This window comes from Saccostrea echinata, unplaced genomic scaffold (assembly GCF_033153115.1).
Source record: "Saccostrea echinata isolate AGI-Se365-2 ecotype Australia unplaced genomic scaffold, CSIRO_AGI_Sech_v1 ptg000043l, whole genome shotgun sequence".
Lineage (NCBI taxonomy): Eukaryota > Metazoa > Mollusca > Bivalvia > Ostreida > Ostreidae > Saccostrea > Saccostrea echinata.
Window position 1 is genome coordinate 2515475 of NW_026889792.1, and position 144179 is coordinate 2659653.

Here is a 144179-nt window from a genome sequence, read left to right on the forward strand (position 1 = left end):
GAAGAAACAAATTTCTACCCCCCTTTTTTGTAATAGTCCAATTTTCGCTTGCTTTCCGTTTGCGAGCATTTTTAGAACGCAAAATTTTAAAATTTGCATAAAACCGACACCAATTTTGTATCCTTTTTAAAATTATATAGAAAATTCTATTGAACCACTTGGATGGGACTGTACGCAAATTTAACTCCATTTACAATGTTTTCGGCATATTGTCGAACCTGTTAAACGGCATATTCAACACTCGTATCAACAGAGAAGAGAATACACGCCTTTCTCAAAGTTTGTGAATGACACTTTTTATATAGTCGTTATTGTTGTTTGTTTGATTTTAATGACGCGTGAAAAATTAATCTTTTTTAAAATGATAGAATCAAACAGTGCATGCCTTGTGATTTCGATGCATTGGGTTGAGTGAAATAATAGCTGCAGAACTGTAGCTCTCCGCGAAAAAAAAAATATTGACAGACCGGAGACGAGGCTGGTCATTCATGTACCAATTTTTTCAAACCAGCGAGCTACAGATCTGCAGCTAGTGAGAAAAATGACAACTAGAGAGCATCTTACACCAAATACGAGTCTCTGTTTTCTTGAAAATATGATTTCTTCGTCAATTTCATTTAATTGTCATTCTGCTCAATCGGTTTGTACTTTCATTAAGCTTAAACAATTGCCCATAATGCGTACGGTATAATAAATATTTTATTACATCGTATATGGCCAATTTATAACCTTTATAAAAGTACAAACCGATTGCACAGAATGAGATATACATGTAGATGGAATTGACAGAGAAATAATATTTTCGAGAAAATAGACTCGTATTTAATTTGGAAGTTACGAGTTGAAGGGGAAGGAAAGGGGGTGTAATTGCTGTATTTTATCCACGCTTCAGGTGCCTGTGGTTACAGGTACAAGACATGATTGAAAGTCTACCATCATGTACGTACATAGTTATTTATTGTTTTTATTTATTTATGAGAGACATATAATAACACATCTGTCCTAATCAAACAGCTTCTATGAACAGGTGCGCGTTGTAGAAGACTTTAAAGGGTCAATCTTCTATTTTCTATCTATATATCGTTCAACATATTTATTGGAAAACCTTACAGTTTACTGCTTTTTGATAATAGAAAGATATTGCTACAGATTATAGCTGCTTTAGTACGCCTCTTCATTCATGGTTCAACAACAAAATGCAAAGATCTATAAGTACCGCCTTTTATAATTATTTAACGACCCTTACCGAAACCTTTCCAGTTTATAACCCTACAGTGACATTTTTTTTTTATGAAAAAAAAAATCGACAGGTGACACAATTTTGGCATATTTCAAGCAAAAAAGAAAAGTGTCAGTTCACAAGTAAACTCTATACCCCTACTTGTTGATGCTGCCATTAAGTAAGTAGAGCCTTAAATTTCCTGCATTCTTTTTACCACACATATATTTCCCTTTGAACTGGATGAAGTACACCTAATGCATATACACCAGTGTAAAAGCGAGACGGCTCGCCGGGTGTAGAATGTCAACGGTTGTAATACTAATCCCATCAAGTCAGAGAGACCCTCCAGGTCCATAATCTTACTAATAACAAACACAAGGTTTACTGATGTCCACGGCTGAGGACCATGGTACACAGTTGTGCTTTATTCAAAATCACATTGTATAAAACACAACAGTTCTACACGGCTGTAGCCCGGTATATAAAAATACACTAAAAAGACGCTGTGAAAATTCTTCCCCTCAATCATTCAATGTAATAATTACGCTCTTTCATTCTGAGTACAAACACAAGAAAATGGAATTCATTTTACAAATAATTAAATGAGCAAAAATAGAGGATCATTACGATCCTTTAAAGCACAGTCTATACACATGATCCATTCATCCATGGCACCATTAGGCTTTCTTCTCCTGTTCAATAGCTGAAAAGAAAGGGAAAAGATTTCATTAACTTTCCATAAACAAAAATTGCAGTATTTCCCAAGAAATTACACGAGACCAATGCTTTGTCGATCCCTTTGCTGCAATAGATGCGCCCGAAATATTGACTTATTGTTCGATCTTGGTGCGAGTGTATTTTTTTCCGAGTTCCATCTTCCCTATTACGTAATGTCTGACACCATCTCCATATTACGCCTGGATTTCATGTTATAAACCTCGTTCAAATGTGGACCCTAATTAAACGCCTAAGAATCGAACAAAGCTTTCACTGTATTGTAACAAAATCTGCGGATATTGATGAAAATAAGAAATGAGAACACTGCTATAAACCGTCGCCGCATTGTATGCTTATATAAACATAAATATCATTATTTCAGATAATAATCTTGTTTTTTTTTTTCCTTTCTTTCTTTCTTTTTTTTTTTTCCTTTTTTTTTTGGTTGATGAGTCGGTTATTATTTACAGAACTCATATATGAAATATTTGGACGACCATTACTCAGTCGTGGCCTGAAAAAGTTCAAGTAGCCTTATCGCTGGAGAAATTATTGATCGAGGTCACGCCCAGCAGCAATGTTTTTATAATTCCATAAATCTTGATTACACGGCTCAAATATCAGCCCCCCCCCCCCCCTCTGTCGGTCCTCGCGTAATATGCATAGTAAGTAAAAATGGTACATGTGACATATTTTGTTGAGTGGAAATAATTCAACGTCTGCGTGCCTCTAAAATATGAATTCTTTGTCTAAACTATGCCTGCATCTGTTAGAGTGTGTGATGACTCAATGAGCATTAAGCACCCCGTAAGACAGATGTGCAGACGAGTTGAACTTTTATATCGTCTGCGCTGCGGTTTTCAAGACCAGTTAAAATTGCTCTGTATCCCCACGAAGACGGAAAAAAATTTGAAAAACACGAAAAACCGATAAGTTCCGATAAGTTGATGATACCGCAACAGTCACTACAGTGTCCATTTCCTAAATAAATTCGGCTAGACAGCGGTGACTCATTATCGTAAATTTAAGCAGAGAGAGAGAGAGAGAGAAAGAGAGATGGAGGGGCTATACATACTTTCTTTTGTTGGTAGGGGGTTCTTCTCTTGTGTTTCTACTTTTTTAAGCTTGCTTTTGTCGAAGGTTTCAACCTCTTTAACGTCTGGTTTATCACTCATGTTGGTTAAAAAACTGCAAAGAGAAAATAATTATGTATGCACGCTTGTCTAGAGACAAAGCAATATATCACCAATTGACCAGGAAATACGATGGTTTGGTGGGTTTGCATGAGAACAGCGTGGAGAATCGTACATAGGTGCCACTTTCTCACTATGAGCCTACACAGATCAATAACCGCACCCATGTCGGCAAGTAGGGATTATTTTTTATTCTCTGGTTCACCGATTGCTATTAATTCAGCAGTAGAAAAGGGTGAATTTATTTAAAAAAAAAAAGACATCGCAGTTTTTTAAACACCACGGGCGTTTTTCTCGTTTATCAGTGTATTCCTTTCACGAAAAAATGTTTAACATCTGTTTAAAATAATACGTTAAAAATATCCAATAAATAAATTATTCATATTAGACTTACACAAAATACTTTTTTTTTTTTTGTAATCATAGCAAAATGTATAGGTACTTACATGCAACAAGTCCTAGCAGACGACAAAACTACACGCCTTACAATCACCTAAGTGAGTACAAGACTGAACTAGTGAGGAAGCAAATCCCGGCTATAGTCTCTCGATATGCGCGCGCCGCAGTATTGCTCCATCATTAAAGGGGCGGTGAATCATATTTTTAATGACACATAGCTGGACAGCTCATGCCGTATACTTTGTCCACGAGTAATAAGGAGGAAAACGCTTCGGCCATTATGATACATAAAATAACATGCTTGTTTTACATAGTATATTACACAGTTAATAATCAATGAATAAAAAATTAAACACATATACTTGATTTTAAATAACGCTGCATCTTATAATAAAAGATTAAAAAGCAATCGATAAAAGTTCGTTTAAACAGATTTATTTTCTCTTAAGCTCTTCTATTTACGAAATCTGACACTATTAAACTGTCATCTGACATTCAGGATGTTGGGACTACACTGATCTAGACTTAAGGAAGTATATTTTGTAAGAAACTGAAAAGTTTAATCATTCATAGGGAAGTGACTTTATTAAACGGAAAAACTTTCTTTGATTAACAGACAATCTTTTGAATAATGAAGTGACGATTGATATATAAATTAAATCCATATATTCATCTTATCTTATCTGGAAAACGCTACATGAAACTTTCGTTATCAAATTCCTAGCTCCTTGCCCTTTCACTCCGTCTTGGACAAGAAAGAGATAGCATCGCCTTTATATAAGGACCCCTGGCGATAAACATCGAACACTCTCATACGACGTAAACAAGAAAACACATATGTCAAGATTATAATTCTGATAACTTGAAAACCTATATTTACAAAACTAAAATAAAAAAGCTGTAAGCAAAATCTAGAACCCAGTCCGCCCCTGTAAGTGAAATGTATGTGTGTACTTAAAAAATGTAAAGTATTTCCCCTCACTTAAAAAGTAGCCGAATCTAGACGTAACCGCGCTACTCAGTGCACCAAAGAGTGGTATTGACCCTGTACTACCAACCTAATAGTTAAAGTTTACTTCCGTCTTAGAAGCGATATTCTATCCCAAAAGCGTGGCAATATATTTATGGTGCAATTACATATGTCAGGATACATTCTAATATCACAAAAACGTTAGAAACACAACTGAAAGAAGTCCCGATTACAACTATGATCATCAAAGCTTCGTAGCTATGTCAGTTTTTCTACATAATTTAAAGTTGTAATTTTTAATGCAATATTGATAAAAGACACAAAACACTATGATATAGCTTAACGTGACTGTAGGATCCAGGGGTGGGTGGGAGGGATATATAGTGTACTATAGAAAACCTAACTACTTTATGCTTGCCCCCGCCCCCCCCCCCCCCCTCAATAATAACGTCTGATGATCTTTTTTTTGTTGCTTGTCAAGGATTTTTTAGTTGGTAGTGCCCCTAAACTGAAAATGTTTGGTTGTAACCCCCCAACACCCCCCCCCCCCCCCTGAAATTAGTACTACTTCCTACGGGCCTGGCACACGCAGTCAGATATTCATGTGCATTGTGAGTTTTGCATACAATGTGGTGAACAGGAAAAAGGAACCCTGATATGAAGTGGCCAAGGAAACAAGTTATATACTTTCCATAACAATTTTTTTTGTTATACATTTGTGTGAAATACCCCTTTCGAACTGGATTTAGACTGAAAAGTTGTGAAGTTATAACATTTGCATTTCCCAGCAATCGCCAGGTTCATTAGCATATCCCGTTATAGTTCAAATCGCTAGATTTGTATTTATGGTATTATAGAGGGAATTGCAATATTGATACCTCTTACAAATCCTTTTCTTGGAATTTTTATTTTCCTGTGAAGGTTCTTTATCTATTTAAGTATGTCATGTTACGTAATTTTTGAATAACTGCATCACGAGCGTACTGGCAATTGTATTTTGTGTTGACTAGATATATATGTAGCTGGAAAAAGAACACACTATATATGTGCTTATGTCAGCTGAAAGTGTTAGTGTAATACTTTCCTGCTCAATAGATTTAACAAAATGACAATGTCTAACCAGGAAATTAGTCCGCCACATGCTAAGTGGAAAATCCTTAGGACCCTGTTCACTCTCCATTTCCCCTTGTGTGCAGATCTAGCTAAATAATTATATTCATCTCTCAATATTAAACAATCTCTCGCCATCCAGGATATGAACATATTTATACCAACTTTCATGAGCCCCTATCTCTTGCCATCCAGGACACGTACATGTATATACCAACTTCCATGTACTTTTATCTATCGCAATCGAGTACATACATGTATATATATCAAGCTCAAAGTGTGCAAGATGGTGGCAACCGTTTTGCATACATGATATTCCACCATTGTTAAATAAAATTATTATACAGCTGACCCAATTTCACAAAAGTGGTTGTGTAGGATTAGTTAATTAAAGCTCATTATGAATGGGTTTAAAATTTGACAAATGGCAGCCCTCTTCTCAATTGTTTAAAGTACAAGTTTTCGAGAAATTCATTCACAAACATGTTATGCATATTAACAAAACCTAAGATTATCAGACCCTTCTTTTACAAAGATGATACTGTCTGAATTCTATATACCAGTAATTCAGTGGTAAATATCATCATGAAATTGTATTCTCATGAATTAAGATATCTACAAAAATTTCCTCGCTGTTAAAGATGGGATGAGCAAGGAAACAAAACAACAAAGATATAAATATAAAGAAAAGGACATCTTAAAATGCGAAATTGTGACCCTCAAGAGATCATACCCAGTCTAGACAAACACTGTACACAGCCTGTGACAGAGAAAGGTAATCTGTGGGGAAGCACCTACCTAAGTGATATTATAGGCATAGTACATGTACATGTATGTAAAACTGAAAATATAGATACAAGCTACAAAATAAAAACCAAGTTTGAAACTTCTCCCAAGAAATAATTTATTTAGAGCACAAGAATTCATAAATAAGCACAATTTCACTTGTAATTCACAAGATTATGGAGCAGGACATCCGATACTTAGAAACCCACACAAGGTTCTCCATAGCCATAGCAACCAATCAAATCACTTCCTCCTCAACTCGCTAAGCTGTGTCACATTTTCTACTGAAGTCCTCTACATTGCATATACTCCACTGATGTTATGTGTTAACGATATAAACCAGACTCTGTCCTATATTCAGTTTCTTTCCATTGCTTTGCAAAGTCACTTGTTCTTCTGTGACATTAATGTGAAACACAGAATTGTCAGGGACAATGACTTTGCCCTTTTCAATATTATTCATGTCTGGAATCGTTCTTGGTCCTCGGACTGGGTCCTCATACATCAGAAGTTTGATGTGACCAATATCTGCAAAAGAGTATATCACAATTTTTAAAGCCACAATAATCTTTCAAAAGGGCAAGAAAGCTGATCTTACTAAAAGTTTTCAACTGCTCAGGTGTCTATAAATTTTACAGAGCAATTTTTTTTTTCTCAACAGTAAAAAATAAAGGTATTTTACATAACTTAGAGAAAGAGAGAGATAAAAAAATACTTTTGGTATAAAATATACATAGATCTATACTTCATTCAATTTTTTACACAAGAAAAATATCTCTATGGAATCTGTTTTTACCTTTCATTTTAGAGCGGTCTGTCTTCATTACTCTGGTTAGGATGGTGGTCTTCGTATCCCCCTCATACACTGGTAACTTTATCCCAAACAGCCCACTCATTGCCTGGGGATTTATAACCTGGACAGTTACCGACGGCTGAAATCAAGATATATGTTTGTACATAACATGTATATACAGAAAATTTAATGTTCAATTAAAAATATCTCCTCAACACAAAAAAAGGAATTGATAAGCAGAAATGGTTTTAATTGTCCAATATAAAGCTTATTATTGATCAAAAGCTAGTGTTTATTCCAGGGAGGCTTTCTTCATTTTTGATTTTCAAATGTGGGTTTTCATGTCTAAACATGCCTACATATATCACAAGTTGCTATGCCTATAACGTACCTCTTCTCTGAATGTGGTGAATGGTTTTCCTGGGCAGCAGTCCTCTTTTACTTTATCATCAGCCTCGTCAGAATATTTAATGTCCAGACCCTCTAACTGCAGATAGAGAACATATTTTGTCATCAGAAGACTTAATGTCCAGACCCTCTGACTGCAGATAGAGAACATATTTTGTCATCAGAAGACTTAATGTCCAGACCCTCCAATGACAGTCATTAAATATAAATTACTTTAGTTCAATATAATTGAGGAAATGAAAAAATTAAAGACATCATTCACCTTCCAAACAAAATTCAAATATTCTTCACACCCCTGTATACTTCAGTAAAGAGTGTTATTCCATATGAACACTAGTAAAGCAAATTATCTACTTTAATATATTCTCACGGTAAAATCTTACATCTAGTGTGTTGATCATGTACTTCTTAAACTTGTTCATGACCTCCATTTCATCAAAGTCTGACGTTAAATTCAAAGCCTTGATACCATTCTTTTCCACATTTTCCTAAAAAAAGAGATTAAAGAACTGTCATTCTTCAACTAAGCCATATTCTTATGTCTAGAATACAAGTTTTAATACAGGAATTTGTCCTTTTTATTGAATTGCTTAAAACTCATACTTGGAAATTTATTCATTTTTACCTTTGCTAACTGTACAAATGGCATCAGTTTCTTCATGTATTTCTTTAACTCTGGCTTGTCTTTGAAAGAATTTGCTATAACTTTCATGTCTGGAAAGCCTTTGTTTTGCTATAAACAAAACAAATAGTATTCTGTGAATATAGGGCTCATGTAGGACAAAGAAAAATTAATCTTTATATTCTCAAACCAAAAATTTCTAAATTCAATGCGGCAGGCATTAACTGGTTTTTTCTTCTTTTTTTTTTTATTTAAAGCAGTTGCTCTTTTTTCCATGTCAGTCAAAATGTTGATACCAACTGATTTTACTGTTTTTAATACTCTTATATTAATTTAATATATACTGAACTTTACATAGTGTTATTCCAAACATCTTTATATAAAGTCAATTCCTAAAATACTGTGTTAACAAAAATATATTTTGTATCTAATAAAGATGTCTCTGTTAGCATGTATGAAAAGGGGCAAAACTGAGTTTTCTTTTTTCAACATGAAAAAATAGTACATCAAGTTATTTCCCTTCTCAATGTTTCGATAAAATTGATCAATGTGGCAGTGTTTGATCAGACTCAGTGATGCCTGAGAAACTATAGATTAAATTTTTTTTGGCCTTAGGTCAAATCATTTTTCAAAAAGAAAGAGAGAAGGGAAAAACAGCAAATACTGGCAAAGAGAGTTTGGAAGTAAGGACAATGACCACCATTCTGAGACTTTACAATGGTAGTCAAGTTTTCATAACTTGCCTCATACAGAGTTTTTAATGTAGACAGTACAGTGTTCTGCCATGGGGGATAAGTTTTAGCAATCCATATCGTCCCATGAGAAGCTCTGTCAAGCTTCATTTTCTTCCCTTTAGCTGGTGTCAGCAGCTGTTTCAGACGAATTCTGAAGTCGTGGGCAGCCTCCAGGACATACTGTGAGATCTGCAGCAGTATCTCATCCACTGGTCCTGCTACAGGCCATTTCTCATGCATGATACTGCAGGGCTTTTCCAGGAGTTCCCAGATGTACTCACATATATGTGGACAGATTGGACTTAACATTAGAGTCTGCACATCTATAAACCTCATCACCAGGTCTCGGTGCATTCCCTCTAACTCGTACTCCCTGTACTTGTCGCGGCAGGCCTGTAAAAAAAAAAAAAAACAACAATGAATCAACTATCTATTCATAACAGTTTTGAAGCAAGTTTTGACAGGGGGAACTCTTTGAAAAAAGAATTGATTTTGTTCTCATTTTTTCTTTGATAATTTAAAAGTTCAAGTTTACAAAGACAGCTTACCTGGAATTCATAGAATCCTGTGCGCATTGCCTCTTTAAATAACATTTTCTCATAGTAGTTCTGTGTTTCTGTTATGGCCTTGTTTATTTCACTACAATTTAAAGTTCAACACATTTTTTTTTACAAATATATTTTCTCCTTTCCATGAAAATACACTCTAATACACTCTTTTATCATGTTCTAATTATAAAGTTCTAAATGTAAACCTCTCTATGTATATAATGCAAGAAATTTTTCATTGAAAACCGGTTAAAGATGACTAAAGGACAGGGAACACATGTAGAATAAGAATTGTTACCTCATAAATATCTGATCATTGGTTGTATCTGTGGAACCTGTCCTCAGCGTGTCCTTGGTCGCGAGTATTTCCTTCACCCACTCCAGGTAAGTGTACAGCCTTAGGAGACCAGCGTCAGCCATCTTAGTCACAAAGTTAGCATCCTCTACAGTGTCTCCAGCATCAGATAAGGCCAGTCTCATACCTACAATAGGTATCAGATATCAGAAGAGAACACTATTCTTCTAAGGGAGATAACCCTAATGTTAGTAAATAAATTATTTACTAAACTATCCTTTAAATTAAAATACCCCCCCCCCCCCCCTTTAAAAAAACAAAAAAAAGACACCTCCACTGATTGGAGAGGAGAGCTAATGAAGTCACTTGGATTCTGATTACAACTTAAATATAACTACATGTGTGATTAAAGAAAGATTGGATTACAGTTTGCAGCTTAATACTGCACCATGTATCCAAAATCTTATCAGGATATGGTGAATTTCCTAACAAAGCTTTAAAATTGCTCACTTTTTGTTAATTTATCATCTTTACAATTTCAAGTGTGTTGCAAGATATTTTAAAATTCATAAATACCATCTGCAGAAAATTTCTCTATTGCATCTGTGAGGGTGAGGAAATTTCCAGTTGATTTGGACATCTGTAAGGACATCAGAACTAATATACTTTGTATTTACACAATTAACATGTATTTTATCTACCAACAAGATGTGTATGTGAAACACTGATGCTCCTGTATGGCAGCTTATGGCCAAGGTTAAAGTTTCTCAAATGCAAGTAAAAATCCAGGCCATAAGATAAAAAATGTTGGTACCCAAAGAAAGGTCTTGTCTCGAGGAATATACCTGTGAAATTTGAAAGCCCTAGCTGCAACTGTTCAAAAGTTATGGCGAAGGTTAAAGCTTTTTAAAAGTAAGGAAAACGTCAAGGTCAAGGTCAAAGTTGTTTGGTATCCAAAGGAAGGTCGTGTCACAAGGATTACATATGTGAAGTATGAAAGCCCTAGAACCAACCATTCAAAAGTTATGGCCAAGGTTAAAGTTTTTCAAAAGTAGGTCAAACTCCTATGTCAAGGTCAAAGGGTCAAAGTGGTTGGTATCCAAAGAAAGGTCTTGTCACAAGCATTACATATGTGAAGTATGAAAGCCCTAGCACCAACCATTCAAAAGTTATGGCCAAGGTTAAAGTTTTTCAAAAGTAGGTCAAACTCCTATGTCAAGGTCAAAGGGTCAAAGTTGTTGGTATCCAAAGAAAGGTGATGTCACAAGGATTACATATGTGAAGAATGAAAGCCCTAGCACCAACTATTCAAAAGTTATGGCCAAGGTTAAAGTTTTTAAAAAGTAGGTCAAACTCCTAGGTCAAGGTCAAAGTGGTTGGTATCCAAAGGAAGGTCTTGTCACAAGGAATACATATGTGAAGCATGAAAAAAGAAAGGTCTTGTCTCGAGGAATATACCTGTGAAATTTGAAAGCTCTAGCTGCAACTGTTCAAAAGTTATGGCGAAGGTTAAAGTTTTTTAAAATTAAGTAAAATGTCAAGGTCAAGGTCAAAGTTGTTGCTATCCAAAGGAAGGTCGTGTCACAAGGATTACATATGTGAAGTATGAAAGCCCTAGCACCAACCATTCAAAAGTTATGGCCAAGGTTAAAGTTTTTCAAAAGTAGGTCAAACTCCTATGTCAAGGTCAAAGGGTCAAAGTGGTTGGTATCCAAAGGAAGGTCTTGTCACAAGCATTACATATGTGAAGTATGAAAGCCCTAGCACCAACCATTCAAAAGTTATGGCCAAGGTTAAAGTTTTTCAAAAGTAAGTCAAACTCCTAGGTCAAGGTCAATATGGTTGGTATCCAAAGGAAGGTCTTGTCACAAGGATTACATATGTGAAGTATGAAAGCCCTAGCTCCAACAGTTCAAAAGTTATGGCCAAGGTTAAAGTTTTTCAAAAGTAGGCCAAACTCCAAGGTCAAGGTCAAAGTTGTTGGTATCCAAAGGAAGACCTTGTCACAAAGAATACACATGTGATGTTTGAAACCCCAAGCACCAACTGTTCAGAAGTTATTGCCAAGTTTAAAGTCTCATAAAATTTTGCAAAAGTGGGTCAAACTCCAAGGTCAAGGTCAAAAGGTCAAATATGATGGTACCCAAAGAAAGGTCTTGTCACAAGGAATACACATGTGAAATATGAAAGTCATAGCGCCAACCAATCAAAAGTTATGGGCAAGGTTAAAGTTGACAACAGACAGACAGACAAAAAGACAAACAAACAGAAAGACAGGACAAAAACAATATACCCCGGGGATCTTTCGATCCGGGGGCATAAAAACAATATACCCCCGGGATCTTTCGATCCGGGGGCATAAAAACAAATATTTCAAGGCAAAATCTACATACCTTCTCAGAATTCACAAATATTTCAAGGCAAAATCTACATACCTTTTCAGAATTCAGCAGTAAATGACCATTTGCTCTTATACTTCTAGGCCACTTTGAACTAAAAATAATACAATAGAGTAGTTTCTTGCAAAACTTAATCAAAACTTGATCGTTGCAATCTTGTTCGGCTGAAACATTGCAACATCTTTCCAAAAACATACTTCCTTTTTATCAGAAAATTTTACTATTATAAGAATATCTACTTAAAAAGAGCATTTCATCTTAATTCTTCATTAGTAAAATCCTTCATAATCATCCACGAGACTTTTTTCAGATTTTTTTTTCAGTTGCTTTTACCTGTCATTAGACCACATAGCCACATGGTTTAGATACCCCGTTGTTTTTACCTGTCGTTAGACCACATAGCCACATGGTTCAGATATGCCATGTTTTTACCTGTCATTAGACCACATAGCCACATGGTTCAGATACCCTGTAGTTTTTACCTGTCGTTAGACCACATAGCCACATGGTTCAGATATGCTGTGTTTTTACTTTCATTAGACCACATAGCCACATGGTTCAGATACCCCGTGTTTTTACCTGTCATTAGACCACATAGCCACATGGTTCAGATACCCCGTGTTTTTTACCTGTCGTTAGACCACATAGCCACATGGTTCAGATACCCCATGTTTTTACCTGTCGTTAGGCCACATAGCCACATGGCTCAGATACCCCAAGATTTTACCTGTCGTTAGGCCACATAGCCACATGGTTCAGATACCCATGTTTTTACCTGTCGTTAGGCCACAAAGCCACAGGGTTAAGATACCCCGTGTTTTTACCTGTCCTTAGACCACATTGCCACATGGTTCAGATACCCCATGTTTTTACCGGTCATTAGACCACAAAGCCACATGGTTCAGATATGCCATGTTTTTACCTGTCGTGAGGCCACATAGCCACATGGTTCAGATACCCCATGTTTTTACCTGTCGTTAGACCACATAGCCACTTGGTTCAGATATGCCATGTTTTTACCTGTCATGAGGCCACATAGCCACATGGTTCAGATACCCCATGTTTTTACCTGTCGTTAGACCACATAGCCACTTGGTTCAGATATGCCATGTTTTTACCTGTCATGAGGCCACATAGCCACATGATTCGTATACCCCGTGTTTTTACCTGTCATGAGGCCACATAGCCACATGGTTCAGATACGCCATGTTTTTACCTGTCATTAGGCCACATAGCCACATGGTTGTAGATGTAGTAGGTTAGATGATTAGGTACCAGATCTTTACCGGACACTCTCAGGTCTACAGGGTACCAGTACTCAAACTCCGCCCTCAGTTTGTCCAGGGTAGTCATGGGGATTGACCCTGTCTTGTAGGGGGTGTTCTTGTAAAAGATATAGTCCCAGACCTCTGGAGTCAGTTCCTCTGGCCTACAATGTATGTACTTGTTACCATCTAAACATGTCCCCTAAATTTCACTAAATGAATCATTATCATAAAAATTTTTCCATAAAATGCTAAATTTCAAATACATCTCCTAAACACATTGTAATGTAAAGTACAAGTAAATTACACTGTACATCCCAAAAAGCCATTCATATTATTTTTACAGATCTAATTATCATCATTATTTGACTTCTCACCACTTCCCCTCTCCAATGATGCTGATTATCATGAAAATCTACTTGATTGGCTCCATCCAATAAGGCCAATTATCTTTATATCTCAGAATTGCCCCCTTCCAACGAAGTCTTTTACAGAAACATACTTTTTCCCTGACTGGACCATGTCTCACTTTCTCTCCTTCAAACCGTCCCCTTACCTGATATTAGCAGGACTCTTCCCACTGCCATCAAACACGCCGCCCTGTAACAGGTGGGCCACAGTGTAGTAACCCATGTAGATCGTGGAGTCTGACAAGGATTCCACAAGGTATTGTGGGTCCCACGGAATGTGGCTCCCTAAAAAAAAAGCAAGCATGTAGGGTTCTAAAAATTATGTGTTAATGAAAGTAATCTGAGGTTGAAAATTTTAAAAAATGATCACACTGTGCCACAATAATAAACCAGTGACAACCATCTTAAAATTTATTTCTAACACATTGAAACTGTATTAGACCTGTTGGCATCAAAGATTACCACTGCATTTATACACAAAAGCTGTGGTAAGAGTTTTGAGTCAATATTTACTTTGGCATCACTTTAATTTGATGACTGATAATATAACCAGCACCACAGTACGAGTGATGCCATCAATAGATACACTATGTTTTACATTATTTTTAGGGGTGTCAACGAATATTCGAACATTCAAATATTCATTCGATGGGTTGATATTCGAATATAAATTTAAGATTCGAACATACGGTGTTTTACAGATTTCATAAAAAGAAGTACTGTGATTAATAAATTTTTGATTAAATGAAAACCTTCATGTTTAAAAGGCGTGAAGAGTATACTTATCAAAATAGATTTAATTGATCATTGAATGAGTGTCTGATAGAATTAGTCTGTAATTAATATTGTAAAGGGCTCAATTTCAGAAAAAATGTGGGTTTTTTTATATTTTATATTAATTATCGGTAAATTAACTAATTACCTAGGAAAATTGTCTATGGAAATATTTGTTTTTATTTTAAAAATATTTTATCAAAGATTATTATCATATCTCTTATTAGGCTGATAATTGTAATTTATTACACGTTTTGAAATCTAACAGTATACAACTATCCTGCCTTTGGTAAGATGACTGGTTCCTCAGTTGGAGCTACTGTAAATTTATTAAATTATTAAATTTGTTAAAATCATAATTTTCTACATTTAAATCAATTACTTATTTCAATCAAAGGAATTCCTTATTGTACACCTACAAAAGCCTTCACACAATTTTACTTCTGATATAAGAATACCTATGCTAAACCTTTCATGAGAGTAGGATGATGCATATTTAAAATAAACCCAATTTTATTTATTTCATCGAATATTCGAATATATTCGAATACTTTCAATGAATATTTGAATATGAATTATTGACAAAATTGACATCCCTAATTATTTTAATTTCAATTCATTACTACATAACATGCAATCAAGTTTTGCTGTATGCACAGCATAATTAGATAATTTGTTAAATTTAAAGCTCCCTTGTATCAATTTACCTAATCCGTAGGATCGAGAGCAGGCATGCTCGTGCAACCAGTCCAGAGTGGCGTGGAAATTTTCCCTTACATGGTCTGAGTAAGTGTCTATAGAGTTCAAACACTGGGCTGTTAACTGCTTCCATTTTTCTTCACCATATTCCAAGTACCTTTGATTAAGAACACACAAATAAATTTACCTGCAATTTTAAAATATATTTTCAGGACAGCATTGTCTGCTAGACTCAAAAGACTAAGAGCTTTTAAAATTTTGCATAATTGTGCATCTAAAGCATGTCAAAACATGAACATTGCATAAATCATTAAATTTGTCACACAGTGGTCTTTTCTTTCATTCTTCCATTTAATTTCTAAGAACCACATTCTGTATTTGTAAATATTTCACACAAATCACACCTTGTGTAAATTTTGTTGTACATGTACTTCAATTTGTCCATATACATGTGTATTTCAAATCTATAAACTCGAATAATGATTAAAATGTTATGTTACATGTAACAAATTTAAACAATTTTAATATAAATGAACATGTAATTTACCATACTATAATGGTATACAACAGACAGACAGTGAGAGGTCGTTTACTATGGATAGTAAATTACCATATTACAATGTAATACAACGGACTGACAGTGAGAGATCATTTATTTTGGATGGTCAATTACCATATTACAATGTAATACAACGGACTGACAGTGAGAGATCGTTTACTATGGATGGTCAATTACCATATTATAATGTAATACAACGGACTGACAGTGAGAGATTGTTTACTATGGATGGTCAATTACCATATTATAATGTAATACAATGGACTGACAGTGAGAGATCATTTACTATGGATGGTCAATTACCATATTAGAATGTAATACAACGGACTGACAGTGAGAGATCATTTACTATGGATGGTCAATTACCATATTATAATGTAATACAACGGACTGACAGTGAGAGATCGTTTACTATGGATGGTCAATTACCATATTATAATGGTATACAATGGACTGACAGTGAGAGATCATTTACTATGGATAGTCAATTACCATATTATAACGTAATACAACGGACTGACAGTGAGAGATCATTTACTATGGATGGTCAATTACCATATTATAATGTAATACAACGGACTGACAGTGAGAGATCATTTACTATGGATAGTCAATTACCATATTATAATGGTATACAACGGACTGACAGTGAGAGATCGTTTACTATGATGGTCAATTCTCTGGTTTTGATCTCAGACTTACCACTGGTCACACAGCGCTACTACACACTCATCATTGGACCGAGATATCACTGTTTTCTCTGGTTCCATATATTTTACAGCTTCTCCCTGTAAAAAAAAAAAAGAATATTTATTTGAAGCCGAGTTGGCTTTTTTTTGCAAGCATTTCCAAAATAAGGCTGATTTACTGCCAACACGAATATGACGCTATAAACAATGATTAATAAATCTGTTTACTTCAAATTCATGAATGCCTAAAATATTTTTTTTTGTAATTTACACAACCAGCATTTACTGCTTTTGTATATAAATATTCTGGATTGTACATATAGAATTGAATGACAATCATCTTAACTTAAAATAAAATTTATTGTAATTTTTTAACTTACGGCATCAATCATTTTCTGTTGAATTGGTTTCTTCACATCCTGTACTTTCTGGCCTTCATATCCTTTCACAATCATCACCTGGTGAAGTAAAAAGAGGTTTTACATAAGAAATGTTTAGTAGAGCTCAGTGTATATCTCTTCTTTCAAAAAATGGTTTCCAACTCCAACTGATTAGAAAGTGTGTACCAGAACATAAGTTTCTGAAGCCATGCTGAAGCAGATTATACTTGTATATGTCTTTAATATTCCAATAACACTCGTTACCTTAAAAGTGACTGCAGAACAATTGAATATACGAGGGTTGTCCCCAAAATTCCATAGACTAAGCTCATATATTTTTTAGAAAATAAATGTATCTTTATAAAATTTTCTGGGTGGATAAAGTGTGTTGTTTACAAATAAATTATGAAGATTTTAACATGATTACGTGAAAACTATTTGAGTATTAAGATTTGAAGTGTCATCGTTCTCCAACACACTGAGCAATCTCTGATGTCAAAACAGATAAATTTCAATGGTTCATATTCTTTGGGAAATACACTATTTACCAGAATCATATTCTTTAATCAATCCTAGAGTTTATAGATATAAATTTGAAATATCTGAATCATTAAGATATGAGGAAACATTAAAATATATGAACAAAGTATATGCATGTACACATATAAATAATAATATTCTGAAAACTCTGTGCTAAGTTTGGTTAAATTGGTCAAGAGGTTCTGCAGAAGAAGATGAAATTGTGAAAAGTTTACAATGACGGCAACAACAGATAACAGTAGCATGAATTAATACATGTAGAAAAGCCTTATATTATGTACTTCTAGTATAACAATTTGTTTGTCTCCATCTTGTTCCTGGTGTACAACACAAGGATTAGATCACAGAGACAGATTCTGTTGCACAGGGTTCCAAGCTCTCAGATATATGACAAAATCTAGGCTTAAACAACTGTGCCCAACCATGCCTTTCCCACAGGTAGATATTTACTTACTAATATACTCCACCCCCCCCCCCCCTTTTTTTAACAAATGTACGTACCCCGTCATAGAAGCCTTTAAGGTAGACCTCCTCCTTAGCCTCCTGTAGTTTATCTCTATCATTCTGACTCTGAATCTTAAGCTTCTCACAGACAGTGACCGCTGACAGATTACCATAGCCTGGGACATCTATGATGGGAATCTGTACATCAAGGAAGTCTTTATTTAACATCAATTCATGCATCATCATCATTTTTTTTTTTGGAATAGGACCTCATTTTTAATGGAATTTGTCAAAAGGGAGTTGTTTTCATTATTTAAATGACCACTTACCGGTTCAAATGGTAATACCATTTCTGACTTTATTCCATACTTTTCTCTGAATGGCTGTGATAAAATGGAAATGAAATACCATATTGAAATAAAACAGAAAGAGGGGTTTGTAACTAATATACATGTAGTTTTTACTGTATCTAAAGTGGTTTAAACTTGAGTTCTGTAAAAAAGACTACAAGTTTTCTCAAAAGATATTTACTCTAGCACACGCTACCAAGCTATCTCGCCATGAAGACAAGTGCCTGAATTTACGTGCATCAACCATCAGTAACAGCAATTCAATGTTACGAGAATAGTTCTTACAAGATCCTTAAGCTTTTAAGGCATGTAAAAAAAATATGAATCTCTCAAGGTTTTTGGTGGTTAAGATTAATCATACATGTATATCTGACAGCAAAAATGAGCCACTATTTTAAGTTTTGTTTCACACACTTAACTGAACAACCTGACGAGTACTGTTGAAACGTGAATCACCTGTTTGTTTTACAGTTAGAATGTGAATCACCTGTTTGTTTTTCAGTTAGAATGTGAACCACCTGTTTGTTTTTCAGTTAGAAGGTGAATCACCTGTTTGTTTTTCAGTTAGAATGTGAATCACCTATTTGTTTTTCAGTTAGAATGTGAATCACCTGTTTGTTTTTCAGTTAGAATGTGAATCACCTATTTGTTTTTCAGTTAGAACGTGAATCACCTGTTTGTTTTTCAGTTAGAACCGTGAATCACCTGTTTGTTTTTCAGTTAGAATGTGAATCACCTGTTTGTTTTTCAGATCTCTCAGAGCTGCGAAGTCGTCCGGGGCATCAGAGGGAACACTAGTAACAACTCCAGTCCCTAAAAGTCAACAGAACATTAACATGTATAATGGCTTGATTAGAAAATAGAGGACATCTACTGTAACAATTCTGAAACAAAAATTTATGATTTTTTTTTTATTTTGCTTCATCCTTGACACTACTTAAATTCACCTTGAATGCCTGTTAATAACTTCTACTACTGTACTTATTCAAAGTGACACTAAAATTTTGTATGGTATACCACCAACTTTAATTCCTTGCTCTTATAGGAATTTTACCTTTATCTGCTTTTATAGTCAGCATTGGGAGGGTGTAGATTGTTTTGTAGGCTGTTAGTGGTCCAGACAATCCAATTCCCATTATATCCTGTCAAAAAAAAATTCCCCAAGTTTAAGTCTCTTGTTTGGTACAGTATTTGAGTATTTTGTCCATACTGTGATAGCAAATTATGCTGCGACTACTACCGGTATTTATTGCTATTTTAGTCAATGTTTCTAAAGGCTTTTTCATTGGACAAACAAAATAAAAATCTTTTTCTTTACAAGGTGCTTCCATTATTCAATTTTTCTTACCTGACCAACTAAATTGGCTACAAGATCTACTTTCCCCTCTTCTTTTGTGAAGCCCTGGTAGCACATATTACGAGCGGCCCGTGGAGTACACACGAAGATCTCTCCATTAGCCAGCCTGTGTGCGATGTATTCCATATCTGGTCGGATCCATACATTGGTTTGTCCAAACATGGTCTCTGGTCTCAGAGTTGCGGCCACCAGGTAAATTTTACTGCCCTTTAGTTTGCTACAAAATTTCAGATGTACAAAGGTGACATTTATTATTTACATCAATGTCAACATTCAAAAGTATGGTAGAAATCTAACTTATACAGAGTAGAGCTGTTTTCCCTCCCATTCCCTGTTCTGATTTCAGTGTCAGAGTTGAGTAATTGTCAGTAAGACTAATCAATGATTGAATCATTGTATCTCATCCATAGGGCAATTGTCATCATACAATTACATACAACTCTGAAGAATTACCACATAGTTATATCAATACTCTTAGATGCACCACATGTAATTAAAGGAATTCCTTTAGAAATATATTCTTGCTAAATGTTCTGTACATTCACAGATGTTTTCCTGCAATTCTTTCCAAACATGCACAAATTAAAGTAAATGAGAAGCTCGATGAATTGTTTGGTAGCCCAACCTCAATTTTCAGTTGTCCTGGGCTAGCGGGCTACAGCGAGTGTCGGACCCTGAATGGTAAATGATTTTGTCTGTATCACACTCTAATCAGGCCTCTATGTGACCTCTAAAATTTTGGGCGCCAACTGGCTCCTAATAAAAATAAATTTAGTCACCAATGAAAATTTTTAGTCGGCAGGTAAAGTTTTCTTAGGCACACAATTTAAAAACTGATATTAGTCAATATATAGAGACATGTCCGTTGCTAACTTTCAAACTTCTTTTCTGCTCTTTATAAAAAAAATTCGAAAATGTTTATAGTTCTGTAATTTGACGATCACCAAGCCAATTTAAAATGGTCGCCAATTTGGCGACTTATAGAAAATTTTTAGGCGCCATGGCGACTAAATTTGTCACCAATTAGAGCCCTGCTAATACTTTAAAATCCTTTTGTACTCTTTACTGAACTGATTTACTACACTAATAAAGCTTTATATGTAGAGATGTGATCTCAGTGGACTCACAATGTTCTAATCATAGAAGATTCATTGGCCTGAACACTGTTAGGTACATCATCACTGATCACACGTCTATATTTATTCTAGCATTGTATGATAGATTTTACAGGGTTATACAATTCCTCAGAATACTGTAAACCAACTTTAATTTGTATGCGAGAAATATCTGCGAGTTTCACGACCTACTATTAATCACTGCAAACCAATTATTTTGCTTTGCATTTGTAGAGAATGTTCCTCAGGCGTGAAAATTAATTGTCACCGAGTGATTTCAAACTGACGATTTGCAAATAAAAGATGACGCAAATGATAGTTGGTTTACAGTATACATGCAGTAGTACTAGAAATATTTGTATCTAACTCATCCAAATGAAGGATCAATGGAAAATAAAGCAAATATAACTTACTTCTCTTCAGAGACAGATAAACAAATGCTATGTTTACAGGTTTTAATTAACATAATTGTATACACAAATGAAATTCCAAAGTGTGACTTCAGAAATACTCAACAAGTTCTAATCACGGTATAATCAGTGACCCGAACACTACCTCTTCATCATAAATCACACTCCCGCCCCCCAACTCCATCAAAGAGCTATATATTGATATCAATGATTAAACAGAAAACTTTTCAATACTACAATAAATCCTTATTCAAAAGGACCTCATTATAATTGTTATTTGTTACAAGAAAAACTCCCCTTACCCTGCTTTATTGCAGTCAGTTCAGATGACTTTTAATTAAAAATGTATGCTTAATGCTTTTAGTTTACATTCTATTACTTCTTTGAAAGTAATTTCTTTAATCTCATTTATCAAATAAATTATCATTGTGATGTCATGTTTGCATTCCAAAGACACAGTCTACATGAGTATACAGCTGTTAATGGAAAAGAGTTAATGAGAAAACAGCTGTGAAATGTAAATATCAACACAAATATGTACACGTATGTGGAAATCTACAACACAATACCATTTATGATTTATAATGATTATATCAACTTCTTTATCAGAGACAAAGAGACTGCTTAAAATCAATCCAGAATTGAATAGATTTTTTTTATTGCACTTTCAATTGGATTTTGTTCTCACACAACAACTACTGACATTTGTTTTATACTGTAGCGTTTAATCCATACTGAAATGTAGGGAAGTGTGATCTCAGTGGACTCACAATGTTCTAATCATAGAAGATTCATTGGCCTGAACACTGTTAGGTACATCATCACTGATCACACACCTACATTTCAGTAAGAACCTGGATAGGATGGATCTTACAATGACTAAAAAATTTCTATTTCTCTCGCCTTCTGGAAATATTTCTGTGACTATGACTAGAAACATCAAACCAAACCAATGATCCAAATAGAACTATCTTTAATGCATTTAACCACTCAAAATGATTGTTTTATGCTTTTATCAAATGGTTGTGATTACATGCAAAAAAGTGCTTATGCACTTAGAAGTCTAAAGAATTTTTCAATAAATTGCATTACGTTGTAACCATAGTATTTAACTATCAGCATAGATCATACTCCTATCCAAACATTAAAATGTCAGCTGAGATTATATTCCTGCCCAAACATTAAAATGTCAGCTGAGATTATATTCCTCTCCAAACATTAAAATGTCAGCTGAGATCATACTCCTGCCCAAACATTAAAATGTCAGCTGAGATTATATTCCTCCCCAAACATTGAAATGTCAGCTGAGATTATATTCCTCTCCAAACATTGAAATGTCAGCTGAGATTATATTCCTCTCCAAACATTGAAATGTCAGCTGAGATTATATTCCTCCCCAAACATTAAAATGTCAGCTGAGATTATAATCTTCCCCAAACATTAAAATGTCAGCTGAGATTATTTTCCTCCCTAAACATTAAAATGTCAGCTGAGATTATATTCTTCCCCAAACATTAAAATGTCAGCTGAGATTATATTCTTCCCCAAACATTAAAATGTCAGTAGAGATCATATTCCTCCCAAAACATTGAAATGTCAGCTGAGATCAAATTCCTCTCCAAAAATTAAAATGTCAGCTGAGATTATATTCCTCTCTAAACACTAAATTGTCAGCAAAGTTTTACATACCTGAACTTAAGGTAGATATGGTTAGTTTTTCATAACAAAGTTTTGGTGGTTTGTATACCTTAGTTTGGGTAGATATGAATAGTTTTACATACAATAAAGGTAGATAGGGTTTGTTAGTTTTACATACTTGAGTTTGGGTAGGTATGAATAGTTTTACATACAGTGTGGGTAGACATGGTTTGTTAGTTTTACATACCTGAGTTTGGGTAAATATGGTTTGTTAGTTTTACATACCTGAGTTTGGGTATACATGGTTTGTTATTTTTACATAACTTAGTTTGGGTAGGTATAACTATTCATATCTAAGTCTTGCACATTTTTGAATTTCAAGTATTGAAAAATGTGCAAAATGTTAATTTGTCCAGGTAAGATAATTACTTATTTGCTATATTCCATATCATAGCTGTGAATTTGGAGAAAGAGAATTTATTAAAAGAATAGGAATAAAAAATGATTAATTTGGCATTTGATATTTTAATTGATTTATTTCTGTGATTTCATAAGAAAAACATATTAAAAAAACATAAAAATATCATAAATAATCAAAACTATAATTATTTTCATATGATTATCTGTCTCTCACTCTTTCTTTTTATTTCATTTACTCATTCATTTTTATCTTGAAGTAAAAAAAAAGGGGGGGGGGGACTGCAATGAGGATATTGGTCTAAATTACTTAATCTTCAGTTGTGTTGGACAAATTAAATTTTCAAAATTTATTCTTTTAAATTTATATTGCATTGGTAAAATACAGGTAATTCCAGGTAAATCCCAGAAGGAGATCAGACTATAATTGCTATCAAAACATATTTTACACCTATTATTCTATACCTAATTATCAAATGAGTGCAAAATGGGAACACACCGAATAGTTTTACAAACAACGTACAGTTTGGGTAGACATGGTTTGTTAGTTTTACATACCTGAGTTTGGGTAGACATGGTTTGTTAGTTTTACCTAACTTAGTTTGGGTAGGTATGAATAGTTTTACATACAGTGTGGGTAGATATTGTTTGTTAGTTTTACATACCTGAGTTTGGGTAGATATGGTTTGTTAGTTTTACATACCTGAGTTTGGGTAGACATGATTTGTTAGTTTTACCTAACTTAGTTTGGTTAGATATGAATAGTTTTACATACAGTGTGGGTAGATAGGGTTTGTTTTACATACCTTAGTTTTGGTGGATATGGCTCATTCACTTTCAATTTAATCAAAGTGTACTCTTGTGGACCAACTCCCTAGAAAATAAAACATGGAAATACAAACTTTACTTTTTTTCTCTTGCACAGAAAAACTAATAGAATCAGCATCATAAATTTGTCAACTGAAAAGATGAAGAACTCAGTATATATATACTGTTGAAAGATATTTCTTCAATAATTATATATATGTTTTCCTCAAATTTATGTACAATGTACATGCATGAATATAACTTACATGTATATATAAACTCTTTGTAATTAGCAATGTAATGTGCCAATTCCTCAATCAGCGATTTTTTTTTTCTACCCATTGGGAATGGGTCCGGTACCGATTCAATTGGGAAAGATAGTGTTGAAATAGAACGAGGGGAATTTTTTGTCATGTCAACAAATAAAATTTATTTTGCATTTTTTCTAACCTCGTTACCTATTAATCAATGCTTAAAGAATAATCAAGGAATATTCGTTGTTTTACATATATGTCCCTTATTTTCACGCTTTCAAGTTGTCAAAAATTTAAGAAAACAGCATGACTATGCTGTTTACACATGCATCCCGCCATATTACAACATATTACGACTGATCTCTACTTTCAATTTAAGAGGAAGTGACAATTTACATGTATATAACTCATACAATGTTTTCTATGAAAAGAATTACAATGTCATCGTATTCTGTTCCTTGGCAATTGAATTTGGGAATTTTTAAGTCTCAAAATTGGGAAAAATTAAAGTTTTTTGACTTTGGGAATGGTCCCGTTTATCAGTATCAGTTATATAGGGGGAAAAAAAACTGTCAATATCTCTAAAATGAATATTTAACCACAGAACACTGGTTGTATTGTTGTGTAATCCTCAGTAAGACTAATCAAGTATGAATCAATGAACTTCATACCAAAGGCAGAGTTTTCATCATTAAATTACAGCTGAATACAACCAGCTTTCTGTGGGATACTCTATGACTGGTCTTCTTTGTAAAGGTCTGTACAAGTAACAGATTAAATACTGTATACAAACATGCAGCAGACTGCATTAAAACATCTTGATTAATATCAACTACTGATGGACAGAATTGGGAAGAATATTTCCAAAGACAAAGATTTCAGTAGTAGGTATAATGAAGCTCTTTCCATACATTCATAAAATCCTCCTACTAAATTGCTATTGAAGCTGTTAATTTTTAAAAAAGGGACAAAAAACCTGTTTCTTTTGATGTAACAATCCTCTGATATACAAAATGTCTGTGCCCTCTTCGTTTTAATAATCCTGGATGATGCTGGGCATTTCATGACTTGCGAACAGACCCTAATGCATTACATTGAGATCTGTTTTAATAAGAGAACAACAGATGCATCTGCATCTTAGTCCTTACATTTTTATTTCAAACTCAAATATGGTTGTAGACTGCTCACCTTGTCAGCAATCGTCATTTGGACTAGGTCATGCGTTAACCAATGTGTTCGAGGCATGTATGTATTGATATTTTCCAGCAGACTTACAAATTTGATAGAGAAAAGGTAGGTGAAAGAAAAAAAATGTCAACATTCATTGTAAAATCCCTCCCATGTTGAGTGGTTGAAATCTAACATCTTGTATACAGAGTAGAGCTGTTTTCCCTCCCATTCCCTGTTCTGATTTCAGTGTCAGAGTTATGTAATTGTCAGTAAGACTAATCAATGATTGAATCATTGTATCTCATCCATAGGGCAATTGTCATCATACAATTACACAGAACTCTACAGAATACCACAATTCTCAATCAAAGATCTGGCCACCTAAAAATGTGTATTAAAATAGTATATCACTTACCTCCCCACTATGCCTGTCATGGTCCATGCAGGGCTGTCCATCCTTAGGGGAAAATATTGTGTGTCTGAAAAAAGGCTTTTAACGTTAATTCAGGACTTTATGCCCAAATGAATTCAATAAAGCACTGAATTGAAACAATTTAGATATGTTCATTGATTATAACATGGACTGTGCTTACAAAGTGAATAATGCATGTTTTGAATATTAACCTGCATAGTCATAAATGTTATGACATGATGAACGTCCAATATTTATAATTCAATACTTATATTTACATTTATTGATTACATGGTATAACCATAAAGTATCACTTCTTTAATACATTATGCCTGTTTAAATGATAATGCCGCACTTGTATATAGCTAAATTGAGGGAGCAGTCATTACCGAGGCCATTCAAAATGTGCCATTACTGGGTACTTTTACTTGGCTGAAATCATGACTGTACTGGCCAAAATATTTGTGTAGAAAAATAGTCGCTGGAGGAAAATTTGATAACATATTTCATTAAAGTCCCTACCACAAGGTACCACCTTTTCTTGTAAAAGTACCACCTGTTTCTGATCTTTTTGAAAGCCCTGCTACTGTTTAATGTGAGCATGGATTCTGATTTTTGTTTAAGATGTTGCACTTCTACAACATTTGTTTGTGATATCAAAATAAAAAACATTATAAACCTTTTTGACTCAATTTATGTTATGGTGTTTTGAATGCCAGAGCTTTCAAGATACTATAAGAAAAATACAAATGGAATATAAATATGTTTCTGTGGAAGATTTCAAAATTTTCTAAAATGTAACTTTCTTTTTTACATTACATTGTTGGACCATGACAGAGTTCAGAGATCTCTTTGAACTTCCACACACAGACAAACAGACAAGTTGGAGGACATATCAACTACCGTACCTTTTACCAAATTTGATTTTGTCTCTTTCTTTCAGTCGGAGAAACTGCCACCTCACAAAGGAATCATAATAAGGGTTAGCATCTGTTGTAATGAAGGTCCTTCTCCAATCCACCTATAATACAGAGAGAACAGTTACAACAATTACTCTACAAAGAATTAGGGGGTTTTTTAGTGCAAAGAAGGGATATGTGTGTGTGTGTGGGATGGAGGGGGGGGGGGGGGGGGTTACAAAATTGCTCTTAATGAACTGAAAATAGCTCTTTCACTGCAAGTTGATGTCATCTTTTTTTTCAATGAAATTTAAAAATTCAAAATTCTTACTTCTGCTAAGCATAACTTATTTTTCATGGAACAACATCTCATTAAATGTTCAAGAAATATAACTTTTGCTCATCCTCTATATGATCAGTAATGAGTTATTTTCTATAGTCACAAGATCTTTATTTCTTCCTTGAAAAAAATCTCAAGAAATTACTAGTACACAGAAATAAAGTTCTCAAGAATAAAGTTTTATTTACAGCAGTCTTTCAGAGAAGCAACACATTAATACGGTGATTGATTATCAAACAAGAAGTCTGTGAGCCAATGCTCACTAATAATACCCCCACTCTGATGTGAATACACAAGTTTGGTTATAGACAAACACAGTGATAATCAGGAAATTGACATCGGGTTTGTAAAAAAATGAATCCCAACATATGGCATGCCTAAACAAAGATTGTGCTAAAAATTCAAGCATCTGTGCTGAGAAACTACAACCAAAATTTGTTATGTATGGTACGGACAGATGCACGGATAAACAGGAAGTTGACATTGAATTTGTACAAAAATGAATCCTACCATATGGCATGCCTAAACAAAGATTGTGCTAAAATTTCAAGCATCTGCAATGAGTAGTTGCTGAGAAAACTGCGACCAAAATTTATTACGGACAGACAGACAGACGGACAGACAGACTCACAAAGGTAAAACAGTATACCCCCCTCTCCTTCAGAGCAGGGGTATAAATAGGAGTATATGTCCCTGTTTCTGACCTTGAGTCCCATACTCTTCAGATCTTCCTTACAATGAGGGGGGAAGTACTTCAACCAGTGAGCTGGGTCAGCAAAGTCCTTGATTTCCTCATCCTTTAGACCCAGAGACTTCATGATCTGCCACTGGTACTTCAAGCCTCCTGTCTTAGCCTTCAGCTTACTCTAAAGCATTTCAAAAACAGTTTGAAAACAACAACTGACCATGTGCTATACCACATGCACAAACATGAAAAAATTGGACAACTTTTTAACTCAGAAATGTTTTTTTCTGAAAATACTGCAATAGATCTGTGAATTATTCCCTGACGGACACAAACTCTGACCTTTTTGCCCTTGGATTTATCTTTAATCGTGATTTCCTTTTCCTCTTCTTGTTCTTCTTCTTCCTCTGGAGGGAATTCTGGGGGATATCCAAAATCCTTCATCTCCCTCTTTAGTTTGTCTGCACTGGCCTAGAATAAAAATGAGATGAAATTATATAAATTATTATTATTTAAAGACCATATCAGCAGAATTGACTAGCTTAAGTAAATATTAAAGTAACCTAAATGTTACACTGTGCAATGCAATCAAACTGTAGAATTTGTTTGTTTGTTTAATTGTTTTTTTTTAACACATAATAAATTCATAAAATCGATCATGATAAAACAGGAATATTTGTTATTACATTGTATCAATGTGCATATTTGAATTATTGCAATTTTCAAATTGAAGTTCTATGTACAGTGGAACTTAAGTATTTCGATTATTGATATTTCAAATACTAGGCCCAAGTATCGCAAGCTACCTAACGATACGATAAATATCACGATGCGGTGGTCATGTGATACAACATGTATCATGATACAGCTGTCATCAATTGAATTAACCGTTATCTTAACATATTATTCATTGCTAACCTCCACAGTTACAGAAAATATAAAAAGAATATCTTGACCAAAGTTAATAAAAGGTGGATTTTATAGTCTTGACATTATATTTTTTTCTTTGCTGCCTTTTTTCAGCCATTTTAGAACATCAAATTTTGTTAGGTTGTATGTATAAGTTTCAAACAAAACAATGAAAACTATCTTGTACTGTATCATGATACATACATGGCGATAGGATACACGTATTGTGAGCCCTTGTGATCAATTCGATCGATGTACTGATGTATTGTTACACCTCTATCAAATACCATGGATATGATGAAGTGATCTGGAAGTCCCAAACACTTATTCTTTAAGTATTTTACCCTTGATATCTCAAATTTTCAGATGTTTGGAAGTTTTCTTTCTGTCTTCTTGAGTTCGAGATAACAAGATTTGACACTTTAATTACCTTTATTGGCATTCCAGAGCAATGAAGACCAAATGGAAACAGACATTTCTTGCCTTGAAGTCTCTGATATCCAACTGCAAACTACATAAAAATATTGCATATCTGATAAAATATTCTTTTTGACACAAACTTTGCAAGATGTTTTATAGTTTCAGATCCAAACACAAAAGTAGTGATAAATTATTTACTTACCTCAGCTTTTGATATCGTAAATGTGTGCCCTAGGTGAAGTCTGCCATTCATGTATGGATACGGAAATGTGGCCATATACTTTGGCTGTCTGCATAAAATCATAAAAATTAAAATTTAACACACTTCCCATGCCACCCCACCCCCTAAATACCAGACTACTTTCTTCTATCGGGTAGACTTTACTTTACCGGTCCCCAGATCCGCAAGATCCGCGCGCTCATTGCACTATGACGTAAGATTTACATCACTCAACTGATTAGGGTTAGTTTTGCACATTTTTCGACTGGTTAGGGTTAGTCTTGCACCCACCTGAAAGATTAGGGTTAGTCCTTGCATAAGTTTTTGACTGATTAGGGTTAGTCTCGCATCCACCCGAGAGATTAGGGTTAGTCTTTCCACATGGGTTAGTCTAGCATGGTCTAGCATCTGCCTGGGAGATTTGGGTTAGTCCTCACATACCATCCGAGAGATTAGGGTTAGTGTCTTGTTCTTTTAGATTAATTAAGAAATTCAGTTGCGTTTGTATTTTTTGCAAGATCTTAATCCAGCTTCAACGACATCTCGTTGGTTTTTTTACATGAAAAAAATGGCTAAGTACAAAAGAAACGGCACTAAGCATGCGCCACACACGCTTCGTTCACAATTATGTTTGTCTCCTAATTCACTGAATAAACAATATTTATTACTTTTTTTCAGAGAACGAGGTTAAAAACTTCGTTTAAAAACGAAGTGTTAAACTAAACTTTTAACTGTAGAATTCGAATTTGGGGTCCAAAAGGCTTAAAACCTCATATTTTTCATTTTTTTCGATCGCTCACGCGATCTCATATATATTGAAGTCGCCTACGGTGACACTATATTTTAGCGTGTTTTTCTGGGGACCGGTAAAGTAAAGTCGTTCCCTTCTATCTTGAAGACCCATTTAATATTAAAGACATAAATTATTTCAAGGATTATGTTGTTCAAAGACTGATTACTTCCAGAACACAAAGCTCTTATGGCAGTTGCCAACACAATAGCTAGGCATGGTAAGTATACTATTACATGATAAAAATTATCCAATTGATAAATATTTTTCCATATTCTATAATATATTTTTCAAAACATATTGAATTTATCAGACTACTGAAGTAAATTTCATACGAAGCTTCTTTCGTCCCTGGAAGTGGGGCATCCTCTTCAAATACTTTCTCATCTTCCCATTTTTTCTGAATTCTCTTCTCAATCTGTAACAGTTCCGTCAGTTTAGCAGTACTTTTTCTTTCAAGAACATCCATTCTTCAGGCTGTAACGTGTGTGAAGGTGGTGGCCAGATGGACTGCAAAAATTTATTAATTTTTAGCTTGAACAGTAGCTATCATTGCTCTTTGTACTTCTGCACTTTTTACAATTCATAAATAGTATTTAACTCAAATGTTTCACAAGTTAACGTCACTCATGTAGTGATGATGACATCTTCTTGCAACTAGAACTTATTTGTACGACCACATGGCGGACTCTGCCGTAAACACGATTACTTTAATTCCGGTTGTCGTTAAATCACGTGCAAGGTATATTGAAAGCGTTGTCACATCTAAGTAACATTAGATTAATGTTATCTAAATAAATATAAGAACAAATTATTAATAAAAATTGAATGGAATATTCATTTTCAGTGCGAAATTTTGCCTTGTACCTAATGTCGTAAAATTATAGCATGGCCCACTTTGACGAGAGAAGTGGTTACATCCCTTGTAAAACAGACTGGGGACAGTGGTGGCAGACCAATGAGGAAGTATACATAGAAGTAAATGTGCCTGAGGGGACCCCAGCCAAAGACATCAAGTGTACAATCTCTCCCAAACACATTAGAATAACGGTGAAGGGACACACAGTAATTGAGGTATATAGTATAAAAGCAGATGTAACAAACAAATACAGGTCTAGGAAAAAAATATAGCTTAAAGAAACTATAAATAGAATAGTTAAGTTTATTTCATGAAGTTCACAACAGTTTTTAATGACTTCATATGAAGAGTCTTATATATGTAGTCTAGCTATCATTTACATAACATCGAGTATGTAAACATCTGCTGGCAAGGTTCCTTTTAAAGAAGTGTAACATTCAGATGTCAATCTTGTGGCCTACATAATGGTACAGAATAAACAGTATGGTCAAATACCTAATAAACGAATAAATTAAAGAAGGAGAAAGACTCACTCGAAACACCAATGAACGAATAAACTTTACACTGAAGAAAAAGGGGGCACCTCTGTTTCGGAAGCAAATGAAGATCTTGCACACATAAAGAAAATGCAAGTTTATTCATCATGTAACTTTATAATATGTGAACTCAAAAGGTAAATTTTCATCTGAATTAATTTCCATTAAAAGTAAGACAAGATGTCTGATCTGTAATACTGAAATATCCATGCATGCATGTACCAAAGTGCATCCCAAAAGCTGCTCATCCATGTTTTTGTTAGTTATGAAAACTGACATCACATGACTATTGTAGTGAATGCAGATAATAGTTTCAGAACCTCAACAAAGTCAAGATGAGCTTGTGCTATACCCCTGGCACTGGCATCCTGGTTAAAGTTTTAAGAGCAAGTCTGTCCAGAGTAATTATAAGTGTATCTGGACTAAACTTGCACAAATGATACATCATCAGACTTGCTGCGAATGCTGGCATTGACCTACATTTTCTGGATGAGTTTCAGTGACCAGGTTGAAACTTTTTGAGGAGGTCCATTAACAAGTTACTATAAGCCATGTGGTGACCAAACTTGCATTGATGATGATAAATTGATTCTAGGGATGGGCACTACCAGACCTGCTTCAAATGCTGGATCTGACCTACATTTTCTGGATGAGTGACCAGGTTAAAATTTTGGAGCAGGCCCTGGACCAAATTTGCATGGATGATGCATCTAGGGATGCACATTACCAGAACAATCATTTAGTGTCAGAATGTGCCTTCACTTAATGGTATCATTCGTCAAGGTGTCTGAGCTTTGTTATGTTTCTAAATAAAGAAAGTTTTTCGGGAATCTTCATGACAATGTTTGATTCTGTGTAAGTGTTCAGCGTGAAATATTTTTAAAAAATAAAATCTATATCTATTTCAGGGAGACTTACTAAATACAATACATGCTGATGAGTCTGTGTGGACACTAGGTAAGCAAATGTGAAGGAAAATTCTGTAGGAGTGACACATAATTACATTCATGCCTTTATATAATATTTTTTTTGGAAAACGACAATACTACATTACATTACAATACTGTATTGGACAAGGAACAATACTACATGACAATAGTGATATGATTTTTTTTCAATTTATCAAGAAGACAAGAAATTCCTGAGAGTGTGTTTACCTAAGAGTCATGCTGTGGCAGAGAATTGTTGGGACTCACTGCTAGTGGGACAGTATAGGACTGACCCCTGGACGTTTGACCAGATGGAGAAAAAAGCCACTTTACAAAAGTTTCAACAAGAGGTAATATACAATTAGATTGAGGTTTATAGCACTTTTCTTTTCCATGAATATTTCTGTAAAGATTGAAACTTTTAGTTTTATTCTTTCTATGCCTCCCTAATAGGAGATTTGGGGTGAAGGCTCCATAATCAGCGATTCTGGGGCATATAGTTTTGGTCTGTCCCACTGTCAGCTTGTTTGCAAAAAATTTAACCTTGGCCATAGCTTTTGAATAGTTGGTGCCAGGGCTTCCATATTACATGTGTATTCCTTGTGATAAGGCCTTTTTTTGGGGTTTCAACATTTTGACTCATGACCTTAACCTTAAAGTTTGACCTACTTTTGAAAAATTTAACCTTTGCCATAACTTCTGAATGGTTATTACCAGGGTTGTCGTATTTCAAAAGTTTATTCCTTGTGACAAGACCATTCTTTGGATACCAAGATTTTTGACCTCATGACTTTGACCTTTGAGTTTCACATACTTTTGCAGAGCCTTAACCTTAGCCATGACTTCTGAGTGATTGGTGCTAGGGCCTTTATAATTCATGTGTGTTCCTTGTGACAAGACCTTTCTTTAATACATACCAACTTTTTTTACCTCAAGAATTTGTTTTGTTTTGAACATATTGAATTATCCAAAAGGATAAGAAAGTTTTTTACAACTTACCAATTCCCCTCCTTAAATATAGCAATATGATATGCAGAATAATTCTTAGAAATGTAAAATGTTTCAAGCTGTACAGTAAAACTTGTTTAGTACGATTATGGATATAGCAAATTTAAGGATACAGCGAATTTTTTTTGTGATCCCTGGCGGAATTCTTAGCAATTCCTTGTAAAGTTTTATGGATATAATGAACTCAGAATTATTGCAAATTTACAGTTATAGCGATATGATTTTGAGTCCCCTAGAAGTTAAAAAAGTTAATAGCAAATTTTCAAAGGTCTTAATTTTTATGATACTGAACTGACATCAATTTTGTAAGTACATGTATTTATATTTGAACCTCAATTCATTCAAAAACTTTTTAACTCCAAGGTAAATTTTGTATTGTATACCTCCTTAAATACATTTGGTAGTCATACTTGAATAAAGAAATCTATATTGCAAATTCGCTATGTATACTTTAAGGAATTCGTTATACGGATACAACGAATTACGGATATGGGGAGGTAAATTCCCAGGTCTCCAGAACTTCGTTATAACCAAGTTTTATGTATAAGGGAAAAAATCTGTGAAATAACACAGCAATTTAAAATCGTTAGATTTCGTTGATAAATTTATGGACAGCAGCAAAAGATATTGGTATTCATTTGTAAAGGCAAATTTATATAACCCCAGAACAACATGATAACCTCATGACTTTGACCTTGGATTTGACCTACTTTTGAAAAACTTTAACATTGGCCATAACTTTTGAACAAGTGGTGCTAGGGCTTTCATATTTCACATATGTATTCCTTGTGACAAGACCTTTCTTTGGGTACCAACATTTATGACCTCAAACTTTGACCTTTGACCTTGGAGTTTGACCTACTTTTAAAATACTCTCACTCTGCCATGAGCTGCCACATGGGGCATCAGTGTTTTACGAACATATCTTGTTATTTTTTATACATTGAATCAGCAATTTAATGCTTTCATTTGTTTTTTTCCCCTCATTTCTTTATAATTTTTTCAGAATCCAGGCTTTGATTTCTCTGGTGCAGAAGTTTCTGGAAATTATCACAAAGGTGGACCTAAATTACCAGATAATTAAGAGATTAAAATATTGAATGCTTTTGCTTTAATTACTGATTACTGATTAGTGATTACTGGATAAAAGCAGAATTACAAACTTGTGAGATTTAAGTATGGATGAGGAGGAGGATATATCTTGTCCTAAGTGCTCGTTGACTTTAAACACTCCATACATCCTGTGTAAACAATGCTCTGGAGCAGTGAAAATTTGTCTTCAATGTTTCTCTAAAGGGGCAGAGTTTGGAGACCATGAGAATGACCATTCCTACACCATTGTCAGGGATGACTTCCCTTTGTTTGAAAACTCTTGGTCTGCAGCAGAAGAGCTATCTCTTCTGAAAGTAATGGCTGATTGTGGCTATGGCAACTGGCAGGATGTGGCCCAACGAATGAGAGTGAGGGGAAAGACTGAAGTGGAGAAACATTATAACAAGTGGTTCATAAACCAGGCTAACCCCGAGCTGCCACAATTTCCCGAAGCTGACCTCGAGAGATTTCCATGTCCAGTTGTGTACAAGCTGTGTGATGATCCTCCCCGATATCCTGACTCATCACAGATCTTCCAGTTGATGGGAGGTTACATGGCGGGGAGGGGTGATTTTAATGTGGAGCATGACAATTTCATGGAACTGGAGCTACGAGCTATTGATTTCAATGAAGCACCAATCCAGGAAAGAGATGACTTGGAAGAAAAGTTGAAATTTGAGGTCATAGATGTTTATCAGAACTGTTTAAGAGATCGATGGTGGAGAAGGAAGATTATTCGTAAATACGGATTAATCAACATCAGGAAACACCGGCTTGATAATGGGATGTATCCTACTAGATTAAAGGACCTTTTGGATCAGCTCAGGCCTTTTATGAGACTGTGTAGCCCTGAAGGTTTTGATAAATTTTCACAAGCTCTTAATTTGCAATTTGAATTAAGGAAAAACATTCAGAAGCTAATAGAATGTAGGGAAAATGGCATAACCAAACAGAGGAGCATTAAAATATTCAGAGTTCTGAAAAGTCGTAGAAATGAGATGAAATCGAGAAGGCATTTGTTAGATGATATCCTTGTTCATATGAAGGATGAAGCTGCATGTCAGTCATGGCTTCACAAACAAGCAGTTCTGGATACAATGTCAAAAGGGACAGCAAATCTACCCCTACCTTCAGCCCCTAGAAGGTCAGCCCCACCCATGGATATTGTGGGGCTGCCCGGCTATGAAAGGCTTTCAAAGAAGGAGCGAGAATTATGTGCTAGCGTGAGACTTGTACCGGAAGCTTACCTGGAATTTAGAGAAATCCTTGTGGGAGAATGTAAACGAAATAACTTCCTTCGATTACAGCAAGCCAGAACATTGATTAAAATAGATGTAAACAAAACCAGGAAATTGTATGATTTTCTAGTATCTGAGGGCCTTATTACTAAAGAACCAAGCTAATGCTTACTGGCATTATGGTTTAAATTTGTACAGAATTTACTGCTTGAATAACAAAAAATTGAATCATAAATTAGAAATTCTGAATGTTGTGCTTGTTGAACCTAGTAATAAAAATATTGGTAGTACAAAATGATTTCAGCATTCTTGAATAATTTCAAATTTGCATTCTTTTCACCATTGTGAAGTATTTTTGCATGTTAAAGGTTACATACACACAGATAGACACACACACGTATATAAATGCATATACATGATATAATATATACAAGTAACTGTAGGTGGAGCAGTTGGGGTTGTCAAATTGACATATGATCATAAACCTGTATTATCAATATATACCAGTATACAAATATGTATCCAGAACATTTCATGTTAACTGTACATGCAACTAAGTAAAATGAATACCATACAGTCTGTATGTAAAGTATTCAAAATTATTCATTTGTGTAAACTTATGGCACTATGCCTTTTTTTGAAAGCTTTGATAAGATATTCACTTAACTTTATAATAATTAGTCTTATTAGACATTAACCATATAAATTTTTTTTGTTTTGTTGTTGTTGTTGTTTTTTTTTTTTTTTTTTGGTTAATAATCTTAAATTTTTGTTAAGCGATGAGATATTGTGAAAAAATATATTCTCTCCTCATTATATAATGGACATTTATCTTCTGTACATTTTTTGTTACATACCAAACATGTTCTGTTGTTTCTCTCTAAAGGAATTCTTTGACCAATATTATTTTTCACAGATTCATATCTACCTTTTTCAGTTCTTAAGACATGAGCACTTATTCTAAATCTACGTTAAGATTTTCTTATTTCATAAGATTTGATATATATATATAGTTTTCCATTGTAAAATTTTCTTTATAAAACATAAAATAAGTAGTAAGTTTTCCCGAGTGAAGTCCTTCTTCACATTTCATAATGATAATAAAATAAATTTATAAAGCGCTAAATATTAATAAAATTACTCTAAAGCGCTGTGCAATAAAACGCAATAAACATAATTTAAGAACTAAGAATAGATTTATTACATGTAATTTAACATATGTGTATTAGAAAATATAACATTAAAATTATAAAGTTACATGCATACAATTACGTCATTAAAAAACTGAATATTAGAAAATCTTTTGAGATTTGTTGCTAAAATGTGTGCTCCAAGTATTTGAAAAGCTACTCTATAAAAATGTGTCTTTAAATATCTTTTAAAAATGTCCAGGGACTGGGCCTGTTTTATGTCATTTGGAAGGTCGTTCCACAAAAACGCTGCTGCCCAACTGAGCCGACGTTTGCAATATGTCTTTGTCTTGATTTTTGGAACAACTAACCGCGATGTTGACTCAGATCGCAGTGATCTGGCGGGCTTGTATTCAATTATAAGATCCTCAATATAAGATGGAGCTAACCCGTGTTTTTATTGGTAGACATATGTCAAGATTTTATATTGTGGCCAAAAATAAAGGGGTAGCCAATGAAGATCTGCTAAAATAGGAGTAATGTGCTCCCTTTTCGGCGATCTTGTTACCAAACGAGCTGCAGTGTTTTGGACTCTTTGCATCCGTTCTAGTGTGTTCTTTGAAACTCCATATAGCAGGCAGTTCCCATAGTCCAATCTGGCAGTGATTACGGCGTTCACCAGGGTCTTACCAAGCTTACAGGCTTCTTTTGTAAGAAAGCGCCGTATACGTCCAATATTGCCTATATGGAAATAGCATGACTTGACGACCGATGATACCTGTTTTTCCAAATTAAGGTGATGATCTTGCTAAGGTACATAATTCTGTTCATTTTTTTTTTTATTTAGATGAGCGGTGTTGCCTTGGTTACTAAGAATAGAAACTTCTGTCAAATACTTGCAAAACATTACTCCTTCTACAGTTTTAGTCTGATTGCAATAAATCTTGCCACAAAAAGAAACTAAATTAATTCTATTTATTGCTGTTGCATAGTTTCAAGTCCAAGTACTTCTTTTCTCTTTCTTTGCTGTAGAGCTATTGTTTCATCAGAGACCTCTGGTTAAACTACAGATAGATCTTCATCTGTTCATATGGTATGCTGTGTATTCCTTTTCCACTTTATGGGGAGACCTGGGCAAACGAACTCCTCATGAGTCTTTGTGTACAAAGATAGTAATATTGTATCCTCAGCCTCTCATTCCCCCACCATCAGGACGACAATTATACGACAGTATGATACCTTTAGGATTGTCCGTCCTTCTATTGCTTTTCAAATACGGGTTAGCATTGCTTCTGCTTGAACGTTTTCTGGAGACTGTGGTACATTCATCATCGATAACCCATGAGTGTGTCATATCAGTCCTCTCTCGTTGGTTTGTGACGTTGTGGTACATTGTAAGCATGAATATGGTCACTCTACACTTACTCAGTATCTGTATGTTTTCAAACGGCCATCCTCCTGGCCACAACGATATGTTTGCTCGAGATCACAAAACCATTCTGTGGTATAGGAAAGAACGCAAAAAATTCATTATTCAGTATAAACACATTAAAATTTGGAATGCTCCAAAATGCCAATTTTGCTTGAGTAAAACATTGGAGGCATATGCATTGTTCATAAATGACTCGTGTAAATATGTGCATACTCATGTGTACTATGCTTAACATTATTTATATATGTACATTAAGTAAATGCAAAGTGAACCATTATGCCTGTGGCTTCAGTCATGTTTTTCATAGATCGCTTTTAAATTTTGTGTGAGAATTCAAAAAATGGTTGAACGTTCACATCTTAAAGATTTGAAAATGAAAAGTCGCTTTGACAGATTCATATACGAAATTTCAAAACTGCAATTGCTATCAGAATTTCACAATGAGGAAAAATAAAATACTAGTACTGAATATTGATTACAGAAAACGTTATCAATAGAACGTAGCAATATACATGTAACTGTCTAACCATAAATTACTTAAATTTCTACAATTTGGATATTTAATCGGACCCTTCAGTTTTTGGCCGCAAATCGAATAAAGACTATTCTCTAACATGTAGAACTGATAGTGATTCCATGTTTGGTACCGAAAAATCCGGACCTATTTGGACCTGATTATTAACTCCCTCAGAAGGATTCAGTGTTTTGAATTTAAAATTACAAATTGCTGAAGTATGTAGATACCTGTATACATCTTGGTGGTATATGATGCGTCATGGTCCAATCATCAGGTGGATCCTCCTTCAATGGTTGTTTCGGCGTTGTCCACTACAACCTCCAGAGGTACGCCGACTGGGATGATCAAGTCCCAATCCGGAACCACTCAGCTCTCCGCCTTCACTGCAACACACTGAATGTTCATTCACACATAGAGTCTTAGTGTTGCACTTTCCACTGTCCTCTTGCTTCTTCCATATCCACATGGATGCCATATCTGCCTCTCTGCCCAGGTGTCAAATGAGTTGCCGCCTCTCAGTGCCTGTTACACCGACAATCCGCAAGGCCCTCCTCATAGATTGCCCTACAAATCCACGGCTTCAAACTTCCACTTGGAGACACCATACTCTTCAGCCCCGTTGTTGACAGTCTGCAACTAGATCCTGGTACTTATTCATTTTCCGCTCATGGGCTTCTTCAATTCTGTCCTCCCACGGCACTGTAAGTTCCAACAATATAACAAGCCGGGCTCTAGGAGACCAAATAACAATATCTGGACTCTGGTTGGTAGATGCTATTTCCTGTGGAAACTACATACGGCCCTTGCGGTCTGCTTGCATTTCCCAGTCACTGGCGGTCCCCAACAGTCCACCTCCTTCCATTACCCCAGCACGACTCTGTTCACCAGCCTCTACAAAGTTTACAAACTTCAAGCCTTCCTTGGTCTTCCATGGATTCTTCCTTGCTTTTTCCAGCACATGTGCAATAACAGATAGAACTTTGCCCTGTCTCCACGTATAACATGTATAACTTCCATATGTTAAGGCTACTGAACATGAATACAGAATATATTCCAGGTTGGCTGGTCTACCACAAAGATTGCATTTTGGGTCGTCCCTCATGCCTCATGTTGTTAGATTGGTTTGGGTTGGCAAATGTCGTAAACCGACTTAAGCTGAAACTGCAGTCTCTGGGGCTCTGTTATCCAGATCTCATTCCAAGATAACTTCTTCTGCCGGGCTCCTTCCCAGTTTAGCCAGCTTCCCTGCTTCTTCATACCAACTGCTTCACCATTCTTATGTGCTCTTCCATTTTAGGCACTTTTTTCTGCACAAGTTGCCTCTTCTCCACTTCTGACGATGTACCTCATCTTGTCGATGGTATTATTCCTATTCCCTGCCTGCCTACTGCTACACTTCCCACAATGTCGGCTTGCTCAGGCGTGACTCTGCCTCTTGTACTGTCTTCTTTGCTGACAACTTTCTGCCCGTCTTGATGTTCACTTTTGCCTCCCGTACCTTGGAATCATTACTGTCACGGAACATCAGAAACTGTCTGACCTTGGTGACCTTGAATTCCTCGACGATTGACGTCAATTGTGCCATAAAAACCAATGCTGCTAAAGCTTCTGGGAACCGCCAGCCATCTTCTAAGGTACCCACTGATCCGTCGCTCCATCGATTCAACTGATGTCAGTGACACATCATACACAAGTAGAGACCAAAGAATTCTTGGAAGTACGTCGTGCTGGTATATCCATGCCTTGTATTTTCCTGGTAAGCACTTTTGTCTATGGTGTTCATCCAGTTATCAAGTTGATTACTGGTGTCACTAACATTCTGTTTATCTCCCAGTGAATCATCAAAGAACTTTCCCAGGCACTTGACCTGTCAAGTGCCCGGTTTTTCTGAGACTGATGGGATAATCTCTTCTCCCAGCCTGAAATTCTCTCCTGTGACTTTCCCCTTTTTCAATACGAGGCTCCTAGACTTTGTTGGCTTGATCTTCATACGGGCCTAACTGATGATATCTTCTATCTCCTTCAAGGTCCATTTTGCCTCTGTGATGGTCTTTGTGCTTATTGTCATATCGTCCATGAACGCTCTGCATGACAGGGGGCTGTCTCACGCCTGCCTTCATCCACGGTCCTCTGCTCATCTTCTCCACCGAATTCACCATCAAATTCATGGCTGCCGAGAATAGAATTACTGATACTGTACAGCCTGTGACAATCCCAACTTCTGCCACGATGTTGTGAAGTCCTGAGTGGTGAACCGTAATTGAACCCTGTCAAAGTAACTCTTGAGCAGCGTCCGTATCCTGTCTGGTATATGGCCGCGCTGTAGTGTAAGTTGGACTAACTTACGAGGCATAGAAACATAAGCATTGGCTAGATCCAACCATATTACTGCCAGTTCTCCTTTCATCTCTTTAGCTTCCCGTATAATCTTTTTTAGAACACTTGTATGGTCTACACACCCCGAGACCCCTGGCACTCCTCTTTTCTGCACAGCTATGTCTATGTACTTGTTAGACAGCATAGGTTGTCATCCTCTTGGCCAAAATAGCCAGGAAAATTTTCCCTTTGATGTTCAACAGGGAAATGTACGTAACTGCTTAAATGACTTTGAGTTTTCCTCCTTTGCAATGAAGCATCCCTCAGCTTGGTGCCAACTGTCAGCTAACTTCCCCCTCCTCCACACAACTCTCAGTTGTTTTCATACACGTTGGGTTAATCTTGGACAGTTCTTGTAAACTTTGTATGGTATTCCGTTTGGTCCTGGTGATGAAGCTGCTCTAGCCTTCCTGATGATATCTTTGACTTCTCTCAGCTTTGGTTCCGTTTCGTCGAACAAATGGTCTGGAATGTCAGGCTGCATTAGCTTCTCGAACTCTCTTAAATCTTCATCTCTCCTTGTGTCATGTTGTAAATTTTGAATTTACCGGGTGGCAGTAAATACAAAAGGTGTAAATTTTGTATTTACTGCCACCCAGTAAATTCAAAATTTACAACATGACACTTGGATCACTGTGCATATCCTTCAAATATTTTTCGACTTCCTTTCTTCCCGCTGTTAGCTTTCCTGGTCCTGTGCTGCCTAAAAGTCTTGATGTAAATTGGAATGGGATGGCTGTAAATCGTGCTCTTGCTCTCGCTCGCTCCTTCCTTCTCCTCCTGCTTCTTTCTGTCCTTCTCATGCTCTTTAGCTTCTCTCTTATGTTTGTACTTAATTCAGCAAAAGCAGGTCGTTCCCCCTCCTCTGATGTTCTAAACCGTCTTGTCAGCTGTCGCAGTTCTCGCCTCAGATTGGTCATCTCTCTTTGTCTTCTGTTCTTATTCGCTACTCCTCTTGCATTGGTTGCTGCTTTTCCTCCTTTCCAAATCTGTCCTGTCCTACGTTATACATTATCGTTACTATGCCTTTGATCTTTTGCTATTCCTCCTGCCAGTGATGCGTTTAAAATTGTGTCTACATCATTATCAAACCTCTCCCATTCTTCCTTATTACTGCTAGCTGGCCACTTGATCTTCGCTTTCCTCTCTGATTCAACCGGCTGCCTCCTGGGCTCTCGTGTTTGCTCTTCTGGTGTTACCACTTCTCCTTGGCTGCCCCCCCCCCTCTCATTGACTGGCGCTTGGACGCTGTGGCTAGATTCCTGGACCACCTCCTCCGTCTCACTAGGTTGCCCTGTGCGTTGCGTCAGTCACTGAATCGGAGCCTTCCCATGTGTATTTTCAGCCCCAGCTCATCCTTTAAGGTCTTTCCACCACTACATATATGCTCAAATTCAAACTCTCAGTCCTTGATCGGTCCGGTGTTGTTTCCGTTACATCCTCTGAAACAGGTCGCTCATCCCCCCCCCCCGCTCTCGCGCAACCCCGGGGGTATCTTTCTATGTTGTTGCCTATAGCGAATTCTAAAAGGTTCCTCCTCACGGAAGATGTGCTTTGGCCTACTAAACCTCCACATCCTTGGTTGCCTGTCTTGTAATTCATAACTAGTCTTAATTACAAATAAGCAATTTTGTAATAACAGAATTATTTTGTTTTTACAAATTAGTAATTATGAAAATCTAATCATGATTTATTTATACAGCAAAATTACACACCGTAAAGTAATTTTATGTTTACATTTACTTACATGCTGGAGTGATTTTACAGCTATTTTACAACGCAAAATGTAATATTTTGCGTTATTACATTTTGCGTCGAGTAAAAGATTTAATAATACATTTTTGGATTATAACATTTTGCGTCTAGAATAATATAGAATGTAATAACGCAAAATGCAATGACAAACTTTTTGGATTGTTACATTATGCGTCGAAATCAACGTAGAATGTAATATCTATATAAAAGGTTATACTGGCTTTTTTCCACAAATAATGCACTTTGTATAGAAATTGGGAATGCATTTGCTAACAACAACGTGTTCTTTATGCAAATTTAACTTTCCTATCCAAAATATTCATTCCGGTCGATATATGTTTTGCTTTGACCCGCAGGCAAAATATATTAAAACAAAATGTAACCTTTGTTAGTTGCCATAACATAAAGATAGCCATATCTCGGTCTTGGAAGTTTTTCTTGTTTTGAATCATTGTTATTATACTTCAAAATATTTTAAGATAAAGCAAATGGGATTTAATTTTATTTATACAGCTGATAGTTTTATGTTTAAGTATTAAGTTTCTGTAATGTTGTAACATGTTTAACTTGTTGCGCCTCGGGAATTGGTTTTTCCCTGACTTTGGAGAGATATGTTTTGACCTCTAGTGACACAAGAAGCTATTTCAATTGGCGTCAATACAGTTTGTGTAAATTTCGACACAGAATGTCAGGAATGCAAAATGTGAATATATTCATAGTTTTGAAAGACCATACAATATTGAAAAAAAAATTTGAAACCACCAAATATGATTAAATCGGTCAAAAATGGTTTTTAATTTTTAAAATAAAAACCATAGAGTGTGTTATTGCATTCTGCCTAAACCTCAACACAAAATGTAATGACGCAAAATATAATTATTCAAAAAGTGTAATTACATTTTGCATTTTTACATTCTGCGTTGATCTGTTTCTTTTAAATTCCTCCTGTAACGAAAAATAAATATAGTTACTTTTATGAAGATAAATTAATAAGTAATCACTGTCAATCCGTCTATTATCTTTTTTTCGCTTTTTTCTAATATTTCGCTTTTTTCTTTAAAATTCTTCTTTTAAATTCATTTCTTTTCTTTTGGTGTACGACGTACCCTTGACTATAGTAGAAGGGATGGAAACAACAGCAAGCAGATATCTGAGGAGATGGCTGGGGGTACCAAGAAGTTTCAGCAGCGTTGGTTTATATAGCTCTGGGACAAAGCTACAGTTACCTCTTAAGTCTATTACTGAGGAATTCAAGGTGACAAAAGTGCGTCAACATTTAATGTTACAGAATAGCAAGGATGAGAAGGTACGGGCAGCGAAGGTAGAAATTAGGACAGGGAGAAAGTGGTCAGTAAAGGAAACTAAAGAGGAAGCAGAATCCCGCTTGAGAATCAATGATATAATTGGAGGACAGGCAATAGGAAGACAAGGGCTTGATGTCACACCAACAGCAAGATGGGGGACAGCTTCAGTAAAGTACAATGGAGGAAGATTCAAGAATGGTGAAAGCAGTTGGAATGAAGAAACAAGGTAGCTGGTTGAACTGGGAGAATACACGCCAGGTGAAGATGGGATGGAAAGATATTTGGAAGATGACTCATTCAGACTTCAATTTAAGCTGAAATCAGTTTACGATGTTTTTCCCAGCCCAACTAATCTTGTAACATGGGGAGTGACAGATGATCCAAAGTGTGCCCTCTGTAGTAAACCAGCAAACTTGGAGCATATATTATCAGCATGCTCACAGGCTTTGAAAGATGGGAGATACACTTGGAGACATGATAAAGTTCTAGCCAGTATAGCTGACACCTTGGAGAAAAGTATTTAAAAAAAAAACAAGGAAAAACAGAGAGGGCCTGAGATTTGTCAGCTTTGTGAAAGAAGGTGAAAAAGGGCATAAAGTTAGTGTGGAAGGAAGTGGTCTGCTGGGGACAGCAACAGATTGGCAGATGCGGGCAGACCTCAAGAAAAGATTGGAATTTCCATCTGAGATAACAGCTACAAACAAGAGGCCTGACATAGTTATCTGGTCAGTGTGAACAAAACAGACAATTCTTATGGAATTAACAGTACCATGGGAAGGCAGAATGGAGAATGCACATGAGAGGAAAAACCTGAAGTACCAGGAACTAGTGACGGATTGTCAACAAAATGGATGGAAGGTCTGGTTTTTCGCAGTTGAAGTGGGATGTAGAGGTTGTGGGACAGTCTATGTGGAGGGCACTGAGAGTCATTGGCATTACTGGAGCAGAGAGAAGGAGATTGATAGGGAGTCTGTGTAGGGAGGCAGAGTCAGCATCTATGTGGTTGTGGAGAAGAAGGGCAGATAAGTGGAAAGACAGTTAAAATACAGCAGTTATATAGACAGTAAAATAGAACAGCAGTGATGTAAAGCCAAGTGGTTCCGGGCTGGGACCTGATCACCCCATTCGGCGCACCTCTGGAGGCTGTAGTGGACAGCGCCGAAACAGCTGATGAAGGAGGATCCACCTGAAGACGGAACCACGCATCTTTTCACCAGGATGTATACAAGTAAAAGTAAAATGTGAGTACATGTATAGGGTAAAATGACAGCTCAACACAATTATGAAATTCTGCAGTCATACAAATGATAACAATAAATAATTGTCTGAATTGATGATTACTGCAAGACACCAAGAAAATACACTCTCAATGAAAATGGTGAGGATAACGAACAAATGATGAAAGTGGTGAAGATAACGAAAAATTCAAACAATACAAATCTGTGAACACAGTTTCTACATCAAATGGCCAAGCTCTACCAAATGAATAGATTTTACATTCCTAGGTTTGGCATAAGACTGGCTCTATGTATGCAAGGTAGTATATGCTTATTCACCAATCAAAGCTTTCAGGGGGCATGTATATTATGAGCACAATATGAAATACAAATATGTCGTCAAGCAAAACACCAGAGGGCTTACAATAATAAAGTAAGGAGACATTAACATAATGTTGCAAAAATATGAAAAGCTTATCTTTTCACAATGTTCAGGAATTGAATCATGAAAATACACATATGTCATTACGAGGGCTGTTCGGAAATTATTGAGACATTTTGTACATTTTTCTTTCTAATGAACGTCTTTCGGTGAAATTTGCAAACATTAAGAATTCATAAAAGCAAGAAATATTTTACAAATATTATATTTCTTCTCTTTAATGGTATATAAATGTGTCAGTGGTAGGGGTACCCGACGCAGTCACGAAATCAGATATTGAAAATATGTAACACCAATGTTTAGCACCCCGGTGGATCAATAATAAGAGCGAAAATAATTCAATTTATGTATATATTTTTTTAATTTTATTTTGACTTCATGTTGTGCAAGTTTGTTAGAATTCTGATCAGAAATGCGGAGATCATTAAAAAAATTAAGCGCGGAAAAGAAATGACGACAAAATGGATTTTGACGTCAAGGCGAAGCAGCGAGATACCTAAATTTTGTGTAGCGCTATGTAAAACTCCTTTCCAGACTGACCAACCTGCTAAAACAATAACAAAGAGAAAAAAACATGTCTAAGGGTTTGTTACATGTATTTCATTGGTATATATTTTTTCTAACCTATAATTCAACTACAGTAAAATCAAAAGCTCCGGACGACCATCAATTTTTACCGTAACGGAATTAATAACGTTGACCCGCGTTGCATAAATCGGCACTGCATGATGCTAAGTCATCCTGTATAAATGACGCATGAAAAATTTACAATAGTGAAACATTTACATGTGAAACAGCAAGAATCGTGTAAGAAAAAAGAAACAGTTTGATTTTTGTAGTGTATATAATTATGATAACACAGAAAGAAGAGTAAACGCTTCCCGATCGTTTCACATGCAAAATCATCTCCGGCTGACGTGACGTTAAAATGACGTAGCGATGCTGCTCCAGGTCGATAGACATATGCATGTTTATTATTTCACCGGAACTTATCTAGGTATCCTTTAAATTAGAAATTTTGTATAATTGTATTATTCGTTCTTTATGAAATGTTGACGAATTTTACTGAAATTATCTTTGCCCTTTATGGAGTTAAAGTAATTGTCTCAATAATTTTCGAACAACCCTCGTAAGATGTAAAACACCACAGTCCTGAGTTACAATAAATAAGTTATAATTATAACTCGTATAAAGATTCCACTAGGCAGGTATCAACGCCTGTAACTTGTTTTCATGAACTCTCCTTTTCTTTCTCAAAGCTTTTGTATTTAACACAAAAGATTTGTGGAGAGAGAGAGAGAGAGAGAGAGAGGGAGCTAGATACAAATCTTGTGTGTCACATTTAAAAGCTTTCAGAAAGAAAAGGAAATCTATCTAGAGCATGTGTTTATGTACCCTCCTCCCTCTTCCAATTTATTCTTGCCACTCATATTTTCCTTTTTATCCTCTTGCCTTTCGCCCCCCCCTCATTTTCCGCCTCTGTTCCTGCTGCTAGCCCCCTTTTTCACCCTCTGTGATATCCAATATTATTACATCGAATGCTTTTAAATTATTGGAATTCCCCTTTCCTATCTTTATAAAATTTAGCATTCTGAAATCTGCCTTGTGAAGAAGGACCCGGGAGGAAAATGCAGCGATTGAACATTTGTACAAATTTTAGGATCTCCCCCTATATACCATAACAAGACTCCTTCAAATAACTTTGAAAGATTGAATGAACTTTGCTATTTTTAACCCCCCATTTAGCCTGGGAATTAATTGGGGGAATTCCAAAATGGGGAATCCCTTATCGAAATGTGATGACGATCGATGGACTTTAATTTACCTCATGTTCAGTTTCAATGAAAATCGTATCCAGACGTAGACAGAGGATCCTTTTAGAGGTATTACTTAAAGCACTACACATATTTTTTACGTTTCTGAAAATAATAAAACACTTGTCACTATTAATGGACTCGTAATTTATATTTAGCACCGACTGGCATGGCTGACGAAAACCAACAAATTCAGTCCGTTTTAATGATGCTTGTGGTAAGTTTATTGTGCATATTGAGATTAATCTGGTGAACAGTTTTCATGCATATACTTATCGGATCATGTAAAGTCATTCTTCAGGTTAGGAAGGAAACAAGGGAGCCTTGAAAGGAACGTCACGTGATTATTTTATTTAAAACCTTAATATTTACCGCCACTAGATATAAATACATGTGCATTAGAATTATAATATAATTCCCTGAGATTGATTTACTGCATGTTTTATTTTCCTTTTCATTACAATTGTAGAATTTGTCAAATCGTTTTGAAAAGAATGAAAGTCGTTCTGAAAAGTTAGAGAGTCTTTTTGAAAATTTTGAAACTGTATTAAAAGAAGAAATTGCCCAACTTGGAAAAAGACAAAGGATGCAAGATGAATGGACCCAAACCACAGATGGTTTAGAATCTAGAACACTGGCAGAAGGGACGCCCATCGATGTCAAGAAAACTGAAAAAGGTTCCAGTGCAGGTAGAAGAGTTGTATAATATACTGCAAAGTTCTTCGAATTGTATTTATAAGTTATGATGTGTGAAATTAAATTAAATTTTTGAATTTTGAACTACAAGGCAACCCCACTATTTTAAATTGTACTATTACTAACGTATTTGAGAAATGTTTTGAACATAAAACGTAAATCCTATGTTACTTTACAATTTACACATATAATCTTAATCCCATTTATTTACTTTACTCACATAATTAATGTAAATCCCATTTAATTTACTCACATTCTGGCGTAAGCTAAATCCCATTTATTTTACACAAATAATCTAAATTGCATTTGCTTTACTCACAAAATCTGATTTCTTTACACACATAATTTTAATCCCATTTATATTAAGAAAATTTACACTCGTACGATAGATTAAAAATACACTTGATAAACGTTCGTAGCAATTTTATGTACATAGTCATTTACATGGGCATATCAATAAGACATAAAATTATCAAAACATGGAACAGTTATGCAAGCAAAATGCCTTTATTTTTGTAAAATCTACTATTTGTTTATAATTGAGTTTCAGCACAGTCTTTCTTTTTTCTTAATAGGGCATTGCAAATGAAAAAGACGTCTACAAAAATAACTGTCATGAGATTTGTTTAAATTTTTTTTTAGGATTTTTACTTGCATGTGGAAAATTTCTTTAAATAATATATTTTCATTTTCCAAACTCATAAGTGACTTCCTTGATAGGCCACTCCTGTTCATAAACCTTGCCAAAACCACGCGATAATTGCATCTGTTGCAGACCCGTCCAAGTCAGGTCGAGATAAGCTTATTTTTTAAAGTCCATTCTAACGTAACTATATATAGGCCCTTCCTGGACCATACTTTCTAGGGATGGACACTACCAGAATTGCTTCGGATGTTGGATCTAACCTACATTTTCCAAATGAGTGACCAGGGTAAAGTTTTTGGAGCAAGTCTATTCCCAAGAAACTATAAGCCCTACCTGGACCAAACTTGCATGGATGATGCATCTAAGGATGGACGCTACCAGACTTGCTTTGATTGTTTGATTGTATGTTGTTTTACGTCCCATTCGAGAATTTTTCACTCATATAGAGACGTCACCATATACTGGTGAAGGGATTCAAATTTAGACCTTTACTCGGCACTCGGGGCTATTGAGGAATAAGGGATCTATATCGTGCCAACGCCTGCCGTGACACGGGGCCTCGGTTTTTAAGGTCTCATCCGAAGGACCCGCAACTTTCACTTCAAAGTGCCGAGTGCATGGCGAAGGAACAGTTGCTACCCATTTTTTATCGACTTAGGCCAGTCGTGGCCAAGATTCGAACTCACGTCCTTCCGATCACGGAGTCTACCGACTGAGCTACCGTGAACGGTGTCTTGCTTTGAATGACTGGATCTGACCTACAAGTGAACAGATTAATGTTTTTGGAGCAGGTCCATTCCAAAGTAACTGTAAGCCCTACCTGGACAAATTACCATGGACAATGCATCTAGGGAAGAACACTACCAGTCTTGCTTCTAATGCGTGATTTGACCTACATTTTCCAGGTGAATTGCATGATTAAAGTTTTAGGAGTTAGCCCATTCCCAAGTAACTAAAAGGCCTTCCAGAACCAAACTTGCATGGATGATACATCTAGAGATGATCTCTATCTGACATGCTTCAGATGCTTGATCTGACCTACATTTTCCAGATGAAGGAATAATCCTATCTAAACCAAACTACCATGGACAATGCATCTAGGGATGGACATACAAGATTTACTTCCGATGCTGGATCTGAGCAACAATTTTCAGATGAGTGAATAGGTTTATCTTAATAGAACAAGTCCATTCCCAACTATAACTATAGACCTACCTGGAACAACCTTGCGTTGATGATGCATATAGGGATGGAACTACATGTACCAACTTGCTCTGGTTACTAGATTTGACCTACATTTTCCAGATGAATGACCAGGGTAATGCTTTTGGAGTTGGTCTGTAACTATATGTTATGTAACTACTAGTATTATGTCAACAACTTGCCTCATTTTAGAAATTGTTCATATATAGAGCATGCTCTTGCGTATCTTATCAACTGGGAGAAAAACTCCATAAATTATGCATGTGATAATGTTATATTGCTACATAAATAAGGGAAGTTGACCATAAAAAAGTCATCACGTCATAAAGTTTTGTTGTTAGACTACCATTAACGTCTTTTTCTAGTAAAATATCCAAATTTGAAAGCATATGTGTCAGACTCCTCTGTGGTATCTTTATTTAAGAATCGCATAAGAAATTTAAAAGGTAATAGTATGCAAGCCATCTATCCTTCCGTTTTCACTAAATCGGAGGTGATCAAAGAAAGACTACATAAACAATATTTTATGGTTCCAGTCGACAAGGCTAGTGACAATATCGCCTTTGTCTGCAAGATTCATATAATAATATTATATTTGTCTGCAAGACTCATATAATAATATTATATTATTATTTTAAAAGAAGTTAGTTTTAATTCTACTTGTGGAAATCTAACTTAAACTCGCAGTTAACTTTCTAAAGATAAAATTCTTCATAATCACATTTCAGATTTAGAACTTTTAACATTCCAGTCAACCAAGGTGAGTTCGATCTACCCTACCTATGTTGGATTCCTGAACTTCATAAAAATCCTTACAAAAACAGAAACATTGCGGGGTCAAGCAAATGCTCTCCTAAGCCCCTATTCTTATCTTTTGATACCAAAACGTTATCTGCTGTTAAGAAGAAACTTCAGACGTACTGTGCAACAGCATATTCTAGAATTGGTGTAAATCAGATGTGGATTCTCAAAAACTCGATCAAAAGAACTTTTAAAAACTTTAAATCGCCATTTTTTTTTTCAAAAGTCAGTTACGTCAAACCATACGACTTTTCTACACTTAATACAACCATTCCTCACGATAAATTATAGACTAAACTTTTTAAAATCATAGATAACTGCTTTTTCAATAAAAATGGAAGTCGGAAATTTTCCTATCTTATGATTTGTCATCAACTTTGTTGAAAATCACTCTGATTCTACATACAAGTAAATGTACTCTGAAGTTGATATTAAAAGGATCCTGGAGTTCCTCATTTACAACTTATGTCTTCGGCGACCAGGTCTTCCGACAAACTGTTGGAATTAAGATGGGCACTTATACTGCTCCTTTATTAACTGACCTATTTTTATATTCCTATGAGGCAGAATTTATTCAAAAACTTCTATATCAGAAGAAAAAACACTTGCTGTGGCCTTCAACTCGACATTTACGGGTATAAGTTTGATTACCACTTGTAGAATTAAATCCCAGCTCCTCTAAAATACCATTTAAACAAGTAAATTCAAAGAATTGTGGCCTCTGCTTTCGGTGTCTTAGTGGTTGGGATGCAACTATATCAATGTAAGTTAAACTTAGAGGTCGAGGTCACGAGGTCAAAAGCAGAGAACAATCGGAAAGGTCTTGAAACAGGTACTGCACATGTCAAATACAAATGTCCTATCTTCTGCCTTTCAAAAGTTATCAGCAATATTAAAATTGTTAAAAATTAGGTCAAACTTCAAGGACAAGGGATTAAAAATCATGGTGCATTTGGAAAGATCTTCTCACAGGTAATGCACATGTCAAATATGAATGCCTTATCCTCTTTCTTTCAAATGTTATCATGTTATCACCGTCACGGTAGCTCAGTCGGTAGAGCGCTCGCTCCGTGATTGGACGTCCCGCGAAAAGACGACCCCAAACGAGACCGCCAACATCCTCGCCCCGTCAACCCGTTTGTCAATAGCTTGCTTCGCTTCAGAAACTGTCCACACGCAGAGCACGCCCTTGCGAATCAAATCAACTGAGAGACACATAAACCCCACAGGCAGGCGATAAGGATATACCGCTACACAAGCAAGGGAAGCCGAAGATTGAAAGGTTGAGGTCATCACGTCCATCATAAAGCTCTGTTGTCAGGTTACCATCAACGTCTTTCTCTAGCAAAATATCTAAATGTGAAACAGATGTGTCAGAATCTCTGGTATCTTTTATTTCAAGATCACTGGGATATATTGAGTCGACATATGAATGAGAATAACTATTGTTAATTGATAATACGTCGTCGATATATTGAAATGTCGAGTTGAAGACCACAGCAAGTGTTATCTTCTTATCTTGTAGAAGTTTTTGAATAAATTCTGCTTCATATGAATACAAAAATAGGTCTGCTAATAAGGGGGCGCTAGCAACTGTTCCTTTGCCAAGCGCTATAGGCACTTTGAAGTGAAAGTTGCGGGTCCTTCGGATGAGACCCTAAAAACCGAGGCCCCGTGTCACGACAGGCGTTGGCGCGATAAAGGTCCATCACTATTCAATGGCCCCGAGTGCCGTGTAAAGGACTGAATTTGAAGCCCTTCACCGATATATCCTGACGTACGTCTCTATATGAGCGAAAAATTCTCAAATGGGACGTAAAACAAGCAGCATCTCTTCTCAATCAAAAGTTATGACCACGGTAAAAGTAATGTTAATTTTTTTTGAAAAGTATGTGAAACTTCAAGGTCAAGATGTCAAAAATTTTAAAATATTTGGAAAGGTCTTTGTCATAGATATTGTGCATATGAAATATTAAAGCCCTGTCTTTTCTCATTCAAAAGTTATGACAAAGGTTAAAGTTTTTGTGACAGACTGACAGACGAATGAGATTTAATGTCCCCTCATTTTCCCGAAAACGGGGGGGGGGGGATGAAACTTACAAAGACAATGTTGTTAACTGCTTTTTCAGCTAGGACCAGTACAAACTGATCGTGTAATCTAATTCTTTTTTCACTTGTGAATTATTGAAGACATGCAGAAAGATAGATTGTTTTCGCCCCTCAATCGCTTAATGCGAGATTTCTACATCCATCTGATACTTTTAATACATTCTGGCAAAGTTACAAGGTCTTCTACTTCATGTTTGGCCCATTGCCTGTCGTAATCTTCCGCAGAATTCATTATATCTACGAAATTGTGAATTTAGGCCCTTTTAAAATTAGTGATTTAAGATCCTCATTATTAACTACTCAGTATATTTGCATTACCATTAATGATGTGCCCAGCAGGACTATAGTTGTAGGATGATGATGAACATGAACAGGTTGGAGGATTATGTTTCAGATGTTCTATCATGTTGTAAATTTTGAATTTACTAGGGGGAGGTAAATGCAAAATTTATATCAAGTAAATTTTGCATTTACCTCCCCCAGTAAATTCAAAATATACAACATGATAGTTCGATGAAATTTTAGAAGTATACCTCTCTTCCTTTGTAGTTGCTTTTGAATGGAGTGGATCAGAAGACGGTATAAGTGGAACGGAAGATATTCATCGAGAATGCATCCAAGAAAATCTTCCGCAAATGTCCCATTCAATGGATTTAAAGCGCGTAGTTTTATTGGACGAACTTATTGAAAATGGTTGCCTTACAGAAAATGAGGCTGCTGATATTCGAGATTGTGAAAAACGAAAAGATCGAACGAGAAAGCTTGCGATCATCATGGGTAAGCGAAGTCGAGAAAAATTTAGTTCATTTTTGGAGGTATTAAAAAGGGCAGAAAACTATCCACATGTTGCAGAGCAACTGGAAAATTCATATAAAGCTAAAATTGAGGAGGGTAGAAGAAAACGGGAATGTGTTCTATGTTACATCATTCGCAATGTTAACATCCGACACATTATTGATACCCTCTGTTCCCAGTTTGTTGTTAGTTTGGAATTTCTGGACGAAGTCATTTCCTGTGAAGCTAATGATGCCGAAAAAATGCAACGCTATTGGAAGCGTTTATTTGAGCAAATGAATACCTCAGTGTATGCAAGTAGACATCGGAAAGCTTTCAAGGAATCCCTCCGAGAAAAGTACGAGCACATTGCCAAAAAGATATCGGTGAAGAATCAAATCAAGTGTAGATGTAATGCCACCGAAACTAACAGAGTCATTCGAGTTGAAAGTATGTCTTGGCCAAGTGGTAGCCTCACAACAGAGGGGAAGAGCACAACCTCAACAGCAGCTAGACCAAAATCTCACTTGAGTGCAGTCAGCACCATATCCGAAAATGTCTCGGACATAAGCAACGACGGGTATGCTGGAAATATTCCACGCACCGTTGAATGGGTCAGTAACTTGGAGGTTGAGGTTGAGTCAACAGAAAATAACTTTACAAGCATCCAGAGAGCCCAACCATCATACTCTGAAATTGTTAAGACTCAAAGTGGAGTTGGTGATGCACTGTGTTCCTCAATGTTACAGGATCAAAACACTTCCCTCTTGGCTATAGGTGACGATCTTCTCCTGCAGGCAGGAATAAATGAAAGTATGAAAGAAAAATACAACCAACATCTCACTTCTTTCGTTGTTAGCTCCAAGGATGATAAACATTTACTTGTCAACCAAACAGAAACAGAAAGAAAAGAAACAAAATCCTCCAAGAAGAAAAGGAAAAAACGAAAAAGGGCGCAATCCGAACCAAGCCCAACTTTACCTACTGATGAATATAAAATTAACATAAGCCAAAGACTATCTCTGTCTCAAGACTCAACTAAGAGCGAGCGCACAATAGTGCATCATCTGTTTGACAACATTCCAACCATTGGCATCACAGATGATAGCTCCGAAAAGCTTGGTTTAGAAACCTCATTAGAACAATGGCCACTCGAGAGCCCTAAAGTATTGACATCCCCTAGACAAATAACTCCACTCGTAAAGGTTGGGTGCTCTGATAAAGGGAAAAATGATAAATGTAAGAAGAAAAAGAAGACAAATCTCTAGCCCCAATTTCCTTTATAAGGTTCGTCTTGAAAAACTCAAGCTATGAGGAAAGTCAATACAGGGCATCTGCTGTCTATGGTTTGTTTCCGTATAGAGCCATATGCAAAAGAATGACAACACGATGACACAATACGTCGTCGCGTTAACACATCTGCTGTAGGTGTGTTCGCGCGACGGCGTGTAATGTGTAAAGATGCGTTAGCATGACAGCGTGTTTTGTGTTAGCACGACTGCGTGTTTTGTTAATTAGTGCCACGGTGTGATGTGCAAAGTTGTATAAACACAACCGCTATTTTTTGTATCAGGGGGACGGCGTGTTGTGTAAATTGAATATGATGGCGTTTTGTGTTAGTGCGCTGACGTTGTGTGAAGTAGTTTTAGTTCGACGACATGCTACTGTACATAAAGTTGCGTTAGTCACACCCTATTACCGGCAAATGGGACTGTCGATGCAACTGGGACGACAGGCGGCAAAGTTTTATGTACCTGAATTTTATCAGTGTTTTTGTCAATTTATAACATTCATCAACTCATGTATGGTGGTTTCCTGAACGGCCATATTTCTTGTTGTTACTGTATGAAATAAATTTAGGCTCTTTACGACACAACTGCAAAATGTGGATAGTCTTGTGCGAAAAACAACTTTGGCGTCTGTAGTCCTAGTTGTCAGTATTAAGGTGTGTTAAAGTGCAATCTGATTAAAATCAGATCCGCGAGATCCTCGGTGCTCCTTTTTTAATGATATGTCGCTTACGAGGATCCCTTTTTTAACGCTATGTCGCTTACGAGGATCCTCGTAAGCGACACATCGTTAAAAAAGGAGCAATGAGGATCTGATTTTTTATCAGATTGTGTTAAAGTGTGTCTTTGCCACCATACCTTATCACTGAAATTGAAGCAAGTCTTGCTACGCAGGTAATAGTGAAATGGGTGAAGTCATTTAGAAGTTAATTGTGTTCTCCAGTGGGCAGAGACCATTTTAAGCACGTAGCATGTTTTTTTGGAGGGGGACCAGCTAGAAAGAGAATTAACTAAAAAAGTGTCAGGAAACAGCTTATTTTATGGGGGTAGTTTGAGTGGGGTTAGAAAACAAATTGGATGCATTCGTAGAAGGAGTTGAACTACAACAAAAGGGGAAAGAAGGGGAGGGCAGTCGTTCGGTGAACGTTTATACTTATTAAAATAAAAAAATATTCTCATACGAATGTGTGTGCCCCCCCCCCCCCCCCCCGACCCTGAATTATACTACGTACCGGAGATAAGAGCCAGAAAAGATAACGCTTATGGGAAAGCTTCTCAACATAACAAAGATTTTAAATTTGTTAGAAGCCATTGTGCTTCGCTATTCCTAAGCCCCACCCCCTCTGCTCCTAGGTCCTAGTCGCTGAGGTCAGGGTCACAGAAGGAGTACAATTTTCACATAGGAATATATTTTTTTTTTAATAGAAAAAACAAAGCTACAATTTGTAAAGCACATATTGGGCTTCAGTATACAGTAAATTAAAAATATGTCAGTATTATATTTTTGAAAACAAAGATGCCAAGTTTAGGGACATAATTTTGGGTTTAATGCATAAGTTTCAGGCGCGGATCCAGGAATTGAAGTGGGGGGGGGGGCGCAAGAAGTAGGCAGGGGGTCTGGGGTCGCCTTGAGGCCCCCAGTGGGTCCAGGGCGAAGCCCTGGTTGGGGCCCAGGGGGCGAAGCCCCCGGAAGCTCCTGGATTTTAGAGATTTTGTAGGGTAAAATGAGGTCTACCGACTAGACATTTTCATATTTTCTCAACGAAACTATGATTTACGCTTGGACAATTTGGGGGGGGGGGGCGCCCCCCCCCCTTTAAATCCGCCACTGAATTTACTAGGAACAAAAATGCAATCGAGTAAGCCCAATAACCTAACATTTTCATATGGGGAGGAAGGCAGAAAGAAGGGGAAATAGAGGAAAAAACTCCTTTAATCATAAGTGAATTTACAGGTGATTGTAAAAGGTATTCTACGGAAGTAACAAATACATGGTCCTTTCTTGGATAGTGTCTTTCACTAATTAACAATTTTCAATTGCCAATAAGTACATGACTAATTTTATGTACTCATTCAAGATTTGCAATTAGTGAAAGACAATAGTGCCAAATGTTCACAACTTTCATATATAGACATCAAGATAATGTGATGTTTATATGAATTCTTGTCTTAGCATCAAATGTAAGCATGGTAGAAATATCTTTGGATAGAATATATACATTTCATACATTACACAAACTCTCCTAGTTTGTCTCCACATGTTTATGAAACAAATCATTTTAATGTTTTCCTAAAAGGCAGCAGTCCTTAATTCATATTTCAAATCATATTTTAATAAAATTGACCGTTTAATTCTTAAACCACAATTTAAATTTTAATATTAAAATATGCAGCTTTTAAGTATATCTTCATATATACCTACATGAATGTTGTATGTTTTAGCATTTTAAGTGGGATCATATTACAATAGCTATGGTGCTGTCTTCACTGTGCTATTTCACCATCTCTATTTAAGTATATTGATAAAAGATAAATTCAAAAGCACCAATTAGTCAAACTACCTGGTAACTGTATAAATGTATTATTTTTTTTTAAAGTATATGTATATAGTAGCAGCTTATCAAATATATCTGAAAATTGAATTTCATTTGACTTATGTTCATCATCACACAATCATGTCACTTTTCTATAGAAGTAATGAGAAAACAGTATTTATGCATAGATGTGTACCTTGTTAGGTACAAAATTTTAATAAAAATATTCATCTAAACCAACAAAATAATTACATGTATAAGACTGTTTTACAACTGTACAGAATTCGGAAAATGCAAAAATTGACAAAAATTATACATATATATAAATATTAACAGTAAATATGAATGGAATTATAGACTGTCCTTTGTACTTGACATATAAGTACATTGGTAGATTCTCCTTGTTCTGGCATGAAGACCACAAAATCACCTGGAGTGGAAGGTATTATCATTAAAACATACAACAAATCTGACAGACAAAATACAATCACAGATAATAGAAGAACATTGTTAAAGTTAAGCTGAACATAGCACTACTTTGTACTGATTTACTTTTCAAGTATTTATCAAAAGTACTGCAAACACACCACACACCAGAAGTTTTACCATTCTATAGCCACTACAAACTTGCTGTTTTCTGTTTTAAGTGTACATGTATTGTGAATAAACAGTCGATTGTGAAACCTTGTGATGAACCAGGTAATTCAGGTTCACTGATGTATATACATGTACTGATATGTACCTCCATTTTATCAACTGTTCTGTTTATTTTTATACAAATGTTTAAAATGATTTTATGCTGTTAGATTAAGTATTAATTTATAATAAATTTTATGAGGAAAAAATGAACTGTTTTCTTTTGATTACTGAAAGACAGTATATGAATAAATATGAAATTTCCTGTGTCTGTCTGAAGGTATATGACTGTTCAAACTACAGGTAAATATCAAGCTAAAAGCTGGGTGTTAATGCAGCAAAAATTCAAAAATTTGCCCCCACACAGGTGAAATGAGAAAACTTGCATTGTGTGTGTGTTCATCAATCCTTCACCTGGGTCTGTATGCCAGACATATCAGTCTGTAAAACAGAAATAAAACATTTATCACAAAGAAATCACATACAGTTAAAAATCTGCATAAACATCATCAGAAAAAAACATATAAAAACTGCAGTGGAGTATCAAACTCGACTCAAATGCACATATCATCTTGGAAAATATTAAATTGTAAAAAGAAAAAAAAATGGGAGTGACAGTATACAAAATAAAGCTGATCTACATATAAAATTATTCACTGGAATTAAAAATGAGTTCCTAAAATACATAGAGAAGTTATTCTTTTTCCTCTTTCTGATCCTTCATGTCTTTCCGTGTTTTATATCCCTTGAATCCAGCCTGGATTTTAGTGGCTGCCTTTTCTACCTCTGGATCATTTAAATCAATGTCTATTTTCTCTTTACTTCCTTCCTCCTGTGTATCCTTGGATATTTTTTCCTTCATTTCCTTCCTGGTCTGGTAACCTTTGAACCCTGCCTGTATTTTCATTGCTGCTTGCTCCACTTCAGGGTCATTTAAATCAATATCTACCTTCTCCTCCTCACCTTTCTTTTCTTCCTCCTTTCCTTCCTCTTTAGACATCTGTTCCTTCACTTCCTTCCTGGTCTTGTAGCCGCGGAATCCTGCCTGGATCTTTAGAGCCGCTTCCTCCGTTTCCTTGGCTGAGAGATCTGGTTCTTTACTGGTTGTTTCCTCCTCAGATTTAGACTCGGGTTCCTTTTGATCCTAAAACAGTGGAAAAGTAGAGAAATCATATTTAAACATTGATAAAATCAACAATTAATAAAATATTTTAAATTATTTTTAAAGACTTTTATTTACATACATATAAAGAAAAAATTAAAACATTTAAATATCTGATTATTCATGACATATTTTCTTTAACAAACTAAACTTTTGAAATTGTTAAAACATGCTTCCCAATTACATTTTAATTAACTAAGAAAAAAAAGAGCACAGATAAAAACAAAAAACAAAAAAAAAAAATTGCATGCAGTCATTCGATAACATTTAGAATAATAAAAACTTAAAACAACTAAAAAAGGACAGTTTTTAAACGATAGCCTGGAAAAAAAAAATCAATATGGCAATTTTCTTCTGCACCTGAAAACAAATATGGTTACAATAACTATTAATTAAATTATACAAGTGTATTCAGCAAAGATTTCAGAAAATTAAGATTCCATATACTTCTACAGGTTTCATGCAGTTGTTAAAAAGAAATTCTGAAATATAGCACCTGTGGGTTTCATGCATTTGTTAAAAAGGCATTCTGAAACATAATAACAGTTACACAGAAATGAGGCGGGAACTCTCGTGAAAACAATTCCGATGTAGAACAAAGTTGTAAATGGGCTCAAACCTGCATAGGCTTTTTCTTAGCTTTTTTAAAGCGGCTAAATCCGGCCTGAATTTTGATGGCAGCTTTTTCGACTTCAGGATCAGTAAGATCAATGTCTACCTCCTCCTCAGATTCAGGTTTGGACACTAGAACAGGACTGCTGCTTTTTGTGGAACTGCTCTGAATGGGACAGGGGAGGAAAAATAGGAATGGGATTAAATATTTTGGGGCATTTCAATCATTTTTTTTTCAAAACATATAATTTTGATTTTCAGATTCATAAAATTATATTGGGCAGAAAGGGAGAAACCTTTTCATGTTCTGATTTTCTATCCTTGTAAGCCCTAAATCCAGTTTGAATTTTTACTCCTGCATTCGCTACTTCAGGGTCAGTTAGATCTATGTCTACTTCCTCCTCACTCTTTTCGTTGCCAGAGGTGATGACCTCTGAACTCTTTATCTGCATGTACAAGGGTCAAGGGTTACACGTATTAGTCAAGCAAGGCTGATTAGTATGGTATTGTGCTCTCCATCTTAAATATGTCATTGAGTATGTTAATCCTTGATTTTATACGTAATAGTCTTGACAGAATGTTTATATTTGTTATGATGTTGACGCAGGAGAAAAAAAAATCAAAATGAGTAAAGAAATACTTGTATTGGAAATTGGTATTTAGGTCATTAGTGTATAGTAGCATAGTTATAAATCGATTTATTTATTGTCAATGTTGCTTCAGGACAAAGGTCATGACCTTGATCAAAATAAATTAGCATTTGAGCTGGGTTGGAATTTATTTTTTTTTTTTTATTTTAAATTTTTTATCTTGAACTGCATACCTAATCATGTATTATCTATATTTGAAATTAGTGTTGTTATGACAGTCGCTGACTATCGAAAAATTGTCACTGAAGGCAGCATGTTGGCGACAATCGATAGAAAATTTTAAAATCGAAAGTCACTAATTTTTTTTCAAAATATATTTTTTAAACAAAATGATTTATCTTTGAACATTATCAATGAACGTTCCTCTATTTTTCTTGGAAATGGTGGACAAATTTTCCCACTGAGCATTAACTGAAGTTGGTCTCACAGATTTGTATTGAAATATTGTTTCCATTTCCGAGGATATCTGAATATTTTATAGTTAACTTTATTTATCCTTTAAATTAAAGTTCAAATTATCGATCATATAACTGATTGTATGCTAGCAATTCAATTTGATAATCAATAGTAAATTTGGTCCGATTTTGCAACACATACTATTTAAAATATTGTTTGTAATATTTTTAGGTTTTGTAGCTATATCTATGGATGTTAGTTAGATGCAATGTTAGTAGCTACTGGTTAATGCTTGTGCAAACCTTTTTGCTCTCAAATTCTTTGCGTGTCTTGTAACCTTTGAACCCTGCTTGAATTTTAAGGGCAGCTTGTTCTACATCTGGGTCAGTGAGATCAATATCAACTTCCTCTTCCTTTTGGTCAGGGACATGTGATTCCTGTAGTTATTTATAGCACACTGATAAAAAAAAGTTAGTCAAGCAAATGCAAAAAAAAAATATTAAGATGCAAGAAATTTATGCCTGTTTTACTGTATTCCATCTCCTAAACATATTAGTAATGAAGAGTCCAATGGTACCTATTCAGTAACTGATAGATAAAACTTGATAACACACAATCAAATATTTTTCATTTTAAAACTAATTCGAGTAAACTAAAAGCAATTTTATGAACAGCTTGATCTTCTACAAAGTAGAAAGTTAGGTATAATTAAAAGAAGTCAATAAATGTTATATATAGCTTAATATGAATTTGCCTTTTATTGCCAACAGCAATTTGACCAAGTTGCTTAATTAGCACTTTTTCTCCCATACTGTTAATCAAAAACAATTAATTAAGCTTCACTCTTAACCATCAACCTGTGTCTCTGCTTATATTCATTATTTTACCATAAGCTGTTGCCACAATATAAACTTCCTGAACAGATCATATTTACTATCAAAATTTAGTATCAAAAATGCTTCATATTAAATACCAAGAGCAAATTCTACAATGGAATCTAAAAGTGAAGGTTTAAGATCTAAGATACAACAAGATGCTGAAGAAAAGAACCTTAGGAAAAGTAAATCTATAATAAGACCTGCATGCCATGATCAATCCTTATTATAAGAAAATAGCCAATGTAATACCATACAGGCTCAAGCAATATCCGTATTGGCACTGTTTAAGTGTATAATGGTTTATGATCACATAATATGATGGAATACATTAAGCACTACAAAATGTCAAAGTTTAAAGGCGTAGTAGTCAGAAGAACAAGGCACTGATAATTACCCATCTATAGCACATATATTGATGATCACATAAAAACTTGACATGAAACAGAATTCTATATGCATGAAAAATCAGAATGCAAGTAATATGGCATGTGTATGAAATTAAACCAAACATCAACATAAAAGTATACAAGGCAGCAATGAACAAAGCTTTGGTGGCTTTATTATACATGTATCAAAGAACAAGTGAAGAACATTGGAGAGACTTTAGCTGAAGAGATCTGGCAGAGAAACAGAGATAAAGAAATGCTGAACCTTATAAAGAACACAGAGTACTTAATGCTAAATGGCTACTGTAAGACCAACAAACCAACCCTCAAATGCTTCATTTCTTTTCGTGTCTGGTAACCACGGAAACCAGCTTGGATATGTATGGCAGCATTTTCTAGTTCTGACTTGTCTAATTCACTTATAACTCCTCTATCCTGTCAAGTGTACATCAGTTACAAAGAATGAGGGTTAGTTAATACCACATTAGTTATATAAATCAAATATAAATGTATTCACAGCTGAAAAAAATGCTGTCAATCTTGTTACATGGCAATATTATACATATAACAAAAATTAGATATTTTTCACATATACAAAATGCCAAGTCAAATTAATTGCTTAAGTTCTGTTCTGAGAAATTCAAAATAGAGTGAGAAATTCAAAATATTGATAGTGATCTATGTAAAGGTTGAAAGTAATAATTTACTTATAACTACAGAATATATGGTCAATGTAGAACAACAAGTGAAAAGTGATTATAAGCATGCCAACTAGAAAATATTGATTATAACACAGAACACCAATAGGGAGTTCTCTATAGAGATGAGGTAATTAATCTGTTAATATTAATTAACCTTAAAGTATCTCCCAAAGGAACCAAGAGATTAATCAAAAAGATGGTTAAGTATGAATTATATAACGTAGAACCTGTAAGAAGAGGACAACTATACAAGTAACCTTGAAAACAACACTGTGACCTTGAAATTTCATCTGTCTTATTATGAATATTGTCATTTTGCATAAATTTTGATTTCTATTCATTGCTTTTGTTAAGCATACTAAAACCATGCAAATCATACATATGCACTTTTTTATGATCCATGTCATTTTTTCCTCTTTGTTTTGTTTTTACTGTAACAAAGTATTGACATAAGAGATACTGGAATGTAAATCATCAGTTCTTGCTGTTGTGAATCTTAAAAACCTTGTCTTTTTTTAAAAAACCTTTTTTGGAACAATTCAAGTTTTTTAACTTCTATTATTTCATAGTATGAATGCATGACTCTATGGCTAATTTAGAAAACTTATTAAGCAACAAATATGAAAATATGATAGGATTAGTCCTGCTCAGTCCTAAATCTATAACTTAATAACAAAACAAAATTCAAACCAGATTATAACATGCATTTATACAAAAAAAAAAAAAAAAAAAAAAACTACCTAAATCTATGGTTATTATATTCCTCAGGTACTACTGTCCTACAGTAACTAATCAATTGGTCTCCCATAAGCTGAAACAAAGTATATGATACACATATAGAAACTAATAATAAATATATTAAAATATGAATGCTGCCACTGATATTAAAAGTTTTCAAATTACATCTGCTCAAATAAGATACAAACAAATTCTAGATCTAATTTTTTGTGTCAGCTGCAGAATTATGGATTTCTTTGCCCTTTCCATTTGTAACAGTCTTTGTCTACCTGTCCATCTGTAACAGTCTTGTCTACCTGTCCATCTATTACAGTCTTGTCTACCTGTCCATCTGTAACAGTCTTTGTCTACCTGTCCATTTGAACAGTCTTGTCTACCTGTCCATATGTAATAATCTTTGTCTACCTGTCCATTTGTAACAGTCTTGTCTACCTGTCCATCTGTAACAGTCTTTGTCTACCTGTCCATATGTAATAGTCTATGTCCTTTGTCTTCTGTTAAAGTCTTTGTCTCCCTGTCTGTCTGTAACAGTCTACAGTAAAACTCGTCTAGTACGAACATGGATATAGCGAATTTACGGATATAGCGAAGTGTTTTGCCATTCCCATCAAAATTCTTGACATTTTCCTATAAAATTTTACAGTTTATAATGAACTGATTCTGTGTCCCCTAGAAGTTAAAAATAACAAAATTTACATCTTTTATAGCGAATTTTCAAAGAAATCAATTCTTAAATATTGAACTGACAATAATTTTGTAAGTACATGTACAGGTATATGTATTTGAAACTGAAACCAAAAACCTTTGAACTCCAAGATGAATTTTGTATTTTATACATCCCAAAATACATTTTATAGTCATACTTGAAGGAAAAGAATAGATCTATATTGCGAATTCGCTGTGTACAAGTATACTTTAACGAATTTGTTATATGGATATAACGAATTACGGATTTAGAGAAGTAAACTGGCAGGTCCCAGAACCTGTTTGTTAATTGGCCTTCTGCAAGGAATAGGGCTTACAGACATAAAGACCTTCAAAAATTTTGGAATGGCCTGATGAAATATCATAAAATTTGTGATATTTGAAAAATCATATTGCAACATATATCTCCAGTCCAATGAATATTCATAATCTGTGTTAGCAAAACCAATCTACAAAGTACTTTTGAGCAGCCACCTAGTGCACAACAAGATCCTAGAAGTGTTTCATATTACATGTGCTACTCTCTACAAAAGTGAAATATCCACTATACTCCTTGTCAATTAGATCTCTTGTGTTATGTCAATAAAAATATAGATCTACATTGCTACCCTCCCATCTATTATGTGGTGCCCTCTAATCTATATAGATAAGATCTACTGTGGTATTCTCTACCTAAATGTATGGTGCCTCATAGATACAGAAATAAAGATCTACTGTGCTACCCTCCACCTTAAAATTCTGGTGCCACCTACATACAGAAATATCTACTTAGTGGTGCCCCTCCACCTAGATCTGTAAGTGGTGTCATATTGAGACACAAACCTCTTTTTTCTCCTTCATTTCTTGTCGAGTTTTATGACCTCTGAACCCTGCTTGAATTTTAGTGGCAGCAGCTGCCATTTCTTTGTCACTTGGTAACTGGGTTTCTGAATTATTTTCTGCAATACTCTGTTCCTAGAAAGTTAGTAACAAATCACACTGTTAGAGACTTATTATTGCAAATAAACCAAAGTGATCAGTCATTCACCTGAAAACTGTAGATAAATATTTAGTAAAATCACATATGTAATGCACTCAGTCTAATTAGTAAAAAAAATGACTTATCAACTTAATTTTGAAATTTCAAAAATTCATACAAAAATACTACCAAATCTTAATTTAGTGTTATGAACATTAATTTTAAAATCTTTTGTGCTTATGAACCTGAAGAACTTTTTAATGGAACTTGAAATTTGCAATTCTTGTCTAACCCAATTCAATCAGTATGAAAAAAGAAAATGAAGCTTTTCAACATAATTTAAGAGAACAATTTAATTTTTGTGAAAAAAAATGAGATTAATTGAAGACAAATTTTTAACAGTATTCAACAATGACCAAAAAAAAAAAACAAAACAAAAAAAAGGTATTAAAAATTCTACCTGTTGGGTTCAAATTTTTAAATAAGCTGCAGACCTCAATTCAAGTGGTATTAAATATGGCCAAAAAAATGATATATAATCCAATGCCACAGAAAATTGCTGACTAGAGCAATAAAAAATCCTGATTTATATATATATAAAAAAAGGCGAGAGCGGACAAATTTGTGAGTTTCCGAATCTTGATGCTAGTCTAACGTGGAGATCCTGTCAATGAATGATTTCCATGCTGGCAAAAGTATTGATTACTCACTGACAAGAAGAACCTGTTTATTACTCTTTATAGAAATACTTTTTGGGAAGCTGGTGCATAAAACTAACACAATATATTGATGAAGTAATACATTCTGAGCAATTTCTGCATGTATCCTGCTATTTTTTGTCACCAATTCTCTTCCCATTTCTTATTGATTTCAGTATAGAATGAAGATAACTTTAATGAGTATAACACATTACTGGATCTTTATCAAGTTTTTTAGCACATTTACTTTGAAACAAATTGCTATTTCTCTAAGTGTTATAATATTGGGAACTTTGCACATGTTGATTGCTTGGACTTTTTTCCAAGTAAATTGATGTTAATTGCTTTTTACACCAGTTTTCAAGACACTGCCTTGGTTAAACTTTGTAATTATATCTAAAAAGACAATTTTTTCATCATTGACCGATTTTATTTCACTTTTTTTTTTTACAATACTTCACCTGTCATCTAGCTTAATATGGAAACTAGCTTATATTTACTGTCACTGTTAGTTGAAAACAATAAATTTTTTGAGCCAATGATGCCTCACAGTGATTGTTAATTATTATGTCTGTTCATTTTCTGTCTGACTAAAATCGATGGAGTGGGTAGACCTAAGCTTTTTGCGCACAAGGTGCCCCTTATATCCTGCTTGAATTTTACATGCAGCTTTTTCAAACTCTGTATCATTGAGATCAATATCGATAATGTCTGAATCTGTCTTTCCTGTTGCATCGTCTCTTCTTCCCTGTAGAAGAGGATTGCAGAACTATATATCTATAAACTATCAGTTTAGAAGTTTATATGATTATAATGAATATATCAAGTCCTACATATTGTTCAAAGCATGCTTAAGTCAAGAATGAGCAAATACTTCAGAGAATATGGACCTGGATTAGTATACAAGCATATAAATATTATATTTCATTTTATAAATGTAATCTACCAACTGTCCAAATCTCTGACTTTACATAATGGAGGGGGGAGGGGGTAACAGAATGCAAGCTCAATGACACTAATTTATGTCCTTTGGAAATATGACAGTGAAGCAAACATACCAATTAAGCCAAAATAATTGATCTTTGCAAAGATAGGCGTAGAATAAAAGAAGTTATTCTGACCTTTAAACCCCTAACAGTATTTATGGTTTGTTTGTACTGTGGCCTCTTCTGTGGATCAATTCACTCAGATATATGTGGCTGATGAGGACTTATGAGTAAAGAAGACCATTAAGCTATATGTGTAAACTTCCATTACAGCTGATTAGATGCTTAGTTTCAGAGGCTCTCAGGAGGCCATGGATTTACAACTAAGCCTTTGACATATAATGGAATCAATTTGTGGGGAACATGACTTTGATTTTTATTCTCAAATTTTCATCCTATTAACCTGCAATGAAGCAACTGGTTTGCAAATAATTATCCTATGATATACTCAAACGATCCTGTGAGTTAAGTTGCTCTCCTGTAAAGTGTTACAATTAACACTGCAGGTTTTGACTATCCATTTTCATTAAAAAAAAAACAACATTTGAGCAAAATACATAAGATCAGTATAGATCAACCCATTGCATTGAGGTTAATTGTAAGCAAAAAGCCAAACCATATTCTAAATGCTTTACACATCAAAAGCCGTTTTCCACAAAAAGTAAATAGTCAGCCTTTTATAATCATTCCTCAAAATCTTCTTACAGTAAGCATTAATTATTGCACATTATATCTAACTATGTTACTCCTTGATAATAATTAAACTTACCATAAATATCTGTACAAGTAATAAAATTAATGAATTTGATACAAACTAAAACATAAAATGGTAATACTTTCCAGTGTGTACTTCTTTCATTGTAATTATAGTGCTGAAGTGACACTATTCATCACCACAATCAATTCAGTGACTTAAACAATACAACAGTCACACTCTATTTAGCCACATTTGCTGTGTTTACACATTCCTATTAACTTTTTGCATAATGACCTTAACATACCTTCCTATCCTTGACCTCTTTGCGAGCTTTGTAACCTTTGAACCCTGCCTGGATTTTGACAGCAGCCTCTGCCACCTCTGGATCATCCAGATCGATATCCACACTGTCCTTACTACTTCCTGCTTTAGACAGCCTCTCTTCTGCCTCCTTCTGTTGTCTGGCATACTCCTCCGGGTCTCTGAAATAACAATATATAAATGTATAAAGATTATTCACCAATCAAGGGCCCTTAGGGAGCATGCACATTGTAAAACAATTTATGATTATGGAATCATTTTAATTCTTGGGGTCAATGTCTGTGGACAACCAAATTTTACTGGTTCACTGAGAAGTAATTTGGTACATAGGTCATATATACAGAAGACTTGATGAATCAATACAATAGACAGTGAACATTATTATGGTAAGGATGTAAATTCATGGGTAAAGGTGATCCATGAAATTCATGAACATTACCCCTCCAGGGTTAGAAACTCCGTAAAATTACAACTCGCAAATAATTGCGAGTACCAAGAAAGTGAACTCGCAATTTTATAAGACTACTCGCAATTTTCATATAAAGTTAAATTTATATAAATTTTAAAATACATCTAACTTAAGGAGAAAGTAACTACTGTACAATACACAAAATACAACTACAGTGTGACTTTTAGTGAAATTACTGATTTAAATCAAAAGCATTGTGTTCTGTCATATTATATAATTTTGCTACAGTTTCAATGCAAAAAAAATCAACTCGCAAGTTTTTGCGAGTTACCTAATTTTTAACTCGCAATTTGGGAATTCTAACTCGCGTTTTGCGAGTTGTATATAGTGAATTTCGAACCCTGCCCTCCCTCCCCTTTCCCCAGAAAAATTCCACAGTGACCATGATTTTTACAATTAAAAGTTGCATTAAATGAATTTTTATTAGCTTTTTAGCCATAATTTGAACAGTCTCTGTTTTCAGATTTTTAATAAATCAGAAACTATTAGCATTCATTTACTTGCCAATGGTATAAACATTCCTCTAAAAATGGACAGCTACCTAATCAATTTTAGCATCGTTATTGTATGTATTATCTTTCTGTATGAACAATCGTGCATACAGATATAATTCTCCATATTCTAAATTATTCATGATCACAGTGAAAGATATTCTCTCTCTTTTCACTCCATGTGTTTTGAGAAGTCAAGCTGATCACACTCATAAAGTTAGCTTCTGTCTAATCAATAGATTCCCAAAACTAATCAATAGGATTAACAAATCAGCTTCATGATAAATACAAACCTAGTAAATTTGCTTTTTTTAAAAATAATTTATCAAAATCAAAATTTAGACATCAAATAACATATAGCAAACTGTTTCTGTTACAGACCAGGGTTGTCACTAATGGGAGAATCAAAATCAATACTAAAGTATCAATCAAAAAAAAAATGTCATGTAACATAAAAAAAAAGTTAAGAGCACAAGACTTAAAAATACAATAATACAAATTTTAATTCAAACATCACAAAAAATATGTGAAGTCCTATTGTGTACTATTTTGTGTTTTATATGAAAACCATACAAATTAAAAGTTCGGTGGTCATGTATTAGACAAGTATAAACAAGTTCTAGAAATGACAGGATCTACAGCTTTAACAACCACTAAAGTAATATAGCCTTAAAAATCTCTCTTTATGAGACTAAATCAAGATCTACGAGACATAGCAAAAGAAACTCCAGCTGCAAAGTAGCATATTTGTCAAGATCAATTCATTTATTTAGTACATTTGAAATTTATAAGGAAGACCTAGCATGTTCCACCTGACCAAGTATGTACTATTTTGTTAAATGCTCAAGCTATTGTTTTAGAATGTCCCTTTTTTTCATCTCTTAACATAGTGATATATTTTTGACAAGTATTGAAAAATCTCAAAAAAAGATGCACTGATGTGAATGATGTTTATAGAACCATTTTTAATTGATACTATAATATTGATACTAAATTCAAATCCAACAATAAGAGCTCTGTATCAAACTGTTCAATGAAATTTTCTTTAAAGAACCTAGAAAATAACTTTTTCTTGTTTACTCACTTCATTTCCAAGACTTTTTGTCTGTCTTGGAAGCCACGGAAACCAGACTGTATTTTGATTGCAGCTTCCTCTTCCTTCATGCTGTTGACTTCCTGTTCTGCGTGGTGCCGACGGAACTCAGTCTGGATTTTGAGGGCGGCCTCTTGCTGCTGAGGATCCCCAGGGTCGGTGCTAGAACTCTGGAAGGAGTCATTGTTGTAGAATCGATCCTCCAACCTCGCCCCATGGACAGCTGGATCATGGCCAGTTTCTGTATAAATACAATGTATTTATTAAAAAATAATTAAGCCATTAGAAATGCTGTTCGACTTCAGAAGATAAAAACATTTAAATTTCCAAAATATACTTAGTTCAGCATCAAAACTCTCTAACTCAACTATAATAAGTAATGCCTGTATTTAATTATACAAATGTGTAATTACCTAAAACAAGTGAGAAATCAGAGTTTTATTCATCCTAAGAAAGAAGAGAACTTTTTCTCCAGGTATGGTGTTGTAAAATGGGATTCATCTAACCTTTCAAAGTTTCATGTACATGTTATACATGTACTCTATTTTTTTTCCCCTTAAATGCAGTACTTGCACTGTTATTATACATTATACAAACATTATGGAAAAAATTTTCAACTTTAATCAATCAATTTTTTCAAACTCCTTGTGATCATTAAACTAATATATATAAATACACAGTTTTTGTCAATATATATGATTTACGAGAGACACTGCAAACTTGTTAAAGACAAGAATGAACATTCATATCTATAAATCTGACATTCTTTACCAGGAGCATCAACAGGGAAGCTGGTACACGAAGCTACACTATGAAAAGATGACCTCTTCTTGCCAACAAACTCCCGAATTCTAGAGAATTTTGTTCCCATGGCTTTTACTGTTCACCAGCCAATATCTGCTACTCAAGATTCAGCAAAGTACAAAACTTAGAATATCAAACTTCTAATAAACATGTCACTGATGGCAGCAGTGGCAATTTGCTTTCTTGTCGGTGGCTAAAATGTTTCCTTTACTTAAAACAATTATCCAGATTCTGAGCTGAATTACAATATCCTCACAATATTAAATAAAACCTCCCTCTGCATATCTCAGTGACATGACGGTCTTCGTGAGCAGCACTACCTCCCCATTTTCCCCCGTCCTGTTGATTCATCAATGATGCATCGGTACCCTTTTACTTATAACTACTGCAGCAATCAATAAACTACCAATACATTTGCAGGATCTAACAACAGTCAAACCTTTACAGTTTTCAAACAGTTTTTTAGTTCAGTAAACTAATACAATTGTATCACACAAAATCAATCAACAATAACTCCACTAAAATTTGCAACAATTTCCTGTAGGCAACTCTTAACTGAACATTCAACATTGAATCAAATTAAACATGTACATGCAAATGGAAAAACAGATGTTTTCTCCTCATAAGAAGCCCATGAGCCATAATGCTCACCTGACTCATGTCAACTGACCTCTAGCTGCCAAATGAATATATTTGTTATGTGACCCCTTCTTACAGCTTTACATTCTAATTGTTCTCCAAGAGTCCAATATATTCTCTTGTGTATACTATGACCACACAGACTATAACTTGAATTCTACTACAGTTATTGCCGAGATCAATGAAATGCCACTGACATTATTCTCCAATAAATCATAAACATCATTAAAAAAATTTAATATCAGATCAAAAACACTGTTCAAAAACATATCAAACATGTACAATTGAAATGAATATTTGACTTTTAATTTTAATACTTATTTAGACCATATTGATGTGTCATCTTCCAAAATCTGAACAGCGTGTATTGCCTTAAACAGCTTAAATGATGGTTTTTATAGCTGAATAAGGCTGTTCCACAGACCTCCCCATAACATTTTCACTCCATGATTTTACTGATAAAGCAATAAAAAAAAGACAACTGATTTTATTTCTTTACATTCATAAATATTAATCAATTTAACAAATTTATGAATGATTAAAGAATATTTTTAATCTAACGAAAGCTCAAATCATCTGCATTCCATTGCAATTGATACACAAGTTAACAAACAAATTGATCTTTTGGTGTTCAATTGAACAGCTTAATTGTGACATGGTAACCTAATTCATTTCTCTATAGAGGAAACAATCAGCCGTATTTTAGACCTGTTAGAAGAATAGAAATAAAAAATAAAACGCTTGAAAATCACATTAGAACAATTTTGGCTGTTATGATAAAAATGGATGTTGATGAAATTGTATTTTATGAAAGTTGATAAACATTAAAAAAAAATATTTGAAAGTTGATAAACATAAAAAAAAATATTTGAATAATCTTATTTAAAAAATCTTTTCAGTCAGCGTGATTTAATTGTGTCGGTTTCATTAGGGAAACAAAGGTATTTTTTATTTTGGCCCAATCAATATTCATTTAATTTTTTTTCTCCATTTTGTAGTGTTAAATTGTTGGGTGAAATTCTACCTGTTTAATGGTTTATTTTCTTTGAAAATTCCTACTTTTTTGAATCACTTACAAATACTTTTGCTCATACAATGTTTTATGACTTTACACATAGTTGATAAAGTTAAAAATTAGTTCCATGGATATTTATTGGGAAATAAAATATTTGCATGTTTATGTTTTTTTTCCAGCAATTACACTTACAATGCTATAGATCTGGCAAAAATGTAACAAAAATGGTCTTACTAAGTTGAATATAGCTTACAATCTATCTATGTTACTGACACTGTGCCCTATAACCATAACCAACTGGAACTCTCTGCCACAACATATAGAGTATACCATAAATAAAGGCCTACTGCAGAACAATTTAAAGCTGCCCCAGAAGCTTATAGAGACTAACTACTTAGTGTGCAGTCCCTCATCCTGAAAGACTTTTGCTCAATAGTGATATACTTTTCTGTACCCGTGCATAGGGGCTTGTCTTCAGGATTGTTAATTTATGTAAAATAAATTTTAAAAATTTTGAATCTTCTTTAAATATACTTAAAAGTTGTTAAAATAGAGATTCTGACACTTTCAGTCAAGAAAAACCACGTTTAAAAAAGACGTACCACACCTATATACATAAACTTTACAATGGACGAAAACTCTCATCTTGGAAAATACCCCAACCCAATTCAGCGCCTATTTCTGGACTCTAAGGCATTAATTTATTTCGTTGTCATGGTTCTGTCCCCTACAGTGATGATTTTCCTAAATGTTGATGCGTTTGTCAGTCGTCAACACGTGTTTAATCAACAGAAAACAGATACAATTTCTTCGATTTGGGGCTGATTTTTCTAAAATGACGTGGGGAGAACGAAAGTTTACAAAATCACAAAGGCAGATAATCAATGTATAGGGAAAACTCAGAGGGTAATCGAAAGCGAATGGTAACATCCAAGGACTTCCAGCTTTGCGGAAAAAATGTTAACCGACAAGAAAAGACAGTGAAAATGATAAATGCTGGCTAAAGTTTGGTTTTCAGGGGCTAAGGTAGCACCAGGAAGACTCATTTCATTTAATGTATACAGTGTAACTAATCTGTTACATAATTTACAGGACACTTGCTATACAAGCGCGCTATATGTTATACCACGATTAGCGCCCTTGCATCGTTACCATGCAACCATGTAAACTTTCGTTCTCCCCACGTCATTTTAGAAAAATCAGCCCCAAATCGAAGAAATTGTATCCGTTTTCTGTTGATTAAACACGTGTTGACGACTGACAAACGTATCAACATTTAGGAAAATCATCACTGTAGGGGACAGAACCACAACAAAGAAATAAATTAATGCTTTAGAGTCCAGAAATAGGCGCTGAAAAGGGTTGGGGTATTTTTCCAAGATAAGAGCTTTCGTCCATTGTAAAGTTTATGTATATATAGGTGTGGTACATCTTTTTAAAACGTGGTTTTTCTTGACTGAAAGTGTCAGAATCTCTATTTAAACAACTTATAAGTGTACTTAGAGAAGATTCAAAATTTTTCACATTTATTTTACATTTAACAATCAAGAAGACAAGCCCCTATGTACCCATGATTACAGATACAGAAATTTAAGGACAATTCAAAGTTGTCAGGCAGCAAAACAGTGATGTTCAATGTATAAGATCTCCCTGGTATCATTCCATCTTCATCTTTCTTCCATCCTATTAGTACTGCTACTAGAGACCATGATCAAAGAATGCAGATCCTATACCATAGATAGAATGTCCTATCGTTAAAATGATATATGTTCTACGGACCCGGTTTGTGGTGAGGGCCTGCCCCGAGACACAGTTAGATTATTCTAACTACCTATACCAGGACAGACACTCTAAAAGTATCTTTCTTCCATCTGGGATCTGCCTGTGGAACACATTACCACCTAGTGTCATAGAAGCCCAAACCCTCAAATTGTTTTATATCAGGGCTGAAGTAAATAAAACATGAAACTAAGCTTTTATCTAGTTTTAAAAAGTGTAAATAGAGGACTCTCCCTTGCACCTGTGATGATCCCTGGACGAAGTTCTGCACTATTGGAAGAATCCAGACCTAGATGCTACACCTCAAAACGTAACTCATATGATCTTTTAAATCATGGTGATCTATCTTTTATTAAATAACAACTGAAATCAATAGGTTTAATGTTTCATATTGGTCAACATGTATAAAGATATACAAACCAGAGGAAATTCGAACTAAAGTATTTTTCCCTAAAATATTTCCTCCTATCAAAAGTTGAACATTATGTATTTCAGATAAAATTTGAAAAACAAATTTATGTAATAAGGTGTAGGTCATGAGAGAAAAAAACCATTGATACTTACGCTCTCTAACTTGAAGAAGTTGTTGGAAATACTTGGCACCAAATTCGTATATATTTTCTGGCTGACTTCTCAAGCATTCTCTCGCTAAACCTTCTAAAATATTCTGAAATCCTTTTGGTACTCTGAGTTTTGTATTTGAAAAAGGGACCGCCATTATAAAGCAATAAAATTCTCCAAAAGTTTAGCTTGACAACAAACACGAGTTTATCCCCTTCTGCTAAAATATGGCTGCCGATTGTAAACGTCACTGGTAGCAACGAGTTCAAAGGTCAAATGTGCTTATGGCGGGAAAAATTAAAGTGTTCTATTTTAAAAATAGTATCGGGTGATGATTGTTAGAATTGGTCTTTCTCAATATATTTATTTATTTTTTTTCATTTTAATGATCTAAGATGTGATATATTGGAATTACAATGTTCTTTATGGAAGCTCTAATTAAAGACTAAAGAAACTGTATTTTTTTTTGTTGAACATTGTTGTTTTTTATAATTACTTTGCGGATAAAATTATGTCATATATAAAGGTTAGGTCTTCATATTAAGTTTATCTAGAACATTTTAAGCAGATAGCTGCCATATTTCTTAGGGAAAATATTCAAAGACAACTGTTACATATTAATGAAAAGAAATCACTGTCACGATTGTTTACTTACCTTGGGATAATGCATGAATAACTTTTAAAATTACTTTATTTTGATCCATTATAATGTTAAGAATATTTTATTCTATTTCAAATTGTGTCATTTACTTAAGATGTCCGATTATTTCATTTTACATCAAAGGACAACTCTGGCTGCATATACAGTACTTTAGAATTAGAACTTTTCTGTGAGCAGTGCATGCTTGCTTCCTTATAAACACGATTCAGTAAAATTATGAGTGGTGTTCTGAGTCTTCCTTACCTGTTTTCTATTTATGGATGTTGGTCAAATTAGAAGTGGGGGAGGGGGGATCAATGTATATTCGAAATGCAAAAAGGGGCTAAATAAGTCATTGATAGGCATTTTGCAAAGCATTTTGCAAAGAAGTATTGAACGGTGGAAAGCTATAAGCTTCCCCTTCTTTCACATGCACCCGAAAATGAAATGAGAAATTGACCTGTGGCAAACATATTTTGGACTGAACTGAAGTGTAAAATTGCAGGTACGTTGAGTCGTTAATGCTTTATACAAATGCCTTTTCACTTATTGGTAGCATAATATAATCATATGAAGTTGTGGTTTGTATATCGTAAACATTTGTTTTTCAAATTCGCCCTCTCCGTCCCTTTTGGAAAAAAAAAAAATTAAGATCCATGCCTGTACATGGGCGTTATACGTTATGTTTGTGTAGAATGACTGTAAAAATTGATGTCACTGTAAAAAAAAAAAATCTTCCTATAAATACTTACATATTATACTTACGGTATCAGTTTGAAATTAATTTACTAGTTAATATTCCAAATTACAATTAATTTGAGTTTTCACTGCGTAATCAAAATTACAAATTAGCAACTCAAAAATTGCATATTTCTAGTTCGGTTTTGGAAATATTCTAACGTAAAAGACAGACCAAGTTACGGGTCTTCCCGAGAATGAGCTAAATTTTGACAGTTATCATCACACACCTTTTAAAAATTTGCGAATTGGCGCCTTGATTTGAGATTAATATATATTTTGTCAAATTAGTTAACTTATTTGTAATTTCAAATCAATCATTTGTTTTTTTTAATTTCATAATTTGTCCATTGAAATTAACGAGTTAAAAATTGCTGATTTATTTTTATTATGAAACTCCCTGGCATTTATATAAAAAATATGAATAAATGTATCTTGTGAAAGTGAACTTAAACTTAAAGATGTTTGGAAATTTTATACTGGAGAAAAAAAAATGAAGGCACTCGATCCAAGTGAATACGAGTATGTGTAATACATGACAATATACTTAGTATTTACCCATAAGCTATTTAGCTGCATGGGGGTCACCCGGTACAGGGTTATGATGATTGGGAAGAACAACATGGTTAGAATTTTACAGTGAGAGGACGGATACATTTAGTATGAAATTTATTCGAACAATTTAATTCTGCGCCTTTATGGGCATACAACGCATGGATAAAGTACTCAGTTTAACAACTGGGGGTATTTAGCAGTATAAACTCATAAAGATTTGCCTTATCTTTTCTGGACGGTATGTATACAGTCTGCGCAGAGTATACATACATCGCGGATTAAGAATTTTAAAGATGTACTGTACCGCGAGTATCTTTAGAAGATCGAGAAGCGCCCTTGTAGGAAAGACCAAGTCTAAAGGAAAACAAGCAAATTCAAAGAATTGTAGTCCCCCACTTTCGGTGTCTTGTAGTGGATAGATGTCATTATTTATGGCATATTGTAACTGTCTTGCTTGTGTGTCTTGTTTTCATGCAAAAAAGACATAAATTATTGATTTAATAACAGTTATGGCAAAGATTATATAGCTTCTCAAAATCAAACATGAAACATGAAGTCAAACATCATAATATATACAATCCAAAAGGTCTTGTCACAAGTAATGCACACGTGAAAAAGTATGAAAGCCCTGTCTCTCATGGAGCATATAGGTTATGGTCAAGGTTAAAATTTTTCACAAGTAGGTCAAACTTCTAGGTCAAGGTCATGAAGTAAAAAATGATATACTTTTCTGAAAGGTTTTGTCATAGGTAATGTACATGTAGAAATATGTAAGTCCTATCTTCTCTCATTCAAAAGTTTTTACAAATGTAAAATTAATATGAAAAAAGTTAAACTTTGAGGTCAGGGTCACGAGGTCGGAAAAAAAAACAAACAAACAGAGTATACAAAATCGGAAAGGTCTTGAAACAGGTAATGCATATGTCAAATATAAATGCCACATCTACTCTCAATCAAAAGTTATCATCAATGTTAAAATTTTTGAAAATTATGTCAAACTTTAAGGTCAACATCATGGGGTTAAAAATCATAATGCTTGTCACAGGTAATGCACGTGCCAAATATGAATGCCCTACATGTATTTTCACTCCTTCAAAAGTTAGTAACACTGATAAAATGTTTGAAAATTAGGTCAAACTTAAGGTCAACGTCACGAGGTCAAATATCATAGCACATTTGGAAACATTTTGCCACAGGTAATGCACTTGTCAAATATGAACGCCCTACCCTATGTCATTCCAAAGTAATCACCAAAGTTAAAATTCTCATGAAAATCAGGTCAAACATGAAGGTCAAGGTTAAAAGGTAAAAATCATAGCATACTCGGAAATGTCTTGTCACAGGTAATACACATGTCAAATATGAAAGCCCTATCTTTTCTCAATAAAAAATTATAATGAAAGATAACAATTTTTGAAAAGTAGGTCACACTTAAAGGTCAAGGTCATCGGGTCAAAAGTCATAGATTTTTAAAAAGGTCTTGTTACAAGTAATATACATGTGTAATATAAAAGCCCTATCTTTTCTCATTCAAAAGTTATGACCAAATTAAAGTAATGTTAAAATTTTTGAAAGTAGGTCAAACTTCAAGGGGTCAAAAATCATAGTATATTTGAAAAGATCTTGTCACAGATAATGCACGAATAAAATATGAAAGTCTTGTCTCTTCTCAGTCAAAAGTTATGACCAAGGTTAAAGTTTTTGTGACAGACAGGTACGAAAGAGATTTAATATCCCCTCGCTCTCGCGAAAGCTGAGAAAAATGTTACATATGGTAATTTGCACCCCATTTTGCATACAAATTTGGGCTGGGTAGGACTTACAGTAACTTGTGTATGGATCATAAAAGTCAAATCCAGCATTTGAAGCAGCTAGGTTCGGTAGAGTAAATCCTTCTATGCAAGTTTGTATCAGGTCGGCCATTAGTTACTTTGAAATAGATAAATTCCAAATACTTATCTGTTCATTCAACTGGAAAATGTAGGTCATATCTAGCATCTAAAGCAAGCTGATAATGCAACCCAAGATGTATCAGCCATGTAGATTTGGTACCGATAGGGCATATACTGTAGTTTCTTGGGAATGAGACCTGCTCCAGAATATAACCTGTTCAGTCATTCATAAAATGTAGGTCAGATTCAGCATCCGAAGCAAGTCTGATAGTGTGTATTCCTAGATGCACCATCCATGCAAGTTTGGATAGGGAATGAGGCCTGCTCCTAAAACTTTAACCAGCTTCAAAAAATTTTACCTGCTGCAAAACCTTTAGCCTTGTCATCTTTATGGAAGATATTGGGGAAAATGCAGCATCTGAAATCTGGCTGGCATTGAATCATACAAGATGCATCATCCATGCAAATCTGATCAATATAGGGCATTGCATTACTGAGAAAGAGAAAACTGCTCCAACAACTTTAACCTGGAACGCCGTCGCAGAGGGTACAGCATAAGCTCCCCCTCCCCCAACTACATGCATGTATATGTCGAGGTGAGCTGAAAAAAAATAAATAACTGAAAAAAAATCTAAGTTAGTCACTTGACGAGACTTCAATCATTTCCCTTTGCTCCAGTGGTCAAACATTTTTGACTATCCTTTTATCATGTCTACCAGGTTCTGAACACATATTTGACCTTGTGTCTAAAAAGATCGATAAAACTTATGAAAGTCATTTTCATCTGAAAAGATGAAGTCCCAGTGGGTATCAAATTTGTTGAAATGACAATAAAACTGGTCAAATAGCTCACCATAGCCTAGTCATAATTAGTTTTTATGTAATTAACGTACGTATCTACGAAAGCCTATTAGGATCAAACTATCACAGTGTAAATTTTGATTAAAAACAATTTTAGTGACATGTTTTACCTGACTTTGAAATATACTTTTAATTATCTGTAATTACTTTAAATATCACGAAAAACTTTAATTATGCTAATTACTATGTTACTCAAAACGCGCCAATTTAATCAATTTACTCAACATGTCATGAGTTATTCTATCTAAACCATCTGTCACTCATGTTCAGAATTGTGCTAATTGTCATTGTTATACTTTATTATTTATATGTTACATGCATCATTGTTAATCAGTGAAGTCCTAGGCTTCGGATTGTTCGGGTGTAATTTTGGATTTCCAGAATTCACCCTACCGACCTAAGTTATAATAAAGTGCTATTCCATCGTTAGCATTTTTATGTTTCATTGTTGCCGGAAAGTTTTTTTACACTTATTGTCCCCGGTGATAATTTGGTGGAGAAATCCTAAGGGTATAACACCCGGGACTGCTGCATATATTTTGTAGCAGTTTGATCCTGAGTACCAGCAACTAAGCGAGTTTCCCCAAGACGGTCAACAACTATAACCTCAACCACACCATGCAAACCTGGAGAAAAGGATTTTACCGCTCCTCCCCAACATCTTTCCAGCGCCATTGTCTTTCGCGTCCTTGGATCACACCAGGACCAGCACGAATTTTCTCGACACCGGGATCCAGTCCACGGTGCTATAGGTGCGGGAAAACTTTCTTCCACGGCCACCTTTTCACGTGTCAAGCTACACGTTCCGAGTGTTTCGTGTGCGGAAAACTTGGTCACCATGCGAAAGTATGTTTCTCTTCTGCAACCACACCTTACCGTTCCTCCCAAAGGAATACATTTCCAATGGCGTCCATCGATCATTCAACGATCAAAAAGGATCAAGCCAAGGGGTCAGGACGGGCCTGCTTGAAGACAAACCCGGGAAACCCGTCTGTAGGATCGCCTGACAAAAAGTCGTCAAAATGCGATTCTACTGCAGGTATGTGTATTTCTCGGACTGCTTCCAAAAAAAGTCCGAAGAGTGTTGCTGTTGCGGAGACGCAAAGGAAGAGTGTACTTTATCTGCAGACTAAGTCCGTAAGCAAAAGGCGCAGGGATTCAAAAAGAATAAAGGACTATTACGACAGATTGCAGTTAGTGAAATCTTTACCATTCCAAGACCTAAGTTCCGAAGATATTCGTAATTTATTTAAATCAACAGGCCATACCATCCAACTAACTGCATTACAGAATAAAAATAAGACCTTAAAGACAAAAATTAGTGAACTAATACGGAAATGTGACAATCTTCAGACCGTAACATCCACTCTTCATAAACAAATTTCAAAGTTACAGAACAGACCAAACGAACGAAGACCATACGACTCAACTAGACGTGTCGACAAACAACACCCTTTCCTCCCGCTACCAACACCAACCAAGCGTTACTGGTACCAACAACCTAGTGTTCCACATGCCAGTCCCCGGTGATTCCTGAGACGAGGACGTCTCATTTTTCGAAGCGAGAGGGAATTATCACAGTGTAAATTTTGATTAAAAACAATTTTAGTGACATGTTTTACCTGACTTTGAAATATACTTTTAATTATCTGTAATTACTTTAAATATCACGAAAAACTTTAATTATGCTAATTACTATGTTACTCAAAACGCGCCAATTTAATCAATTTACTCAACATGTCATGAGTTATTCTATCTAAACCATCTGTCACTCATGTTCAGAATTGTGCTAATTGTCATTGTTATACTTTATTATTTATATGTTACATGCATCATTGTTAATCAGTGAAGTCCTAGGCTTCGGATTGTTCGGGTGTAATTTTGGATTTCCAGAATTCACCCTACCGACCTAAGTTATAATAAAGTGCTATTCCATCGTTAGCATTTTTATGTTTCATTGTTGCCGGAAAGTTTTTTTACACTTATTGTCCCCGGTGATAAAACTATGGTAAAAACAAATTTAAAAGGCGTTATAACGCCTTTTCAAAAGGCGTTATAACGCGAAAAAAGGCGTAATAACGCCTTTAGAAAAAGCGTTATAACGCGGAAAAAGGCGTAATAACGCAAATAAAGGCGTAATTACGCCTTTGGAAAGGCGTTATTACGCCTTTTAAAAAAGCGTTATTACGCCTTTTTAAAGGCGTTATTACGCCTTTTAAAAAGGCGTTATTACGCCTTTCCAAAAGGCGTTATTACGCTTCTTATGTTTCAATATATGACTTACTTAGCCCACCCTGGGGGCTGATTATATTTAGATTTCCAGGAAAAAGATTTTTAAATGTGTAAAATATTTTCAGTGTTAAACAAACTTAGTCCTTCTCTGATGCCAGACACCTCTACCAAGGTGCATGGATTTCAGAAATTTGGTTGAAGGCTAATTGCTCATTATACCTATGCAAATAGTTTGCCTGTTTTTTTTCCAAGAGGAGAGAAAAATATTTCAAATTTGACATGAATTTTTAATACATGGCTAGCAAAGCCCAAAGCTGGCTCTGCCTATATCCTGGATTTTCAAAAGTAGAGTGTTGACTTCTCTTAATACGCATGCAAACAGCTGTCTGCGAGATGTGCAGGAATATAGAAAATACTATAATTTATAATATAATTTTTAATATTAAAGCTATAATCTAAATATTGCATAAATAAAGGTGGCTTTGGTTCAATCTTTTATATATTTATTATTTTAAAATAACGCCTTTCCATTTTTGGATATAACTCCTTTTCAAACAAACAGGCCGGTTGTGGGGGGGGGGGGGGGGTTTCCCCCACCCCACTTTTTGGGAGAGTAGTCTTGTTATAGTTTAAATATAAAAAATCATTTATTGATTGCTTGGTCCCTTAACATTTTGTTGCAGTATGGTTAAACTCGGGCAAGTCATTGCATTTAAAAAAGTTTTACCGAAAAGTTAGAAAAAGATTCCCCTTAAGGCAATTTATTTTTTTTTGGGGGGGGGGGGTGTTTCTGGGTTTTTTTTTGTTTGCTTGTCAATTTCATGGGAGGCCCCCCCCCCCTTCAAAATCACGGGCCTGTCAAAGACATAATAATGGCTCTTCAAAAGGCATAATAACGCCTTTTGGAAAGGCGTATTTACGCCTTTTTTCGCGTTATAACGCCTTTTGGAAAGGCGTAATTACGCCTTTATTTGCGTTATTACGCCTTTTTCTGCGTTATAACACCTTTTCAAAAGGCGTTATTACGCCTTTTTTCGGCGTTATAACGCCTTTTAAATTTTTTTTTTACCGTAGTTTGATCCTAATAGGCTTTCGTACGTATCAGTTAGTCAGTGTGATTTTTTTTCCGAGTCGTCAATTTAATTGACTTTTAATAAGTGTCATGACCTACTTATTGCATTCTCATCTGGAAGGTTTTTAGGGGTCATATAGTGTCTGACTTAGGTTTTCAGTGTTCTGGGATAGTCTGAACGCCTTCGTTACCCCCACCACATCCCACCTACTTATGCATTGCTCTACTGTTACATGAACTGATGAATCTAAGCCCCCCTCCCCCACCTACCGAATAATTTCAAATTATGTAATGTTTCTGCTTGCTTTTTAATTTGGATATTTCAACTGTTCAACCAGGTTTTTATTTCGCTAGGGACCTCCATATATATTAAAAATTGTTCCTTGACAGTGGCATCGTGCAGAAATCCTTATAGAAACTAATAAACAAATAAAACTAAAAATTTCCACAATGTAGGCGGTCAGGAAGGTTCGACAGAAGCACTCTCAGCTGCTCAGTGCTTTTAAAACATGCTTAAGGACACGAACCCCCCACCCCCCCCAAAGGCTATTGCATAATTGCAGTATAGACCCCCTGTTGGTGTTTTTTTTTTACTTATTTGATAAAGTATCTTGTGCACTAATCCATTCCATCAATCTGAAAAATTACAAAGAAATTCCTATCGCACTTTATAACAGCTATAACCTTATATAGAAAGTAATGAATAATTCGGGTTTATTTACCAGTTTTCATTGAGTGTTTCCTTGATATATTATTTAATTCTTTTTTTGCCATGACAATTACTTTACTTAAATACCAATAACCATGAAAACCTTTGGTAAAAGTCAAATTTCCGAAATCAGCTGACAAAAGTACGGGAAAATCCGCAAGCAATTTTATTGGACATTTCGTAGACAAATATTTTGACCGAAAACGAGGCAGTGACTCAACTTGACGACACGATTGAACAAGAACGAGAAAAACAAGGGCAATTTCGTTAGATGCCCATGAATTCAGTGAACGAGGACCACCTGAAAGACAGTAAATATGAGAGAAGAAATTGGTGCAGCAGTTTTGTTTATTACTCGATTGATACGCCTAAGCGGTAGCGTTTCAAAGGAGAAGGTTGTAGAATTTTCTGATTCTTTGTCCGCCATTTTGAACGAAAAATTCACAAATCATTGGTATCAAGATCATCCAGCTAAAGGACAAGGATACAGATGTATTAGAATAAATTCAGCAGAACCAATTGATCCAGTTTTGGAAGAAGCAGCTAGAAACTCAGGACTACAGTATCATGACCTCCGACTTCCTTCCGAATTGACTCTGTGGGTTGACCCAAAAGATGTGTGCTGCAGGTATATTTCATCAGAAAATTTAATAATTGAATAATATAATTCTTGTAACTTACTTTTTCTAAACGGTTGTTTGATGGAAATGTAACGAATTTGGACTTATTTTCAATAGTGGAAGTACTCATCTCTAATTAAATTTTAGTGTCCTACTCCTAGTACTATGAGAACAAAGAAAGAGAAATGAACTTTCAAAATAAAGATGTACTTAAACATGTTAAACTAAAAGTTCTTAAGTTTATTCCTGGAATGTCTACTTGAAGGACTGTTATAATTATATCATGACTGGAACACACATTAGCATATTTTCTTATTTCTTCACATTTAGGACACTTAGATAGGATTTTCTTCAGGGTTGCGAATAAATAACCAATCGCCCACATGCAAATGTGAGAATTTTGTCTGAGGGCGGCCAATTCTTGATTATGTTATCGCCCACGTGGCAACTTCAAATTTTATTGCAACTTTTCCAGAACCTGACTATTAAAGCCACTTTCGTTTTCATTATTTCATACCTCTGAAACGTTTTCTAGACCCTGAATCGCATCAATATTATTACTGTGAGAGTTCTCAGAGTGAAGAAAAATGCATTAAATGCTGATTCAGAATACCATGCAAGTAATGTTGAAAGAAAAATGGAAGGCTGTGGACAGCAAAGTACATGTCTTCTCGGAGATTGATAAAAAAAAAAGATTGATAATTTTTTACTAAGTGGACAGAAATTCTTGGACCTCAAAATATTACTCTTAGGCTATTGTTATATTACTGATAATATTAATATAAGGGTAGTAAAAGTTGTGAAGTTGGGGGCCCATATGGTCCCTAAGGTTTTAATTGTTACTTGCAGACCTGATCTATTCATTAAAATGATGTTGTCCTAAAGCAGTGATTATTTTAGGGCCGATTTGGGGCCGAAATTCGGCCCCAGTCCCAATTGAAAATATACCTGTATTTTCCCCAAATGTAGTGGAAGTTTTCCCAAAGAAAAACTTACAAAATATGTAATCAACATGATCAATTCAGTTTGCTTATTGCATGTTTTTCTGTGAAGTTCAAGCAGGTTTTGTAGCACTGGTTCTCTGCCCTTGATTCCAGTCGCTGCCGCTAGGAATTACAAGGACAGGTAACCACCGCCGCCATGACAGTGGAAAATCTCACTGCTTTGTCGCACAAAGCAATTGCGCATTCTAAAAATAAATAGCATCCATGCTTGCTGAGAAGAATGTTAGGTGGATCAAGTGATCTAAATAACAGAGATAACAAAACGTAGCGTATCTAAATTGAAGAATAAAACAATGAAAAACATGGGGAAAATATTTAAATAACATGACAGTGACTGTATTGACTGAGTATATAGTTTACAAATGTCACAATGAACTCGAGAATGTTCCAATAGTGTTAACATTGTGATCCTGACGCATAAACACATAAATATACAGTGATTTATGGAGTTGGAGAGGCGAATTAAACGCTATCATTCCCTGTAAACTTAAAAACATAAATAAAGGTAAAGATCATCTTGTGTCGTAGTTGAATCAATGGGTGAATGGGAAAATCATAGATTTGAGTTATTTTGATAAAGCCTATGATATCGCTTGCCAGTGATTTTTAAGGCAGCACTTCGTAACGGTTTTAGATGGTTAAAATCCGTCTCCTTTCTTTGTTAACGGTAGTGTGGAGTGCAGAAAGAAGTTTTGTTTACAACAGCATTATGGATTTACGCTAGTTTAAATATAGATTTTTATCATCATTGCTGTTTCCTGTGACGCGATAAAATGGCAGTGGTTACCTGTCGTTGGTTTTTCAGGGCGCAAGCGCCCATTAACCAATGTCAGGGTACCAGTCTAGCAGGTTTTGCTGTTCAGCCATGTTGGATTTCTTCATAATTAGATAATTCAAACCACTAATGTTCTTAATGCAAGTAATTAGATAATTCATACCAAGAAAAGACTTGACTTGTTATAACAATTGTTTGTTAAAGTAATACAAAGACAAAAACAAAGCTTTTTGACAATGTTTTTTAAGTGACTGGGTTTTCTGGGAGCTGGGAGGTTCCCAATTTAGCCTAATTGACGCTGAAATTCCCAATTCTGAGTAACCCAGCCCCCAGTCCCAAAGAACTGAAAAAAAAACACTGTAAAGACTGGTTTAACAAAAGAATTCAGGGGGTGTGCAATTAAAAAAAAATAAGCACTAGCCCACAGGCTAGTAGCAGCAATAAAGGTACTAGCCCCAAGTAAAGAGTTAAAAAGTTATTTAGCCCAAAGGGGGGGGGGGGGGGGGGAGAGTAGCAACTAATATTGAAAAAAAAAATTATCGTTGAAAAAGTCAGGGTTTTAATGACATTCTTTTTAAAATTAATGTTTAATTCTCATTAGTAAAATTGAATTATGTATAAATCAATAATTTTGATAGAAAATAAAAATGAATTTAAATGAATTATCTTATGAAAAAAAAAAACGATCGTTTTTGGAAGTAAATAAGTGAGGTAGTACTGCAAAATGGAAAAGATTATGGATTTACGAACAATTGAAGCATGCTGCCTGGAAATTTTTCATTGGTTTGGAATTTAAAAGCAACAAATGAGTGAAAATACCGATAGTGGTTTTCATGTATTACATTGGTAGCTTCAATTTTTACTAGCCCAAGGGGCTACCTCCGTGCTGAAAACTACTAGCCCGACCCCGAAAAATGGTAGCCCCAGGTGATGCTAATTGCACACCCCTGGAATTCATTCCTTCTGTTGTCAATTAGGGCTGGGATGAAACAACTCTTTGTATATCAATACATATCTTGATATTTGAGCCGAGATACGATATGTATCATGATATGTTTAATTGGTTATAAAATCTTTTTTTTGTATTGAAATGAACAAAACATTTATTCACATATGAGAATAATTTACCGGGTATGCAAAAAAGTATTATATCTGTTGTAAAACAAAATTATTTTATTATGCCCCGCCATGAATATGGCCGGGGCATATAGTGTTTGTCATGTCCGTCTTCCGTCCTTCTGTCCTTCCGTCCTTCCGTCTGTCCTTCCGTCACACTTTGCGTTTAGCTCTGTTCAAAGCTCAGTTTCAAAGAAACTATCCAAGATATTTTTATCAAACTTCATATGCTGATAGATATTGATGAGGGCTATGCAACTGCATCAACATTTTTTGACCTTGACCTTTCCTTTGACCTTGACCTCACTTTTCTTAAATTAGTGTTTAGCTCAGTTTTAAAGATACCATTCAAGATAGTGTAATGAAACTTCATATGTTGATACCTTCTGACGTAAGCTATTCAACTGCATCAACATTTTTTGACCTTGACCTTTCTTTTGACCTTGACCTCACTTTTCTTAAATTAGTGTTTAGCTCAGTTTTAAAGATACCATTCAAGAAAGTGTAATCAAACTTCATATGTTGATACATACTGATGTAAGCTATTCAACTGCATCAACATTTTTTGACCTTGACCTTACTTTTGACCTTGACCTCACTTTTCTTAAATTGGTGTTTAGCTCAGTTTTAAAGATACCATTCAAGATAGTGTAATCAAACTTCATATGTTGATACATACTGATGTATGCTATTCAATTGCATCAACATTTTTTTGACCTTGACCTTTCTTTTGACCTTGACCTCACTTTCCTTAAATTAGTGTTAAGCTCAGTTTTAATGAAACCATTCAAGATATTTTTAAAAAAACTTCATATCCTGATACATACTGATGTAACCTTTTCAACTGCATCAACATTTTTTGACCTTGACCTTTCCTCTGACCTTGACCTCACTTTTCTTAAATTAGTGTCAAACTTCATATGGTGATACATACCGATAAGAGCTATTCAACTGCATCAATATATTTCGACCTTGACCTTTTCTTTGACCTTGACCTCACTTTTCTTAAATTAGTGTTTAGCTCATTTTTAAAGAAACCATTCATAATATTTTCATCAAACTTCATATGCTTATACATACTGATGTAACCTTTTCAACTGCATCATCATTTTTTGACCTTGACCTTTCCTCTAACCTTGACCTCACTTTTCTTAAATTAGTGTCAAACTTCATATGCTGATACATACCGATGAGAGCTATTCAACTGCATCAATGTTTTTTGACCTTTACCTTTCATTTGACCTTGACCTCACTTTTCTCAATTTGTGTTAAAATGTTGCATTACTAATATACCCTCGGCGGGGCATTCATGTCCTATGGACATATTTCTAGTTCAAGTGGTGTTATTTATTATGTATTTCATATTTATATTTATACATATATATAGCATATTTACTTTATACATGTATATTAAACACAAAATGTTAAGTAAACAAAGAAAAACATATGAACATAAGTCAGTGGCAGATGGGTCCAAAAGAACATGAAAGTACTTGAGATGTGTATATGGGACGCTTGTGAAATGTATTAGATGCTCATGAATTTTGCACTAATACAGCCATTTGGGCATCCATAAAAATGGAGGCGCTCATGCATGGGGCGTTCTGGCTTTGGAATGAACTGACAGTAACTCGAAGTAAATATATTGTTCAACATGGTTATAATACACTGTAATAATTAGTCTCTGAGATAAAGATCTATTTTTGTACTGATGAATAAATACTGATCTGTATTTGTATGCAGGTTTGGAGAAAGCAGGGGCTCTTTTTGTACATTGGCAACTACCAAAGATGGCAACTTAGAAAATATGGCACACTCTATAAATATTGAAGAACTGTTGAGACAAGAGACAGAGAGACACAACCAACAGGTACAATAGTGTCTGCTAGGAAATGGATGTAAAATTACTGGTTTTTAACAAAGTTCTTCTGAAATGCATTGTGCAATTTTTATAAAGCTATTACAAGTGGAACTATTAGAAGTGGAGCCCCCTGAAAAAAAAATGAATTACTACAATGTCTTTGCAATTGTGCCAGGCTTGAATATCACCTAGGCAAAGTTTTGCATTTTAATGTATTGTCTTTTATTTCAGGTTAATATTGTGACTACAAGAACTAATATGAATGTGTCTCAAGCCAAGTTTACCAAGGGTATTCATAATGCCAACTATTATTCCAAGTTCCAGAACAACTTTTACAACAACCAACAATTCCAGAACACCCATAATCGTTTCCGTCCCCAAAACAAAAACAACAGAAAACAGGCACAGGTAATCACAGACCAACTTAAGGTGCAAAGAATTTCCTTAGGATATTTTGATGATAAGAAATATAATTGAAATAATCTTTTATGGCAGAAGGTTTGTAAATTTCACATATGGTACTGTGTATTGTTATTTAGAGAATTGTTTAATTTTGATAGCATGAAGAGCAAGTTAATGGAGTGAGAGTCTCCCCAGACCATGTGAATGAAGTCAGACAGCAATTTATGGACCAAGTCAACAGCATTGTTAAGGAGGGAGAGAAAGTGTGTGAGCCCAAACCTATGTCTCCAAACACAGCAAACTCCTCCTCATCTAAAAACGCAAAGACTGATACCTCTAGCAAGGCCCCCCTCTCCAACTCTACCAAGTCCACTCCCAGGTCTAATAATGATAATGAGACTACCAAGTCCAACACTGGTGGTTTAAAGTCAACCATTGAGAACTCGAAACCCAGCTCTGATAAGTCAAGTATGGATGTCAAATCTAACAGACCATCTCAGGCCAAAGGCAGGTACCAACCAGACCAGAATACCTCAGTCAAACCAGGCAGTTATAATGGAGGCAAGGGTACACACTGGCTCAATCGCACACACTCAAAATTTAATTCTCAGAAGGTGTATTAGATTTGATAAATGATTTGATTGGATGTGATGCAGGAGATATTTTTTGGTTAAAATAGATGGATAAAATGTGATTTTAGTGAAGTGAACTGGCTAAGAAAAGATTTTTCAGTATGTTCAGATGTGTAGGTGTTTTTTTTTTTAACTTGAACAAGAGATGTGATAAATTATCTAGTCTAGTGCTTCATTTTATTTCACTGCTGGTAAAACATCTTGTGCTCATTTGTAATGCCAGTTTTTAAAGATTTTTTTTTCTTGCCAAAGTAACCACTTGGCCATCAGGTTTTGTAAATAGAACAGCCAACTCCATTTCTGCTCACACATTTAGTCAGTGGTCATGAGAATTGTTAAATCTTGAAATGTTTATTGATATTTATCATGAAGAGTGTTGTATATGAGAGCTCTGTATATTTATGTGTGGTTTATATTGCCAGATCAGACACTGCCATTAAATACAGAAAGTTGTCAGAATGGCTGCCCGATTTTTTTGTTATTGTTGCTCCATTGATATTATGATTTCATTTTGAACATCTCAATTTGTCATAACCAGCATATGTAGCAGGTTGTATAGTCATAGGACATACATATGTATATATATGTATAATTTATATTTAAGTATATACAAGGTTAATTTCATTAGATGAAATGGCAGCAGATATTCCACGTAATATATTTACATAGAAGTCTCAGATCCATGCAATGTAAAACATAAAAGAACAGGGTACGAGTATCCGTCATTGATCTGTCAGCATTAATGGGCTCTTTACAGGGAAATCTGTATATATAAGGACTTTCCTTTCATTATAATTGATTTTGATTTAATATTTGTTTATTAATCATTTAAAAATTATATTTTCATTCAAGTATATTGTAACATTCAAGAAGGAGTGCATTGTATATATACACTACTCAGGATAAGAGAATGTATTGTTTTACTCGGGCTATTTTTTTGTCATGCATTTCACTGAGTGCTATGGATAATTGGAGGAGATGTACATTTAAGTTAATTTATTCCAGTGTTATATCTATTTGAAAAGGGAGACATTTGAAATTAATTGGGGTGTACTAAGATAACACATACAAATGAATTTGGTACTCAAGCATACATTTCCAATTGAATATGTTACAAATTCTGATCGTCCAGAGTTATCTGTGGCATCTCACGTTAAAAAGGATTACTGCTTTAATGTTAAGTAACTGTTTTTAGCTCTACTGGTCAGAGACCAGAAGAGCTTATGCGATAGTAAGGTGTCCGTCGTCCGTCCGTCTGTCTGTCTGTCTGTCTGTCTGTCTGTCTGTCTGTCTGTCTGTCCGTCTGTCTGTAAACAATTTTTCAAAACGCTACTCCTCCTACAGTTTTGGTCCGATTTCAATATAACTTGGCACACAAGTAGACTACACTAAGATACATAATTTAGTGCATCGGTTTTTGATTTTGATGGACGGTGTTGCTGTGGTTACTAAAAATAGAAATTTCTGTGAAATTCCTTTAAAACGCTACTCCTCCTACAGTTTTGGTCCGATTTCAATATAACTTGGCACACAAGTAGACTACACTAAGATACATAATTTAGTGCATCAATTTTTGATTTTGATGGACGGTGTTGCCATGGTTACTAAAAATAGGAATTTCTTTAAAATTCCTTTAAAATGCTACTCCTCCTACAGTTTTGGTCCAATTTCAGTATAACTTGGCACACAAGTAGACTACACTAAGATACATAATTTAGTGCATCAGTTTTTGATTTTGATGGACGGTGTTGCCATGGTTACTAAAAATAGAAATTTCTGTGAAATTCCTTTAAAACGCTACTCCTCCTACAGTTTTGGTCCGATTTCAATATAACTTGGCACACAAGTAGACTACACTAAGATACATAATTTAGTGCATCAATTTTTGATTTTGATGGACGGTGTTGCCATGGTTACTAAAAATAGAAATTTCTGTGAAATTCCTTTAAAACGCTACTCCTCCTACAGTTTTGGTCCGATTTCAGTATAACTTGGCACACAAGTAGACTACACTAAGATACATAATTTAGTGCATCAGTTTTTGATTTCGATGGACGGTGTTGCCATGGTTACTAAAAATAGAAATTTCTGTGAAATTCCTTTAAAACGCTACTCCTCCTACAGTTTTGGTCCGATTTCAATATAACTTGGCACACAAGTAGACTACACTAAGATACATAATTTAGTGCATTGGTTCTTGAATTCAATGGACGGTGTTGCCATGGTTACTAAAAATATAAATTTCTGTGAAATTCCATTAAAACACTATTCCTGCTACAGTTTTAGTCTGCTTCTAATATAATTAGGCATACAAGAAGACTATACTAAGATACATAATTAATTGCATTGGTTTTTGAATTCGATGAACAGTGTTGCCATGGTTACTTAAAATAGAAATTTTTGTGAAATTCCCATTAAATGTTACTCCTACAATTTTGGTCTGATTTCAATCTAATTTGGCACACAGTTAGAATACACTACGATACATAATATGTATTTCTGTTTTTTTTATTTGGGTGAATGGTGTTGTCATGGTTACTAAAAATAGAAATTTCCGTGAAATACTTTCACAACGCTACTCCTCCTACAGTTTTCATTTGATTTCAATATAACTTGGCACAGAAGTAGACTACATTAAGATACATAATTCTATTCATTGTTGCATGTTGCAATGTTTCAAATCCAAGTGCTACTTTTCTTTTGTTATACAAACAGACCAGTAGAGCTACAGTCTCATCAGAGACTTCTGGTTGTGTTGTGTACTTTTGCTATTTTGAATTTTCACCTGATGTCCCTCTCCCTAAAATGTTATCTATGGTAAGAAATGAAGTGCCTTACAGAGTCTTAAAAGCATTACACTTTACTTGGTGAATTGAATTGAGTGCAACAGTCTGCTTTATGACTTAAGTTTAATTCTTGCATGGTTATTTTATTTATAATTTGATAAATATAAAATTTAATGCATAAGTTTTTTTTCTTCAAAGAATAAAATGCTATAAAATTCAATATACTAAGAATTCAGGTATTGCATACTTGAATTGAAAATGCATGCATTAAGCTCTAGTGAATTGTCTTAAAGTGTTTCATTTAAATTCTTTTTAATCCAACATTTTAGTACATGTATGGTATTTTCTACTCTTTTTTTTGCCCCTTGCTTATCTGCCTTTACAGTAGAAGTGCTTTTCCTCATTTAAACCTCATAGTGGTTTTTCATTAATTTTTTTTGTATTTTTACCCTACATGGATGAATATTTATGTTTGAACACGAGTAAAGCTATGCCCTGAAAGATCTACTGTATCAAAAAATCATGTCACAAAATCTTATATAAATAAGTCCTCATTACATTCTATAAAATGCATATTTAGTGTTCTGTTTGATCTCTATGATTTTTGCTAATCATGTGCAATATGCCTATCTAGGTCATCTTCTAAACATTGACCAATCATATGATACAGACAAAATATGCATTTTTTTTTGGTGTAACCTTATTTTCATTCCATTTGATAGCATGTTTCTAGAAATCCCACAGACTCTTTCAGTGGCATTGATTACCTAGTATGTAGCCTAGTGTACATGTATGTGTAAATTGTTTTTTTATTTTGTGGTAAATCTCAGTAGGAAACCAGTCTCTTTATACCTGCCTCACAGAAAATCAAATGTTATTTGCATTCAGGAATTATTTTTTTCTTTCATAGCATTTTTGTTTTCTGATTTGTGATAGTCAGATCATTATTGACATGTGTGAAATTAAAATTCATTTTATTCAGCATGTGTACTGATGCAAAAAACACAAAAGCCTCATATATGAAGATCTAAAATGTTACACTTGTGCTACAGAGATGTTACCGGTTACTTTCAAAGAGATCTGGTTTAATAAATTTTTATTTAATGTACAGAGATGTTTGTTATTGTAAATGGAGTCTTTAAGCTAATGTAGGTCTGGAGAAACTTGACAAGCAGGGATATACAAACATGCTGATGTGAAAATTTGAATGTTCTGTTACATGTTCAGTTGTCTCCTTTCTATTATGTCTACAGGAGAAATCTCATCTAGTTTGTCAAAGGTTCTTGTACTGGAGAAACTATCATTCAGAGATATGACTGCTACAGAAAAAAGAGAAGCAAATATACTAAAGTATTCTAACAGTTTCTTTTACCTTCCCACGTATGTCTTGCAGAAGATACCAGAGGGGAAATCTTGGGGTTCAAATGATCACATAGTACATGTAAATGTGTTATTAGTGTGGTCCATAGGAAGTACATTGCTTGATCACAAATTAAAATCAGACTTCTTGGATCTGCAATGTATAAACATAAAAAAACCTGCGTAGAGTTTATGTGAATCTAGAAAGTGGTTTTCAATCATCAAGTATAGTAACCTTGTAATCTTGAACTGAATGGGGCCAAGAATTTTTTTTTTAAATATTGGAGGATACCAGATATTAGGGTTAGAGGAAAAGTGGTTGGGACTTCCAACTCACTTTGACATATCCATGGTAAAGATATCAATGTTTGAGATACTCAAGATCAACTGTAGTTAGTCAGTCTTGAAGTTAGAGGGAAACCTTAAAGCTATCTAAGGTTGGAGATGTCGGAAATATACTAGAATTTGGACTGTTACTGTACTTGGTAAAAATTGTTTATGTTTTGTTTAACGTCCCTCTCGAGAATTTTTCACTCATATGTAGATGCCACCACTTGCTGGTGGAGGGCTGCAAATTTTTTACCTATACTCAGCACTCAGGGCCATTGAGCAGTGAGGGATCTTTTTCGTGCCAATACCTACTGTGACACGGGACCTCAGTTTTATACAGTCTCATCTAAAGGACCAGTCTCCACGTCCCGCAGTAGATTCGAAACCACGACGTAAGGATCAGCTCCTTACTCCACGACTCTAGAGGAGACGCTCTAATCACTGTGACACAGTTGGTACAGCCAAGCAAGATTATTTTTTAAGCACTTTCAAGCACCCTTGGACAATAAAATCATGCAAATAAAAACTGACATAATATATTGATTGGGATTTTTAAAATTTTCCTTAAGTCAATTAACCTCTCACTTAATTATATTTTTTCATCTTTTTATGCCCCCATAATCAAAGATTCGGGGGCATATAGTTTTTTCCCTGTCTATCTGTCTGTCAGCAAAAACTTTAACCTTGCCCACAGCTTTTGATTGGTTGGAGCTATGGCTTTCATATTTCACAAGTGTATTCCTTTCACAAGACCTTTCTCTGGGTACCATCATATTTGACCTTGGAGTTTGACCCAATTCTGCAACATTTTACCCAACATTAACTTTGGCTATAACTTTTGAAAAGTTGGTGCTAGGGCTTTCATACTTCAAATATGTAATCCTTGTGACAAGCCCTTCCTTTGGATACCAAGAACTTTGACCCTTTGACCTTGGAGTTTGACCTTCTTTTGGGAAAAAAAAATAACCTTGGCCATAACTTTTGAACAGTTGGTGCTAGGGCTTTCATGCTTCAAATATATAATCCTTGTGACAAGGCCTTCCTTTGGATACTAAGACCTTTGACCTTGGAGTTTGACCTACTTTTGGTAAACTTTAACTTGGCCATTTCGTTTGAACAGTTGGTGCTAGGGCTTTCACACTTCACATACCATATACAAGAAAATTTTCGTCCCCGTTTTATTTTCGCCCCTTTCGCCCTACCCTCATTTGGGCGAATTTAAAACGGGGCGAATTCAAAGAATACAGTATAATTTCTTCAACAAAACTATGAGTGGGCGAATTTAAAACAGGGCAAAATTGTTTGCAAGTGTGAAAGGGCGAAAATAAAACGGGGCGAAAATAACCCTGTATACAGTAAGTAATCCCTGTGACAAGACCTTACTTTGGATACCAACAACTTTGACATTTGGCCTTTGAGTTTGACCTACCTTGAACCTTGGCATTAACTTTTGAATGGTTGGTGCTAGGGCTTTCATATTTTACATGTGTATTTCTTGTGAGAAGGCCTTTCCGTGGGCACCATTAATTTTGACCATGACCTTGATGTTTGACTCACTTTTGAAAAACTTTAACCTTTTCCATATCTACTCAATGGTTGCTGCTAGGGCTTTCATATTTCACAGGTATATTCTTCGAGACAAGTCCTTACTTTGGGTACCAACATATTTGATTTGCATTTGAGAAAGTTAAACCTTTGCTGTAAGTTGCCATAAGGGGGCATCAGTGTTTCACAAACACATGTTGTTGTAACTGGTAATGCTATAAAGGTAAATCAACACATTTTTGCTATACCTTTTTTAGCTCACATTAGCTGAAAGCTCAATCAACCATTCTCCAATCATTTATCTGTTAATAAACTTCTTATTTTAGACTTCAAGAACCACAGGGCTAATTTTAACCAAAATTAGCATAAAGCATCCTTGGTTTAAGGGGATTCCAAATTATTCAAATGAAGGGCCAAACCTGCTTCCAAGGGTGGATAATCAAGAAAAGGCAAATAGGGTGGGGTCATTAAAAAATCTTCTCAAGAAAGGGCCAGAAGAGGTGACACATGTGGAAGCTTCCTTAGGAAGTGTAGATTCTAAAACGTTCAAATGACCCTGGGGGTTAGGATGGGGCCACAATGGGGAATAAAAATTTTACACTGAAATATATAAGAAAAATCTCTAAAACTCTTCTTCTCGAGAACCACTGGACTACAAATAAGAAGCCCAAGGGCCTTGAATCGCTCTTCTGAAAAACCGTACAACCTATCACTTCTATTTCAAGCCTCTAAGTAACCTGTATATTTAGTTAAAGCCTTGAAATTCCAAAGGTAGGTCATCATGACCTACATTTTAGATGAAACACTCTGAGAACCCAGGATGATTCTAAGCCAATTAGTACCCGAGAGTAGGTCATGGTGACCTACTTATCACTTGCCATTCTCTGAGGACCCATGATGCATCAACTAAATTTTATGATTCTAAGCCAATTAATACCTAAAATATTTTTAAAATTATTACCATAAAATTTCAAAAGTACGTCACAGTGACCTACTTTTCAGATGACATACTTTGAGGACCCAAGATGCATCAACTGACAAAGTTTGATGATTCTAAGCCAGTTATTACTTGAAGTATTTAATTCAAGCCATAAATTTTCAAAAATAGGTCATGGTGACCTATTTTTCAGTCGACCTACTCCGAAGACCCAAGATGTATCAACTGACAAAGTTTGATGATTCTTAGCCAATTAGTACCCGAAAAATATTTAATTATAGTCATATAAATAAAAATTGAAAAGTAGGTCACAGTGACCTACTTTTCAGCTGACGTTTTTGAGGACCCAAGATGCATCAACTTACAAAGTTTTATGATCATAGGCCTGAAAATGTCCGAATTATGCCTCTTAAATGCTTTGAAATTGCATGCCTGCACAGTTAAAAAAGTAGGTCACTGTGATCTACTTTTTAATGAATATGTTTTATGGCCCCAAGATGCATCATCTTACAAGATTTAATGATTCTAAACCTCTAAGTATTCAAATTAATGACCTTAATTGTTTTGAAAAAGATTAGCCATAAAATTCAAAAAGTAGGTCAAGATGACCTACTTTTTAGGTCCGAGGACCCAAGATACATCAACTGACAAAGTTTGATGATCATAGGCCTTAAATTGTTCAAAATATGCCTCTAAATCATTTTGAAAAAGAATGGCCACAAAATTTAAAAAGTAGGTCACCATGACCTACTTTTGAGTCAGCATGATATGACGTCCTTAGATGCATCAACTGACAAGATTTGATGATCTTAGTCCTTATAGTAAGCAAAAAAATCAACATTTTAATAAATGTAATTTTTAGATTTTAATCTACAACATATCCTCATCCTTTTGTGCAATTTTGGTGATAATCTGCCCAGTGGTTCTCGAGATTTTTTAGCAACCAGTACTTTTGTTTCTATTTTCCTAATTATCTCCCCTTGTTTAAGGGTCACAACCCTAGTTTTAGTATAAACGGGAGCCCTTGGGCCAAGAATACCCTGTGACAAATTTGACAATTGGCCAAGGGGTTCTTGAGTCATGGCCAATATTCTAAAAAGTTTACGCACACTGCACAAATGGCCATAGCATAAGCTCTTTGAGCCTTTGGCTCAGAAGAGCTAAAAATTACACTTACGTGAAAGCTTCCAGACATGACGTAGATTGTAAATTATTCAAATCATGGATGCCGTGGGTAGTATGGGGTCACAATGAAAGATCAAAGTTTTACAATGACATATATGGAATAACTTTTAAAATTTTCCTCTGAAGAACCACTGGACTAGAAAAGATGAAATTTAAGTGAAAGCTTCTAGACATAGTGTAGATTTTTAATTGTTCAAATCATGCATGCCGGGGTTAGGGTTGGGCTACAATAGGGGATGAAAGTTTTACATTGAAATGTACAAGAGAAATCTTCTCAAGAACCACTGGGCCAGAAAAGGTGAAACTTATGTCGACGCTTCCTAAGTATTAGGCCAGGTAAAATTAATCTTTAGATTCTCATCCCCGCCCGCCCCTCTCAAAGTGCCCCGCCCCGTTGTTTTTTATTTTGCTTTTTGGGTGCCAAACGTATTATTTTCATGTATTTTTATTCAGCAAGAATCTGGGTCAAAATTTAAGAGTTATCTCCCGTCTGTATTAAAAGTCGCGTGGCGCTATTTATAGCAAAAAAACTACGTGAAGAATGGAGAAAAATCGGCAATAAAAGCAGTTTAAATATGTAAGGAAAAGATAATTTGTTAGTAAAGAGAAGGCAGAAAAGCAAAAATAACATATAAACACATCTAAATACCATCACTGGCATGGGCAAGTTTTTAAAGAGATTTTAATCAAGTAAAAACAGACGAAGAAAATACACATGGTCAAGTTTTAAATAACGATCTCTAGATGTATGTGATTTTGCATTAAAAAAATAAAACATCGTCCAAAGACTTTAGAGAATAATAGTGCTAAGGAAATGTTAAATCTTAAAACTGTTCAGGCCTAGGCTTTTCAGTAGAATATTTTACAGATTTACACAATCCTGTTTTGCAAATATGATGTATTTTAATGTCGAACATGTCAAGTCTCAAGAACGATTGAATTATCAGGATAGTGTAAATCTGTGATATCTGTATATCACACAGAACAGGAGTTGTTGGTAAAACTATAAGGTATTTGGGAAAAGGCCGATGAGAAAACATGCATATGCAATTTATTAGGATCAGCACCTCATTTTGTTTGGCGTGTGCCGTATCCGTGTACTTGATAATTTGTTAATAAAACTAACATTATATATATTTTTAATTTTCTATAACAAGAATCTTCTGTAGATATTTAAAAGAATATGAAAACAATAAAATCTATTCATATTGGCATTAACATACTGTAAAATTTACGTGTACGAATGTTTTGTTGATACTTTCAATTAAAAAATAAAAAATAAAATCCGCCCACCCGCCCCAATTTTTAAGCAAATTAGGATGAGAATCTAAATTTTAAATTTATATGGCCTAATGTAGCTTCTAAACAGTTCAACTCATGGCCCCCTATGCTAATCAAAGCCATGCTGTTCTGGAGATTTTCACAAAAAATTTCCAAATATTGTGTCAAACTTTCATCCCTTAATGTGGCATCATCCTTCCAAGATGGGTCATGATCTTGAACAGAATTTAATCTACGTCATATCAGGAAGCTTTCCTAGAAGTTTCCTCTTTTCTAATTCTTGAGATGACCCCACCAAATTTTCATTTCTTAATTATCTCTCCTTGAAAGAAGGCATGGCACTTAATTTGAATAAATTGGAATCCTCTTCAACTTACTTTGTGGCAAGTGTGGTTGAAATTGGCCCTGTAGCTCTGGAAAACTCATCGAAGGTGAACATGTGAAACTTTACCAACAACTTGACAGACGGGCTCATTTAATCAGAAAAACTCCAGGCTTTGGATCAGGTGACCTTCAAATTACATTGCTAACCTCAACAGAGGACATGTTCACCAAGTCACTTAATATATATTTCATCATTGCCCAACTGGAACTTCAAGTTCAATACGTAGTATACAACCCAACATAAATGCCAAAGATGGTCCGGGAAGGGAGTCAACAACTGTTAAAAATTCTTTCTTGGTTCAATGAATGATGAAAACTGATAACAAACATGGGGTTAATTAATGTGAGATCCTTCATGAAAAATGAAACGTAATTGAGAATTATTTTACTTTATTAAAAGCAACTCATTTTATTTGGTAAAATAAATAACATGAATACATTTTCTCATGTACTGTATATATTATCTATGAACAAATAATTTCCAATCTAAACTTGAGTGTTGTGTTTGGTCAATTCCAAATGCTGAGTTAAATCTTCATAAATGTCTCTGAAAAAAAAAAAATTGAAGAAAATTACATTGGGATATCAAGCAACGTATTAAAGTATAAAAACTACACGTGTATATCAAAATACAGTTGAACTTCGTGTAATATCTCAAACTTCAGTATCTTGAATACCATAGGTATGTAAAAGTGAGTTAAAAGTCCCAATCGTTTTTTTCTTAATGCATTTTAACCTTGATATCAGATATCTTGATTTTTTTTCTGGGTCCAATCGGGTTTGAGATAAAGAAGTTTCAATGTATTACAAAGTCTATTTTATAAGAGCCATTTTACAATAATGAAAAAATCTTGTTTATCAGTTTGACCTGTAACAGAAAAGTAAAACACAGCTACAATGAACTGACAGGGATCACTTTGGGCTGTTCCCTTAGCACACATTTGTAAATGATGCACTGAAAACTAGGGCTGTGCAATAATATCGATATTCCAGTATACTGCGATTCATTAACAAAAAATATCGTACTGCGATACATTTTTCCAGTAGCGATATACAGGCAAACTGCTGAGCTTTAGATTTCTTATTAAATAAATAAAATATGAAATTTTAAATGTCAGAAACGTTTTCAATCATGTCAAACAGTACCAAACGGTAAGGTTGCTGTTGTATGGTTGTATTTTGTTCCAAAACTGTAGTGAAATCAACAACAAAAATTTGTAGCAATGTAATAGTTTTACACCGGTTGCTTAAAGATGGAGGTGAATAAAATAAAAAAGAGCATTTTAACCGTCATTGAAAATATTGCAATACATGTATATCACAATACGAAATTTCCAGCCAATACCCAGCCCTACTGAAAATCAGTCTGGCACAGGAAATACCATAAATCTGGAAGTTTTTACGTCGATTTATTTTTGTGAATCTGGGTCATAAAGATGTTCATTAATTTTTCAAGTTTCAAAATTTTGCGAATTGACATTGGTGCTAAAATTAAAAAGTGCTTAAAATTTTCATAGCAGTTTATAAGTTACACACGTGGTACGCATGTACATACAATATTAAACGATGCCAACATTCAATAATCGGATTATAAATTACGCATGTATATACAATAAATTACGCATGTACATACAATAAAAATTTTACGCATGTACATACAATACTAAACAATGCTAATGTTCAATAATCAGATAAAAATATTACAACAGATAAAACATCTACACTATTTAAATTTTTCATAACATTTTAATAAACCACGCTTGTGCATAAAATATATAAAACGATGTCAGCTTTAACTAACCATCAGAAAATAACGTTTGTTGGCCTCTCTTTCTTAGAGAAATAATTTAAAAGAGACATACTGCCTGTCAAACCATCGGACGATATTGAATGTAGTGAAGGCATTCGTATGCACAGATTATCACGGGTAATTAGCTTGTAGTATAAATAGTTTTCTTAAAATTACCACTGCTTAGGAACATCTGTTCATCTTGTTAAAAATAGCAATTATTTTTTGTTTTCATTTTTTTGTTGTTGATTTATTTTTTAAGAAATATATTTTTGCGAATGCAATGCACGCGCAAATTTGCTAAAAATTTATCTACAGTAAAAATTTCCAGATTTACGGTATATAAATATAGGCACGTCTTACTGGTACAGCACTAATCTATCAACATGACCGATGGAAAATACATGTAAACGAACTCCATCATGACAGATCAGTATCAAAATTTTATATTCTGCCAATAAAGTCATGATCAACCCAACTCCTCTGGACACATAATTTTTGAGGCAGCAGAGCATCCGGTTGAGCGTGACTAATACAATTCAATTACTTGGAAAAATTGGATTCAATGTAAAACACCTGTTTACTGCTTGTATAAGTAATGTGGCTTCTTCCACCCCACACTAAACGATCGAAAAGATTACACCTCAATGAACATGACACCTGCAACTTCAATATCTTTACTTTTTACACTAGCTTTTATATTACATACAAGTTCACAATGCCTACATAATTTGGGAGGCAAATACAGGGTTGTTGAAACTATTTAAACAATATGGTGATTAATGAAATTTTTTGAAATAAATTTCATGTAAATATATGAGTTGCAAAAGGGGAATTTTTTTTTGGTGAGTTGGGATTTGGGTCACTGCACGCCCTTTACCCTAGGGTACTCTGTGACTGAAGTTAAAACCACATTGGCAACATAAAAAGAAATTATACTCCAGACAAATGGCTAACAGGAGGGCACAGAAGGACAGACAGCTGATTCCTATAAAGCACCTGCATAGCAGGGCCCTTTTACCACAATAATAAGGGAACTGACTTGTTGAGGTAGAAGAATATGTATCCACTTCTCTCTCGACTTGACCTGATTTCTGATTCTGTTGTTTTAGAGACATGAGAGTCATCAAAGCTGTACCAGCAACTTTTCTCTGCATCAAAGACATCACTGATGTAGTGTCCTAAAATAGAAAAGACATCACTGATGTGTCTTAAAATAGAAAAGACATCACTGATGTAATGTCCTAAAATAGAAAAGACGGTCACTGATGTAATGTTGTTAAATACAAAAGAAATGTTCTCACGTAACTTTTCAACCATAGACATTTGATTTGATATTAGACTCTGTACATCATCACTGATGACATTTCTACTTCCAAACCGGTAAACAATTCAAAATTCACATACATGTAGTAACAGAATGATGAAGGAACTTTATGTACATTAAATACTTTCTTTGAAAATTAGCTAAACAAAAAAATTGAAGTCAAGGTCAAAGGAAAGGTCAAGGTCAAAAATGTTGATGATGTTGAATAGTTCTTATCAGTATGCATCAGGATATAAGGTTTGATAAAAATAGCTGATACAATATACAATTTCTTTGAAATTGAGATAAACACAAATTTAAGAAAAGTAAGGTCAATGTCAAAGGTCAAGGTCAGAAAATGTTGATGCATTTGAATAGCTCTCATCAAAATGTATCAGCATAAGATTTTTGATAAAAATATCCTGAATAGTTTCTTTGAAACTGAGCTCAATGGAAGGACAGAGGGACGAAAGACAGACATGACAGACACTACATGCCCCTGCCACTTCCATGGTGGGGCATAAAAATGGGTAAAATGTTATGGATATTGACTTTCTATCTAGACTCCACTACTTAAAACCATATGGAGTAGGCAAAATTTGAGGTTTAATGAGTTTGCATTTTAAGAGCTATGGAATCAGAGTTTAATATTCTCTTGTGAATATACACAATTAAAACCAATATAAATCACTTTTTTGATTATATATTATATATCATAGATATATGTCATATTTACTTATAGTCTTTCTGCTCTGAAAGCAAGCTCATAGCCTAACAATAAGATAATAAAAGCTTTATTAGTAACTCAAGTTTTATCATGTCAGCTAAGACAAAATCAGTTTTTCTCACCAACAAATGAACTGGTTCCTATGTGATTCACCACACTGACTAGACGATAGGACTGAGGCATATCTCCTTTCTGAAATACAAAACAGAAATCCACCTAAGTAAAGCTACAGTGTATACAGCTTTTCATGGTCAGGTACATTACATGTTAGTATAAACTTTCCTGATTCAAGTATTCAATTCAATCTATTGAAAACACCATGCTGGCATACTATTTTTACAGGACTACAATGTATTTAAGTACATCATATAAAAGTTTCTACCAACACCTTTCTTATAGAATTTATATATCAATGCCGATCTCCACATGGTATCAATTGCTTTTGAAAAGTCAACATATCATGCACACAAGTTTTGTTTCTCTTTACACAATACTAATTGACTAAAGTTTTAGGTATAAAAATGTTATCTGTTATTCATGAAAAGATTCATCTTAGAAGTGCATGTACATTTTGTGATCACTGAGTATACAGTTTTCTGTTACCTCATTGCTAATGATGTACATTTTGTGATCACTGAGTATACATGAACTTTTCTGTTACCTCATTGCTAATGATAGGAAGTTCTTCAATCAGACAGGTGTCCTCCTCCACAGGAGATGAGGGCTTTTTGTTTTCCTTGTCTTCCGAGGAGCACCAGGGCTCATCAAGCAATAACACATCTGTCAAACACAGCAAATATTGGTAATCTATTGACATCAGAAATCAGGTTAATTTTACAAATTCAGCAGCTTGTTACATTTTAGTAAATAAGTGTAATAATACTGTACGGACATCTGTACAGCTGTACCTTGGTCAAAGTCCTCGTCATCAAACATGGATTTAAAATCACTTGCAGTACTCAGCTTAGGAACAAAGCTGCCTTCCTGCTGTATACTACCCCCATTCAATGATGACAGAGGCTTTCCACTGGTGATTTTGTTTCCATTGCAGTCAGAAGCATCTGTCTTACACTTACACTCCTGTTCCATTGCAGAGTTTCCTGCTTTATTTGTATCACAGACATCGCATTTCTCTTTTGTGGCAAAATACTTTGATCTATAAGTTACAGAGTCATCAACAGTTTTATCTTTAGAGTCCACAGTATCTTGGTTTTTGTCATTTTCCAGTCCATTCTGTAAGCAGGTCTCATACACTAAAGCACTGCACTGTTTGATTATGTCCCCTCCCTTGTTTTGCTGAGTTTGTTCTATATCACTGGTGTGTTTATACAGATTCTCCTCCTCAGGATCTGGTAAATAGTTTGTCTGTTCAAACTCTCTCATACTCTGCTCTATAGCAATCCTCATCTGTTCTTCCTCGGACATTCCATTGAGATCAGAACCATAATCTACATAATCACAAATGTCTCATAAATGTAACCAAATAATTCGTTATATTCCATTGACTAAATTTATATTACAGCATTTCTTCAAAGTGCACATCAAACATGCTTTTGTAATCTTATATCTATAATCTAATTGGTATATACTTTGAATAAACCCATTTGACATGTACTGTATATTGTCAAAAAGCTGAATCAGCAAAAACTATTCTCTGCAGACAATTATTGCTACTGCAGTGTAATCCTGTGCTGTTTCTGTTATATAAAGGATTACTCAATCAATCTACTGGTGGTTTATTTCTATCTAGAACTACATAACTGGTTATAAAAAAAAAAAAACATGCACATAATGTAGTGTATACCATGATCAGGTTGTGGTTGAGCTGACTCTAGTCGACTCATCTCTAAAGCTTTCTGGAAATCGGACTCTTCCATTCCCCCTCCATCTACCTCATCACCATACTGGTCTTGCTGTAAGATATTATAACTGAGAGAGGGCAACAATTGGGAGCTAAAAAAACTTGCATAACAATGTCCCAATTCTATACATAATTGAAACAAAATTGACATTCATATAGGGACCAACAATAGTGCCTTTATCCATAATTTTACCCTTAACCTTTAACCAAGTGACATAAAATCTATCAGTGACTTTGTTCGGCCTTAACTTTACCCTTAACCTTTAACCAAGTGACGTAAAATCTATGAGTGACTTTCTTCAGCCTCTCAAGCAGGCTATAAAAATCCAGTTTTTGTAGTATAATGATTATGTGAATATTTTGACTTAATCAAATGACCCTGAAATCTCTGTCTGTAACCTTGATACCTGTGCTCGTTCATTGGCCTCCTGCAGGGACAACTCCAAGGCTTTAGCAAGGTCTGGATCTTCTTGTGAATCAGCCAGCGTTAAAGTCTTAAAAGGCTCTCTTTTCTTCTCCTGAAAATAAAAGCCACATTTTAATAAATAAACATAAAATCTGGAACCAAATACTTAAGTAGAAATGTTCCATTTTATGAGGCATCTTCTTCTAATGACAGAGACACTTACCATGTTCTCTGAATTTTCCTGATTATCTTCTACTTTCTGTTTCTTGCTTGGAGAACTTGATAAAATGTCTTCATCAGAATCAAAAAGAGGGAGAACTCTGGATTTTTTAAACCTAAAACTGACAGAAAATTTCATACATGTACATTGCATATTTATACAAATTAGTACTACACAAAATTGAAGGCAAAAAAAAAAACATTTAAAAATTCTTTCTGCAATACCTGTTGTTCATGTCTAATTTGCGCCTTGGAGTGCTTTCTTTTGGAGAATCCACCAAGCTTTTCTGTGGACTAAAAACAATATTTATATTAAATCTGTTGGCAAATGGCAACTTTTAGATGAAGTGACCTATTTTTAAGAACAAATAATTTTTTAATGGATGCATATAAGCCCGCGGTAGTTTATCATGCAGATACTGGAGGTTCTAATCTGACATAACAAACTGCTTAAGGCTTCTTCCTTTGTTCCACAGCTATAAGGTTGTATGCCGATATCTGTTGATGTAGCCAAAAGTATAAACTATTGACAATTAGACCTGGAAATGCCATGTTCTTATATACAAAAGTGATTATATTTAAAAAATCATTTTTTATGAAAGACCCTTGAAATAAACAGATTTATTTTATATCTACATGTGAATAATTTTTTTTATTCATTTTTAATGAAATATTCCTATGTTCCTGTCTGACAAATTATATTCTCTACATGAAATCATCAATGGAAAGAAAGTAAATGGTAGCACTGATTTGGATTTTTGTGCATGTTTATTGCAAATTTCTGCAATACATTCATGTATGACATCCCTATCTATGAGATGCTGAAATCCCCTTCTTATTGAAGAAATTCTTTCAACACAAATTTGAAAAATTCAGATAGTTTACTGGTGATGCTGCATAGGATATTTTGACTTTAAATGTCAAATTTAATGTGATGTATATGTGTTACTTTTCCATTTTGTTTTACTTGAATTATTACTAGCAAGAAGATAATACCTTTATACATCTATTAGGAAAACATATATCCACTTCTTAGCTATCAAAAATGTTACAAAAACCCAGTAATTTTATCACACATTTTGAGGAGTACCTTGGAGGAATAGGCAGTGGCCAGCTGATGGGGTAGGGTTTATTTGTATCCTCCACACAGTGGTGATGCAGGCTAAGGTACTTAGGAATCACTATATTCTGTAACATCTTGGACTGGATTGTAGATGCAGTGTTGTAATTGTAACGTTTAAGATGTAAAATCAATACCCTAAATAATTAAAAACATATTATAATGTAACTACACTAGTTTTTCAATTACTTTAGATATTTCAAATATAACCACTAACATATCTATGAAATAAACTAAAATTTTACACTGCCACATTGCACTATCTTATTCAGGGTTTCAAATCCTTTGACACTGAAATGTCTTTCGATCATACACATCAATGTACATGTATGTAAGCTTACAACATCTTTCACTAGAGCCATGTCTTAGTTCTGTCACAGTACAACAGTGAAATAACACTGAGAGGAATAAGGGAATTTCTATGTACCTTCATCTGGAAAAAAGGGGGCATGAAACAGAAGAGGGTATTTTTTACCTAGGTAGTCTGGTGAATTTATGAGAAACCTCAGCCTTACAGCAGCCACATTTCTCACATCTATACTCAATTGCTTCCTTCTTAAAGAATAGGTCTAATGCATTTTGGATTGTACAGGGTGTAGATCCAGTTCTGTAAAAGGAAAGAATTCCATCAAAGTTACCACTAACAATACATAGATACAGAAAAAAATGTCAGTATTTCACTAATATACACAAAGATTTCAACTATTCCTATTTCCTCAGAATTTTAAGATTTTTTTTTACCAAGAAGCAGGGTGGTCTTAATGCTTAAATAGCTTGTGTCATGGGTGCAGTATTACTTCTTTCTTAACAATTATGTGGTTTGTATCATGATTGTAGTATTACCTCTTTCTTAACAATTATATACTTTGTATCGTGGTTGTGGTATTACCTCTTTCTTAATTATGTAGTTTGTATCATGGTTGTGGTATTACCTCTTTCTTAACAATTATGTAGTTTGTAACATGGTTGTGGTATTACCTCTTTCTTAACAATTATGTAGTTTGTATCATGGTTGTGGTATTACCTCTTTCTTAATTATGTAGTTTGTATCATGGTTGTGGTATTACCACTTTCTTAATTATGTAGTTTGTATCATGGTTGTGGTATTACCTCTTTCTTGGCATCTCCAAGGAGAGATCATAGAACTGCTCAGCTTTTGTCACCTTTTCTGAGCAACTGAAAAAATAATCATCAAAAACCTGAAGGGCTTCAATGGCATTTTACATAAAAAGCAACCAAAAGTCAGGGCTTTTGTTATAAAAATGTTAACAAAATATCCATTATAGTTGTGAAGCCTTATGCCAAGTCCAAATTAAACTGGGTTTGAATAATACTGACACCTTCAAAAGTTAGTTAACAATGACAATATCAAAAACCTTACCATATTTTTTCCAATATACATGTCTATAATAGTCAATCTATTGGTCAATTGGAGAACTTGGGAAAGAAGGTGGGTGAACATGACGAGCGAAAAGCCTATAGTGTGACAAACATGAAGGTGAAAAATTAAATCTCAATTATATCAAAATTTTCATTGATATTTCATCTAACATTAAAATATACTTTATGTAAAATCTCTACAAATTGTAAAAATCTCAAGAAGATTGAAATTATTTGCTTATGAAGTATTGTACACACACTAAAGAGGGCAAAAAAGAGTCATTTTCGCATACTATAACACTACTTTTCGATATGAGTGGATCTTCGCTCCATTTTTTTGAAAGTTAATCCTCGAAGTTTGCATAAAAATATACATTTTTTGGTTTCCAAAAATATGGAGCAAAGACCCACTATACCTTAAAAATATACTTTTATGACATATCATTCGCATCTTTTCGAGAAATACTTGAAGTCCATTAAGTCAAGGGTCATATCACAAACATGATTTAAATGCCACTATTCATCAAGACTTGTGTAGTCTAGTGGTTAGCGTGCTAGTCTCGAAAGAAAATGATACTCAGGATTTTTATTACGAGGGTTCGAACCCCACGATAACCACATTTTTTTTAATGAATGAATAAATTTTGCCGAGAAAATTTTCCTCAGAAAAGTTTTTTTTATCATAATTTCATAAATTTCAATAATGAGAACTTTACTCTAAATACTGAATTCACAAATTGAACATGATTTTTATATATCTGAAGCTATAGGCTTTCTGCACGCTATGTTCGCCCATCTCCTTTACTTTAATATTATTCCATTCATCAGTATTTAAGCACTGCTTTTTAGTATATTTAACTTACACAATATAATCAGCTTGAAAATCAAATGCAGAAACCCATATATATATTATGGTTCCACATTCTTTTCTTTTGTTAGCCAAATCCAGTATGAGTTATACATTGTATTCATTGCATTTTAAAATAAAACTGATCTCTGTTCTTTTCTTCTACATCATAAGACTGACACCTTTAGTTCTTTATACATGTATAACACTGAGCAATCCCTAGATGGCTTTTGAGCTTTGCTTAATGCCACAATAACAACTATAGTTTGATTGCACATTACACAAACCATATCCCTGACCATTCACAATTACCTATATAGAAGCACATAATTAAATGAAGCCTACTTTGTACATGAAATTGTGTGGGTCACTTCAAACTCAAAATTCTGCAGTGTTGGGTTAATGAGATCTACTGTCTCAGTTATCTCCCTTGGACTGCGGCTTGGACTGGGTGTTGACTTCATCACTTTGGCTACTTCCTCTTTTAGCTGATCCAGAACCTGATTCAGAAATTCATGGGCATCCTGCCATAAATAAATAAAAACATAAATAAATAAAAACTTATACAGATAATTACAGACATGCAGTGTTTGAAATCAAAAGTCTCTGGTGAGACTGTGTCTCAATCGTTCGAATTTGTTGAGATTAATTGGCAGGGTCATTGGTCTTACACTTTCTAAGCATGTAACAGGTTTCATTCAAACCAAAATGTAAGAAAAGTAGCAACTGAAAGAACTTAAAGTAAGAGATTATTGTATAATACAAAAATAAAATACTGTCTGAGAGAATGATGCATTATAATGTATTCCATGCCTCAAGCTTGATTGATATTTGACCTTCACTAAAGCTTGAGAGGCATTTTGTGGACCTCAAATATTTCAGTACAAATCAAACAAGTTCTCACATGTTGCTGGTAGCCAGAAAATCTTTTGGCACTTGAGGAAATCGCTTGTTTAACATTCCTGAGTAAATCCCTCTTGGAAAAGTCTGACAAAATCCGCTTACGTGAACCATGCAGTCGTACCAAAGATCTGAAATAAAATATAAAGTTTCTTGACAACAATCACTAAAAATTTTGAGAATATGTAAACTGTATAATTATTGGTAAGTGGTTATAAAATTAAGTTGCTTGTTCACGGTGATGAGTAGGGTTACTGATAAAGTGACTGGAGAGGCACACTTATACAATGACTTGAAAAGTCGACTTACTAATAAAATTCCTTGTAAGGTACACTTACTGTTACAATGATTTGTTAGGTTAACTTACTGATACAATGAATTGTGAAGTAACTTACTGATATGACTTGTAAGTAGACCTACTGATACAATGACTTGTGAGGTAGACCTACTGATACAATGACTTGTGAGGTAGACCTACTGATACAATGACTTGTGAGGTAGTCTTCTGATACAATGACTTGTGAGGTACAGCTACTACTAACAATGACTTGTGAGGTAGACCTACTGATACAATGACTTGTGAGGTAGTCTTCTGATACAATGACTTGTGAGGTACAGCTACTACTAACAATGACTTGTGAGGTACATTGACTTGTAACTTAAATTAATGATACAATGACTTGCATGGTAGACTTACTGATACAATGACTTGTGAGGTAGAATTACTGATACAATGACTTGTGAGGTAGAATTACTGATACAAATTGTGAGGATGACTTACTGATACAATGACTTGTGAGGTAGAATTACTGATACAATGACTTGTGAGGTACACTTACTGACACAATGATTTGACATGTATGTTAACTTGTATGGTAGACTTACTGATAGAGTGACTGCTGAGGTAGGCTTCTGGAGATTTTACGACTTATGTGGACTAAGTCTCTGGTAAAAGGTTCTAAGTGAAACAAAGACTGGAGAATGGCATTCATGTAACAGGTGTTGCCAAGGTTGGAAAATCTGCAAGAAAGCGATTAATAACCTATTTTTTGTAAAAATAGCCATACACATGCAGTCCATATTATTCAAAATCCTATATTGTCCATAAATAAGTAATAAACTTTAATGTTTTTAAAAAAATGAATAGATAAGCATTTAAACAATCAACAAAAATTATTTCAAAATACCCTGAGAGCTGAGTGCTATCTTTCTGGGGTAAAGAGAGCTTGTTTTTGGACCAGGAATAATTAACTCCAGTTGAAAGCCTTGGGGTAGGATCTGGCATCAGCTCCAGCTTTTTGCTTGAGGATCCAACACTGTAAAGTAATTCAGAACAATTTTCAAGCCTTAAAGCTTTCCATACAAAACACTTGTGTATATACTTTCTTGTGATTCATTATTTGGTGACATTTTATTACCTTGCAGAAGAATAGCCGGTAAATAAGCTGTGTTTAGAAGAATTATAAAACTTGGGCGTACGGATTGTGTCCACAGAGCAAGACTGTTTAGTTATGGCATCACTCTTCTCCAGACCACGAAATAAAAAATTCTCCTTCTCTGAGCTACAATGGATTAACTTTTGTGAAAATGAATTAATGTACCATTCCATTTCGAATAACATGTATATGTAAACTTTAAACAATAAAACAATTCCTATCTGTGATATTACCTGTCATATTTGAATGCTACATGTATTTACAGCTAGATCCTCAATATCTGCATATAATCCAAAATTTGGATTCTATAATAAAATTCCATGTATTCTCTGAAAGTCACTAAAATAATCACTTTTGCTTACTACACTAATGCTATTGCTGTAGAATGCCATATAATTTAAATCCTTGTATTTACCCATTATTTTCACTATACTCTTCATCACAGTACAATGACACCTGGTCATCCCTTCGAGAAGGAGGTTCCTTCATGCTGAAAACAGAACTAAAACTTCAAAGTTCTTCTTTCAAATATATAGATTAGAGGCTTCAAACTATATACAGAGAAAATAGGGTTCAGCATTTACACATAAATATGATTTAAGAGTTGACAAATTGTGAACCAACTTTTCCTTATAAAGCATTTTCTTTACCATTCGTCCCTAACACATATACTGTCTGTGACATTTCCTTTCTTGATTTTTCCTTAGCAAGTTATCTTTCTAACATCACAAAGTCATGATTTCTTTCTCCGTTGTTAATTTCAATTGTAAAATTTGCAAAGGTTAGCAGCAAGTGAAGAAAATTTGAGCCAAGGTACCAAATAACAAAATCTTCAATTTGTAGCATATAAAAGATTTAGTAAAGCTCATGTGGTGCATACCTGATATAAACTAGACTATAGAAAAAAAATAATCGTAAAGCTCTTAAGCATTACTACATTTATAACACCATTAACCATACTTTTAAATTCTGAAACTCATGCCCTGTATTTTTGAGAAAAACTACCTGGTAAACTGTTGCGGTATGTCTTGTTTGGAGGATTTTATATTCTGTGACATGGGACTTTCTTCTAACAGACCAGACCTCGAGATCACACTTTTATCTGCAAATTCAACAATGCAATTCAACTTGGCTTTACACTCTTGAAATACCTTAAAAAGTGTTTCTTTTTTAACTAATAATCTAATGTGGATTAAACATATATAACCTTCTATAAGTATCTTTCAATTTGCCAAAAATCATGTTTGTACTAGCTGTATGTAGCCCTCTCCGATTTTTTCATCTGATGTTTTAGGAGAGGGCTACAATTCCATAGGATCTCCGTAATGGTGCAAATATAATTTTTAGATACAGGCGACTGTAGGCAAAATAAATTCCTTTTGTATTCAACTTACTTTCTTCATTCACCATCAACAACCTAGTGCTAAAACCACATACTTTTACAATATCCACTTAATTTGGGGTGTTGAAATACCTTTACAAGGGGTTTGTGCTTGTTCCACTTTGTTGTTCTTGATGTCTTGTACCACAGCATCTAACTCTCTAGTTTTCATGTAACTTCTGCCATCTGGTCTAAAGTAAATATTACAAGCCCCTCCTCTCATTGGAATCATTAGTTCTATAAAGTAGTTCTTCTCCTTCAGAATTGTCTTTTTGATGGAGTTGCTGTTAATCTACACATGCAAAGGAATGCTTATTTGAAATCCACCAAAGGTAAATATTATAACTAAAATACCTATGGATAAACAAATCAGAACTATCTACCTGGAAGGACTTCACTGGTCCAGTCCTATTACAGTTGATATAGAGATCAAGTTTCCATGACCCATCTTTACAGTGCAGAACCATAGTACCCTGTTTCCAGCTAGTAGTGCCAGACTCTAGCCCTGAGTATTTCAGCTCGCCAGTGGTTTCTATATGATATCCTGTCATTCTGTTTGAGTGAAGATTATAAATCATTCATTACATATATACACATGAAAATGGGGGGGGGGGGTGTTTTGTTAACATGATGCGACCTTCCAAGATATTAACAAGTTTTGATAAAATATGATGCTGTAACACTCAAACTGAGGACATTAATTATACGATTTGTCAAATCCACTGGACTCTATGGTCCTTCATCACAGTTGCAAACATTGCAGCTGGAGGGGGGGGGGGGGGGGGGGGCTTCTATCAGCACAATATAATCACAAACCTGTCGTCTGCCAAAAATGCATTTGATTACATATAAACCCATATCAGTACTCGTATTTATTTAAGTTTTTTTAAATACCAACTATCATTATCAATCCATGGGTTCTATCCGAAATTCCGATCCCACCGGAATAACTGACATGCAACAGGTTTTACACCGTGAATTCACAAACCTGTATTGATCAAGATCTTCACAAACATCACTAGTGAACCATATCAATCAATTTTCATCTATTAATTTCATGACTTTATATAATCTAAGTTATTTTTTCAATCTTTCTTTTTACTTTGTTTGTTGACAAAAACCGCTTACACGCGGGAAATCCTTACTTCCGCTTCGAAAACGTGCATAAAATTATGAATCGGATAAAAACGAAGAACAAGGTAAGGTTTCAATACAAATCTTGCCCTGTGTTTTCTTTAAAATGAAAGTGATGCAAAAAATTAAAACTCATGCTTTCTGAATCATTGAAATTTCATGTAGAAAGATCATACAAATCATTTTCTCACATGACCGTCTAAATGCTAATTGTGACATCTTGAACTTTTGCATTATTTCCCGTATTTTCTTAAAAAGTTGCAAAAGACACAAATTTTCAATGGAATTTTCTTCAGATAATATTACCAAATATTTTGAGATATGTGATTTTTCAAAGAATTTTACACAACATATCCGAAAATTAAAGTGGGCGACAGCTGTAAACACTGTTTTCTGAAGGAAAATAACCCTTGCAATATTGGTTATTTTAAGGCTTTTTCTGTTTAAAAACCTAAACTAAATAGAGAAATACATCAAATTAATGACTTCGTATTTCCAGAATGGTACTCTTTCATGCCATATTCTTTCCTGATTTATCACAGTCATATACTTAACTAAATATTTAAGTCAGTTTTAAAACTTTCTGAAAACATTAAATTTTTAGGGCACAATAAAGCTAAATCAGTACCTTATTCTTTTGTCAAAATTCGACCCAGCGATAAGCCGTATCATTACGTTATATTAACGACGCAGAGTTTGCCAAATGTTGAATTTAAACAAGACTGTAACAGCTCTGTAATATTACTTCTTAAACAGAACACAGAACACAGAACATGAATAGAAGATCCCCACACACAAAACAAACAAATAAATGAATAAATAAATAAATTAGTTATTTATTTGATTGATAATAAAAACCTTGGACACTCAGGAAAGACAGACCCCTTGGTAAGAAGAGTCATATGAAGGAATGCGTCTTGTTCATGAAAGTATCAACCCCCTGTGTCCGGTTCAGAGCTTTGGAATGATCTTCTAATAAATACAAAAGAATTTCATTTTCAAACTTAACAAACATGCTTAATACAAATTAACGCTTATTATAAATGCCCAAAATATTTTCTATCTAGTAAATGCAAAGAACAGATATTACACATATGACTTCGACTTAACTGTAGTCTGTAGCATATTTAATTCTCATTTATATTTGAATAACATATGATAAAGATATTCCAAATTACACTTGTGGTAAAATGTGGTAAAACCATTTTTACTTGAATGTCCTCTTTACAAAGATGTAAGTCAAAAAAGAAAAAAAAGACACATTGGCACTAACAACTGTTAGTCCTTTCTTCTTCTTCTTCTTCTTCTTCTTCTTCTTTTTAACATATTGAGATTGAACTCGGAAATTGTCCTTAATTTGTATAATGCTAATATTTTTAAACAAAGACACAATTTCATTTCACCTATAGGATTTTTCTCTCTGTTTGTATAGTGGCAGTTCGTCTTAATTTTAAATTGTTAAATTTGAAAATGACCTACTCTCTGACCGCTATATTTATATGTGTATATGTACTTGTAATATACAGTAAAACACGCTTATATCGAAGTGCCAGGGAGGAAAGATTATAAACATAATTCCGTTATTCGTTATATTTGTTCAGTGTACGATATATTTTAAAGCCACGAAGAATGAAAATCACTTCGCTGTAAGCATCAATTCACTATATGTGAGTTCGCTATATGCGTGTTTTACTGTATTAAGTTAGATTCGCCTATCTCTTGAAATATTTTTTCGGTTAAGACTGGGAAGTTCAATTTTTTTCAGTCATTTTTTTTCTTTCTTTCAATTATTATGGATATTAAAATTGCCATTCAACAATTCAAATGCATTTTTAAAATAAAGGATGACTGCACTTAAGGCCGGTTTTTTTCTTCTTTTTCGGTTGCTTCTGTTGCTTTTATATCTTAACATAATTTCTATATTGTATATCAATTGATTTGGTACCAAATTTAAAATGATTGTAAACTGTGATACAATAAAATTAAAAAAAAAAAACCAAACAGATAAATTGGTATTTTTTAAGGTAACCGTTGTATTTCGGTTTGCTTTGACTCTAAACAGATGAAAACTGCATTCCATAAGAAGAGACAATACGAGATATTCTTAAAGTAAATTTGAGATGTGTATCTCATTCATACTGACAGATTTACTATAAAAATGAACAATTAACAATAAGCATACTTCATGCACACATATAAATTACAGTATTTTGATTCATGTAGATGAGTAAATCATTTTTGTTCGTTTAATCCCCCCCCCCTTCCCCGTAGGTTTTGAAGTCAGTTTTTAGGTGATGTTTAACACAGAATTAATTTCAGCCAGCCTTATTTATATGACAAAAGTACACTATTATATAAATATTGCATGTAGTTGAGTGTTACATTGAAAATTTTCACCCCTCGAAAACCATTGTCAACCTCGGCTGCATCTCGGTTGACAATGGTTTTCGAGGGGTGAAAAATTTCAATGTTACACTCAACTAATGTAATATTTATTATATTATACTGAATGTTTCATAAAAATACATAAAACAGTGAACTTTGCGGGCATAAATTTTTGGAATATCACCCGTCGTCAAGCACTGTTGCTACGCTGGAGGGTGCAGCTTCATCATTCAGCGGGCAATAGTGTTTTTAACAAATATTTCTCAACGAATCAGATTCAACTAATTCACATGAAAGTATCATATTTACAAATGTTTCAAACGAAACTAACAATTTGTGTACGTCTATATGAAAGTAAAGAAGATCTTACATCGATGCCTGACAATTTAACGTGTTCGAACACAATACTACCTTACAAGTCACGTGACCATGCGCGGATCTAGATGGGTACCCCCCCCCCCCCCCGGAATTTGCAGAGTTATTAAATGTATATACAAAAACTGACCTTGGACCCCCCCCCCCCCTAGAAAACGCGGATTCTTGTTAAGTTGGTATTAAAAGTCATAGATATGAAGCTTTAGAAGTCAGCGACTACCCCCACCCCCACGAAATAGGTCTGTTTGTTTGTTTTGTTTTTTTGTTTTTGTTTTCTTTTTACTTGTCAAAAAATTTCTGGGTTGGATTTTTTTTTTTTACTGAGGTGGACCCCCCTCCCTCATAGAAAAAATTTCCGCGCCTGCGTGACGTATCCGCTACGCTCTTGAACACACCCTGAGGTAAGAAATCACAGCCCTTGGTGAGTGAATGTAAGAAGAAGCATTTTTTTCTTTTAACCATGAGCGCATGTTTGTTTATTAAATCTCCTCTTGACACAACATTATTTCTAATGCAAATATAACACGTTAGATACAACTACTCTTAGACGGAGAACAATAGACAAACATGCGCTGACTATGTATAAAAATTCCGCCTTTGTATTTCAGATAAAATCCAGAAAATTCATTTGCTTATTTTGGACCGACTTTATTCGTTCTAAATTTTGACCAATCAGGATATATGATACATTTTCTTCAACAAGAAAATGTATTCATTTCCGGTTTCCAAAAGAAGATAGATATTTTATATATTTCCAATTCAAGCTGCAGAAGAAGCAGATGATCTTTAAGTATGTAACTTTTGGTGTACTGGTTGATCTAAGAAAAGGCTTTTGCAGGAAAAGCTGAATGAGTGAACGATCTATGCCCTCGCTCTGCAGGTGCTCCATGATCAGCTGGGCAGACCCGGTCTGAAACACTTTAGAGTGATTGTGTTTTAAAAATTAAACGCATGGGCGTTTTAATGTTCGATGACATGAAAACAAATTTGTTAAGCTTTAGCAAGTAAAAATGGGAAATAAACACTCGTGTTGTGTTTATACACGTCCGTCCAAAGGTAGCAGAAAGCCTCAAGATGTGTATGGTTATGAGGAGCAGCCAGGGATAGATGTACATTTAACCCCTAACAACAGAAGCACCACCTCTCTTCCGGGAGTCCCACACATCAGTGACAGGGAAAACTATCCAGAAGGTAATTTTTGTCTGATTAATTAAGGGAATTATTTAATGACACTGGAGTAGGCAGGGCTGCTTTACAATATTTTTTTCTTCAAGGTAATGTGGTGCCTATGAGGCAGAATTTCCCCCTCCCCTCACAAGAGGTTCGGATCTTTAAGTTAATATATATTTTGTTTGTAACTTTGCAATTATATCTTAAATCTGTACTAAGAGGTTTATATATTTATTAGCCATATTCTCCACCAGACATGCATCATGAAAGTTTAGTATTTGAAAGTAATACCAGAATTGCTAGATTTTTAAACTCTCTCAGCAAAATCTGACATATATCAAAACTGTTATCAAAAAGGATTGTATTTTTAGTTGGTGTGAACATTTAGTGCCTTTTTTTTTCTAAACTGTAGAAACTTTTATGGTAATCCAAGAATCAGAAATGCACTTTATATATCACGACATGTTTTCACAAGGGCAGTGCTGGCACTCCCAAATGTTAATAAGGCATTTACTGTAAATCATAATACTAATCTTAATTGACATAAAAAAAGTTAATTCATCAATTTCTTCATTGAATTTATTTATTTACAGTATAACAATATAGATATATCTAGCACTTTTTTTTAAAACAGAAAAATAGTTAATACTTATTATAGGAAGTTCAAGTGTTATTCTTGGCACATCAGATGACTTTCATGACAGTACATCTATTTAAGCATTGATTTAATATTTTTGGATGTTGTCGGTAGTATAATAGCACCAGGCCATGTGGATAAATTGAATACCGTGCATTGTGATGATTTGTTGGCATAGTCAGGTGCTGCTATATGACTAACAACATCCACATATATAATAATTCAATGCTTAGCCTTACATGTACATTCTTGCTTTCTCTGTTTATAAATGTTAATTTTCATTCATCTTTTTTCTTTTTTTTTTAAATAAAATGAAGCACCTTTTAGAACTGGATTGGGTAATAGATGGAAGAGCTGTTTTGAATATCATGAATATTACGAGGAAGAAAAAGAACAATTTTTAAACACAAAATTCTTGTAGTTTTACACAAATTTAACAGGGTAATTATTTTCAGTTTAATTGAGCAAATACAATATGCATTGTGTTCCAAATTATTGAAAACTTATGTACAAGGTAGTTCCTGTTGTGTATTCTTGTGTCTTGACAAGGTTAAGAGTGTGTTCATAAGCAATTGAACGTTTTAGATTTCCAATGGATTTCAACAGAAAAATACTCTTGAATGTAAATTTATGCTGGTAATATCGGTATTTGATAACCAGAATAAAAGAGGAAAAAAAAAAACATGCATTGCTTTTGAAAATCTTTATGGCATTTTTTAGCTGCTTATTAAGAAGTTTTTTGAAACGGAAATTCTGTCATTCTTTTTAGATATAATAATCAGTACTTTTACTACAGTTATATCATTTCAAGATGTGTCCAGATCTATTTTTAACATCTCCAAAATAACAAATATGTTGAAAAAATAATGACTGTTAAAGTGTGTGAAATGGGATGGGAAAGATGGTTTACTACGATGTATCAAGTACTTTCTTGTCAGATTACTGGTAAAAATGTGCAGTTGCCATATATTTGCATATTTATGTTTATAATTACCCAAATTAGTAAATGGAAAATGGAAGGAAAAAAACCTTTAACCTTGAGAGTTATTTTTATGATACTAGCATAATGTTAATCCTGAATAAAAAGATATTGTTAAGCAAACAGATATTTTCAAAAAAAAAAATGTCTTTCAATAGCATACTGAATGGAACCTTTAACACATTAATTTACAGTACATGTATTTGGAACACTTTGGCGTTTTGGGTGAATATTGTGGTGAATAAGCCTCAGTTTGTCAGTACAGCAGTAGATATAATGTTTTGTCTTTAATCCACAGTTGAATTAATCTATTTCAGATGTAAAGGAGGATCCTACATCAGATCCCAGTTTAAGGCCGCTGTTTCCATCTAGATCACAGAGCGAAATAAGCAAGAGTAAGTCTTTATCTTCAAACCATGCTTTAAGCTTATCCAATCAGCCCAATTTTGTTTTCAGGTCCTTGATTGAAATTAATACCCTGCTTCCCATAGGCTTCTAATGGTGGTTTCCTCAAGTATATAAATTAATATGTTTTCTTTCAATACATTTTATTTTGAATATGATTTGTTAAAACACAAGGAGTGCAGAAGTATTTTATTAAAATACTATTTAATTGTGATTTCAAATAGAAATAAGATACAATACTTTAGTATTTTATAGATGCTCGCTTAATAGCAAATTGTTGAACAAACCATTTATTATGATGTTTGATTCTCAAAACCATTGTGAGAGTGTGCTGTAAAAATATATGATATAGTAATGGGTAAATGAAGATGTAAATCAGATATTGCTGATACAGACATTACGACATAAAACCCTTCGATCAGTAAAGTTGGAGTATACATGTACTGTATATATGAAAAGAAGGTTAATTAATAATAAATAAAATTTATTGTGGAATTTCATACCAGTAATTTTTTTTTATTTTTTCATCTAAATATGATCAAAGCAGTGGTGTTATAAGAGAATGAAATTTCTTTCTAAATTTTAAAATAATTTTTTTTTTCATTTTTAATAAGTTATTTTACCATGAAATATAAATTGTTAAACATGTTTGGTGATTGATTATTTATTGCTGATAGCATCTTTTGTTAACAAATGTATGGATATTTTTGTTTGGCTTTTTTTTTCTCCTAGGGTAATTGAATCATTTTCTCTTTGTTTTAGATGTTAGGCACAGATCTAGATCAAAAAGTATGGTATCATTAAGGACATTTTTCATCATATACTAATGTTTACTGTATTTATTTGAGTTTGTTGCATGTGTTAACCACTTCTTTCTTTTTTGTTTGCACTTATAAAAGCATTTGAGAGTCCAACACATTCTGTAATGCTGATTTCACAGTTTTCTTTCATTCATAGTGAATTTTTTGATTTCTCACAAACATACTGTATTTATTGTTTGTTATTTAATTAAATCCAACTCAATTAAGCCAAGTCTATTTTGTATTTCCTAATATTCCAATGTTGTTTTTTTCCCCTTCAAAAATTAGAAAATTATGCAGTTATTTTTTGTACAAAAACTTCATAGTATTAATGAAACAATGAATAAATTATTATGAATTACTAATAGGCAATTAATACTTTTATCGAACAAATAAAACTCTCTGTAGATTACAGATTTGCGTAAAATTGATTTTTGCATCTGACAATACAGCTGACAAAAGATTTTTATGCATGATGAAAATATTTGAAAGAAAAAATCACAGAAACATTGATGGAGGAAATTAAGAATACTAAAAATATGTATCTAAAATTTCACTCCTTTGATGCACAGAGTTCATATACTTTGGGAAATTTCAAGTAATTAAATGCTCATGTTTTCATTTATCCTGAAATTCAGTTATTTTGAATCCTTTTTTGTAGACAACAAGAACAGAAGGAAGTCTCATTATGATAACAGAGTGTTACAAATACAGGTAAAGTGAAAGTAACAGAACATGTGTAGTTTATGATAACAGAGTGTTACAGATACAGGTAAAGTGAAAGTAACAGAACATGTGTAGTTTATGACAACAGAGTGTTACAGATACAGGTAAAGTGAAAGTAACAGAACATATGAAAGTTAAAGTATGATAACAGAGTGTTAATAAGACAAGTTAAAGTGAAAGTATTAATAGGAAAAAGTGAAAGTAATAATGATACCAGAGTATTACCATTCTAGCCAGTGGAAAGTTACACTGTGTGATGACAAAGTTACAGTGTGTGATGACATAATAAAGTGTACATAGTAAATTGGCTAAACCACAACAGAAAACGTGCATAGAATTGGCCTGCTCTCTCTAACATGAATGATAGATTCTTGAAGTTCTATAAACCTGTCATTTCAGCAGGGTTTTTTGTTCATCCTTTTTTTAACTAAGCATATTTATAATTGCACCTTCCTATGGAGATTGTTATTGTTAATTGTAATTTACAGAATACGCCAGTACTGCGAAAGTACAGCTCTTGTTCAACAATATTTATTGATGATTCCACTGTCAGTCAACCAAACCTCAAAAACACAATAAAAGCCGTGGCCTTCGCCATTTACTTTCATATACGAAACCGAGAGAGTAACAGAACATTGGAGATCTTTGATGAGAGACTTCACCCTTTGTCTGTAAGAACACAAGCTAATTACAAGATAATTATTTAAGTGAATGTGGAAAACGATTCTGACCATTTGTTATGCTTTCCTGTTAGTCACTCTGCTTATAACTCATTGAATTTAAAAGCTCACCTGATGTACAAATTAGTTTTCTTTTCTACTGCAGCGAGACCAAGTGCCAGAAGATTATGACCGACGAGACCCGGAACATAAACATATTTATAGATTTGTTCGGACTCTATTTAGTGCAGCTCAGCTGACTGCAGAATGTGCAATAGTTACCCTGGTAATTCTGCTAGCTATATATGTAAATGTATACACTTTAAAAGTAACAGACTGCTATTTCATCTTGGATGCTAAAATTTCAAATCTGTAAGGGTACCTACTGACTGGGAAATCATTATTAAGTAATTTTGTCGTCTGAATACAAACAGCTATGAATTGTTCATTGTTTGAGCTTTGAGTCTTTTTCTTGTAGGTATACTTGGAGAGGTTACTTCATTATGCAGAAATTGATATTATGCCTGCGAACTGGAAGCGTATTGTCTTGGGTGCCATACTCCTGGCGTCCAAGGTGTGGGATGACCAAGCAGTGTGGAATGTAGACTACTGCCAGATCCTCAAGGACATTGCTGTGGAGGACATGTGAGGCTTTATTACACTACAGTAAATTGTAATGTCAGAGGACATGTGAGACTTTATTACACTACAGTAAATTATAATGTCAGAGGACATGTGAGACTTTAGTACACTACAGTAAATTGTAATGTCAGAGGACATGTGAGACTTTAGTACACTACAGTAAATTGTAATGTCAGAGGACATGTGAGACTTTAGTACACTACAGTAAATTATAATGTCAGAGGACATGTGAGACTTTAGTACACTACAGTAAATTGTAATGTCAGAGGACATGTGAGACTTTATTATACTAGTAATACTACAGTAAATTGTAATGTCAAAGACTGAGATACATTATACATTTCAAAGTCAAAAGCTTTGATACAATGCAGCATCAGTAGCAATAATTCTGAGATTCCAGCATATGAAAATGGGATGTCTTTCAAATAATGTACATCTAGATATTTTTATTCATGAAAAATCATGTCAAGGCAAACTTTTATGCCCCCGTGATTGAAGATTATGGGACATATAGTTTTGGTCTATACATCTGTCTGTCTGCAGAGACTTTAACTAGGGATGGGACGATATAACTTTTTTCTATATTGATAGTATCACAATATTTGATCAACAATGTGATATGTATCATAATATTTTGAATTGGTTATAATATCCTCTTTTTGTATTAAAATGAACAAAATATTTCTTCACAAATAAGAATAATTTATTCAAAGAAGCTGTATATTTGTAAAAAACACAAGTGGTGTTAATTATTAAGTTTTTCATATTTATATTAAGCATATTTATTTATACATGTACATGTATATTAAACCCAAAATGTTAAGTACAATAAACAAAGAAAAAATAAGTCAGAAATTTTTTTTGCGATATTTCGATATTTCTACATACGAGGGTTGTCCCAAAATTCCGTAAACAAGCGTCGTTTTGTAGTAACCCAGTGTTATAAATTTATGAAACTTTGAAAATTAAAAAAACCTACTAAATACTAATAATTTTAACATAAAACATTGGATAATTACACAGATTTATGCTATTTACACGAAAATTTCAATGTCTGGTGTAGAGAGGCGGCGCAGTCCCAAAATTTGCTATTAAGAATCGGTATATGAAATTTAAAATATTGCATAAAAGTAATTTCTAGTCAAAATTTTACCAAAATAAAATGATACTTTCTCAAATGAAATAAACAACTACCTTTATTCCAATTTTATCGCAAATGCCTTTAGTAATAAGAATTTTATAATGTTTATTTGCACTGGTTTGGCACTTGACTATTTAAAAAAAGAATAACGTTGCATTGACAGAGGTGACGCAGTGGAGTATGAAAAAAATGTAGTTCAGAACTTGAATTTACTCCAACAGAGATGCATTTGAAGACACAATTGTAAGGATGGAACTGATAAATATATTCAAATTTGTTGTGTTTGAATGATATAAGCAGTTTTTCAAGGTATATGTGAAAAGACGGACACCAGCCAAAAGAAGTATTACATAAATCGTCGTCAAAGCAACACAGTGCAACTCCATTCAGAAGGACGGACAAAAAGTCCCTCAGAGATGCAGGAGAATATTATGAAATATAAGTGGATGCATATAATTTTAACATTTTTTCGGTATATTTTAATGTTAAACATATCATAATAATTATAATATTTCTTATTTAAAACTTCAACCTTTTTTGATAAAGTAGAACATGTTATTCTGATAAGTGCATTTCCCCCAAAAATCCGTAGCGTTGACATACATTTACGTATATTTTGACGTTGGAGATTGCACCGGGTAGTAGGACACAGTAACATTAAAATTCTAATTACTCTTACGTTTTTCAAGTAATCATGTTAAAACTTCGTTATACATCAGCTAAAAGTACACTTTAAACACCCACAAAATAATATAAAGATACGTTAATTTTAGCAATAGATATGAGCTCAGTCTATGGAATTTTGGGACAACCCTCGTACGTATTGATATGCGTATTGTCATCACACAGAATCAATATTATTGATATATTGTCCCATTCCTAACTTTAACCTTGCCCATAACTTTTGAAAAGTTATTGATAGGGCTTTCCTAATTCACATGTATATTCTCTGTGTCAAGACATTTGTTAGGATACCAACATTTTTTACCTTGACCTTGGAGATTGACCTACCCGTACATTTGAAAAACTTTAACTTTGGCAATGAGAAGTCATACAGGAGCATCAGTGATTCACAGAGCAATTTTTTTTACAGGAATGATCTTGAAAGACAGTACCTAGAAATGTTACAGTTCAACATTAATGTGGGATCAAGTGTGTATGCCAAGTACTACTTTGACCTGAGGGCACTTGCTGATGCCAATGATCTTAGCTTCCCACTAGAACCACTCAGTAAAGACCGAGCCCTCAAACTAGAGGTAAACCTAGGTCTTATAATGAAAATATTTCATATATATACTATTAAATTATAACCATGCCAACTTTGTCTTGTGTTGTTGTACTATATTATTGTGTGTTCTTATCTGAATTCAATTTTTTATGCCCCCGGATCGAAAGATCCCAAGGGTATATTGTTTTTGTCCTATCTGTCTGTTTGTCTGTCTGTCTGTTGTCAACTTTAACCTTGCTCATAACTTTTGATTGGTTGGAGCTATGACTTTCATATTTCACATGTGTATTCCTTGTGACAAGACCTTTCTTTGGGTAGCATCATATTTGACCTTTTGACCTTGACCTTGGAGTTTGACCCACTTTTGCAAAATTTTATGAGACTTTAACCTTGGCCATAACTTCTGAACAGTTGGTGCTTGGGGTTTCAAAATTCACAAGTGTATTCCTTGTGACAAGACCTTCCTCTGGATATCAACCTCTTTGACCCTTTGACCTTGAACTTTGACCCACTTTTGAAAAACTTTAACCTTGGCCATAACTTTTGAACGGTTGGAGCTAGGGCTTTTATACTTCACATATGTAATCTTTGTGACAAGACCTTCCTTTGGATACCAACCACTTTGACCCTTTGACCTTGACATAGAAGTTTGACCTACTTTTGAAAAACTTTAACCATGGCCATAACTTTTGAACAGTTGCAGCTAGGGCTTTCATACTTCACAGATGTATACCAACAATTTTTACCCTTGACCTTGACATTTTACTCACTTTTAAAAAACTTTAACCTTTGCCTTAACTTTTGACAGTTGCAGCTAGGGCTTTCAAATTTCACAGGTACATTCCTCGAGACAAGACCTTTCTTTGGGTACCAACATTTTTTATCTTTTGGCCTGGATTTTGACTTGCATTTGAAAAAATTTAACCTTTGCCATAAGCTGCCATACGGGGGCATCAGTGTTTCACACACACATCTTGTTTTGTCATGGTTTTTAAACTCAAAGTAACCAGCTGAAATTTGAAAGGGGGGGGGCTGAGTCTGTTGGTATGTTCAATCTGAATATCAAGCATAATATTAAGAAGGTCATTTTGTGGCATTATTTAAAAGGATATCCAAACCAAACCTAATTGTATGGTGCATCTGTAGAAGTTCGATCTGAGCTAGGTTTCAGATCCATTTTAGTTAGGACAATTATACTTTTATTTCAAGGGATGAGTTACAAAAAAGTATTTCTGCCATTCAGTAGGGATTCTTTGTTATCAAAATATTAAGCAATAACCTGAGAGATCAGAAACCTTGAAATGGAGAGTAAAAGAATATTAATTTACATACTCTATAAAGTATGTTGCCTTTTTGCCAATGTGAGTGTTTTATACATAATTAATAATACATACATGTAAAAATGTACGCAAAAGAACAAAACTGTTTTTTGGAGATATGAAATTGAATTCATGTTTTTATACTTGTTTCTTTAATATTTGTATTTCTCATGGAATCCTACTGAAATATCAACATTTTTTTTCCCCTCACAGGCGATGTCTAATGAAGATGGTATAGAGAGGATCAACCAAAAACCGACCCTGGTTCGTTCCAACAGTTTAGATGGCATGACAGCCAACCCACGATTAAGTGTCGCTATAATCTCATAACCGCAGTAGTCAAGCTTAACAAGCACAACGAATATGTAACAAATCTTTTCATTTAAGTTACAGAAGTATGAGCTTTTGGAATAATTGTGCAATAGTTTTGGAAATTTCTACATTGCTCATGTGATAAAGATTCAAGTTTAAATTTCCATTTATTAAATTTTACAGTGTAAACAGTGAAATCTCCTATATTTACCCCCTAATCAGTAGAAGTCATTTTTTCTCTAAACAGTATAATGATCCCAGTTTTAAGAGAGAAAAGGAAAAAAATGGTAAAAAATGGTAAAGATGCCTTTTTTATACACATGGTATTTCGCTCTTTAGAAAGCATAATGGTGTGCATAGGTTCCGTCTTATTTGGTTGACGGTAAAATTTTGATAATTCTACTCTTCTGATAAAAGTATTCTATCCAAAAAAAATTTTTTTTGTTAGCATTCTTGCTCAAACTAGGTTCAGCCTAACATCTATACTTCATAAAGTACACCACGAAATACATGTATGATAATCCAGGTACACAAGTATTGAAGGTGTTCTGAAGATTTTATGTGATAATGTACAATGTAAATCAAAGTCCCATGAATCAAATTCTGGAGATTTTTTTTGTGCTATGTACCATAAAGTTGTAGAGTTTATGTAGCTATATTCCTTCTCCCAACTTTGATAGTTTTTAAAACAAATTGCATCAACATTGATCATTAATGTTCAGCAGAAAAAGACTCTTTTGATTTCTAGAACAAAATTCTATGATTTAGACAACATTAATAAATGCTACTAAAATAGGCCGATTTATGGTTCATACAAATGTAGTAGATTTTATTTTCAGAATTGGTGCTGATTATGTGCTATAATTTATTGATTGGGATTTGTGTAACAAAATCCTCTTCCCAATTTACAAAATAAAACCAGGTCTCCATTTCATTGATACGTATAACTAGTAAATATAACAGTAATCACAATCTCAGAAGATCTCATCTGAATCAAAAACATTCATCGTAAAACCACAGAATAGTAAGTATAGGAAATAATCGTACAAATGTTTGTCGTGGTTTGTCTATATCCTGTATGTACCTAATGAACTCTGTCTTAAAAGGAAAGGCAGGTCTGCATAATCCTGTTGGAGTTAAATCAAGAGAAAATATTTCTTTTGTAAGAATCTCATGAACACATGATCTTATTATAAAGCCTGTGTTGGATGCTCTGTTTTGTGTCCCTGTCTGTCAGTAACTACAAAAGGAAAACCATTCATCATTTCGTGTGTCAGCCATGAATATTAAATCAGGTTAAATGGTTGTGATCATTTCATTGCTGCAAGGTAAATCAAACTCTTTGTAAATTTGACAGAGAAGTTAAATGTCTCTCGTTACCGAGTCTTTAATTCTGTCTTCCTGCAGTTCCTTTAAAAATAGAAATTGTAAAATTATTAGTCTTGTTTTGTTTCAACGTAATTCGAATACATGTATATTCTATTCAGATTAATCTAGTGATAGATAGAGATGATAGAAAAAGAAACTCTGCAAAGATTTTTTTAACTAAAAAAAAAAATTGTTCCCATGCAGACTTATTGAACCAGTTATTACTACACTGTAATTCTGTTTATAGTTGAAGGAGAGTGCTTCATAAGTTTGTGTTTAATACAATCTTGTAAATGTTTCATGTTGTCTTTCAAACTATAACTTTTTATGTCTTTGTAAAGTTATACTGCAGACGTGTTAGAATGCTCTTATAGACCTAATCTGTGATTAATAATGTATAAAGCATGTCATTTTTTACAATTGATTATACAGTAGTGGTTAGTATAGTGAAGGATCCAGAGCTTTGGTCAGTTTTTTAACGGTACAGATCGTCACAAGCTAGTCATTTGTTTCATGTCAATACAGATCTCGGTCTGTATTTTACTGATGTAGAGTATCTGGTATTTATTTTAACAATCATAATGTATTGATCATATCTCTACCACCTATTTAATTTAATACCTAAAACTAATTCATGTATTTTTTTTTTTTTTGAGTGATTTTTCCATCAGTATTAATGCCGAACAAATTGTACATTTTAGATTGATATTACTGTGTGTTCTGTTTTTGAAGAGAATTCTTTTTTCATTGATAGCTTTTTGTATATGAAGGGTCCAAGTTGTCACATGTGCTCTACTGCACTAAAACGGTCAAAATTAGAAACTTTTGGAATTGGAATAAATGCCATAGAAATGTCATAGGTGTTCTCATTTAATTCAAAGAATGGAATTCTTACAGGTTTGCAAACAAAGATAAAATATAGTTTCTGATGAATCACTTTAGATAAAGATGGAACCTTTTTATTTCGGTTTGTACAAATTGTAAAACAATACTTGTTTTATAAGAATTGGCCTCGAGGTGATTTAGGCAAGAGTTATTTCCCTGTGGCCGCCATATTGTAGGTCAACATCCCCAGATCCCTTCATTATTCAACCAAGTTCAATTTGTTATACTGGGCACTGAGGTTAATTAGATAACACTGTTTTTCTTATGAATATATGTTTGTTAAAGCTTCTTTTAATTCATAATTTCTATATTGTAAATATTTTTTCCCATATATTTCTGGCATGCATGTTTAAAATTGGTTTCTGAAAGAGGAAAATTCACTACTTTGACCTACAAGATGGCGGCCAAGGGGAATAACTCTGAGGCAAAAACTATCTATTACAGGTTATAGTTGCATGTAAAAATTGAGGACAAAATGAGAGATTAAGATGATTATTGAAAAGCAAGTTTAAGATTATTTTGTGATCATTAAGAGGAGAACACATATTTGAAATAAACCCAAGTCTAGTATTTTTTTTCTGTAAACTTTATATTTTCCTTCTTGTAAAATACTGTATGCAGGGAAATTTTAGCCACTGTTTTATTTTCAGCCCTTTTGTGCTCATCACAAGGCAAATTTTCAATGGGAAAAATTCAAAGAGAACAGCAATATTTATTTAACCCATTTGTTTCTTGGTGAATTTAAGACTGGGCAAAATTTTGTTTGGAAGTGTGAAAGGGCAAAAATAACCCCTATATACAGAAAATTGTACAATTAAATCAAATCTTTAAAGCATTTCTTCCACATTAATTTTTTTCCCTTTTTTGGAGAGGTTTATTCTGCATATTTATAGGTCAGATTTATGGTGCATTTTACACAGACTGCTCTCTTCATGTTTATGTGCACCTCTGGAAAGTCTTTTTTTGGTGTAAATTCTAGTAATTATCATACAAGTGAATGATGTACGTTATGTATTAGTAAAGATGATGAAGGCATTTTGTACAACTGTATGAAAGTCATGATTATACATTAAATTTTCAGTTTCTAATTGTGGAACAATATTGTATATCATTTTATTTGTTGAATTATCTGTGCTTTTATTTGTAGGGCTGCTTGCCATTGTCATTAAAAGGGAATTATTAGTAAATTATGTCTTCTTATATATTTGCAGTGGGCAGCTAGGGTTTACAATAGCACTGGACAAGCAATAACTTAAAATCTTCCTCACTGTGTTGATGTCTAAAATGATATTCTCTTCCTAAATATAAAAAAGAAGTCTTTGATAAGAGGAGCTTACTTTAGGTAAAATATTATAATCCTAAATAATGTATTTTGTCTTGAGGTTAATTTTTTGGTAACATTTTGTATACACTGGTACAGTGTTCTTCATCTTCCATTTTATATCAGAGCTACTTTACATCAATAATTACATAATTAAAGTGAGTAATCCAATACCTCAAGACAACAAAGATTAATATTTGATATTGCTTGTCCTCACCTAAACGGAACAGTTTTGTATTCACCAAAGACTTGAAATATAGATTGTGGTGCACTGTTTTTTCATAAAGTAAATCTGATGGATGTAATTTTTAGGGGGGTGGGGGTTGGTGTCCTAAATGAAAATATCGAAAATGAAACATACTTAGTGAAAGAATTCAAAAGTAAAATTGAATATTGTACAAACAGTGGAGTAAAAAAACTGTTGGCATTTCATTCCTTTACGAATTGTACAGCATTGCATGCATTTCACAGCAATTATAAACATATATGTAATTAAGGAATGCATTTCACCTCAGAAAATAGCAACTAGTGGAGAGTAGGGTAACTATTTCTCATTTCATGTTACATAAATTATATATTAAAGTCATATATGGCGTATTTTTGATAAGTTCAGATTAACTAGAATTAAAAAGATCTTTCTATTTGTTTTATTACTTTGTATAAAGATAGGACTTTCTTGTAAATTACACAATTTAAATCAATCGCATTTCATAGATATTAGAAATTTAAAACAATAACGGATTTATTTACCGACTCAGCATTTAAATATCAGACACAGTTTAAAGTCAATTTAACAATAGAAACATGGGGTTATTCAAGTTCAGCGTAAATAAGAAGTATCATGTTCATCTACACTCAATCTCGATTTTTATTTTTTAGCTCAGGTACGTCATATATAGCTTTAATGTAATTTAACTACAAAATACAGAAACTTGCTCAAATTTCATGCTTTTTGAACAGCTCTTTTTGTAAGCTGACGTGAGCTGAAAGCTCATGTGAACTTTTCTGTGTCTGCTGTCCGACCATCTGTAAGCTTTTCACATTTTTAACTTCCTTTTCAACGACCATAGAACCAATTTTAATTAAGCAACCTTGGGTATTAATAGATACTATCTGTTCAAATGAAGGGTCAATCCCCTTTCCAAGGGGAGATAATCAAGAAAAGGCAAAAAGAAGTGGAGTCATACAAAAAAATTGATGAAGAACCACTGGACCAGAAAAGATAAAACTTGTGTGAAAGGTTCCTGAGGTAGTGTAGATTCTAAATTGTTCAAGTCATAGCCCCCAGGGGGTAGGGTATGGCCACAATAGGGGATCAAAGTTTTACATAAGAATATATAGAAAGAAATCTTTTAAAAATCTTCTTATGAACAATTGTAACCCCCCCCCCCCCAAAAAAAAAAATGAAATTTATGTGAAAGAATTGTGGTAATTGTTCAAATTACATTTGCTTTACATTTAAATATTCAGAAAAATTCTTTTAAAATCTTATGAACCAATAACTGGACCAGAAAAGATGAAACATAAGAAAACATTCTGAGGTTGTATAGATTCTAAATTGTTCAAATCATGGCCTCCGGAGGTAGGGAGGGGCCATGATGGGATATCTAGGTTTTACGTGGGCTTATATAGAAAAAAAAACCTCTTGAACCGCTTGATCAGAAAATATGAACATTATGTGAAACCTTGATGTAGCGTAGATTCTTATTCAAATCATGTCCGTCCTCTCCTTAGTAGGGTGGGGCTACAATAGGGAAACAATGTTTTACATTGAAATATATTAGTAAAATATCTTTAATGATTTATGTAAAGAAAACAAGCAGTGATCGATCTCAAAAACATGCAAACAACTCTGTAAACAAGGCATAAAACACGGATCCCTGGAAATTCTAGAGGTTAGATCAGATGCCTAAGAGAAATAAGAATCCACTGTCGACCGGTCACACCCACTGTGAGCCCTATGTATTGATAAGGTTGATGGAGTAATACATAGTCAAATTTAGTATAAAAACAAAGGCAAATGAATTGGTATAAAATATGCGGTCAAAATACTTTCTTTCCATGTAGAAGTTATTGAATAAATTCTGCTTCATAGGAATATAAAAACAGATAGGCTAATAAAGGAGCACAATTAGTGTCCATTGCACTTCCGACAGATTATTGGAAGACCTGTTCACTTCTCCAAAGACTACATAGATGTTATCAATGAAGAACTCCAACATCCTTTAATATAAATCTCAGAGTACTTGTGTGTAAAATCAGAGTGATTTTTTTTTTACAAAGTAATTTTGTAGATGACCAATCTCAAGATAATTTTTTTATTGAAGAAGCATTCGTTTATGATATCAAAATTTATCGTTAAGAAACTACAAAGTGCAGAAAACTCGTACGTTTTGATGTTACAGACTTTTGAAAAAAATTGTGATTTTAAATTATCTTTAATTTCTTTGGAGTTTTTGAGGATCTGCATTTGATTTACATCACTTCTCGAATATGCTGTAGCGCAGTAGGTCTGAGGTTTCACCTTTACAACAGGTAATATTTTTGTGAAGAGTAAAGATAGGGGTTTGGTACAGCAGTTGCTGGACCCGGCAATGTATCTTTGTAAAGATTTTTATGAAGTTTAGGAATCCAGTATAGGTAGGGTAGATCGAAAAATTTCGTTGACTGGACTGTTAAAAGTTTTAATAATTTTAATGTGATTTTGAAGAATTTCACTTTTAGGAAGTGATTTCACTTTTAGGAAGTGAATTGTGAGTATAAATTTGATTTCCAGATGTAGAATTAAAACCAAGTTTTAAAAAAAAAAAATACACTTGTAATATTGAATCTTACAAACAAAGATGTAATTGTTGCTAGCCATGTCTGCTGGAATCATAAAATATACCTGTACATGTACGTAGTTTTTCTAATAAAAATTACCACTTCCGATTTAGTGAAAGGATACATGGTTTGCATTTTCTTTCTAATTCTTCAATATAATTCACGCTTAATCTATTTTGAAAGAGTTCATGTCTTCCCCTTCATATTTTGTCCATCATCTATTCTTCGACAGATTTCCTAATAGAATCAAATTTCTGTCACAAAATTGAAAATCGGATCCTTCCTGTATTTAAGACCTTTGAAAATCAATTGCTAAATTTTCAACTATATATACATCGCCGGTAATGACAAAGAAAGAGCAAGAACAAGTAAGAGGAGTTTGTTTTAGTTGTTCAGTATCTAGGCACTGTAAGGTTTGTTTATAATTGAAAAGTTTGGAAGAAACTGTTAGGGGAATATCTGTAGAGAATGAAGGGTGTAGACTTCAATTCAAAAATAAGGTGGAATGCAAGACTGAACTTTTTATGATTAAGAATGTTACTAATGTTCACAGCATCTATTCCTTTAAGTTAAGCAAATTGAAAGTGGGGTGGCTAATTGAAAGGGGGGGGGGGGCTAAACCAACGAAAAAAGGTAAGCCCCAATTTTCAATGCCTATATTATGTCTATCTTTGCAAAAAAAAGGGGGAGCTAAGCCCCCCCCCCCCGCTTCAGATGCAGAATCCAAATATATGGACTTGCTTTAGCTTCTTGAAATAAATACTATTTATAGTATTCTTCTTAGAACCAATGGGCCAGAAAAGATGAAATAAGATGAAAGATTCATGTATAAAATTCATGATAATTTAGTTCCTGATTATCTATGTGAGATTATACCTGAAATGCGATGTAACGCTTCCGCGTATACAAGAAATTCTCAAAATTATAATATACCCGTTTGTAGACTGCAAACATACAAATCATCATTTGTACCAACTTTTGAAAAAGGAGTGGAATTTTTTTATCGCTAGATACCAGACTTTCGAGCTCCTTGTCTGCTTCTAAAAGTAAAATCACACAAAAAATAACAGTAGTCCCGCCTTATTTCAGTTTTGGAAAAAGACGCTACAATATACTGCACATTAGTAGACTTCGACACAATTGTGTGCTAAACGTTGATCTTTATAGGTGTAACATAATATCTATAGTCCATTATGCTCTTGTGGTAAGGTAGAAGACACACATTATTATTTTTTCTCATGTCCTAATTACACTGAGGCCAGGAAAGATTTCTTCGATAAGTTCTTGAGATTTAATAAGTTCATATTGTTGACACTCATACATTACTCTGGGGGTATACTTCACTCAGTATTGCTGAAAATGAATATCTCTTTTCTATTGTTAATTCTTATATTAAGCATTCTGGCAGATTTAATTGATTGTTCTTAAAATGTGTATAGACAATAATTTAGCAGTATATGTTTCTATGTTGTGAGTTAATTTACTCTGTACATACTGTTGGACACGTCTAATTCAATTTTCTGTGATACTACATGTAGGGAGAGGGCAAATTAAGTTTTGTGCCCAATCCCATTATTTATTGCAATAAAATATGTTCAAGTCGAAAGATGAAAGCAATGTGAAAGTATCCTGTGGTTAAATGTAGATTATAAATTTTAAATTAATTATTCAAATCATGAACCTTTCAAGAAGGGTGGGGCCACAAAAGGGGATCAATTATACATTGAACTATACATTTATAAATACATTGTTATACATAGTCCGAAATATCTGACGTTTTCCAGGCTTTTTTCACGCTTTTGATATTTTACGTGCCAGGAAAAACGTCAGAACCGGCGCCATTACGAAAACTGGGAATTCGCCGCCTCCAACCAGAGGCGGCATTCTCGGGTTGATTTTCGATACTTGCAAAGCGAATGAAATGTCAAACTCACAATATATCAATAGTACAATGCTTTTAGTACTCACCAACATCGTTTTTATGGTTTGTTTATAAAATATACAATCCGATGAAAACATTTTATCTGACTGTCGAGATTTGTTTTCATTTCGTGCATTTTAAAATCTTTCAAGTCCTTTATCGAAATGATGAGTGATGTTTTCTTTTCATCGATATTGGTGAGTACTAGAAGCATTGTGCTATTGATAAATTGTGAAAACGGCATATAATTTGGTTCCCAGGTATCGAAAATCAATCCGATTGGAGACGGCGAAATTTCCATTTTCGTAATGGCGCCGGTTCTGACGTTTTCCTGGCACGTAAAATATAAAAATAGTAAAAAAGCCAGGAAAACGTCAGATATTTCGGACTATGTTATACAATGAAATATATAGGAACAAATCTTTATAATTAAATATGGAGATAACGAACAGTATTCAATCTCGAAAGTCCAATGAAACGATACAAATTTGTAGCAGAGCAAACACGGAACTCAAAATTTAGAGGTGGGATCAGGTGCCATGGAGGAGTGAGCACCCCTTGCCGATCGGTCACATCCGCCGTGTGCTCCTTGTCATGATCGGAAAAATCCGTAGACAGTTCAGTGTATAAATAATGACATAATAATCAATATGAAAAACGTCATTCAGCATATGACTTAATGATAGATTGTTTTTGCTGACAAGGTCATTGTATCGACCATAGAACTTACGAAATGATGATTTTAAACGAGACTGTTGATATTCATGTTTCATCAATTTGTTTGTCAATAACTTACTTCGTTATAGAAATTGTTCATACGTAGAGCATGCTTTTGTGTATCGAATCAACTGAGAGATATACACCCCATATTTAGGTGATAAGGGTATATTGCTGCATAAGTAAGGGAAGTTGACGATTGAAGTTAAAGTCATCACGTTTATCATAAAGCTTTGTTGTTAGATTACCATTTAACATCTTTTTAAGTAAAGTATCCAAATACGAAAAGGATGTGTGAGACTCTGTGGTATCTTTTATTTCAAGCTCACTGGGATATATATCGTGTCGACATAGGGAGGAAATAACTATTGTTAATTGATAATACGTCGTCGATATATCTAAATGTCGAGTTGACATTTCGAAAATGTCGAAATTTCCTTTTCTCATGTGTAAGATTTTGAATAAATTCTGCTTCATATGAATACAAAAATAGGTCTGCTATTAACGGGGCGCAATTGGTACTCATGGGAATTTCAACATATTGTTGGAAAACCTGGTTCCAAAAGCCACATAGATATTGTCAATCAGAAACTCAAGCATCTTTTTAATATCATCTTCTTGTGTGTACAATCAAAATACTTTTAACAAAATAATTTTGCAAATGACCAATGACAAGGTAAGTAAAGTTACGAGTTAGATTTCCATTGAAAAAGCAGCTGTCATTGATGTCAAAAAACCTGGAGTTTAATTTAATTGGTTGTGTGCAGAGTTGAAAAGTTTTTATGTTATTGATTTTGGTAAAATTTTGTGATATCAAATTTACAAAGAATTTAAAAAATTACATCATTCCTCGAATATTTTGTTCCACAGTACTCCTGAAGTTTCTCCGTCACTGCTGTTAATATTTTAGTGAGAAGAAAAGGAGGAGGCTTGGTAGAACATTTACTGGAACTCGCTATGTATCTTTGTAAGGATTGTTATGAATTTTCGGAATCCAATATAAATATGGTAATTAGTGTATTTGATTACAAGAATATTCATCTTGATCAATCTATAGACTACTTTAATTATATGATAGATTATGAATAAAATTCATTAATTTCAAAGATTCTCGTCTTTGACAAGTTTTTTTTACCACCATGCCATATTTGGTTACATACTGGTTTTTTAATGGAAGTCTATAAAGCAGGAGATGAAATTGTCAAGACAAAGACGGACATGATTGAGAATTTCTTGTTATGCTCATAAAATTGGACAATAACCTTATCAAAACCTTACATTTCTGTCTATGCACATACTTTTATTTTAAGTGTAACTTTTGGAATAGGGGGATAGAGATAAAGAACAACCTCTTTAATCTTTTGGTCAAATTGCTCCAGGACTTTCAGTGACGTAATGTAAATATAGTAATAATGCACTTGTTCACCAAATTGATAAAACACGTTCTGAAAAGATAAGGTCTTGCCAGTGATAGTGCATTAAAAAGACAGTAGTCCGGCATTATGCAGATTTACCTTTTGCTTTTCACCATACTGTTTGGTAAGTTGTTGCTTCAGGCAAGACAACCATGGTAGAGAATTTTCTGACCATTATAATCAAGGAAACAACTTGCCTACTGGCTGTTCCGGGGTGATGAAAATAAATTTAAAATATTTAATGTATTTTAATATTTCAATTGATCATTTTTGTCATACATAGTATGTATTACATTTTTTTCAGCTAGATTTTTAAAGTTAACTAGGGATTTTTAACCCAAGGTTATGGGTTCCACCCCCAGGTTCCCAAAGCATTATAAGAACTTCTGTTTATCATATATCATCAAGAGGCCTATGGACCGTAGAGTCAACAGCATATCATGTAATAACTTTTCTTTGAGACAAGCTACCTGATATTTTCTCCAACCTACACCTTCCCCTTGATCTCAGAAGGGGAAAAAAATTGAACTACAAAAAATATTTTTTTCTTATTATATCCTCAGATTGTTGAGATGTTATCCTCATTATATCCTCAGATTGTTGAGATGTCATCTCATTATATCCTAGGATTGTTGAGATGTCATCTCATTATATCCTCAGATTGTTTAGATGTCATCTCATTATATCCTCAGATTGTTGAGCTGTCATCTCTTTATATTCTCAGATTGTTGAGATGCTATCTCATTATATCTTCAGATTGTTGAGATGTTATCTCATTATATCCTCAGATTGTTTAGATGTCATCTCATTATATTCTCAGATTGTTGAGATGTCATCTCATTATATCCTCAGATTGTTGAGATGTTATCTCATTATAATTATTGTTGTTGTTGTTTTCAGATGTTGTATTGTTATCTCCATTCACAGGGTACTCATCAACAAGTGCACAAACTCTTTTAAAACCAACAGTTGAGGTTGGTACAGAAAGACACATCTGGGGAAGAATTCCGATAGAAAGACTTTACTTTAAATGCAGCTTTACTCCATCCTACGATTCCTCTATCTTATATCAGGTTTACTGGTATATTGATGGTCAAATAGTATACATGCCATCATTGGTAACTGGCGCAGGGATTGCAACAACACATCTGAAAAGTGAAAATGGACTTCGTCTTCCATCTCAGGTGAACGCAGAAAGAGGTTATATCTTTTTTAATGCTACAGACCATATGAAAAATCAGACAATAATATCTGAAGAATATAATAAAAAAATATCATTTGTAAGAATTAAAAAAAAAAACAAAACTTTTTTCCTCCAGATCTCTTGTGCGATTCAAACAAAGACGAGATTAAGTGATGCTGGTCATATGTCTCCTCGCAGTAATGACTTCTTTGCTGGAATACAGGTGCGTATAACATTGTATTACAATTTTTATGGATTTCTATCTGCAAAATCTCTGTTTTTTTTGTTTTTTTTTTTGTTTTGTTTTGTTTTTTTTTGAAACAAAAAATCTTGATCGTCCGCCTTTCTTGCTTGAAGACTTTTCTGAAAAATATAAGCCAAGAATTTTTTCTCAATAAGCAGTAACTTAGAAATCAGAAGTTAGAAACTTACTTTTTATTCGAATAGCAAACCGTATTCTGTGGTGGGTTCACTTATTTAAATTACAGTACTTGTCCTAATGAATATATTTTTTCAAGAAACTAGATATTGACTCAATTTAGGAGAAGCAAATCAAAGATCTCACAAATACAGGACATAAGACCCCAGACCAATAAAGCTAGCCTGATCAAAATGATTGCCGCGCATAAAACACTCTTAAAAGATGGGCCTTGTATAAGGGACAGGATAACATCCAGAATCCCATAATTCGACCTTCATCTTTGGTCAGGGGAGGGTCCTGGGACTGACCAGTTGACCTTTAGAAGGAAATGAGTTTTCAAGACATATGCAACTCCTACAGTTAGCCCGGCCAAAATGGTGACAGTGCATATAATATTCTTGTGAGGGACTCATAGTACAAGCGGCTGGATAATATCCAGAATCCATTGAATTGGCTTTCATCTTTGGACAAGGAAGGGGTCTTGGATGGACTGGTTGACTGTCAAAAGGAATTGAGTTTTTAAGACCGGCAACCTATTTAGCTATCCCGGCTAAAAATATTGAAAACGCGTAAAATACTGTTATAAGAGAACATAGTTCAAGGGACTAGGGAACATCCAGAATCAATTATTTGGACCTTTGTCTTTGGGCAGGGAAGGGGTTTTGGAAGGACCGGTTGACTTTCAAAAGGAATTGAGTTTACAAGACAACCTATTTAGCCAGCCCGGTCAAAAATGGCGAGAATGCCTATAGTACTGTTATAAGGGAACATAGTTCAAGGGGCTGTATCATCCAGGAACCCAAATTTGGACGTTAATTTTTGGACAGGGGAAGAATCTGGGAAGGACCGGTTGACTACCGAAAGGAATTGAGTTTACAAGACCGGTTACCCAATAGCCCCGCAATAAATGATGGGAATGTGTATAATTGTGTTTTAAGAGAACATAATTCAAGGGACTCGATAACATCCAGGATCTCATATTTGGACCTACATCTTTAGACAGGGGGAGGAGTTTAGATTGACCGGTTAACGGTAAAAAGGAACTCTTATATACACACTCTCACCATTTTAGCCTGACTTGCTAAAATGGTTGCTGGTCTTGTAAACTCAATTCCTGAGACAGTCAAACGGTCCCTCCAAGATCCCTCCCCTTTCCAAAGCTAAAAGTCCAAATATGTGATCCTATAGGCACTCTCACAATTTTTGGCCGGGCTAGCTATAGGGGTTGCAGATTTGTAAACTCAATTCCTTTTGAGGGTCAACTGTTCCTTCCCAGACCTCTCCAAAGACCGAAGATGAAGGTCAAAATATGGGATCCTGGATTTAATCCAGCCCATTTTACTATGTATTTCTTATAACAGTTATATACGGACTCTCATCATTTTATCCGGGCTAACTACAGGGGTTGCAGGTGTTGTAAACTCGATTTCTTTTGAAGGTCAACTGTAAATTCCCAGAATCCTACCCTGGCAAAAGAAGAAGGTCAAGATATTGGATCCTGCATATTATCTAGCCCTTTTTACTGTCCATTATAACCGTACTATACCTTCTCTCTTCAATTTTTGGCTGGACTAATAGCTATAAGGGTTAAAACTCTTGTAAACTTGATTCCTTTTGAGGATCGACTGCCCCCCCCCCCTCCCCAGACCAAAGATGAAGATCGAAGTATAGGATCTTGTATGTTATCCAGCCCCTTGTTCTATATATCCCTTATAACAGTATTATATGCACTATCACCATTTATAGGGGTATAGCTATAGGGGTTACAGGTCTTGTAAACTCGATTCTTATCGAGGATCATCCAGCCGGTCACCGATCCTTCCCTTGACCAAAGATGAAGGTTGCTTTTTGGATTCTGGATGTTATTCATTCCCTTGAACTATGTTTTCTCATAAAAGTACATTGTATTATACGTACTTTTGCAATTTTTAGCCGGGCTAGCTATAAGAGTTACTGGTCTCTTGTCTTTTTTTATTAGTGAGGAATTTTTTGAGAATTTCACTCCCTGGGTTTTAGATACAACAATGAAGGCTGGCATATGACGACCTTTATATTTATAATCATTCTTCAAGTGAAATAATTCTCTAAGAAATATTGGAGTGAAGAAAGGTGCTTTGGTAAGGAGCAGAATTTAACGAGCAATCCCAGACAAAAGATTAACCATGTTCTAAGGCTTATGAAGGATTGAAAAGTGAAGATAACAAACAGTATCAATCTCAGAAGCCTGTAAACAATGCAAATCCTGAACAGGGCAAAAACATGGACCCCTAGTGTTTAGAAGGAGCCTCCATCAACCGGCCACACCATCGTGTCCCCTCTGTATTGCTGAGATAATTCGGGTAAACGGAGTAATCCGTAGTCAAAGAAGAAAACAATGGCTGATTGATAGGAAACTTGTCAATCCTGCAAAATGCGACCCAACGGTAGGCTGTATTAATTTGCAAACAAGGTCATGGAATTTGCGAAATGCTGACTTTAAGGATCCTTTACACACTCCAAAATAAAGAGTTCTAGGGTAGGGTACTTTTTTGCACAAAGAATTATCTGCCCTTTGATTCAAAATTGAATAATTAAATAGTTTAATATTTTCGGTGTAATACACAGTTTTTAATCAATTCAAGTATTCTTATTATTATGCTATACCAAGATGAAGTAATTAAATACTTTCTTTGCGCGTATTTTCCCATTTAAGTAAGTAACACTCATTCTTGTTCATCAATACTTTGAATATTTTTCCTATGTTGAATATGAAACAGATCCACTCAATAGTTCCTACAACATTTTTCGTAAGTGTATAGAGGGTCCTAAAACAAAATAGTTGAAAGCCCTGTAACATCAACTTATTTGTCAGTATAGCCTGTCTCAGTCAAAAAGAATTGATGGCACTCAGAATTTGCATGCTATTGCGTACCAAATCAGTTGAGACGTGAACATCATATGCAGGTGATAGTGGAATATAACTTCAAAAATAAGAGAAGTTGACTTTGGATCAGTTGAAGCCGCCCTGTTTGTCATTTAGTTGAGTTGTTGTTGGCAATTAATGTAGGCCTTTCAACTAATTTTTCAAGTTGCACATATGGTAAAAAACAGTTGATAGATAGATTTGTAGGTACATGAAATTCTCAAAAGAAGATTATAAACTATACATACCTTTAATTAAATCATAAAAAAAATTAATTATTAATATTTGATTTGTAAGATGTTGTGTTTTAAGGACAGGTAACTCAAGTGTACAAAACGAGCAACAAAGTGCCGATTTTTGAGTTATCGTTTATAGAATGACATATAGGCTGCTTCAGTTGGTATTGTTATGTTCACAAAAGGGTTCTTTATATTCTTTGGTACACAAAAGGGTTGACCAAAAGAAGGAGAATGTCTTCACTCTCTACCTGGAATAACGGGATCAATGAATGGGGAATGGACTATATTCAAGATTTTTAACTCTCTCCAACAGTTGTTATGAAGAAGAAAATATAATGCCATGTTTTTTGTGTGTGCATTGTTGTGCTTCATCTATAAAGATATATATTTCTACAATTAAATGCAACAATAAATTATCTTATTCTTTCCACTAAGCACGAAGAAGAACCATCAAGTATAAAAATTTAATCAGGTCAAAATTAAGAAGGGGGATGGACTTCACTTTCTATTTTTATTAAAATTTTCACTTATATATTATTGTACAGTGTCGGTAACTACATGATAAATAAGTTTAACATTTGAGCTGAATTTTAAAACAACTGAATTCCGCTGACAGTGAAGGAACACTTTGGAAATGCTAAAACTTGACATGCTTAAAGACAGTTAGCTTCCTCGGACCCGCTGTAAACAAGTTCCGGTAACGGGTTATCGTTCTTTTCATCGAACCCTAGCGGCAGTTGAAAGGCCTAATTAATGCCTTTAGTTAACAAAACATCCAAATATAAATCAGATGTGACAGACTCTGTAGTGTATTTAATTTCGAGTTTACTTGGATGAAATGGAGATAATGAACAGTAATCAAGCTCGAAATCCATCGAAACAATACAAATCGGGTGAAGAGCAAATACGGACCTCTTAAGACATCAGAGGTGGGATCAGGTGACATATATCGAGTCAAAATATTAATGAACACAAACATTGTCATTTAAAAGAGGTTTTCTTCTTCTCCTGTAGAAGTTACTGAATAAAATCTGCTTAGTAAGAATATACAAAACAAGCAAGACGGTTGATAAAGGAGCACGATTAGTTCCTATAGAGATTCCAATATTCTGTAGAAAGGCATGGTCTCCAAAGACTGTACATAGATATTGTCACTGAGGAACTCCAGCATCTATTTTAATAACAGTTTCAGAACACTTGTGTGTAGAATTATAATGATATTTAACAAAGTAATTTGTAGTTGACCAATCACAAGATATATGAAAATTTTATTTGATGGAAGAAGCAGTTGTTTATCTGTTTCTCTTTCTAAATATGATTAAAGCGATTCTGTTTTATTTACACAGACTGTACCGTCCACTGTTTACTTGGAAAGAGGCGGGACAGTAAATGTTGGTCTTTATCTCACGGTGCCGTTTGGGTGTCCATATCTGCATCCCCATGATCAGGAATCGGAGAACTGTCACACAGAGATATCCTTTAGTACACCCAAGCAACATAACTGTGACATAGACATCGTGCTCCAGGATGGCTGTGCTCTGCGCCTTCAAAGACGAGAA

General features: G+C 34.3%; 8 protein-coding genes and 1 long non-coding RNA gene across 16 annotated transcripts; 6 read left to right on the forward strand and 3 right to left on the reverse strand.

The window, feature by feature from the left end:
- Positions 1–6496: 6496 nt before the first annotated feature.
- LOC133201349 (leucine--tRNA ligase, cytoplasmic-like) lies at positions 6497–30728 on the reverse strand. The gene is made up of 28 exons (XM_061337159.1): positions 30485–30728; positions 29342–29429; positions 29150–29230; positions 28153–28281; positions 27830–27991; positions 26795–26907; positions 25890–25953; positions 24050–24117; positions 19655–19880; positions 19361–19448; positions 19043–19119; positions 18286–18339; positions 18014–18154; positions 16973–17050; positions 16606–16691; positions 15353–15501; positions 14018–14156; positions 13413–13625; positions 12233–12290; positions 10374–10437; positions 9801–9984; positions 9503–9593; positions 8964–9347; positions 8224–8331; positions 7982–8086; positions 7582–7677; positions 7194–7329; positions 6497–6925 (listed from the first exon to the last, which is right to left on the reverse strand). Exons 1-28 carry the CDS (start codon positions 30616–30618, stop codon positions 6717–6719), a joined length of 3525 nt encoding a protein of 1174 aa, XP_061193143.1. The 5' UTR covers positions 30619–30728; the 3' UTR covers positions 6497–6716.
- Positions 30729–31028: 300 nt separating this feature from the next.
- On the forward strand, positions 31029–34656 carry LOC133201351 (nudC domain-containing protein 2-like). The gene is made up of 4 exons (XM_061337161.1): positions 31029–31223; positions 32453–32501; positions 32672–32823; positions 34488–34656. Exons 1-4 carry the CDS (start codon positions 31038–31040, stop codon positions 34563–34565), a joined length of 465 nt encoding a protein of 154 aa, XP_061193145.1. The 5' UTR covers positions 31029–31037; the 3' UTR covers positions 34566–34656.
- Positions 34577–36106, forward strand: LOC133201350 (transcriptional adapter 2-alpha-like). The gene has a single exon (XM_061337160.1). The coding sequence runs from the start codon at positions 34660–34662 to the stop codon at positions 35974–35976; it is 1317 nt and encodes a 438-aa protein (XP_061193144.1). The 5' UTR covers positions 34577–34659; the 3' UTR covers positions 35977–36106.
- An 11670-nt stretch (positions 36107–47776) lies between these two features.
- Positions 47777–48507, forward strand: LOC133201208 (uncharacterized). The gene is made up of 3 exons (XR_009723064.1): positions 47777–47867; positions 47957–48015; positions 48268–48507. It is a non-coding gene; the product is annotated as an uncharacterized LOC133201208 (long non-coding RNA).
- Positions 48508–50445: 1938 nt separating this feature from the next.
- On the forward strand, positions 50446–55295 carry LOC133201229 (uncharacterized). The gene is made up of 2 exons (XM_061337022.1): positions 50446–50458; positions 53779–55295. The coding sequence occupies exons 1-2, from the start codon at positions 50446–50448 to the stop codon at positions 55293–55295; spliced, it is 1530 nt and encodes a 509-aa protein (XP_061193006.1).
- Positions 55296–58058: 2763 nt separating this feature from the next.
- LOC133201353 (abnormal spindle-like microcephaly-associated protein homolog) lies at positions 58059–75490 on the reverse strand. Of its 6 annotated transcripts, none has more exons than XM_061337163.1 (9): positions 71199–71389; positions 70419–70668; positions 68358–68535; positions 65537–65668; positions 62895–63005; positions 61609–61743; positions 60557–60706; positions 60268–60426; positions 58059–59630 (listed from the first exon to the last, which is right to left on the reverse strand). In XM_061337163.1, exons 1-9 carry the CDS (start codon positions 71296–71298, stop codon positions 59181–59183), a joined length of 1665 nt encoding a protein of 554 aa, XP_061193147.1. In that variant the 5' UTR covers positions 71299–71389; the 3' UTR covers positions 58059–59180. The 6 variants fall into 6 exon arrangements, with proteins under 6 accessions (XP_061193147.1, XP_061193146.1, XP_061193149.1 ...); XM_061337162.1 differs by lacking the exon at positions 71199–71389 and adding an exon at positions 75229–75490 and having other exon boundaries at positions 58061–59630; XM_061337165.1 differs by lacking the exons at positions 65537–65668; positions 71199–71389 and adding an exon at positions 75229–75490 and having other exon boundaries at positions 58061–59630.
- An 8631-nt stretch (positions 75491–84121) lies between these two features.
- LOC133201355 (maternal B9.15 protein-like) lies at positions 84122–94228 on the forward strand. Its single transcript, XM_061337168.1, has 4 exons — positions 84122–84552; positions 89183–89309; positions 89532–89708; positions 89861–94228. Exons 1-4 carry the CDS (start codon positions 84242–84244, stop codon positions 90323–90325), a joined length of 1080 nt encoding a protein of 359 aa, XP_061193152.1. The 5' UTR covers positions 84122–84241; the 3' UTR covers positions 90326–94228.
- A 6332-nt stretch (positions 94229–100560) lies between these two features.
- LOC133201364 (ubiquitin carboxyl-terminal hydrolase 37-like) lies at positions 100561–114590 on the reverse strand. Of its 2 annotated transcripts, none has more exons than XM_061337180.1 (22): positions 114502–114590; positions 113897–114065; positions 113607–113805; positions 113138–113234; positions 112548–112622; positions 112115–112258; positions 111884–112012; positions 111582–111716; positions 110701–110827; positions 110142–110320; positions 108680–108745; positions 108045–108176; positions 107540–107707; positions 106675–106743; positions 106454–106571; positions 106232–106342; positions 105768–105876; positions 104872–105411; positions 104625–104743; positions 104086–104155; positions 102973–103111; positions 100561–100688 (listed from the first exon to the last, which is right to left on the reverse strand). In XM_061337180.1, exons 2-22 carry the CDS (start codon positions 114062–114064, stop codon positions 100628–100630), a joined length of 2955 nt encoding a protein of 984 aa, XP_061193164.1. In that variant the 5' UTR covers position 114065; positions 114502–114590; the 3' UTR covers positions 100561–100627. The 2 variants fall into 2 exon arrangements, with proteins under 2 accessions (XP_061193164.1, XP_061193163.1); XM_061337179.1 differs by having other exon boundaries at positions 112548–112634.
- Positions 114591–118100: 3510 nt separating this feature from the next.
- On the forward strand, positions 118101–130865 carry LOC133201356 (cyclin-Y-like protein 1). 2 transcript variants are annotated; one of them, XM_061337170.1, is made up of 9 exons: positions 118101–118598; positions 120511–120588; positions 121361–121387; positions 122060–122112; positions 122613–122795; positions 122950–123069; positions 123262–123428; positions 125660–125822; positions 127327–130865. In XM_061337170.1, exons 1-9 carry the CDS (start codon positions 118418–118420, stop codon positions 127441–127443), a joined length of 1089 nt encoding a protein of 362 aa, XP_061193154.1. In that variant the 5' UTR covers positions 118101–118417; the 3' UTR covers positions 127444–130865. The 2 variants fall into 2 exon arrangements, with proteins under 2 accessions (XP_061193154.1, XP_061193155.1); XM_061337171.1 differs by lacking the exon at positions 121361–121387.
- Positions 130866–144179: the final 13314 nt, after the last annotated feature.

Bases quoted from the DNA above. Each gene is read 5' to 3' on its own strand.
- LOC133201349 (XM_061337159.1), bottom strand. From the start codon at position 30,618: ATGGATGTTCTTGAAAGAAAAAGTACTGCTAAACTGACGGAACTGTTA. The intron at 25,954-26,794 runs GTACGGTAGTTG...GCCTTTTTTCAG, and splicing joins AAAATCAAATTTGGTAAAAG to ACACACAATATTTTCCCCTA. The intron at 9,594-9,800 runs GTAACAATTCTT...TTTAAATTGTAG, and splicing joins AATGATCAGATATTTATGAG to TGAAATAAACAAGGCCATAA.
- LOC133201351 (XM_061337161.1), top strand. From the start codon at position 31,038: ATGGCCCACTTTGACGAGAGAAGTGGTTACATCCCTTGTAAAACAGAC. The intron at 31,224-32,452 runs GTATATAGTATA...TATCTATTTCAG, and splicing joins AGGGACACACAGTAATTGAG to GGAGACTTACTAAATACAAT. The intron at 32,824-34,487 runs GTAATATACAAT...TAATTTTTTCAG, and splicing joins TACAAAAGTTTCAACAAGAG to AATCCAGGCTTTGATTTCTC.
- LOC133201350 (XM_061337160.1), top strand. From the start codon at position 34,660: ATGGATGAGGAGGAGGATATATCTTGTCCTAAGTGCTCGTTGACTTTA.
- LOC133201353 (XM_061337162.1), bottom strand. From the start codon at position 75,382: ATGGCGGTCCCTTTTTCAAATACAAAACTCAGAGTACCAAAAGGATTT. The intron at 70,669-75,228 runs GTAAGTATCAAT...GTATTTATACAG, and splicing joins ACTTCTTCAAGTTAGAGAGC to AAACTGGCCATGATCCAGCT. The intron at 59,631-60,267 runs GTTTGAGCCCAT...CCACTGTTTTAG, and splicing joins CTAAGAAAAAGCCTATGCAG to GATCAAAAGGAACCCGAGTC.
- LOC133201355 (XM_061337168.1), top strand. From the start codon at position 84,242: ATGAGAGAAGAAATTGGTGCAGCAGTTTTGTTTATTACTCGATTGATA. The intron at 84,553-89,182 runs GTATATTTCATC...ATTTGTATGCAG, and splicing joins CCAAAAGATGTGTGCTGCAG to GTTTGGAGAAAGCAGGGGCT. The intron at 89,709-89,860 runs GTAATCACAGAC...TAATTTTGATAG, and splicing joins ACAACAGAAAACAGGCACAG to CATGAAGAGCAAGTTAATGG.
- LOC133201364 (XM_061337179.1), bottom strand. From the start codon at position 114,064: ATGACAGGATATCATATAGAAACCACTGGCGAGCTGAAATACTCAGGG. The intron at 113,806-113,896 runs GTAGATAGTTCT...TTGCATGTGTAG, and splicing joins GACCAGTGAAGTCCTTCCAG to ATTAACAGCAACTCCATCAA. The intron at 112,013-112,114 runs GTAATAAAATGT...ATTACTTTACAG, and splicing joins ACCGGCTATTCTTCTGCAAG to TGTTGGATCCTCAAGCAAAA.
- LOC133201356 (XM_061337170.1), top strand. From the start codon at position 118,418: ATGGGAAATAAACACTCGTGTTGTGTTTATACACGTCCGTCCAAAGGT. The intron at 118,599-120,510 runs GTAATTTTTGTC...AATCTATTTCAG, and splicing joins CAGGGAAAACTATCCAGAAG to ATGTAAAGGAGGATCCTACA. The intron at 122,796-122,949 runs GTAAGAACACAA...TTTCTACTGCAG, and splicing joins AGAGACTTCACCCTTTGTCT to CGAGACCAAGTGCCAGAAGA.